This window comes from Trachypithecus francoisi, unplaced genomic scaffold (assembly GCF_009764315.1).
Source record: "Trachypithecus francoisi isolate TF-2019V2 unplaced genomic scaffold, Tfra_2.0 Lachesis_group0, whole genome shotgun sequence".
NCBI lineage: Eukaryota > Metazoa > Chordata > Mammalia > Primates > Cercopithecidae > Trachypithecus > Trachypithecus francoisi.
Window position 1 is genome coordinate 194,275,279 of NW_022681453.1, and position 125,890 is coordinate 194,401,168.

The window sequence follows — 125,890 nt, forward strand, 5'->3', positions numbered from 1 at the left end:
GTGAAAAGCAAGTCTCACATGTCCTGTTTGGCCTGAGACCAGGCCCCTACCTCTGACCTATGCTGCAGGTCCTGGATAGACCAATTCCACAGCAGAGGAATCTATTTCAATGCTGTATCAGAGTCCTGTCCAGGAAGCAGACCACGCTGAGTGAGTATATCAGTCAGGGTGCCCCAGAGAAACAGAACCAATCTATATACAGTGGGGTGTGTGTGTGTGCGTGTGTGTGTGTGTGTGTAGAGAAAGACAGAAAGAGAGAGTTTAAGGAATTGGCTCATGTGACTGTAGAGGCCTTGTCAGAGGCATTTGAACCAGAGCAACGCCATCTTGAATAGGGGCTTGGTAAAATAAGGCTGAGACCTACTGGGCTGTATTCCCAGATAGTTAGGCATTCTAAGTCACAGGATGAGATAGGAGGTCACAAGATACACGTCATAAAGACCTTGCTGATAAAACAGGTTGCAGTAAAGAAGCCGGCTAGATCCCACCAAAACCAAGATGGCCATGAGAGTGACCTCTGGTGGTCCTCACTGCTACACGCCCACAAGCACCATGACAGTTTACAAATGTCATGGCAACATCAGGAAGTTACCCTATATGGTCTACAAAGGGGAGGCATGAATAGTCCACCCCTTGTTTAGCATATCATCAAGAAATAGCCAAAAGAAAGGGGGGCACAACCAGCAGCCCTCAGAGCTGCTCTGCCTATGGAGTAGCCATTTTAAAAAATCATTTACTTTCCTAATGAACTTGCTTTCACTTTACTCTATGGACTTGCCTTGAATTCTTTCTTGCATATCCAAGAACCTGCTCCTGGGGCCTGCATTGGGACCCCTTTCCTGTAACAGCATGGTAAGTCCAAAATCTGTAGGGTAGGCGAAGAGGCTGGAGACTCAGGGAGGAGTTACAGTCTGAATCTGAAGGCAGTCTGCTTGCAGAATTTCTTCCTTTCCTGGGGAAGTCAGTCTTTTTCCATTAAGGCCTTTAGCTGATTAAACATTATAGAGGTAACTGCTTTACTCAAATTCTATCAGTCAAATCTCACTCAAAAAACACCTTCACAAAAACATCCAGAATAATGTTTTCATGTAGGATTTTTCTTCTTGGTCACTTTGCAAGCTGGGAACCCCCAGCTGGTGATGCCCTGCCCGGGACCTACTCAGCCAGGCTGGCATGCCCCAGCTTGCCTGTGTTATAGCTCGTACCTACATTCGATGGTTCCCGAGCTCTTGTACTACACCCAAGAAGAAGGAGGATATGCTGGCCGTTGAAGGGTGAGGGGGTGGAGAAGTATTTTATTGAGTGGCGGAACAGCTATCAGCAGAGAGGGGACATGGGGGGCGGTTCCCCAGCCCCACAGTCAGGTGGTTCTCACCTCCCCAAGTGGCTGGGTCTGGGGCTTTTTATGGGCTCGGAATAGGGGTGGGGCAGGCCAATAGGTAGTATTGGAAAAGGCACCATTCAATTGGAAAAGGCAACACTCAGTTGGTTAAAAGATATTATTCAGAAGAATCAGTCAGGAAAGGGTGGGAAAACAGGAATAGAAGTTCTAAGTCTGAGTCACGGGTTTCATCTGGGACCAGCAGTCCAGTCTTTCAGCTCTGTTTTTGGCGTGAAGGTGGGGAGAAACCCCAGGGACCCACCCCAGCCTGACTATGCATTTGACTGCATCCCGTCACTATCAGTTTGACCAAATATCTGGGTACTGGGCCACCATGAGGAAAGCAGCTGCCAAGAACTGAGCCCCTCCTCTGCATAATAAAACCTTTACAGAAAAAATTTTACAATTTCCACTCCTGCCAAATTGACACATAAAATTAACCATCACCAGTCCGCTCCTTGTCAATTTGGGACGCACACATATCTCCTTAAATCATACTTAACCTTCAAAAAAAGACAATAACAAGATTGTAGTTCTGTCTAACATGACACAACTATCCTTCCTACAACTGCACCCTACTGCGCTAATCCTCTTCCCAGAAGAGGGTACAAAGTCCTTAGGTGTGTGAAGGGAAAATCAATCTTGGGGCCCCAAAATCACTAAGCTAAAGGGAAAAGTCAAGCTGGGAACTGCTTAAGGCAAACCTGCTTCCCATTCTATTCAAAGTCACCCCTCTGCTCACTGAGATAAATGCATATTCTGATTGCCCTGTTTGGAGAAGCTAACCAGAAACTCAAAAGAATGCAACCATTTGTCTCTTATCTACCTATGACCTGGAAGCCCCCTCCCTGCTTCAAGTTATTGCACCTTTCCGGACAGAACCAATGTTCATCTTACATACGTTGATTGATGCCTCTTGTCTCCCTAGAATGTATAAAACCAAGCTGTGCTCTGACCACCTTGGGCACATGTCCTCAGGATTTCCCGAGGCTGTGTCACAAGCATGTGTTCTTAACTTTGGTAAAATAAACTTCCTAAATTGACTGAGACTTATCTCATTTTGGGGGTTCACAGGTGATATTTACTCTTCTTGAGATCCTGTAACTTAAACACTATGATGTAAAGTTAGCAATATTAAATTCTATGAGATCAAGTAAGGCATCTTATGTAACACGATAAAGGAATACGAAAGGGAAGAAAACAAAGGTGCTATATACACACTAACATATTCATAACAAAATAAGGAATACACACTCGTGACAATTATAGTTCTTGTTTTTATAACTGGTCATGTAGTTGTAGCTGGTATTGATAACTGTCTTATTTCACTACTCATTCCATATTCCCTTTGCCCTCAGCAAGCACCTGAGCTGGTCATGGATTGTTGCCTCGTGAGGTGACCGGAACCTTCATTCCTAAAGGGTCTCGGTCATTAGTAGTCCTGCCTGGATTGGGTTGTTGTAATTTTCCATTGACTTTAATCACAGGGCATGGGAATACTAAGAGATGTCCTGAAGGATCTCCTGCATTTCGGACATACTCTTCCTTTACCTCCATTGTGATATTCAAGGCCTATGGCTTTGGCCCCACCTCCTTGAATGTGCCTTCAGATTCAAATTGTAACTCCTCCCTGAGTCTCCAGCCTCTTCTTGCAAATTGCCCTATCTAAAGCCACTTGGCCATTTTGAAATATTTCTCAGGTCCTGATTCTGGGTTATGCTCAGGGCAGTCTCTGAAGATTTCTCATCCTGTTCAGGCCAGTTCCTGTGCTAATTTATGCCCACACATACCTGGCAGGGAGAGCTAAAGATGGAGTCAGCGGGAGCTGCCCTTTGGCATCATTTATTTTTAATATATTCCTAAGCAGCAGCATCTGTGCTTGACCCTCTGCTTGTCAGAGGGCCAAACTCACAGACATTTTAAGCTTAAAACAAACAGTTACAAAGCTGTTGAACTTTGCCTGTGCAAAGACAAACACAAAAACATCCCAGCCCGCCCCCACCTTTACTTATCACACATATGTGAGAATTTCCATTCTCAGCTAAAGACAAGCATTGAAAGAATATACAGAAAGCCTGGAAAAGGTTTCCAGGGGTGTCTATACACCCTGTCAACTGATAATTAAGAGGATCTGGCTGGTCATTTACCTGGAGAGGATCCTGCGTGCTGATAGTGCTGAGGGAACCCTGTAGCACCCACCGGCTAAGGTGAGAGACAGCTGAACTTGAACGTGAGGGCTGTCACTGAGAGCTGTCAGCAGAAGAAAATTTGAGCCATGGGTAAGGACTGGTAGAAAGGGAGGAGGTTGGAGAGGAGTGAATAGGCCTTTGGAAAGAGGTGCTGTTAACCCAAAACAGAGAGGCAGCATCTTTGCAATTAGATTTTCTTTTTGAAATAGTAGTCTCTGTCCCTGGTAGCAATAGGGAGAAATAAAAAATAATATGTATTCATTGGGAAAAGAACTGGAAAGAGAATTAGGCAAAATAAGCATGTGGTTTTGTATCTTGTTTTTTAAAGCAGCTTATTGTAATACATTAGATATTCTTTGAAAAAAACAGAATTTGAAGTTTAGAAAATCAAATCAGTTTTACGGGTTGAGAATCTCATTACATACTTTTGTCTTTCAAAATGGTTTGTTTATTTAGAAATGGGGTCTTGCTATGTTGTCCAGGCTGGCGTGTAGTGGTACAATCATACCTCACTGCAGCCTCAAATGCCTGGGCTCAAGGGATCCTCCTGCCTCAGTCTCCTGAGTAGCTGGGACCATAGGCAGGCATACCTCACCTTGTTCCCAGACCAAACTGAGGGTCGGGCTGCTTATTCTTGCAGCCCAGTAATGAGATGCAGATGAACTGGGAAAGAAGGGAGTTTATTGTTGTAACTGGGTCCAGGGAGAAGGTCTGGAAAATATTGCCACAACAATTCAAAATTACAAAGTTTTCCAGAGCTTATATACCTTCTAAGCTATATGTCTATGTGTACGTGTGCGTTCATCTAAAGACGTAAGTGATTAACTTCTTCTAATCTAACTAAGATCTGAGTCCTGAAGGCCTTCCTTTGGAGCCTTAGTAAATTCACTTCATCTAAATGGGTCTAGGTGCTGGGGCGATTACCCTTATCTTGTGTCCTGCTAAATCACAGAGTTTTGGGGAGTTCTTTTAGTCCCCAGTAAAGCTTGCTTATGAAGGTCTGGGGAGGTCCTTAAGATCCACAATAAAACTTGTTTAATCTTAAATGGTTCCTGTTAAGAATTCCTTCACTATGTTGTCATGCTTCAAGGCCCGGGAAAGGCCTAGGCAAAACTCTTGGTGGGCTATTGTTACATTCAAGCCTTTGTATAGGGCACTGACTCTATCAGCTTTTAACACTTAACTTCAGCACTCAGTCAGTGTGGAAACAGTTGTTATGGAGGCCTACCTGTTCAGCCATTATGGAGACCTGGCCTGCCACAATGTTGCCTGGCTAATTTTTAAACTTTTTGCAGAAACAAGATCTCGCTGTTTTGCCCAAGCTGGTCTTGAACTCCTGGGCTCAAGTGATCCTCCCATCTTGTCCTTTCAAAGTGTTGAGATTACAGGCATGAGCTGCTATGCTTGGCCATCATTCAAAGTTTATATGTGTATTAGTCCATTTTCTTATTGCTGATAAAGACATACCCAGGAATTAGTAATTTATAAAGAAAAAGAGGTTTAATGGACTCACAGTTGCACATGACTGGAGAGGCCTCACAATTATGGTGGAAGGCAAAAGGCACATCGTATATGGTGGCAAGCAAAAGAGAGAATGAAAGCCAAGTGAAAGGGGTTTCCCCTTATAAAACCATTAGATCTCATGAGATTTATTCACTAGCATGTGAAAACTATGGGGGGAACCACCTCCACAATTCAATTATCTCCCACTGGGTCCCTCCCACATCACATGGGAATAATGGGTACTACAATTCAAGATGAGATTTGGGTGGGGACACAGTCAAAACATATTATTCCACTACTGGCCCCTTCCAAATCTTACGTCCTCACATTTCAAAACCAATCATGCCTTTCCAACAGTTCCCCAAAGTCTTAACTCATTTTGGCATTAACTCAAAAGTCCATAGCACAAAGTCTTACCCAAGGCAAGGCAAGTTTCTTCTGCCTATGAGTTTATAAAACAAAAAGCAAGTTAGTTACTTCCTAGATACAATGGGGGTACAGGCATTGGATAAATATACCCATTTCAAATGGCAGAAATGGGCCAAAGTGAAGGGGCTAAAGGTTCCATGAAAGTCCAAAATCTCGCAGGGCAGCCAAATCTTGAAGCTCCTTTGACCTCATGTCTCACATCCAGGTCATGCTGATGCAAGAGGTGGGTTCCCATGGTCTTGGGCAGCTCCGCCCCTGTGGCATTGCAGGGTGCACCCTCCCTCCTGGCTGCTTTCATGGGCTGGCATTGAGTGTCTGCAATTTTTCCAGGCACATGGTGCAAGCTGTCAGTGGACCTACCATTCTGGGGGCTGGAGGATGGTGGGCCTCCTCTCACAGCTGCACTAGGCAGTGCCCTAGTGGGGACTCTGTGTGGGGGCTTCAACCCCACATTTCCCTTCTTCACTGCCCTAGCAGAGGTTCTCTGTGAGGACCCCACCCCTGCAATAAACTTCTGCCTGGACATCCAGTTATTTCCATACATCCTCTGCAATCTAGGTGGAGGTTCCCAATCCTCAGTTCTTCACTTCTGTGCACCCGCAGGCACAACACCACATGGAAGCTGCCAAGGCTTAGGGTTTGCACTCTCTAAAGCAACACCCTGAGCTATACTTTGGCCCCTTTTAGCCATGGCTAGAGCAGCTGGGATGTAGGGTGCCAAGTCACACAGCAGGGGGCCCCTGGGCCCAGCCCACGAAACCATTTTTTCCATCTAGGCCTACAGGCCTATGATGGGAGGGGGCTGCCACAAAGGTCTTTGACATGCCCTGGAGACATTTTCCCTATCATCTTGGTGATTTGGCTCCTCGTTACTTATGCAAATTTCTGCAGCCAGCTTGAATTTCTCCTCAGAAAATGCATTTTTCTTTTCTATTGCATCAGGCTGCAAATTATCCAAACTTTTATGTTCCATTTCCCTTTTAAAACTGAATGCTTTTAACAGCACCCAAGTCACATCTTGAATGCTTTGCTGCTTAGAAATTTCTTCCGCCAGATATCCTAAACCATCTCTCTCAAGTTCAAAGTTCCACAAATCTCTAGGGCAGGGGCAAAATGCTGCCACTCTCTTTGCTAAAATATAGTAAGAGCCAGCTTTATTCCAGTTCCCAAGTTCCTCATCTCTATCTGAGAACACCTCAACCTGGATTTAATTGTCCATATCATTATCAGAATTTTGGTCAAAGCCATTTAACAAGTCTCTAGGAAGTTCCAAACTTTCTCACATTTTCCCATCTCTTCTGAGCCCTCTAAACTGTCCCAACTTCTGCCTGTTACCCAGTTCCAAAGTCACTTCACTTCCACATTTTCAGGTACCCTGACAACAGTGCCCCACTCTACTGGTACCAATTTACTGTGTTAGTCCGTTTTCTTGCTGCTGATAAAGACATACCCAAGACTGAGTAATTTATAAAGAAAAAGAGGCTTAATAGACTCACAGTTCCACATGACTGGGGAGGCCTCACAATCATGGTGGAATGCAAAAGGCACATCTTACATGGTGGCAGACATGAGAGAGGATGAAAGCCAAGCAAAAGGAGTTTCCCCTTGTAAAACCATCAGATCTTGTGAGACTTATTCAATACCATGAGAAAAGTATGGGGGAAATTACCCCCATGATTCAATTTTCTCCCACCAGGTCCCTCCCACAACACATGTGAATTATGGGAGCTACAATTCAAGATAAGATTTGGGTAGGGACATAGCCAAAACATATCAATATAATCAATTAGAACCTATAACTTTTCCTCATTGAAGACATCAGAAATTGTCATGTGTATTGTACTCACTGAATGAAATTTGTGTAACAAAGCAATTCGTTTCTGTTGGATTATCCACATGAATGATGCCCAGCTGACTATAAAAAATTCTGTACTACATGCTGAGTTCCTGTAACTCTAGAAAAAGAAAGAAAAAATCTGTACTCCAAATAGCCACAGAAACTGGGATTTTAAAAGTCCCTTTCTTCAAAGAAAACCTCAGGACAATTGGTGGTGTGCTTAAAGCAAAGCATTTGGAGTAGGACAGACTTGGGTGGGATCTGTCTTTGCCACTTCCTGGTTGTATTGTTGTGGGCAAATTATTTGAACCTGCTAACTGTCAATGTTTTCAGTTGCAAATGGGAATAATCTTAGGCTACTTTTAGAATTGCTGCAAAAGTAAGTGAAATGATGCATAGAGGGCACTTGGCACAGTGGCTGGTACATAGAAATCAACCATTTATTGCTAAATTGTAGTATTATTGCAAACAGGGAGGCTGCTTTATGATTTATGACTCCATTCTAAGAATATAGCACAATCACTGGGACATCATAAGGACTCAATCAGTGCAAACTGAATGAATGAATAAATTGTATGGGTTGCTGTAGCTTAGGGTAGGATGGGCACAGGTGTTTTTTTTTTAAATCAAATATCCTTATATTGTTCCCTCTTCCAAGATCCTAATTACCTCAAAAGAACATTGCTTAAATTTACAGACACCCATTCCTATGCACAAAATGCTTGTGCTTAAACAAACACTCATCTTAACGAATACGTAAGAGTTAAGAGATAGAAAGTGGGTGGGGATGCCTCATGCTCCCCATCTTTTCCCCTTGAAGTCAAGCACTTGTTTTACTTGCTCATTCACTGCAAGGAAAAGGCAGCTCCTCCAGTTCTCATTAATCCACAGAATTCAATATTATAGTCACGTTAAGATCAGTTGTCAAAGGCTCTTTTCAACACACTAGATTCTGAGCACCACAGCTTTGTTTTAGAAGCAGCACAGAATAATATACTGCGCTTCTTTCCTTTGCTGTCAATTATAGAAAAAGCTACTCAATACCTCTAAAATTCTGCAGATTAAGGGTGTGATTTCTAGCAAAAAACAAAAAACAAAAACCCACAAAACTTTAATAACATTCAATTGCATCAAAACAAACAGAAGATTGTGGGGTTTGGGGCAGTAGACAGTGTTTTTATTCTCTATTCCCCAGCAGAACTCAGCAAAGCAGGTTGCACACCGGCTCTGTGAGGACTTGGAGGTGGCGACCTAAGGGCAGGAATTAACACTTAACACTGAGCACTTAATACTGAGGGCAGAGAAGACCAGGGGCATTCAGACCCTGGGCAGGGCCAGATCCAGCAAGGGAAGGGCTAGGAATGATTAAATTCAGCTGGTATTGGAGGAGAGTGTGAGCTAGGAGGCAAACAGACAGGAGAGAACACCATGGTCTCTCAGGTCAAGGGCCTCTTTTAGGGTATATCATTCTGACTGAGAATCTTTCAGGATACTACCTCTTCTACAAAGCCTATCCTAAACTCTTACCAGAACTCCGATGACACTTATTTGTCCCTCTTTTAGAAGACTTACAGGACTTCTAATGATTCATTTAGCTTACATACATGCCTCATTTCCCTCCATGAACCCCCCCAAATCTCAGACAGGTCTCTCAGTTAATTTAGAAAGTTTATTTTGCAAAGGTTGAGGATGTGCACCTGTAACACAGCCTCAGGAGGTCCTGACGACATGTAACCAAGGTGGTCAGAGCACAGCTTGATTTTATACATTTTAGGGAGACATGAGACATCAATCAACATATGTAAAATGAACACTGGTTTGGCCTAGAAAAGTGGGACAACTGGAGTTAAAAGCAGGACAGGGAGGGAGCTTCCAGGTCACAGGTAGATGAGAGACAAACAATTGCACTGTTTTGAGTTTCTGATTAGCCTTTCCAAAGGAGGCAATTTGATATGCATTTTTCTCAGTGAGCAGAGGGATGACTTTGAATAGAATGGGAGGCAGGTTAGCCCTAAGCAGTTCCCAGCTTGACTTTTCCCTTAGCTTAGTGATTTTGGGGGCCCCAAGATTTATGTTCCTTTCACATTTCCCTCCTTTTCTTTTTAAAAATCTTTTGGAGAAAGCATTTTAGGAGAAAATGAGTCTCTCATCCCAGGTTTCATCTGGTGTCTCATGGCTAGGATGGTTTATTCCTAGATGGGTAGGTCCCAAGTTATTAGGAAAGCTCATATGTAGAAGGTGGTGAAGTCTCTTGTTGTATGAAGAGAAAATAGGGGGAGGAAGGTAGAAAAACAACAACAAATGAAAAAACAATCCTGGAAAATTGTTATAAGCCACATTACTCTGAAGTTTTATACATCAGTAGGCAGGTATGAAAGTGGCAAATGTATGTAAATAAGGTTACTGTTATTTTCTTCTGAAGTTGTCTAGCTTTAATTTTGGGGGCTTTATGAAAGCACAGGTCAGTTTTTAGTGACTCCAAATTAGGAAAAATGGGGAAAAAAAGAAGAAAAAAAATTAAAACAAAGTGACAAAAATTACTTTGAAGACTTGGAGCCAAGAAAAATTAGAATTCAGTTCAAACTGTAAAAAATAATAAAAATCAAGAAACATTAGGAAGACTAGAATCTAACAACTGCTGTACTATAGTTTTGAATCATAATGTTTCTCTCTCCAGTTTCCCATTTTTATACAAAAGAAAAATCATGGTAGGGCTGGTTTGCTTTATTATACTTGGCCTAATTATTTGTATACAGTGCAGCAAGAATAATTATTTTTTAACATAGGCTTTTAAATTGGCTTTGATGGAACTTTGTTCCATAGAAGGAATCTCAGATAAGACATTTTTAAAAGCCAAACCCAGCTATGGATTTGTGCCATCAAGTACCTATAAGTCAAATGATCCTTTCCTCTTGAGGTTCCAAGATAAACTTGGGGTTCCTGGGCCTGTCAGAAAGTGACATTCTTTACTTACCAGACGTCAGGAACCCTGTACAGTGGCTGTGTAGACAAAGGTATCAGAGCAGTGTATCCAATGGGCTTTTATTGGCTGCATAAGTCAAGTTTGAATCCTTAAAGGAAAGCACACCATTCCAGTCAAAACCTTAGTAAAATAACCAGTTTCTCCAATTGTGTCCTGTTACAAATGAAAACAGATTCTTATTGCACTTATGCAAATAACTGTATTGGCATAAGTTAAGAATTCTCACACATAGTTCCCAAATTTTGGAGAAAGCATGTAGACAGAAACAAATATGCTCTAAATTTTGTTCATAGGAGTATACTTTACTCAATTGTTAAAAGCTGTAAATAGCTTAAAAGATGTCTTCTTTCTGAGAAACAAAACAAAGGATCAGCAACATTTTAAGCAAAAAGTTAAAAAGATTACTTTAGTCTTTTATTAGTTCGGCTCATGCAGTTAACTTTTGTTTTGATATTCATGAACATTTCAGTTCTCCATGAGAGTCCTGAAAGTTTTTTTCTCTATTGTAATGTTCCAGTCTCCAAAGTTATCAGAAATCTGCATCTAGGAACACCTGTTAGAGTTCTATAGTTGATTATAAAACCACTTTCTAAGGAGGACCAAAACAAGACAATTGTTTGTGGATGACAAAAGGATTTAGGGCAGCCACAGTCAAAGACAAAACTGACAAAGAAACTTACTATCTCTGTGGCAACAATAATTTAACATAACAATTATAATTATTACTGATAATGTATACTAAGTCATATCAAAATTATAGGAGTTCTCCTGATTTTGGAACACGTACCAATAACATATTTCTAAAAATACAGCCCAAAGAAAGCCAAACTCCATTTCATATTTGACAAAGTTTCCTGTATAATTTTTATACCAAATAAGCCAAATTATGTCATTTTGGACATTAGGAAACCTAATATCTTAAAGGATTAATTTGATCAGAAAAAGACATAATTTATAATTTGATTTTGTAAAGGTTACAAATATCAAAGGTTTACAACACGTGACATCACAGGTTATTGTAAAATAAGTCATTCATTTGACCAAAGTGGTAACTCAAGGATTTTTTAAAAAGGCAAAAACCTTCTCTTTGAGGGAAGAGAGTTAATTTTCCAAACAATAAGCCCTAGTAAAAACAGCAGGAAGCTGGCTGGGGGTGGTGGCTCATGGCTGTAATCCCAGCACTTTGGGAGGCCGAGGTAGGTTGGTCACCTGGGGTTGGGAGTTTGAGATCAGCCTGACTAACATGGAGAAACCCCATCTCTACTAAAAATACGAAATTAGCCAGGCATGGTGGTGCATGCCTGTAATCCCAGCTACTCGGGAGGCTGAGGCAGGAGAATCACTTGAACCTGGGAGGCGGAGGTTGCGGTGAGCGGAGATCGTGCCATTGCACCCTAGCCTAGGCAACAAGAGTGAAACTCTGTCTAAAAAAAAACCAAAAACAAACAAACAAAAAACAAAAACAAAAACACAAAACACAGCAGGAAGCCAATTAAATTTATTTTCTAAAATTTTATAAACCATCCATAAAATTTTAATCTTGACCATAAGTTATAACTTCTATAAACCTTTCATAACATTTATAACCTTTACTTAGGAGTTGGTTAATGCTTCATAAAAACCTTTTAAATTTGATATGAGCTCATATGTGGTGTTGCATCAGTGTGCCTTTGACATTAATGATTAATTTATAGAGAAACTGAACTTATTTTATCTCTCATCATTGGCCCTTACAGTCTCACATGCCCACCTTTCCTAAGATACTCCTTGGGCCTAGAGAAGTTGAATAACTTGAATTTTTGGCCCCATGTTTCAGAAATGCAGTTTATTTTGATTGGCATCTTCTACCGAGACTAAAGATGGGACTTTAGTTGCTGTCAGTGTTTAAAATTTAGCAGGACTTGGTATCATTTTTACACTCAGGAGTTAAAGCCCAGTAATTAAATGTCACAAGTACTTTAAAAGCTTATACAGAGATATATATGGGTGTAATAACCTTAACTTAAAAAAATTTTAGTCTCAGTTTTTTCCCTAAGCAAACCAAAATTTAATAATAATATGACAACTTGATCACATACAAGATTTTTAAAAATAAATCCTCTTATTGTGACTTACACAGACTGTTCATGACATGCTTGGACTTTCTGGTTTGTCCTGAACATCCATCCCTCTTTCTTAAACAACCAGTCATTTTACTCTAGGAGTAAATTTAACATATAAGATTCTTTCTTATATGAAATTATTTCTCTTTAAGCTTTCTTTCCAAAACAAACTTCTTTATTTTTATAACTGTCTTTTCTTTTTTTTTTGAGATGAAGTCTTGCTGTTGCCCAGGCTAGAGTGCAGTGGCAAGATCTCAGCTCACTGCAATCTCCGCCTCCTGGGTTCAAGCAATTCTCCTGCCTCAGCTTTCCAAGTAGCTGTGATTACAGGTGCCCACCAGCACGCCTGGCTAATTTTTGTGTTTTTAGTAGAGATGGGATTTTACCATGTTGACCCGGCTGGTCTCAAACTCATGACCTCAAGTGATCTGCCTGCCTCAGCCTCCCAAAGTGCTGGGATTACAAGTGTGAGCCACTGCTCCCAGCCATAACTTTCTCTATATCTCTTTTATTTCCTGGTTCCTTTTATCTTGTTTTATACATGACCTTTAAATAAGCTTTGAATTAGACAAAAACTGTTCATGTTTTTAAAAATGACACACTTTTTCTTAAAGAATGTTTTCCTACAAATATATTTTTATTGAAAAATACCCATATAATGAAATATCTGTTACTTAATTTAATATAACTTTACATTCTAAATTATGATGAGTTTGTCTACAATTATCCTATTACATTCACCTAATTATTTTATTTTAATTGTTTTAGATTATTTATGAAAACTGTGATAGTCATCATTTAAAGTTATGGAATCATCATTGCAAAATTATAACAGAGACAGTGAAAAAGATTTGACCTAACTGACTCCATCTTGCTTTAAACCTCCAAATTCTCTTTGTTCATTCCTGGGCATAGACTAACTTTGGGAAGAACTTAGTCTATAGTTTAGTTTTGAAACAAGACTATAAAAAACCTTACTCCCTGTGGACTAGATTGCCTAAAGCCACAAGATTAGAAGTTATGGTTAGTAATCTTTTTTTTTTTTTTTTTTTTTGAGACAGAGTCTCGCTCTGTCACCCAGGATGGAGTGCAGTGGTACCATCTTGGCTCACTGCAAGGTCCACCTCCCGGGTTCATGCCAGCCTCCTGAGTAGCTGGGACTACAGGTGCCCGCCAATACACCCAGCTAATTTTTTGTATTTTTAGTAGAGACGGAGTTTCACCATGTTAGCCAGGATGGTCTCGATCTCCTGACCTTGTGACCCACTCGTCTCAGCCTCCCAAAGTGCTGAGATTACAGGCATGAGCCACCATGCCTGGCCAAGTTATAGTAATCTTACTAAACTTAAGATGTAGCTATTTTTATTAAACCAGTATCAATGTCTTATTTATTAAAGATTACACAAGCAAAGATCATTCCGTTTTGGGCTAGGTTTATAGTTTTGTAACACCTATGCCAAATTTTGACACCTTATAGTATTCGGCAGGGACAGGTATGAAATTGCTTGATTAGTAAATGCAAACAAAAATGTATGCTGGCAAATTCTTAAGACATTTCTAATATTATTTTACCAATAATTTTAAAGCCAGCTTATTTATTAAAGATTTTATTTAAGTCACATGAACTTGAAAAAACATTTGACGGCTGGGCACGGTGGCTCACGCCTGTAATTCCAGCACTTTGGGAGGCCAAGGCGGGCAGATCACGAGGTCAGGAGATCGAGACCATCCTGGCTAACACAGTGAAATCCTGTCTCTACTAACCATACAAAAAAATTCGCCACGTGTGGTGGTGGGCGCCTGTAGTCCCAGCTACTAGGGAGGCTGAGGCAGGAGAATGGCGTGAACCCAGGAGGCAGAGCTTGCAGTGAGCTGAGATCACGCCACTGCACTCCAGCCTGGGTGACAAATCGAGACTCCATCTCAAAAAAAAAAAAAGGAAAAAGAAAAAGAAAAAGCATTTGACTAGTCTTTTTTTAAATATATATTGATTTAAGTGCTTTTATTTTATTTTTAAGCCAATTAATTAGAGCTCTTTTATATGTTTTTGAAACATATAAAATATTGTGTGAAATATTGTGTACACAACACATAAATATATACACCTATTAGGCATGCCAATAGAAGTACTTTTTTTTGAGACAGAATCTCACTGTCACCCAGGCTGGAGTGCAGTGGAGCAATCTTAGCTCACTGCAACCTGCATCTCGCAGGTTCAAGCGATTCTCTTGCCTCAGCCTCCTCAGTAGCTGGGATTACAGGCATGTGCCACCACAGCTGGCTAGTTTCTGTATTTTTAGTAGAGACAGGGTTTCACCATGTTGGCCAGACTGGTCCCCAACTCCTGACCTCAGGCGATCTGCCTGCTTCAAACTCCCAAAGTGCTGGGATTACAGGCATGAGCCACTCCGCCCACCTGAAATATATCTTATAGGTTCATAAAGACCTCCTTTTTTCCCCCTGCTTTTTTTTTTCTACCTTACCCTAGGTAGTTATCAGCTAAATAGCCTTAAATTTGCATATTAAAGGAAACAACTCAGATAAAAGTCAGCAAAATTTACATCATAAAGTACAAAGTGAAAGTCTGGTGAACTAGAGGGAAATTAAAATGAATTTAATTGGCCGGGCGCGGTGGCTCAAGCCTGTAATCCCAGCACTTTGGGAGGCCGAGACGGGCGGATCAGAAGGTCAGGAGATCGAGACCATCCTGGCAAACACAGTGAAACCCCGTCTCTACTAAAAATACAAAAAACTAGCTGGGCGAGGTGGCGGGCGCCTGTAGTCCCAGCTACTTGGGAGGCTGAGCCAGGAGAATGGCGGGAACCCGGGAGGCGGAGCTTGCAGTGAGCTGAGATCCCGCCACTGCACTCCAGCCTGGGCGACAGAGCAAGACTCCGCCTCAAAAAATAAATAAATAAATAAATAAAATGAATTTAATTAACAATTGAACGTCAAATTAGAGACATCTATTATAAAGGCCTCCAAATATATATACACGTGCATGTCCATACACACACACATACACACACAGATTCTGTAGCTTTCACTCCAGTACTTTAGCCATGAGATAAATACAAATTTGCCAACTTGCAAGAAAAACCCAAAAAACTGTTAGATCCAAACAGTGGTTTTATCTCAGTAGAAAAATAACAGCAGATTTAAAGCAGGCAGAAAGGAAAAGAGAGAAAAAGGGACTAAGAACTCTAGAATTCGCAGGTTGACCTCAGGGCTCTTTTTCCTTAATGTACATTTGCACAAAGACTGTATTACTTCCATTTTACTCTGGCAAATAGAGGTGCCATAAAACCAATAAGGTGCTCTAAAGGGGGTCATTCTCCTTGTTTTCTCCTCATTCTCAGATGATGCGTTTCCCACTTCTTTTTTTTCTTAAAAAGAAGAAGTGAGCTGTGGCCTAGGGTTTTGTGTGGTGGATCGATGCGAGCTGCTTGTGGGCAGGACTCCACAGTGTGTCATCACTGAGTTGTTTCCAGCCTCTTATACATCTCAGTTTCTCTCTTCAGAGGCCTATGACCTCTGAGAGGGTTCAAAATGCCAGGCGATCAGCCCTTATATGCGTTTCCTAGATGACCTATTTTTAAAATTAATTTTTGTTGGGGATTTCCCTGCAGGGCCACTGCATGTTGCAGGGGGTCAACTCCCCAGACACTCCAGACCCTGGTCACCCAGGGGTGCCTTTCGCTGGGAAGAGTAAATGTCCTTTCTCTTTGGAGCTGAGAAAACTTAGTTTCTCATTTGCCTAGGAAAACAACAGTTCAGTTCCTCACACAAATGCGCACAGACAAACCGAACTGATATTAATTTTGGGAGAAAAAGCAATAGAGAAGACCCTTTAGAATGTATCTCCAAACTACAATTAGGATCCTTAAACAACAATTTCCTAGGAGAGAAAAGAAAAGAAATCAGCCAAGAGCACTTCCTGTAAACTGTGCTCAGCCACCCATAACTTTGTAGTTCTCGTCTGCCGTGATATGCTCCAAGGTCAAATTCTCTCACAGAGCAAAGTCATCTCTGGTTCCCCCAGAGCCAAAGAGGTCAGGTCATGCAATATAGGAAAATAGAGCTTAAAACCTAAGAAGAATCTGCCCATGGCTCTTGAAACTTCACAAAGAAAACAGAACACTCCCCAAGGGTTGAGTGGCCCCTTTGTTCTGAATTCTTTAAAGGGGTTCAAGTCATTAGAAACCTTCTCTAGATTTTTTTGGTACTGCAGATGGCAAAGGCGGAAGGAGGTATGGGGGGAAGAAAAGTAAATGAAAGATTTGTTTTTTTAAGTCGGGGAGCAAACACAGAAACCAGGTGCGTGTTTTGTTGTTGTTGTTGTTTTTTGTTTTCTTTAGCTGCGAGAAATTTCAGCCAGATTAGAGAGGTTTTGTTACCCATAATTTGGAATTCTCACTCAGACTGGACCAAGTCTGTTAGAGTTGGTCAAATCTGATGGGAGAGAGACCAGAACAAACAACAACAACAAAACCCCAACAATATGATCACTGAGCACTCTCATGGTGAGGAGAAATTCAGACCAGCTGGTTGGTACACTTGAACCAAGACAAAACCCCAGTTCAGCTACTTGCCTAGGGATGGGTCTCAGGCTGAGGACTGCTTTTTGCCATCCTAGAAGCAGGAAAAAAGTCGAATTCATCTTCCCTGCTGGGAGTGAACTCAAGCTCCCTAAAGGAGTTGCTGGCCTTCTATCATCCTGGAAAGAGGAAATCTTGCCTGCCTTGTTGGAAGCAAATAAAACTCCAAAAAAAAAAAAAAAAAAAAAAGGTGGGGGGGAGTTGTACAGAAAAATAAACTCTAGATCTTGACCAAATTTGGGGAGATCAAGGATTCTCTGGAGTGCGTGCTCCCAGACCTCAGCAAATTATCCTATTGGTTTGAGCCGTAAGGTTAGCACATGTTGCTACCACGCACCAATAGATCTGCCAAAGGTCAGGGGCATCTCCACTCAGAATCCCTCCATGGTTACCAAAATGTGAACCTCCCAAATCTGAGACAGGTCTCAGTGAATTTAGAAGGTGTATTTTGCCAAGGTTGAAGATGCGTGGCCGTGACACAGGCTCAGGAGGTCCTGACGACATGTGCCAAGGTGGTCAGAGCACAGCTTGGTTTCATACATTTTAGGGAGACATGTGACATCAATCAACATATGTAAAATGAACGTTGATTTGGCCCAGAAAGGTGGGACAACTTGAAGCAAAAGTGGGACAGGGAGGTGGGTTCCAGGTCGCAAGTAGATGAGAGACAAATGGTTATATTCTTTTGAGTTTCTGATGAGCCTCTCCAAAGGAGGCAATCAGATATGCATTTATCTCGGTGAGCAGGGGGATGACTGAATAGGATGGGAGGCAGGTTTGCCCTAAGTCGGTCCCAGCTTGACTTTCTCTTCAGCTTAGTGATGTGAGGGCCCAAGATATTTTCCTTTCACACTTCAGTTTGAAATGCTTGTTCCTTGGTACCATAAAGAAATAGCACTTGAACATAAATTTAATTTCCTCGGCAAGGCGTTGTTTTTGTTTTTGTTTTTTTTTTGAGACGGAGTCTTGCTCTGTCTCCCAGGCTGGAGTGCAGTGGCCAGATCTCTGCTTTGCAAGCTCTGCCTCCCGGGTTCACACCATTCTCCTGCCTCAGCCTCCCAAGTAGCTGGGACTACAGGTGACCGCCACCTCGCCCGGCTAATTTTTTTGTATTTTTAGTAGAGACGGGGTTTCGCCGTGTTAGCCAGGATGGTCTCGAACTCCTAACCTCGTGATCTGCCCGCCTCGGCCTCCCAAAGTGCTGGGAGTACAGCGTGAGCCCCCGCAAGCAAGGCCATTTTTATACTTTCTGCAGAAAGGGTACACTCGCCAGCAGTTTCGCCACGAGCGCACACTGAACAAAGGAGACAGGGTCATGTATAACCTGATGCGCGCCCCACTGCTGGGCCCTGGCTGCAACAGGACCTCACGTTCTCTATTTGTCCCAATTGGCTAGTGACTTAGCACTTTTCAAAAGAGGCAAAGGCAGAGGAGAACGAAGGAAGGAGGAAGTAATGAAATGCCGAGAAAGGCAAAAACACCTTCAGATAAGGAAGAGGAAGAGGCTATGACCTAATGCTTGCTTGGACCAATATAAGCACGCCAGGGCAAATAGGCTAAATTGTGGGAGCTAAGAACATATGATTTCTTCATTACAGCAAGAAGATATTTAAGAATGTCAGCACAGGTCTTTGAATACATTTTGCTTCTAAGAGAAGTTCTTATTTATTCCTAATTAGACAGGGAGGAAAGTCTTTGAAGAGGAACCTCTACTTTACTTTTCACACCTCCTTGAAGGCAGGGGCTAAGGACTGTTTCCCTCCCAAAACTAGCTTGCTGGTTTGCAACAGTACCCCCCCAGGTTGCGGGGAGTGTGCTAAGTGCTGAAGACCCTGGTCTGAGGCCTTGTACCTGAACAGAGAGGAGTTGGTTTTATAGTAGGGGGAGGGAGACAGAATCTTGGTGCCTGCTGTGTTGGGAGTGACCTGATTTCCACAGACTGTGTGTTCAACCTCACAGCTCAATGTTTCTCCAGTTCCAAAGTCAACAACCAGAATGGTAGAAGGAGGGGAAAGGGTGAAGGTGGGGCTGAGAATGGCTTTGTCTGATCCCTTAACCCAGTCCCAACTCCTCAGCTGGCCCTTTCTCCTGAGAGTCTCTTGCTACTATCTGTGTCAGAGTTTACTACTGATGCCCTAAGGGGCAGGGCCTTTGGGAAATAAAGGAGAAAAAGTGCAAACCAAACAAATAAATTCTTCCTTAGCAGGGTTGGGAAAGATAAGCTGAGATGTCTCTTTTGAGTTAACCATTGGCTTAATCTGGGTTCCGCCAAATAGCAGAGCCTGAGCAAGGACTTGTGTACAGGTAGTTTATTTGGGGAATGAATCAGTTTTGTATGGTTAAAATAAGAGAAGATCAAAGTATGATTTCATGAGTCACACAGTTTATTGCCATACAAAGAGGTCTTTCTTTTTCAGAATTCTTAAAATGGGGGAGAATAATGAGAACAAATCTCACAAGGGATACACTCAACAGACAAGGTATATTAATCACATAACAAGTGAGCTCCAATTTCATTTAGAATCCAGTTATTAAAGCTCAATTGAGGCTGAGCATGGTGGCTCATGCCTGTAATCCCAGCACTTTGGGAGGCCGAGGCGGGTGGATCATCTGAGGTCAGGAGTTCGAGATCAGCCTGGCCAACATGGTGAAACCCCATCTCTACTAAAAATACAAAAATTAGCTGGGCGTGGTGGTAGGGCACCTGTCCCAGCTACTCGGGAGGCTGGGGCAGGAGAATCGCTTGAACCCGGGAGGTGGAGGTTGCAGTGAGCTGAGATCACGTCATTGCACTCCAGCCTGGGCAACAAGAGTGAGACTCCATCTCAAAACAAACAAACAAACAAAAAAAACAAGTTCAACTGCCCACTTAAGATGGAAAGCAGGCTTTTGTGGATGCAAAGTCCAATCAGAGTTTGAGGCACAACTTTCTAGGAGAGGTTCTCGGGAGGGACAGCTTGACTAATACAATGGAGATTCATGAAGATACATGAGGTCCCTTGATGCTAGAGAGTGGTGCCAGTGTTGTGAGACAAGGCTTCAAAAATAGCTTCAAGGCTTCCAGAGAGTGGCCTAGCCACATCCTAAGCTCTCCAAGTGTCTGTCAAGATCTTGGCTTTCTATGTGTTTTGGAGTCCAGTGGTTGGTTGTCAGTATCTCACATGTGGGGTGTGATAAGGAATGATATATCATTCCCGTGAGCAGGGAGAGTTCACTCCATGTTCTAATCACAGTAAAACAATGTCACTCTCACAACAAAGTGAAAGTGTTTGGAGTCATTTAAAGCTACATAATCAAATCCCAAGGAATTGGAGGGGAGGGCTGGGAAGAGTTAAATAGGGAAGGAGGGAAAGAGAATGGCATCCAAGGGTGTATTCGTGAGTTGATCAAGTTGGTCACTACTATGGGCAAACCGAATGCTATCATTTCAGGAGCTGCATAGAACAGATCCCAGAATTGCCCACTGCAAGACTGGAAGAGCAGAGTATTTTTCCAGCAGTTCCTGCCTGCCCTTTGGTCAAAGTTTGTCCCTTGAGGTGTTCCTTTGCACTTCCAGGTTTACTCATGTGTCAGAGTGGGCAGCGGATTCCTGCAAGGGTCCCAGGTTGCAGTCCCAGAGACGCAGGGGAATACCAGGTGCAGCTGAGGCAAGGAGCTCTCAGGTTACACCTGTTCACAGCTGGTTGTCACAGCAAAGTTGGGCTGGGAAGATGTAAGGCCAGACGCTGGAGGTGTAATACAACCTTAGAAAGGCCAAATGTCCTTTCCTGTCTTATGCAAATAGGACTACAATTCAGTTTAATTCTCAGAGTCAGGATCTGTGTTTTTTTTTTTTTTTTTTTTTTTTGAGACGGAGTCTCCCTCTGCCGCCCAGGCTGGAGTGCTGTGGCCGGATCTCAGCTCACTGCAAGCTCCGCCTCCCGGGTTTACGCCATTCTCCTGCCTCAGCCTCCTGAGTAGCTGGGACTACAGGCGCCCGCCACCTCGCCCGGCTAATTTTTTTGTATTTTTTAGTAGAGACGGGGTTTCACCATGTTAGCCAGGATGGTCTCGATCTCCTGAACTCGTGATCCGCCCGTCTCGGCCTCCCAAAGTGCTGGGATTACAGGCTTGAGCCACCGCGCCCGGCCTGTTTTTTTTTTTTTCTTGGGGGAAAAATGAATTCTTCATTTAACTGCTTTTCTAGCAAAGCGTAATCCTCAAGGTGTAATTTCAGTATAGTGATTTATTTTACCCGGCGGTGCTATATGCCTAATGTTCTGAAACACTGTCACTGGAGCAAATCCAAGCTTGAGTCTATCTGTGAAATGGGTACAGAAAACCAAGTGCATCCTCCTTTCATGATTCTCCCAGTCTTCAAGGCTGTATGTGCCAGGAGCTGGGGATAAAGAAGAGAGCCTTAGCCCTCCAGAAGCTCACAGAATGGACGTACAGAGTCAACAGTTTTGTTTGTTTTTTGAGACAGTCTCCCACTGTTGCCCAGGCTGGAGTGCAGTGGCACCATCTCAGCTCACTGCAACCTCTGCCTCCCAGGCTCAAGCAATTCTTCTGCCTCAGCCTCCCATGTAGCTGGGATTACAGGCATGTGCCACCACGACTTGTAGGGTTTCACCACATTGGCCAGGCTGGTCTCGAACTCCTGGCCTCAAGTGATCCACCCGCCTCAGCCTCTCACAGTGCTGGGATTATAGGTGTAAGCCAATGCACCCGGTCTACAGTTTTCTTTAAATCCTGGTCAGGCCAGTACTTCCCTCCTCCTGTTTTCATCTTCCTGTATTTGTGAGTTTCATTCATTCTCTTTATTCTATTCATTCCTTCTCTGTACTTTACCTAAACATAGTTGTGAACCCCCAAAGTCTGAGCCAGGTCAATTTAGGAAGTTTATTTTCCCAAAGTTAAGAACGCAGGCAAGCGAGACCGCCTCCGGAGGTCCTGACATGTGCCCAAGGTGGTCAGGGCACAGCTTGGTTTTATACATTTTAGGAAGACATAAGACATCAGTCAACACATGTAAGATAACATTGGTTCAGTCTGGAAAGGTGGGACAACTAGAAGTGGGGAGGGGCCCCCCAGGTCATAGGTAGATAAGAGACAAATGGTAGCCATCTTTTGAGTTTCTGATTAACCTTTCCAAAGGGGGCAATCAGATATGCATTTATCTCAGTGAGCAGAGGGTGACTTTGAATAGAATGGGAAGCAGGTTGGCCCTAAGCAGTTCCCAGCTTGACTTTCCCCTTTAGCTTAGTGATTTTGGGGCCCCAAGATTTATTTTCCTTTCACATAGCTCCGCCACTAATGTGTCCTGGTATCTTCTCTCCTCAGCCTGTTTCTTATCCTGGAAACTGAGTGCTGGCGCAGGGCGATAGCGCGGTGGGGCGGGGTTGGGAGGAAACCCTTATCTGTGGCCGATCGCCCTCCGCTGTTCTATTGTTAAAACTCTGGGAAACTGCTATTCTTAAATTATTTTAATTATTTTTAAAGATCTTGAGGAGCGGATTTTTTTTGTTTTTGGTTTTTTTTTTTTTTTTTTTTTTTTGGTGAGACGGAGTCTCGCTCTGTCGCCGAGGCTAGAGTGCAATGGCGCAATCTTGGCTCACTGGACCCTCCGCCTCCTGGGTTCAAGAGATTCTCCTGCCTAAGGCTCCCGAGTAGCTGGGATTACAGGTGTGCGCCTCCATGCCCAGCTAATTTTTATATTTTTACTAGAGACGGGGGTTTCACCATGTTGGCCAGGCTGGTCTCGAACTCCTGACCTCAAGTGATCCACCTGCCTCGGCCTCCCAAAGTGCTGGGATTACAGGCGTGAGCCACCGCCCCCGGCCTTTAAATAAATTTCATCTGCTCAAAAGAAATTTAAAAACCAACCAACCCTAATGAGCTCTAAAGACAGCAACACGCACAGGACCTGCAAAGAGCCTCTTCCTCACCGGCGTTTTCCTCACTTCGGGGAGCGGCGCCTTCACCTCCCGGCCTCAGCCCCCGAGGCTGAAACCCTTTCCGCACCTGGCTCCACCTCCCTGACCCCTGCCCCAGCCCGGCTATCGGGGAGCGAGAAGGCGGCGGGGGATCTGGCGCCCGGCTTAGGGGCGAGAGGGCCGCACCGGGCGCCTAGCACCTTGGGCGGGAGGAGGGCCACGCCCGGCGCCCAGGGCGGAGGAGGCGGCTCGGCGGCCCCCCCACAGCCACGCCGCCGTGGGCCCCGCCCAGCGTAGCCCCAGCGCGCGCTTAGTGTGTAGGCGCGTCCGGGTGGCGGAGGCCGCAGGCCACAGCAGTGCTGGTGGAGGGGCTTCTAGAAAGAGCCTGCGGCAGCGACCCCACTCGGCTCTCCCCGCAGGAGCGCGGGCACCTGCGCGGCGCCGGGTGAAGGCGAGCTCCTCGGCGAGCCCTCTGCAGCGGAGCCCCCTGCCCATTTGGTTTTGGGTAAGAGGAGGGGTCCGCGTCTCCGCAGCTCGGGCGGGATGCCCTGGCGCCCTCTACTCGGTTTGGTTCGGCCTCACGTGTTCCTTTAGCCCGGAAGCCGGGATACGGGTGGGGAAGGGGCGAGCCCTGGGGCCGCAGCGGGGTAAGAGTAGGACGGACCGATCTCGCCCAGACCACAGGGTGTCCTCACTCGCCTCCCTCTCGGCTTCTCTGTCGGTGTCTCCAGCAGTATGATCTGGCATTTATTATTCGGAATAATGTGCCAGGCAGGAGGAGGCCCTGGGCCAAATACGCGGCCCTGCAGCTCCCAGGTGAAACGACTCATCGTTTCCTGCCGGCGCATCTTACTGAAGGGGACCCAGGCCTCACGAAGGGAAGGAACCGTCCTCAAGGTCACGTCGTAGTCAAAGGCCGAGCCCAGACTGAAGCCAGGTGTCCTGCCTTCTAGCCCCGGACTCTGGGCTCTGTCCCCTTCCCTACCGAATCTCAGGATCCTGTCCGCGTCCCTCCTCCTTTTCCTCCTCCCGCGTCCTCCGCAAGGCTCTGTTCCCGGGGTTCGGGGAGTGCTCCCTCCGCGCCACAGCGCCCTGGGGAAGGAAGATTGCTGGACAGCAGGCAGGCCACAGGGCCGGGAAGGAGGAGGAGCCGCGGGGGCAGGCTGGGGATGCCAGAGTGGTGGTGGGCACGGGACTGGCCAGGGCAGGAGCCCAGGCTGCCCACCCGCACGAGGACTAGGGGGCTTTGTCTGGGCGGTGCCGCCTCAACCAATGGGAAGCGCGGCCCTGGCCGCGCCCCCTCGCTCCCCGCCCTCCGGCCGGCTGTTGGGGAGCGCGGCTCTGGGATTGGCTGCGCCGCGGTCTCGGGCGTTCTCGCGCTCTGCTTCCGTGCTGGAGCGCGCCTGATAGATACCCTGTGGGTGTGAGCGCTCGAATCTGTCCCGAGCGGCCCAGGCGCCTTGGGCGTGCGTTCTGCGTGCGGCCGCCTCCAGGCTGCGCCCTTCTAGGGAAGGGTTTGGTGCTGCGCGCAGCGACGAACTCCGCGGTTTTTTTCCCCAGCCAGCCAGCCTGGAAATCTGCCTGTAGTCAGCTGATGCAGAGTCACCCTGCAGTTCCTACTTTGAGGGGTTGCAGAAGCACGTATTTCTTTATGGAGGGCCGCCTGCAGGCCTCGCGCTGCCAGGATCCTTTGTGACGCTGCAGATGTCCTGGTGAATGTCCTTCTTTCTACAAGAGGCGTTGGAGTCGGGCTCTGCACAGGGCGTATATATCTCTGGCCGGCAAGGAAGCTGACCCTTGCAATTTGTGAGGCTTTCATATTCACTCAGTACACATTTATACAGAGCCTCTGCTTCCTGTCAGGGACCACACAGTAGATATTCGGATGAGCAAGAAGAGAGTGATTCAACATGCGGGTCCTGTCTGTAGGGCGCTCACAGTCCCCGTGGGGATTGGTGGTAGCGATGGGGCCTTGTGAATGTTTATAAACAGAATTCCCTCGAATACGACCCTGGCTAGGTAGGTGCTGTTACAGAGGCACAGAAGGGAGGAGATTGGGCGAAAGATTTTTGAATTAGGGGATTAGGAAAGGCAGCCTGGGAGAGTTATTTGAACCAGCTGGGACTTGGTCAGATGAGCAAGGCCCGGAAATTGGAAAGTACGGGGCTTGTTGAGGGATGGTGTAGCAAATGGTTTAATGAGTAGAGGAGAAAAGTATAGTTGGAGATACGGTTTGGAGGAGCCAGGTGAGGCCTCGGGGGCTCAGCTTGTGTACTTGGGTTTGAAATGCAGTTAGCACTTGTGAATAGGAAGGCTCCTTAATCATTTGCACTACTGTCATTTTTTACACCTACACCAAATATCTTGGAGATGTCTTTGATCCTTCTTTCATAATCCTGCCCTCAATCTGTTGGTAAATGGTAGTGGACTCTACCTCCAATATAAAACCAGACTTAACCAATTCTTATCACTTCCATGGTTGTCACCGGGGCTGGCAGCCTTTTTGTACATTTCTAAGGAACATGTTTTCACATCTCACTGGAGTTGTGCAGTATACAACCTGCATGACTGTACATGGTGGACCTGGATTACTGCCACAGATCCTAACTGGTCTCTCTGCTTCTGCTCTAGTCCATTCTCAACTTATTAACCCAATGAGAGTTATCTTTTTAAAAATGTAAGTCTGATAATGGCACTCCCCTTCTTAAAACTTTTTTTTTTTGGAAACAGAGTCTTGCTCTGTTGCCAGGCTGTAGTGCAGTGGTGTGATCTTGGCTCACTGCAACCTCCGCCTCCCAGGTTCAAGCAATTCTCTTGCCTCAGCCTCCCAAGTAGCTGGGACTACAGGTGTGCAACACCATGCCCAGCTAATTTTTGTATTTTTAGCAGAGACAGGGTTTTACTATGTTGGCCAGGATGGTCTTGATCTCTTGACCTAGTGATTCACCTGTCCCGGCCTCCCAAAGTGCTGAGATTACAGGCGTGAGCCACCATACCCAGCCAAAACTCTCTTAATTCATTTAATTATGTACCAGTCAGACATAGTGGCTCACACCTGTAATGTCAGCAGTTTGGGAGGCCGAGGTGGGCAGATCATTTGAGGTTAGGAGTTTGAGACCAGCCTGGCCAACGTGGTGAAACTCCATCTCTACTAAAAATATAAAAATTAGCCAGGCATGGTGGTGCATGCTTACAACCCCAGCGACTCAGGAGGATGAGGCAGGAGGATCGCTTGAACCCGAGATGTGGAGGTTGCAGTGAGCCAAGATTGTGCCCCTGCACTCCAGCCTGGGTGACAGAACAAGATTCCATCTCAATAAATAAATAAATAAATATTGTCTGTTGTGTGCAGGGCACTGTTGTACATGTTGGAGATACAATGGTGAACAAAACACAAAAATTCCTGTTCTCAAAGAGCTTATATTCTAATGAGACTGAGTGACAGCAAACAAGATAAATATGTATAACATGTAGAATGCTATAATGTAATAAAGTGCCAAGGAGGAGGAAACAATGGAAGCAGAGAAGGGGGATAGATAGTCAGGGTTGGGGTGAGATAGATGGGGTGGCCAGAGAATGTCTTAGTAAACATTTTAGTAAAGGACTGTGGATATTGGGGGAAGAGGGTTCTAGGTAAAGGGAACAGTAAGGACAAAGGCCCTAAAGCAGGAGCTGGCTTGCCATATTCCAAAGACAGCAAGAAAGCCACTGTGACCAAAGTACAGTGAACAAGGTAGGAATGAGGCCAGAGAGACAATGGAGACCCAGAACATGGAGGGCCTTGTAGGCGAACTCTAGATTTTGGCTTTTACTCTGGCAGGAGTTTGGTGAGGCATGACATGATCGGATTTATGTTTCTGCACGATCCTGCAGGCTGTGTTGAGCAGAATCTGGAGAACTACAGTGGAGGCGGAGCGTCTCGTTGGGAGCCTATTGCAATAATCCAGGCAAGAAGGGATGAAGGCTTAGACTAGGCTGGTAATGGAGGATCCTAGATATATTGTGAAGGTAGCATTGATAGGATTTGCTGAGCACTGGGCTGTGGAGTGTGCAGGAAAGAGGAGTCAAGAATGAGGAAGATTTAGAGGAACAGGTCTGCGGGACAATAGCACAGGCTCAGTTTTGGGCAGGTTACGTTTGAGATGCCTAGTAAACATTCAGGTGGAGATGTTGGATGCGCAGTTGTCTGAGTTCAGGGGAGAACGTTGGGTTGGAGGTCAACCTTCGGGAGTTGGCGGCATGCAAATCTTATTTAAAGCTGAGTGCCCGTCATGGTGCTGAGAACAGACCAAGAACAGAGTCCGAGACTCCGTCGTTTAGTGGCCTGCCTTTAACTTGGTAGGCAAGCCCTGTTCTCCTAGCAGTAGAATGCCCGCTTGACCTGGCAGTTGTAATTATGGCAGTTTTGAGCTCGGGTAACACTTTGTCTTGGGGAAGGACAGAAGAGGAGTGGAGTGGGGGAAGCACACGTTCCTGTAGTCATTATAAGGTCATTATAAATGAGGCATTCTCAGAATAGAAGTCCAAACTGAAAATTAATACACCTCATACGCTGTTGGTGGGAATGTAAATTAGTACAACCACTACGGAGAATAGTTTGGAGGTTCCTCCAAAAATGAAAAATACAGCTACTATAGGATCCAGCAGTACCACTGCTAGGTGTATACCCAAAAGGAAGGAAATCAGTATATCGAAGAGATATCTGCACGCCCATGTTGGTTCCAGCACTTTTGACAATCGCTAAGATTTGGAAGCAGCCTAACTGTCCATCAGCAGATAAATGGATAAAGAAAATGTGGTGCCTTTACACAATGGAGTACTATTCAGCCAGCAAAAAAGAATGCGATCCTGTCATTTGCAACAATATGGATGGAACTGGAGGTCATTATGTTAAGTGAAATAAGCCAGGCACGGAAAGACAAGCTTTGCATGTTCTCACTTATTTGTAGGAGCTAAAAATTAAAACAGTTAAACTCATGACGATATAGTAGAATGATGGTTACCAGAGGCTGGGACGGGTAGTGAGGGTCTGTGAGAAAATGAGATGGTCAGTGGGTACAAAAAAGTTAAAAAGCATGAATAAGAACTAGTATTTGTTAGCATAACAGAGTGACTACAGTCAATGCTAATTTAATTATACATATAAAGATAAAGTATAATTGGATTGTTTGTAACACAAAGGATAAATGCTTGAGGGGGTGGATACCCAGTTTTCCCTGAGGCGATTGTGTGCCTGTATCAAAATAGCTCATGTACCCCATAAATATATGCAACTACGATGTACCCACAAAAATAAAAAGTTACAGATAATAATGTTCTGCCTTCAGTGTGTTTTAGCTGCTGTTGATTTGGTGGCAAGTAGCAGAAACTTCCAGCTGACTTAAATTGCACAGAGACTGTAAAGGTACAGCACGGCTTCCAGAGCTGGGGGGCAGGAGGGCGGCGGCTGCTGCTGCTTTTCTCCCTCCCTCCACCTCTGCCCCTGCTGCCTTCTGCATGAGCCTCTCACCCCCCACCCGCTGTGGATTGGCTTTCTCCCTCTCTTTGTGGCTTCAGGGCCCAGTGGCGTATAGCTGCCATCCTCCAGCAACCCCACTGCATGGCCCTGTGCCACACAGCATGGTTCGCATTCTCTCACAGTGCCAGGGGACAGAACAATGTGTTCACCTTCGATCTGATGTCTCTTCCTGGCTCAGTCCTCCATGACCAACGCACAGTCGCTGCAGCTGCAGAGGCCAAATCCTATGGGGGAGGGGCAGGTCTGAGAGGAGGGGCATCAGGTGAGCAGGACAGACCCTTGAAAGGTAGTCACTGCAGAGTGTTTGTGGTGTGTTATCGGAGGAGAACTGGTCATCACGCAAGCCTAATCTGGTGACTGGAATGGCTCTCGGGACAGTCAAGGTGTCTGCAGTGGGTGTGCCTAATGTTAGACCCTTGGCTTTTATTGAAGGTCCCTGTGAAGCAAGCCATGTGAGCGCCATGTCTGCATGTATGATACCGTGGTGGTGAGAGCATCGTCTACTTTATCACTTGAGTTCCTATGTAATTATTTCTGACTTGTGTTTCAGAATGGTTACTTCTCTGAGGTGTCTTTTTGAGTGAGGGCTTGAAAACTTGTCAGGTTTCCCTTTTGCAGGACCTCAAGGAAGCTCCCACATATAGCTGAGCTGGGCTGGAACTTTCAAGCAAGACTCTACGAACCGTTCGGAAGAGGAATGGCCAAACATATATATTTATATATTATATAAATACATATATATATAAATATAGTTCTTTGATTATAGTGCATATATATATATGGTCAGGAATCTCAAAACTCAAATGCCCATAGTGTCCAGGCAATTAACAAAGATGACATGGATAGTTTTAACGTAGTAAGTACAAACTTTGTATTGAGTTCAAGCATAGCTTAGCCGCCTAGTTACTCTGTTTTTTAAAACATCAGGCTGGCCAAACAAATCAGCCAAGTAGAACATGTTTAGGTAGGCTGCCAGTTGTAGGATTTGGGAACCTGACACAGAAACTGGATGGTCTGAAGCTCTTCAGTTCGGGCTGTCTGCATTGGAGCCTAAACCCTGCCTAAACCCAGCTTGCCCTCCTCAGGGGCAGGACCTTCCCCTCCCACTTGGGAGTGCCAAGGGCCCGTGTAGGCTTCATATCCAGAAACAGCCGAGTTCTCTTTCCTGCCTCCTGTGACCCTGTTTGCTGCGGATGCCCTGCCTCTGTTGAGAATGTTAGCACTGGGAATGTCTGCCCCTTGGAGGGGAGCCCCTGCTGCTGCCTCACAGGAAAGCCCCAGCCATGACCTCTGCAAGACAATCATGTCAGAATGGAACACAGCAAGCCCAGCAGTGAGGCAAGGATGCACACGCTGTTTTCTTCTTTTCTGGAGTAGGAGTGCTTTCCATGTGTTATACCTTGACAGTGGAGAGGGCCCTTGAGGGAAGGCCCAAGTGCTTCTAGCAATAGAAAAATGTCTCCAAGATTCCAGGTTGCTATGTGAGCATTTTGATTTTGTGACAGTATTTTATGAGTTTGGTCCCTGGGAGTCAAGCCCCCTGTGCTCAGTCACCTCAGGGCAACTAATTACCTGACTTTCAAGGCTGAGGAGACTGAGCATCTGCCTCCCACAGCCATTTCTGTTCCCAAACTAAAAGGCAAGAGAATGGTGTGTGAAGTTTGAGAACTTATTATTTACAGATTAAGGCCTGGCACAAAACATGAAGATGGCAGACAGCAACCCTGAAGAGTCCTGGGAGCCCTGCAGTGGAAATAGCTGCATGTTTCAGAAACATGCATGCAGCAGACCACATTGAGAACAGTGCATTGTCCAAGGGACTCAGTTTTTATGCACTTTTAACTATTTTGACTTTAGTACTTTTAGATATTGCTGACTTCAAGGAAAACAAAATGGAAAGCAGCTGTCTATTTGGAGATCATATGAAAGTATTTTCTGCCACAGGCATTGAGCTAAGGGGTAGAAAGGACTTTAATTATAGATGACTGGATGGCAAGTCTCCCAGTGACAGTGACCTCAGACTCTGGTCCTGGGTCTTGGAGGGAGGAGGTAGAGATGTGTGTGCTCAGCCAGCCTGTCAGTACTTGGATGGCAGGAGGGGTTTCCTCATTAAAAAGTCTGAGCCAGCACGGGCCTGTGCCTTCCATGAAACTATAAAAAGCCAGTCTGGGTTCCATTCTGCTGTTCTCTGCAAGGAACTTTCTATGGAAACTTATTTTGTGGCCACAGGCCAACTTTCCACCCCCAGACTGCCCTGCGGGAACTCACTCAGCTCCCGTCCACTCCCCAGGGACTCAGACTGCCTCCTCTGCGTCAAGCTCGTTCTAGGCACTGAGGATTTGGTGGTGAACCAGGTGGACAGGGTTCCTGGTGTCACTGAACTTATGATCTGGTAGAGGAAGATAAAGTAAATAAACAAGGTAATTTTGGATGAAGGTAGCTGCTATGAGTGATTTTACAGAGAGCAACCTGTGTGTTGAACGGGAGCCACTTGAGTGAGGGAGTCAGAGGACTCAGCATCCAGGATGAGGGCAGAGGAGGACCCAGGACTCTGAGGCAGGAACACTCTAGCGTAGGCGAGGAGCTCTCGGAGTCAGTGCTGGCGACGGCGCAGTGAGCAAACAGGAGGGTGGCCCGGTGAGCTAGGGGCCTCCAGGGAGGGAGAGGCCAGCCCCAGTGGGCATGGAAAGTTGGCTTTAAACACGTAAGTCGCATAGCTTGACTAGAGTTAAATAGGTTTCTTGGGCTGCTGTGCTGAGAATGGGGTGTGGCAAATAGGGGCAGGAGTACAAGCGAGAGTTTACTGTAGTTTTGCAAAGATAACACCAGAGAGATTCCTGCCTGCTTTCCTTTCCTGAGGATTAAACAGATTAAACGGCTCCGGCTCCCTCCAGCAGAGCTCATGGCAGTGGTTGCTTAGTCAACACTGCTGACCTCTGGGCCCAGGGGGCTGGTTCTCAGTCAGGTTTGGGGTAGCAGCCAACAGGCAGGGGAGGAGCCTCCCAGGCAGTACCTTGTTCCCGGGAACTGTATGACAAACTACAGCCAGGTAGGCAGAGGAGAGGCTAGAACCCACTCACCAGCCCGCCTGCCTTCCCTTAGGCCTGGAGGAATCACTGTTAACAGAATGGGAGGGCAATGCATGCCCCTGCTGATCAGCAGTCAGTAATGCTGAAGAGTCCTGGCGCCCAGTAGCCTTAAGGTGTTACTAAGAGATTCTTGTTGCAATGAGGTTGCTTTCAACTCAAATGGGGAGGGACGGGGAGGGTGTGTGTGTGTGTGTGTGTGTGTGTGTGTGTGTGTGTCTGTGTCTGTCTGTCTGTCAATTACAGGAGTCTCTTATTTGGCAGCTCCAAACTCCATGCTATAATGAATTACTGATTAATTCAGCCTCAGAGCCAGAGCCGCCTTGTTTGTTGGGATGGGGGAAAGAGGTGGACAGCTGAGTCAGATGCTATGTGGCATGGGGCCAAGCTGCCTGCAGGGGCAGATGGGCACCACAGGTGGGTGTTTCAGCAGGTTAGAGGAATAGGATTTACCGAGTCAGAATCCCTGAGGGGTGGGTCCCCGAGTCTCCCAGCGGCTGTCAGAATCCCTGAGGAGTTGGGTCCCCAAGTCTCCCAGCGGTTGGGGGTTTGAGGATCACTGATGGGGCCACCCTGCTCACATTATGAATGGGTGATGACTTGCCCAGGGTTGCCCAGTGCTTTTGGTGGCACAGCTAGAGCCAGAACCCAGGCTTCCAGGCACCCTGGCTCCTGACTCTTTCTATCATGGGGCTGCAGCTTGAGAGAGGACCCAGAGCGGACTGCCTGGTACCAGGACTGGAGCTGGGTGGAGCAGATGCAGCCCAGTTTGACTTTCACAACCTGAAAGACACATGACTACTCCTGATTAAAGCCCCGAAGGCAACAAAGTAATGCTGCGGTGCGTTTGTGTTTCAGAACCACTGGGAGGAACTGGGCCATTCTACTACCTGTTGCTACCATGCTGGCCACCCGCCTCTCCAGACCCCTGTCACGGCTCCCAGGAAAAACCCTAAGTGCCTGTGATAGAGAAAATGGAGCAAGGTAAGCAACTAGAAGTGGTGGTGGCTTTGAGGGTGACTTTCTGGGCAAGCAGAGCTTTTCACACATGGACAGCATAGGCAGTAATGAGGCCTGATTCTCAAAGATGTCTCTCAATGCCTATGTCTCCCAGCAGAGGAAACTCAGGGGTGTCCTGGGAAGACATATTCCCAGGGCGCACAGGGCAAAGAGGAACATCTCTCATGACCGCTTTTTTTTTTTTTTTTTTTTTGACGGAGGCTCACTGTGTCGCCAGGCTGGAGTGTAATGGCGCTATCTTGGCTCACTGCAACCTCCGCCTCCTGGGTTCAAGTGATTCTCCCAACTCCTTCTCCTGAGTAGCTGGGATTACAGGTGCCCGCCACCACGCCCAGCTAATTTTTATATTTTTAGTAGAGATGGGGTTTCACCAGGTTGGCCAGCTGGTCTTGAACTCCTGACCTCAGGTGATCCACCCGCCTCGGCCTCCCAAAGTGCTAGGATTCCAGGTATGAGCCACCGTGCCCTGCCATAACCGCTTCTTAAAACCCTTTTTATTTTGAAATAACTTTAGACTTACACAAAAGTTGCAAAAATTGTTGGAAAGGGTTTCTGGATCCCCTTCCGCTAACTTCCCTAAATGTTAACATCTTACAAAACCATACTGCAATGATCAAAATCAGGAAATTGCCATTGATAGAATACTGTTAACTAGTCTGCAGACCTCATTCCAGTGTCGCCAAGCTGCGGCTGACGGACCTTTTTCTGGTCCAGGATTGAATCCTGAGTCCCACATGGCACGGAAGTGTTACGTGTTTTTAGTTTCTTCCTACCGGGGACAGGTCCTCAGTCTTTTTCGCTCACGACCTTGACACTCTGGCTGGTTATGTTGTACAATGTCTCTCAGTTTGGGTTTGTGTGGCAAGAAGCCCACGGCAGTGAAGTGGTGCTTTTCTCAGCCCATCGTGCCAGGCAGGAGGTACATTATTTTATGTGGCTCATCACTTTAGCCACCTGGATAACTGTTCTTTTAAAAATTTATGCATGAAATCAGTTAACTGAAATGTCCCAAGACTTCACTGAATCGTGTGTGATTTCGAGGCAGCATTATGTAAGTACAAATTAGACAAACAGCTGTTCTTCTTTGAGAGCTTCTGGAATTGCCTTTTCGCAGGGGATTCAGTGGGCTCTGCTGCCACAGTTGACTCTTTTGCAGTCTGAACAAGGAAAAAACAAGAAATGCCTTTTTCTTTCTGTTATATTTGAAGGGAGTGAAATTGAAGGTTAGGTTAAATTCAAAGTCCCAGGAGCTAGAACACTGATATTTTCTAGGCCAATAATATGTTTAGAAGAACATGCATTTAGACTGAGCCTCTGTTGCCCAGGAAATGTGGCAACCTCTTGGCTCAGAGCAACCTCTCCCTCCCGGGTTCAAGCAATTCTCCCGCCTTAGCCTCCCGAGTAGCTGGGACTACAGGCATATACCATCACACCCAGCTAATTTTTTGCATTTTTAGTAGAGATGGGGTTTTTGCCATATTGGCTAGGCTGGTCTCGAACTCCTGACTTCAAGTGATCCTCCTGCCTCAGCCTCCCAAAGTGCTGGGATTCACCGCGTCCGGCCCGGCTTTTAGCATTTGCTTGAATTTATTTCTGAGAGATACAGAGGCATGGCTTGGAGCTGGGGCTCCATCTACCTGAGGACCCCGCGTGAGAAGAGTTTAGAATACCCCACTGGCACAGGTGGCAGGAGGCTCCTGCCATCAGAGCAGCGACGGAGCTTGGCTTTGTTGAAAGGCTTTTGAAAGAAGGTTACTTGCTGCAATTGTTTTTTCAGTGGGTGATTAATAGAAATGGCAAGATCTGTCTCCATGATGGCTTTTAGAGATTTCTGGAGTTTTTTTTTACAGAGGAGAAAATAATCCCACAGGAAGTTAAAATACTTTTACAAAGGTTTTGTTCTCAAATTTAAGGAAAGTGAGGCATTAGTCAAGCTCCTGGCTCACGTGAGGGGAAAGAAAGGTTGTCAAAGGGAATTCAGAATCTTGTGGATGGACTGAGACGTAACTTGGTTAGGCTGAGGGGCCTGGGCGGTGGGTGGACAACCGCAGAACTGAGTCAGAGTAGAGTCAATGTCACAGGGTGAAGGTGTGGGCAGTGTGGAGGGGGACCCAGGTGCAAAAGGAGGCTGGCATGGTGGGTAATTGCCATGCCTAGGATCCCACAGGACGTCTCAGTGGTGGGGAAAACCTTTGGCCTGATCATTTTGCTTGCATCTCAGTTGGAAAGGGCCTCATACTCGTCTCCACCTGTGAGTGAATCTTGCTGATAGCATCCTTAACAAGTGACCTCATAGCCTCTGTTTGAATATGTCCAGTGATGGAGAGGTTAGTACTTCTCATAGCAGGCCTCCTTGTTTGGACATCTCTTTCATGCAGTCCTTATTGAGCAGAAATATTTTCTCCTGTTAATGCCACTCCTTGTTCTCGGGTCTGCCCCTGCATTCACACTCAGCGAGTTATTCCCTTTTCCCCAGGGCACTGTGCCCCCTCAGCACCCACCCACTCGCCTACTCTTATTCCCCCGACATGGTTTTTCCTTGTTTATCTCTCATGGTTTGTCCACTATCATCCAGGACTGCCTCCTGAATGATCTGCACTTTGCCTGTGCTCCTTCTTAAGATGTGGTGCCTGAACAAAACACCACCACTGTTGACATGCCCAGAGCAAGCGTCACCCAGTACACATGGCTCTGTCCAGATGAAAACCTTCCCAGGAGTGGCTGGATGAGGCCCCCAACCCCAACACCTGACAACCTGCTGTGCTTACTGGCTCCCCATGGCCCTCCGATTTCAGATTTCCAGCTTTGCCAGAAGAGTCTGGCATCCCTGGGGCAGGTGCCTTACCCTCACATCTGGGACCCCGCCTCCTGGACTTTGGTCACCAGTGCTCAGCTCCCAGGCCAGGTGCAGCGCATGATGCTCCCAGGGTGGCCTGACCCAGGCAGAGTAGAGAAGGGCTCTTGCCTCCCCTATCCTAGTTTCTTTCCTGTCCAGCCCAGGCTCACATAGCTTCTTTTGGCCGCCACACCACAGGTGTGATTCATGGTCAAACAGGCTGAATTGTTTTCACGGATGCTGCCACGAGCCCGTATTTCTCCCGAGCTGCACCTGTGCCACTGACGTGTGTTCTGCCTAAGCCCTGTCTTGTTAGATTCGAATGGACTCATGGCTCCTCTCAGCAGAAAGCTGGGTTACTGGTTATTGTTGCTGATTCCTGATGGGGACAATAAAAGGTATAGGCACACAAACTGGTAAGAGAGAGAAGCCAGAATGAACGCCCTGGCCAGCAAAGGGAGCGCTCTCCAATGCAGCCGGGACGGCCAGGGCTCTGAGGACAGCAGGCTCTTCCACAGGGCCTTGGGGAGGTGCCAGATTGCACCGCTTCCTCCCTCTCTAATTCTGTTCCTGGGTTAGGGCAAAAATCAGGAAGCTCTCGTCTTTTGAATCTCACAGCCACCCCTTTGGGTTCTCCCTTCAGAAAGTGTGTTGACCCGCGGGGTGCAGTGACTCACGCCTGTAATCCCAGCACTTTGGGAGGCCGAGACAGGTGGATCACTTGAGGTCGGGAGTTCGAGACCAACCTGTCAAACATAGAGAAACTCCGTCTCTAATAGAAATACAAAATTAGCTGGGTGTGCTTGTACATGCCTATAATCCCAGCTACTAGGGAGGCTGAGGCAGGAGAATCACTTGAACCTGGGAGGAAGAGGTTGCGTTGAGCCGAGATCACACCATTGTATTCCAGCCTGGGCAACAAGGGCAAAACTCCGTCTTAAAAAAAAAGAGAAAGAAAGAAAGTGTGTTGACCATCTTGAGCTTAACTTGTGCCTCCGGAGAGACCGAGACTGGCGTAACTGTTGGTGTTAGTGGCTTGGTTGGCCAGCAGCTTGCTGTCACTGCAGGACCCTCCTGGGCAGAGGAGACCCTCCAGGGAAATACACACTATTTTATGTGCTGGTTTTGGGCCTAAGGCCTCATGGGCATTCTTAGCCCTGGGAGACCAGTGTATCTGCTGGGATTGCTTCACACTAAGAGTAGCAGGAACCCCTACAAGTCCAGGGCCATTGTGGCTTTGGGGAACCCAGGCGTGTTTTTTTCCACTGTGTTATTGTGAAGGCAGCTCAGGATCCCAGGATACTGTGATAGTCCTCCACCTCCACCCTCAGTCCAGGCAGGAAGAAGCAACGCACCTGCATCGGGAAAGCAAAACTCAGCAATCATGGTCGACCTCTGCTTGCAGGCTATTGGCCAGAGGCAGGTCACGTGACCACGAGGTGGGCGGCGGTCTGGAAAGAGTTGGGCACACTGCTGGCCCGGACAAAATCCAGATTTTGGTTAGTGAGGCACCTGAGAAGAATGGATGCTGGCAGGCAAAGAGCAGTGTCTGTCACAGCTCAGCTGGGCTGTGGCCTCCAGCTGTTCACAGGGATTTGGGGGCTTTGGCAGTCAAGAGGCTCCAAGGGGAACCTTCTGGGGATAGGCCTTTTTTTTCTTTTTCTGTAGGGCAGAGGTATTGAACTTTGGTTATGGGTTAGACTCACCTAGAGAACAGTGAGGGAAAAAGTATCTGTGCCTCATCCCTGGGTCAGGAGTGATGCTAGGCAAAGGAATACTTTAAAGAACTTCGCTGTGATTAAAAAAAAAAAATCGTTCTATGGAGAATCTCAAACAAATGCAAAAGTAGAAAGTGGTATATTAATCTCTGGTGTACCTATCACCTGGATTTCCATAATTATCAGCACATGACCAATCTTGTTTCAGCTGCGTCTCCGTTTTCCTCCCCCTCCCCATACTAGATTTTTTTCAAAGCAATTCCTGAACGTGGTATTTCATTTGCAAATATTTTAGTATTTATCTCTAAATGATAAGAACTCGTTTTAATAATATAACCACACAACCATGATCACATTTCCAAGTGATTCTGATAAACAGGAGCCCAGAGAACAACTGCTCTGAACGTAGATGAACCAGTTCTTCACCCAGGACCTTTTGTACTGGAATCCCCTGAGGTGAATGACACACACAGATTTCTGGGGCAGCCCTTCCTACTGAATCAGAATGTCAATGGGAGGGGCCTGGGAGTTTGCTTTTTAACAGGCCGTGAGCCACTGCTCCCCGCCACGACGTTTTTGCTTTTTGTTACTTTAAAAAATGTCAGGTTGGGCACGGTGGCTTACACCTGTAATCCCAGCACTTTGGGAGGCCAAGGCAGGTGGATCACTTGAGGCCAAGAGTTCAAGACCAGCCTGGCCAACATGGTGAAACCCCGTCTCTACTAAAAACACAAACATTAGCAGGGTGTGGTGGCGCATGCCTATAATCCCAGCTGCTTGGGAGCCAGAGGCACGAGAATTGCTTGAACCCGGGAGGCGGAGGTTGCAGTAAACCGAGGTTGCACCACAGCCCTCCAGTCTGGGTGAAAGAATGAGACGCTGTCTAAAAATAAAAAGAAAGAAAGAAAGAAAAAAAAAGTTCTAAGGGGGTGGCCTTTAAGGAGACAGGAATAAATCATCTAGTTCCACTAGGGATGTAACTGCCCAGTGGGTTCACCTTGCTCGCTGCCTAGACAGAACTGGTTTATCAAGACAGAGGAATTGCAATAGACAAAGAGTAATTCATGCAGAGGTGGCTGTGCAAGAGACCAGAGTTTTATTATTACTCAAATCAGTCTCTCCAAGCATTCAGGGATCAGTGTTTTTAAGGATAATTTGGTGGGTGGGAGAAGGCCAGTGAGAGAGTGTTGATTGGTTGGGCCGGAGACGCAATCATGGGAAATTGAAGCTGTCCTCTTGTGCTGAGTCAGTTCCTGGGTCGGGGCCACAAGATCAGATGAGCCAATTTATCCATCCGGGTGGTACCAGCTGACCCATCAAGGTCAGGGTCTGCAAAATATCTCAAGCACTGACCTTAGGAATAGTTTAGGGAGGGTCAGAATCTTGTAGCTTCCAGCTACATGACTGTAAATTATAGTTTATAATTTCTAATCTTGTGCCTAATTTGTTAGTCCTACAAAAACAGTCTAATCCCCAGGCAAGAAGGAGGTTTGTTTTGGGAAAGGTCTGCCATCTTTGTTTTAAACTGTAAACTATAGGCTGGGCGCGGTGGCTCACGCCTGTACTTTGGGAGGCTGAGGTGGGCGGATCACCTGAGGTCAGGAATTCGAGACCAGCCTGGCCAACATGACAAAACCCCATCTCTACTGAAAATACAAAAATTAGCTGGGCGTGGTGGCGGATGCCTGTAATCCCAACTACTTGGGAAGCTGAAGCAGGAGAATTGCTTGAACCCAGGAGATGGAGGTTGCAGCGAGCCAAGATCGTACTACTGCACTCTATCCTGGGTGACAAGAGTGAAACTCCATCTCAAAAAAATAAAACTATAAACTATAAACTGAGTTCCTCCCAAAGCTAGCTCAGCCCACAGCCAGGAATGAACAAGGACAGCTTGGAGGTTAGAAGCAACATGGAGCTGGTTAGGTCCGCTCTCTTTCTCTGTCTCAGTTTTTCGCAATGGCAGTTTCAATGACAGCTTCTCCTTTCTGCAGAGCCACACTGGGGGTCGTGGGAAAACAAAGTGATGCTCTTTGGATGGAGTCATTCATGAACTTCAGGTGCACCGACCACACTATCCTGCTCACTCAGGGCCATCCATACGCAGACTTAAAATCCAAAGAGACTCCTCTGTGGCAGTGCAAAAGGACAGGCGGTTACCTTGGCGGGTTTTCCTAGAGAACCCTCATTTCAGTCTAGTGAATTTAACGTTCTTTAAGAACATATTTTAATACTTTTTTTAAAAGCTTAATATGTTGAATAGGTGATATATTCACATGGTACAAAATTTGAATGGCAGGCTGGGTGCGGTAGCTCACGCCTGTAATCCAGCACTTTGGGAGACCGAGGCAGACGAATCACTTGAGGTCAGGAGTTCGAGACCAGCCTGGCCAATATGATGAAACCTTGTCTCTACTGAAAATACAAAAATTGGCCGGGCATGGTGGCTCAAGCCTGTAGTCCCAGCTACTCAAGAGGCTGAGGCAGGAGAATTGCTTGAACCCGGGGGCGGAGGTTGCAGTGAGCTAAGATCATGCCACTGCACTCCAGCCTAGGCAACAAGAGTGAAACTCTGTCTCAAAAACAAAGCAAAACAAAACAAAAAACAAAATTTGAATGCCGTAAAATGGTATACAGAAAAGGTAAGTCTATCTCCCATCTCTTTTCCCCCATTACCACCTGCTCATTCACCACTGCCTCCTCCACTTGTCATTACTGGGTTAATATTTGTTTAAAAACTAACAGGACCTCTGCTTCTGGGAAGATGGAGTAGATGTACTTTTCTCTATTATTTCTGTTAAGTACAACTAAAAACCCTGGATATTACATAAATTATAAATAATTTAGTAAATATATAATATATAAAATGCCTCTTAAAAGGCAGAGAAAAGAAGGCAGACCAGCTAAGAATCTCAGGACCCAAGAAACAGCACAGTGATGAATTCTCTAGGTTTTCTTTTTGTTTCTTATGTCCCAGATTTGGAGTTGAAGAAGCCGGCATCCCAGAAATGCCGGTAAGCTCAGATGCAAAAAGCCCCCCCCAAAAATTTGCTCTCTCTAGCCAAATGACCAGCCTAGTAAGATAGAACATGTGGGTTTGTTCCAGGGATATAAGGATGGTTCGTTATTTGAAAATGAATCTCATCCACCAAATTAATGAACTAAAAGAAGAAAACTTACATGATGCTCTCTATCAATGCAGAAAATGCAAAATTTAGCACACATTTATGATTTCAAAAATCTCAGGAAAAATAGGCATAGAGGGGGGATTTCCTGAACTTGATACAGGGTAGACACCATAAGCCTTCAGCTAACATACCTAAGGGTGAGACTGAATGCTTTGCCCCTAAGATGGGGAACAAACCAAGGATGTTATTCTCACCACTTATCCAACATAATGCTATAATTTCTAGCCAGTGCAATAAGGTAAGAAATGGAAATAAGTCATATAGATAGGAAAAGAAGGAATAAGACTCACTATTTGCAGATTACATGATTGTGTACATAGAAGATCCTGAGGCATCCACAAAAAACTCTCTCAGAACTAATAAGTAAGTTTAGCAGGGTTACAAGATACAAGATAACACACAAAAATCAATTGCATTTCTGTATACTAGCAATGAACATATGGATATCAAATTTTTAAAAAATACCATTTTGGCCAGATGTGGAAGTTCATGCCTGTAATCCCAGCACTTTGGGAGGATGAAGTGGGAGGATCACTTGAGTCCAGGAGTTCAAGATCAACCTAGGCAACATGGTGAGACCCTGTCTCTGCAAAAAATACAAAAATTAGCTGAGCGTGGTGGTGCATGCCTGTAGTCCCAGCTACTGGGGAGGCTGAGGTGGGAAGATTGCTTGTGTGTGGCAGGCAGAGGTTGCAGTGAGCCGAGATCATGCTACTGCACTCCAGCCTAGGCAACAGAGTGAGACCCTGTCTCAAAAAATAAAATAAAATAAAACAAAACAATACCATTTGTAGTTGCTCAAAAAAAGAGAGAAATAGGTGTAACAAACATGTTACACGTAACAAAGCATGTGTAGGATTTGTTTTTTGTTTTGTTTTGTTTTTGTTTGGTTGGCTTTTTTTGAGACAGAGTTTCGCTCTTGTTGCCCAGGCTGTAGTGCAATGGTGTGATCTCAGCTCACTTTGACCTCCGCCTTCTGGTTCAAGCGATTCTCCTGCCTCAGCCTCCCGAGGAACTGGGATTACAGGCACCCCCCCCCCCCGACCACCATGCCCGGCTGGTTTTTTGTATTTTTAGTAGAGTCAGGGTTTTACCATGTTGGCCAGGCTGGTCTCGAACTCCTGACCTCAGGTGATCCACCCGCCTCGGCCTCCCAAAGTTCTGGGATTACAGGCATGACCCACCATTCCCGGCTGCTTGTATCGGATTTAAATGCTGAGACCTACACAACACTGATGAAAGAAATCAAAGATCTATGTAAATGGAAACCCCATACTGTACTCAGGAATTGGAAGACTCAACAAACTAAAGAGGCCAACTTTCCCCAAATTGACACACAGGTTTAGCACACTTTCTATAAAAATCCCAGTCATATTTTTTATAGATAAAGACAAGATTACTCTAAAATTTATATGGAAAGGCAAAGGAAATAGAATAGCTAAAAGAATTTTGAAGAAGAAAAATAAAGTAGCAGCACATATATCAATGAATCAGAATAGAAAATCCAGAAATAGGCCCACCCAAATATGCGCAACCAGTTTTTGACAAAAGTGCAAAAGCAATTCAATGGAGGAAAGATAACGTTTTCAAAAAATGGCGCTGGAGCAAATGGACACAAAACTTAGACCTAGGTCTGACATCTTACACAAAAATTAATGGATCATAGACTTAAGATATAAAACATAAAACTATAACCCTTTTTTTTTTTTTTTTGAGACAGGGTCTCCCTCTGTCCCCCAGTCCTGCAGTGCAGTGGCGCGATCTCAGCTCATTGCAACCTCCGCCTCCTGGGCTCAGTTGATCCTCTGGCCTCAGCCTTCCAAGTAGCTGGGACTTACAGGCGTGAGCTACCAGGCCTGACTAATTTTCATATTTTTTGCAGAGATGGGGCTTCGCCATGTTGCCCAGGCTGTTCTCGAACTCCTGAGCTCAAGCAATCTGCCCACGTCAGCCACCCAAAGTGCTGGGATTACAGGCATGCGCCACCGCACCCAGCCAAAACTATAAAACTTTTAGAAAAGAACATAGAAGAAAATCTTTGTGTTCTGGGGGCAAGGAGCTCTGAGACTTGACACCAAAAGCGTGCCCCATAAAAGGAAAAATTAGATTTTATTTAGGGGTTAAGAGTTTAGACTCTGGACTCTCTCAGCCCTGGTTTTACTAGTTAGGTCTATAACTACGTTGGGCATTTAAAACTCCTCTGTTGTCCCACGTGGTGCATGGGTGATTGTAGATGAGGACACACATCCTGAAGGCAGAAGTCGCTGGTTGGTGGCAGAGTCTGGGTTACAGCCCCTGGTCTCCTGATTCCAAGTCCAGGTGAAACATGTCCCCCCTGCAGTCGACCCTGTTACAGAGGATAAAAAGGCACGTTATAGACGAGGAGAAAAATTTTGCCCACCACATGTGTAACAAAGGACTAGCAGGTAGGACAACTGAAGAACTCTCGACGTTCAATGGGGTAGAAGAACAAACAATTCAATAGAATATGAGCAAAAGACATGAAGAGGCATTTTACCAAACATATGGTGCTATGATCTGAATATTTGTGCTCTCCTCAAATTCCTGTGTTGAAGTCCTAACCCTAAGGTATTGGTACTTGGAGGTACAGGGGCTCTGGGAGGTGATTAGGTCGTGAAGGTGGCGCCCTCATGAATGGGATTAGCGTCTTTATAAAAGAGACCTTTGCCAGGTGTGAGGTTACAGTGAGAAAACATCTGTCTGTGACGAAAGTGGGCCCTCACCAGACACCGTCTGCTGGCACTTTGCTCTTCAACTCCCCAGCTTCCAGAACTGTAAGGAACACAATTCTGTTGTTTATAAGCCACCCAGTCTATGGTATTTTGTTATAGCAGCCCGGACAGACTAAGACAGGTGACACATAGACATGAAAAGATGTTCGACATCATTAGCCATTAGGGAAATGCTGATTGAAACCACAGCGAAATATCATGCTACAGTTGTCAGCATGGCTAAACTAGAAAATAGTGACCCCACCAAATGCCGGCAAGGATATGGGGTAACTGGGTCGCTCAGACATTGCTACTGGGAGTGTAGAATGCTACAACCACTTTCATAAACAGTTTGTCAGTTTCTTAAAAAACGAAATCTGCAACTACCATATGACCCAGCAGTTGCACCCCGGGCATCCATCCGAGAGAAATGAAAACTTAACGTTTGCGCAAAAACCTGTGTAGGAACGTTCAATCAGCTTTATTCATAATATGCCCAAATGGGAAACAACTCAGCCGTCCTTCAGTAGGTAAAATAGTTAAGCAAATTGTGACACCCCTGTGTCATGGAGCACTACCTAGCAATAAAAAAGAAGCAAATTATTGATACATAACAATCTGGGTGAATCTCCAGAGGATTATGTTGAATGAAAAAGTCAGCCCCTGAAGGATACATACTGTATGATTCCATTTACATAACATTCTTGAAATGCTAAAATTATAGAGATGGGGAACAGATTTGTGGTGGTTAAAGATGGTGTGGGGTGGGAAGAAAGTAGATGTGGCTATAAAAGGGTACCATGAAGGATTCTCGTGGTGATGGAAATTTCTGTATTTTTATTGTATCGGTGTCAATATCCTGGTTGTGATATGGTAATACAGTTTTGCAAGATGCTACCCTTAGAGGAAATTAGGTAAGATCTGGCATCTCTCTATTATTTTTTAATTGCATGCGAATCTACAATTATTTTAAAATAAAAAGTATGGTTGAAATAACTATCAGGAAGCTTAGCCTACTGGGGATTAAGACATCAAAATTGCAGAAGGCTTTAGCAAAGCTATGCTACTGCAAGGATAGTTCACACTTGAATTAGCTTGAAACATTACCTATCTATGTCACCTTAGAAAGCAGAAAATGGACCTTTGTTGGAGTGGAACACTGGATGGCCAGGGTTTGGCAGAGCCTGCCCAACAAAAATAGCTTCGAAATTGACTTTATTCTCAGGAAGGCTCTTCCTGGACAGTGGCAAACATAGCCATAGCAAATGCTGGCTCACTTTCTGTCAGCCAGCAACGCTGGTGGAAAGAGGCCCTCTTACTCAGTTGTACCAGCAAGCTGTCTCCAGGAGCCGGGGCTGGAGAGACAGCCAGTGCTGCTTTAGGCCAGTGTGGCTGAGGGTCTGTCTAGCTGCTTCTGCCCCAGGAACAAGGTCTGTCCTGGTACTCACGGCTTCCTTTTCTCTTGCAGACGCCCACTATTGCTTGGTTCTACTTCCTCTATCCCGACTGGCCGTCGGACTTATGCCGGTGCAGTGGAGCCGGTGAGTGGAAGCCCAGCTACCTGGGAGCCAGTTGGATGGTCAGAACCCTTTCCTCTGGGCCCCTGGGCCCTGAGCTACCCTCGGAGTGGGGCTTTAGTGTTTCCAGGACACTCGGAGCCACTTTCTCATTTAAACCTCCTCCAAAGCCCCTCATCAGTAATGAGCTCACATACCCCCATCCATGTGGGAAGGAATCAGTAATGAGGCACTCCAGCCCCTCCCAGCTAGGAAGGTATCGGTGGAGGCCTAGTGTGGAGCCAGAACTCCCAGCCCCACCCAGCAAGTTAGGGGTTAAGAGTTTAGACTCTGGAGGTCTGGCGCAGTGGCTCACGCCTATAATCCCAGCACTTTGGGAAGTTGAGGTGCGTGGATCATCTGAGGTAGGGAGTTCGAGACCAGCCTGGCCAACATGGCCATCTCTACTAAAAACACAAAATTAGCCAGGTGTGGTGGTGCATACCTATAATCCCAGCTACCCGGGAGGCAGGAGAATCACCTGAACCCAGAAGGTGAAGGTTTTGCGGTGAGCTGAGATCGTGCCACTGTACTCCAGCCTGGGCAACAGCAGCCAAACTCCATCTCAAAAAAAAAGAAGAGTTTAGACTCTGGAATCTCTTAGCCCTGGTTTCAGTTCCAGCTCTATCACTAACTACATTGAGCATTTAAAAAAGACCACTGTTTCTCACATGTAGCATGGGGGGTTGTAGATGAGATTCTAAAGGCAGAAGTAATTTTCTCAAGCAGCATTGCTGGTTGGTGGCAGAGTCTGGGTTAGAACCTGGCCTTTCCACTATACCTTGGTGCTTCTCCAGACAGCAAGAACAAGGTAGGGAGGGCCAGGCTGGGGCCACTCAGGAAGCACTAGCTCTCACTGCACAGAGGGTGGAGAGGCCCGGTCACTTTGCCCCTGTACCCCTGGTTCCTAACATGGAATCTGACCTTGTAAAACAGGTTGGCAGCAAAGCTGTCCTGGTCACAGGCTGTGACTCTGGATTTGGGTTCTCGTTGGCCAAGCATCTACATTCAAAAGGCTTCCTTGTGTTTGCTGGCTGCTTGATGAAGGTAAGAGACAGTTATCTTCTTCACCATGGTCTTTTACACACAGTCATTGTTTTATAGTCTTTTAAAAATTCCTTTCCTAACAACTGGCTCACCTTTGCTTAAACCAGCCTGTCCATTTTCCACTGGCTTTGGTCCCACTTGTTCTTCATAGCTTTGTCCATCCATCATCCATGCATCCATCCATCCATCCTCTCATGCGTCCATCATTTGTCAAATGCTATGATGTACCTGACACTTTGCTAGGTGCAGTAGAAGAATGAGATCTTGTCCCTGCCCTGAAGTTGCTCCGTGTCAAGTGATGAGGAGACAGCCATGCGTAGACACAGCTGAAGAATTAGAGTGAAGAAGATTCTCAGGGGTGTGCGAGAATGTTCGGTGAGACTGTATAGAAGGAAGGGATAGATGATGGCAGGCCAGAGGAAGTGACATTTGTTCTGGCCATGGCAAGTGAATAACGCTGCCATAGGTGGGGACTGGGAGGAGTTACCTGCTGGACAGGAGGACTATCCTGAGCAGAGGCTTGAAAGCATGAGGCTCCTTTGGGACACATTGAGGAGAATTTAAGGGGCATGAAGGGAAGCACTGGGACCTGAGACTGCAAAAACAAACAGTGGGTAGGACTCCAGTTAGAGAGTTGTGCGCCCACCACCACCGTCCACTTTCAGAATACTCCGTCACTCAGAATTCTCCCTCTCGACCCACTGGGAGTTAGTCTCCACGTACACCTCTAGCCCTGAGTGGCCACTGATTTCTATTTCTTTAGGTTTGCATTTTCTGGACTTTTCATCTACATGGAATCATACAATACATGGCCTTTTGTGCCAGGCTTCTTGAACACTTACTGTAATGTTTTTGAGAATCATCCATGTTGCAGAATGCATAAGTAGTTCGTTCCTTTGCATTGCTGAATGGTATTCTATTGTGTGCCTATACTATATATATATATATATATATATATATATATATTTATATTTATATTTATTTTTTTATTTAATTTTTTTTTTTTTTGAGACAGAGTTTCACTTTGTCACCCAGGCTGGAGTGCAGTGAGTACAATCTTGGCTCACTGCAACCTCTGCCTCCCAGGTTCAAGTGATTCCCCTGCCTCAGCCTCCCGAGTAGCTGGGACTACAGGCATGAGCCACCAGGCTCACCTAATTTTTGTATTTTTATTAGAGACGGGGTTTCACCATCTTGGCCAGGCTGGTCTCAGACTCCTGACATCAGGTGATCCACCTGCCTTGGCCTCCCAAAGTGCTGGGGTTTCAGGCGTGAGTCACCATGCCCTGCCACCTATACTGTATATATATGTGTGTGTATACACACACACACACACACACACACATATATATATATTTTTTTTTTTTGAGACAGAGTCTCGCTCTGTTGCCCAGGCTGGAGTGGAGTGGAGTGATCTCGGCTCACTATAAGCTCTGCCTTCCGGGCTCATGCCGTTTTCCTGCCTCAGCCTCCCAAGTAGCTGGGACTACAGGCGCCCGCCAACACATGCCCGGCTAACTTTTTGTATTTTTAGTAGAGATGGGGTTTCACCGTGTTAGCCAGGATGGTCTCGATCTCCTGACCTCGTGATCCGCCCACCTCAGTCTCCCAAAGTGCTGGGATTACAGGCATGAGCCAGCGTGCCCAGCTATACTATATTTTTAAAACATCCATTCACTAGTTGATGGATGTCTGGATAAAAATATTTGGATTTTGGGTTATTGTGAATAATGATGCTGTGAACTTTCACACACAGGTCTCTCTGTAGATGTGTGTTTTCTACCTAGCTCCTTTTAATGAAATTTAGAAACCAAGATCTGGGCATCAGGTGGGCTCATTGCCAGTGGGGCTTGGGGCATTGCTCATCTTGCCCCTGTCAGTGGACAGAGCTACAAGATGTATATATATCATCACACACAAGCACACACATGCACACACTCTATCTATAGCATACATATAAAGTCAGTGTAACCTTGTGATTTTATGTATTTATTCATAAAATCATAAGGTTATGTTGATCTACTCCAATTCAACACAAAGCATTCTTCCTTGCTTATCTCATTCCATATTTGTTTCCTCCTTCTCCTGCAGTTAGACCCTAATTCCTATTTCAATATCTTTACTCAATTGATTAGTCCTACAATACACACAACATAGTTTCAGAATTGCTACATTCATACCATTACAGACAGCAAAACTTACTAAGTAGATGTGTCGGCTTGGATCCTCCAAGAAGTCAGTGCCAAAATAGGGGTAGATGTGCAAGAGATGGATTAGGGAAACGCCTAGAATGGTTCAAGAGGGAAGGGGCAGAAAAAGGCAGGGAAAGCTTGTGATTGCAATACAGTGTGGTAAGAAATCGCAAGGAAGGAAGATTAGGGAGGCAAAGCCTCAGACTGCAGTGTCTGTCGTCTGAGAGTCTTGGCTGGGACCTTGGGGAAGCCCCAAGAAAAGATTGTTTGTTAGAGGAGACCAGTGTTGGCCAGGAGTGGTCCTGCGATCCCTCTGTGTGCTGAGGGCAGGCCAGGCACATGTGGTCGTGGCGTTCACGCCATGGCTGTGAAGTTGCAGGGGTTGTGATGGTGTAGCTGTCAACCGTTCCTGCAGCAGACTTCCCTGAAGGGAGGTCTACGTGGGGCACCTCCATGGTTGCCACAGTAGAGCTTATTTAGGATTTTGTTAAAGTGTTTTTTGACTTTAAAGGTATGACTGAAGGTATACAAAGCATTATTATTACTTTTTCTAAGACGGAGTCTTGCTCTGTCACCCCAGCAGGAGCTGGAGTGTAGTGGTACTATCTTGGCTCACTGCAACCTCTGCCTCCTGGGCTCAAGCAATTCTCTTGTCTCAGCCTCCCAAGTAGCTGGGATTACAGATGCCCGCCACCACGCCCAGCTAATTTTTGTATTTTTAATAGAGACAGGGTTTCACCATGTTGGCCAGGCTGGTCTCAAACTCCTATCCTCAGGTCATCCACTCACCTTGGCCTCCTGAAGTGCTGGGATTACAGGCGTGAGCCACCACTCCTGGCCCAAAGCACTATTTTTAAAAGTTACTTGCATTAATTTTTGTTTTTTCTTTATCATTATATTATTTATTTGAAATATAATGCCATTTATTTGTGATCTGTTTTCCTTGTTGTTGATTCTTGTTGATATAATTTCATTTTGGAATATGTAAACCATTAACAAGGCTGTACAGTCAAAAATTATACAAATAGGTAAAATCAAAGTAGCGTTATTCCCTCACCTCCTATCTGTTCCACTCCATTCTTTCATTTTCCCCCATGTTACACAAGTGATTGCACATTGCATACACTCTTTGGTTTTCTAAAACATTAACAATGTATCTTGGAAATCAGTTTGTATGGCCCCACAGAGTCCGCATGGCCCCACAGAGTCCGCATGGCCCCACAGAGTCCGTATTACCTCACAGAGTCCGTATGGCCCCACAGGGTCCGTATGGCCCCACAGGGTCCGTATGACCTCACAGAGTCTGTATAACTTCACAGAGTTTGTATGACCTCACAGAGATCTTTCTCACTTTGTTAACAGCTTTGAAGCACCCCACTGAGTGGGTGGGTCATCATTTACTTCACCAAAATCTCCTGTAGATAAGCATTTAGGTGCTTTCAATATTTTGCAATTACAAATAATGCCACAATGAATAACCTTGTAGTTTCGTTATTATTGGGGGGTTATCCCTTTTTTGTCTTTTTTTTGAGATGGAGTTTCACGCTTCTTGCTCAGGCTAGAGTGTAATGGCCCAGTGTTGGCTCACTGCAACCTCCACCTCCCGGGTTCAAGCAATTCTCCTGTCTCAGCCTCCCAAGTAGCTGGGATGACAGGTGTCCACCACCACACCTGGCTAATTTTTGTATTTTTAGTAGAGAGGGGGCGTCACCATGTTGGTCGGGCTGGTCTCCAACTCCTGACTTCAGGCAATCCGCCCGCCTTGGCCTCCCAAAGTGCTGGGATTACAGGCGTGAACCATTGCATCCAGCCATTGGGGGCTATCTTTAGAGTAAATTCCTGGGAGTGAGATTGCTCTTATCAGAGGGTAAATAAAATAAATTGTCACTTTAAAGATATTCCCAGATTTTCCATCATACAGGTCATGTAATTTTACATTCCCTCCCGGAGTGTATGAGTGCCTATTTCCACACAATTTCACCAACAGAGTATGCATCAAGCTGTTGGTTTTTGCCAGTCTGATAGTGGGAAATGTACCTCAGTGTTGTTTTTATTGTATTTCTCTTCTGAGCGCGTACCCCTGTTCTTTAAGGACATGACCCAGAAGCTTCCCAGATATCAGCTGTGCTCTCATTCTCTTGGCCAGAGCTTAGTCACATGGCCTTACCTGGCTGCAAGGAAGGCTGGAAAATGTAGTGAGTATTCTGAGACAATATGTACCTGGCCTAAAACGTCAGGCATTCTACTGCTATAGAAGAAGGACGAAGGGAAGTGTGAGCATTCAGGACAACTTGCTTTCTCTGTTCAGTGGGTGAGACATTCTTCTTTATTTTCAAGGCCGTAGGAACCCAGGGGAGGAATTTTCCATACTATGTTTGATATCTTTGTAATATTTGATACCTGTTCAATGTAAAATTTCAGTAATATAAACAAGTACAAGAAATTATGTATATTGGCCGGGCGCGGTGGCTCAAGCCTGTAATCCCAGCACTTTGGGAGGCCGAGACGGGCGGATCACGAGGTCAGGAGATCGAGACCATACTGGCTAACACGGTGAAACCCCGTCTCTACTAAAAAATACAAAAACTAGCCGGGCGAGGTGGCGGGCGCCTGTAGTCCCAGCTACTCGGGAGGCTGAGGCAGGAGAATGGCGTGAACCCGGGAGGCGGAGCTTGCAGTGAGCTGAGATCCGGCCACTGCACTCCAGCCTGGGCGACAGAGCGAGACTCCGTCTCAAAAAAAAAAAAAAAAAAAATTATGTATATTGACACGCTCTGAACATCCTTCCATCTGGATCAGAGAAGGTTTTTTTTTTCCTTTTCATCTTTACTTCTTTTGAATTGTGAAAGTGGTAAAACATAAACATAATAACTTCAAATAATACAGAAGTATATTATGTAACAAAGTGAAGTCTTCCCAGTCTCTTGTTCCAAGGCAGCTTAAACGCAGGTATATACATTATTTGTGACTTTTGCTATTATAGGTTGAGTATCTCTTGTCTGAAATGCTTGGGACCAGATGTGTTTTGGATTTTGGATTTTTCCAGATTTCGGAATATTTGCATTATACTCGCTCAGCATCTCTGATCTGAAAATCCAAAATCTAAAGTGCTCCAATGAGTATTTCCCTGGAGCATCATGTCAGCACTCAAAAAGTTTCAGATTTTGGAACATTTCAGATTTGGGATTATTGGATTAGAGATGCTCAACCTGTATTAACAAAGCCTTGGTGAGTCATGTTGCACGTACGTCTTTGCCTCCTTCCATTGGCGATTCTTGGGAACACTGTGTAGATGTGAAAGTGCAAGTTGCAAAGATGTGCAGGTTTTAGGTTTTGTTCAGATCCCCAAACCGCTCCCCTGAAAGGCTGTCGCACTCCTGACAGTGCTCGAGAGAACCCGTCTGGGGAGGGTTCTGGGGAATGGGTGTGGCATCCCCGGTGCTGGGTTCTTCTGCAGAATGTGGACCTGCCTCAGCAGGTCCCAGCAAGAACCATGATGCCATAAAAATGTGTTAAAGTCCCTTGTCCAATGTTAGGCTTCTGTGCCATTGTGCTGGCTTGTCCAGTGACACAGGGAGCTACACTCACATTCCACAGCACAGGGCAGAGGCTGCTCAGTGCTGCAGAAGACTCTTCAAAAGGGCCTTGGGTTCTGGTCCCAGATTGACCACTAACCCCGGAAGGGGGCAAACATGTCTCCTCCCTGGGCCTCAGTTTCCCCTTACTTACACCAATAGGGTTGGACTGGCGGTCTTAGGTCCTTCCACTCCTGCAACAGTGATTCTAGAATTGGTTGACTGGTATTTTGAGGAAAGTACCAGACAAGCTCATTGGCAGGTTATGTCTGTTGGTATCTACCTCTTGACCCATTCGATCTGCTATCTCAGATCAGTCAGGCAAGTCAGAAAGCAGTTAGCACCACCAGAGACTTTGGATAAGGCACCATGGGGATTGAAAGGGGGAATCTGTTTCTAGCCTGATTCTGTAGTGTTAGCCCCATGACGGATTCTGGCCACATCTGTACCTAAACACTCGGTCTGCTCTTGTTCAGAATTAGTGTTCCTCTTCTGTTTTATATCTCATTGCCTTGGGCCAACTCAAGGACTTAGCTCCAGCAGATGTCTGCCACCTCCTACGTCACTGGCTCCACGCTCTCTCCTGGGTCATTTCAGCACATGCGTGTGCGCGCGCGCGCGCGCGCACACACACACACACACACACACTCTCATACACACAGACCTACACCACCATATCCTGTGTGCATTACCTCCCCACATCTCTGCTCCTTGTTGCAGAAAAGCACCCCCAGAGGGGGTGCAACACACCTGGATCAGGCTTTGCCCCATCACGCTGTTTATGTACTTGTTTATTTATTCAGCAGATGTTTACTGAGCACCTAAGATAAGCTGCCAGTGTTCCCTGTTGGAGATACAGCATATAACAACTCAGTGAAAAGTTCCTGCCCTTGTGTAGCTTAGATTCCAAAGGGGGATGATAGACAAGGAATAAGATAAGTAAATTGCTTCTCCAAGGGCAGGTAAAAGCAGTAGAGAAAAATAAAGCAGGAAAGGAAGATACAGCATGAATGTGGTAGATGGGGTGTCAGATTTTCAAGAGGGAGGAAAGATCACACCAAGAAGGTAAATTGGAGCTTCCTCATCCAAAGGAGGTGCGGGAGCGAGTGTCACAGAAACCAAGGAGGTACGGGAGCAAGTGTCACAGAAATCCAGGGGAAGAGGGACAGCCCAGTACAAAGCCCCAGGAGGGAGTGTGCAGGGTGTGCCTGAGAAACAGCACAAAGACCCTGTGGCTGAAGCAGAATGAGCGGGGAGTAGCGTGAAGTGAGGGGCGCGGGAGCAGATCTTGTATCAGCACAGGGAAGGCTTAATGAGAGGTGGCGTCTCACCACCATCTGGAAGGATGAACGGGAGCTCCCTGTGAAACGGGGGCAGGTGGCATATGAGGCACTGCCAGTAGTTTGAGGTGGCCAAAGCCCAGTGCCCTGGTGAGCTGGGAAAAGAAGGCAGGACCAGACCAGGAAGGTCCCTGAGTGCCTCTGACCCAGCTTTTGTCAAGGATACCAACAGCCCCCATTTTCCCAAATCCATTGGCCACTTCCCAGACCACATCATGCTCAACCCAGCAGCAGCTTTTGACCAAATAAACCACCCTTGCCCGTAACACTTTGTTTCTTGACTCCATGCTCTCAGGGTTCTTCCCGTCTGCTTGCTAGCTCCTCCTCCTGCCCATCCTGTGAATGTTACGGTGCCCAGGCTCGCTCCCCTCTGAAGTGTTTCTAACACATGTGATGAGTTGCTGACATATAACATTTGTTGAGCGTCCTCATGTTCTTCCCTGAGGAAGAACATGTTAAACCACCTTAACATGTATGCTACAGACTGAAACCTTTTTGCCAGAATCAGCTCATTGGCTGCCTCAGTGTTATAAGAAATGGAGGTAGAAGAGGTTGAGTGGCTGGAAAGCGTTGTTAGTGTGCTGATATTTTCCCTCCAATGGCACGTAAAACGAGGTGGGCTTCATGTGAACGCCTTGGAGAGCTTCTGGACTTCTCTGGAACTCCCCGGAGAGCTTCTTGGCTTACCATGTGTGCCCTGGAGTCTGGAGGCCACAGAATGTGATGCTAATGTCTACCAGAAGAAGTCTAAAGGCCCGAGATTGAGGTAGGAGTGGCTGGTCTGGGAGCAGAGCACGGAGAGCTGGTGGGGAGACGGCTGTCCTTCTACCCGGGCAGGTAACAGTTGCCTGGCCCTGTGTGGACAATAGAGAGAGCTGCTTGGAGTCACCTTAAGGGTAACCATCCAGTGAGCTGGCTAGGAGGATCCACGTGGCCCCAGCCAGAAGCGGGTACATCACCGAGGCCAGGGGCTGAGGGAGCAGATGCTGCTTGGGGAGGCTCGCTGCCCTGCCTCTGGAGCGGCGGTCAGGGGTCTCCAGGGCAGAATATTTGTGGACTCTGCAGAAGCACCCCAAGAAGGAATAGCTGGCTTTTGTGCGCCTGCCGTCTCAGGGGTAGCAACAACAGACAACAGCCAGCCTCAGATGACTACAGTCTTCCCCCTAATTTGCTGCCCCTGGATCCAACCTTGGAAGGATCAGAAATTAAGACTAGGAGGGGAGGAGGAGCTAGAAAACGGTGAGAAAGACGACCTCCACCAGCACCTACTTCCTGCAGCCCTGAGGGCCGGGCAGGGGAAAGCTTTACCTTGCATACAAGTTTGGGAGTTTGGGCTTTCAAACCGGGCTGGGCTGGAATTATTTGCTTACGAGACTGAACAGGATTCTTCATGCCAAAACAAAGAGGCTCTCTGTCCACTGTCTGAGAATGAATGGAAAAGCTATAAGACTTGCCTGAAATTTCATCCAGGGCTGGAAAAAATAGCTTACAGGTGAGGTTGAAAGGGACAGGAAGATTAAAGAAGTGGGTTTATCAATAAGCCGGTTGCACAGGCACCAACACAACGGAACCAAAAGCTTATCCCTGAGCAGCCGGACAGAGATGAACAGAGACTCCAGAGACCTGCAGAGGGAGCACAGAGACCTGCAGAGGGAGCACAGAGACCCTGGGGCCAGGGAGGTGGCATGGCCCAAGGGGCAGTCTTGGTCTGAGGACAGGTAGACCCTGAAGGCGATGGGCCAACAGAGTCTGCAGCCAGCAGGCTGAGGGTGCTTGGGAAGGTTTCCCTGAATAACTGGGGACACACTGGTAGTTTCTCTCCCTGTTGGTGTGGTTGTCAGGAGCAGGGTGTGGAGGCTGCCCAAAGGCAAATGAGGGTTCCTGGGGGCCTGTCAGGTAAAGACAGGAGGGTAGCATTGCTCTCCTGGGGAGCCTGAACGCTAAGCCTGAAGCCATGGGCAGTGAGAGTAATCCCCTAGTTTCCTCTGAAAGAAGACTCTTCACTGTCAAACTGCCAAATTAAGAGTTTACATGGGCAACCTGACTTGGAGTTGGGGGGGGGGGTTCCCCTGAGGACTGCAGGGACCTTGTGATGCTGTCTGGGGCACTGGAGAGGTCTTGTATAGGGGTCTGAGAGGAGCTGAATGATAGCAACAGGGTTAACCAAGTCCCAAGAGGAAGGACATTTAGATGCCTCTTGTGCACTTCAGCTAGAATCCCCCTTCCCGAGGTTCAGACCATGTGAGCTCCACTCCAAGGGGCATTTGAAGAGCCACCAGATGGAAGACTGTATTAAAGCAAGACACGTGTTTTCCTGGCACCTGTGTGCCACCTGTGGAAGAGTGGGGTCTGCAGGCACCACATCATCGCACCCTAGACTTGAAGATGGCATTAGTTCTTTCTTGGTGGAGTCCTGTGTGGGAATGACAGCATGAGCTCCAGGCCCATCTGTCCTGTGTTGAGACACACATGCCTGTGTCTTGTTTGGGAAGCTCGGCACATCTAGGGGATTTCAGAGTCACACTTTAGACCCACCGAGCCTCCAGTCTGGCTGCTCGGTCCAAAGGCCTCCCTGGTGCCAGGCCTCTGCAGAGACTCAGTGGGTCATGTCGCATTGCTTTTTCAAAGGGCCACTGGGGAGGCTTCCTTTCAATGGAAAACCAGGCTGTGCAGATGACAGTCAAGGAAAGGAAGGGGTGTTAGGGGAGATCAGACCGACCTCCTGTCCAATGCCTGGATTGTCTCTGTACCACGTTTCCCACACCCCACCCTCAAGCATGCCCCCAACCCCCAAACATCCCTCCTACCCCCAAACAACCCCCCACCTACACTCATTGCCTAAACACCTCCAGGCAGCCCATGCCATCTCCAGACTGTGAACATCACACCTCATTTTGAGCTGAACTTGACTTCTTGGTCCTGGCTCTGTTCTCCGTGGCTGCATGGAACAAGTTGGCTCCCTCAGTCATGCTCCACTCAAGTCTTCTCTCCGGGGTGACTGTGTCCAGCACCTCCGGCCCCATTGGGCAGTCCCTTCACCATTTCCCCCTCTGCCCTCTGAAATTGCATGATGCAATTTCTCCTTTCCTGGGGTTAGGGTTCTTCCGGTTGAAAGCATTCAGAAGGCTCAGCCTACCCGGTAGAGAACTTTGCACCCCTGACATCCACTGACCGTCCTAGGCTTTCCACCCTTGCCTGCGCCTGGGATGTTTGCTGCGGTAGCAGCTGTGTGTGCCATGGGCAAGCCCTTGGCTGGAGAGTGGGCATTTCTCTACCCCTTTATTCTTGGCAGCTAGTCCTGTCCTCTTATAAGAGGCATCACTATGCCATGCACCACTCAGGAAAATCACTGCCAGTTAAGTCACTGATGACCAACTCTGTTTAATTTTCACATCGAGTGTAGGTCATGCCTATCGTGAAAGAAACCGTGTTTCATAGAATAGGATGAAATAGGACAACACAACCTGCCTGGTGACACGAGGGTTCACCTGACAAAGCACATCAGCACTGAGCACAGTGCCCAGGACAGTGGACACTCAGGAAATGCCGTCTGCTTAGATGAAAGCCCCCCGGCAGCTCAGCAATGCCCACCGGCAGACCCCTGCCCACCTCACCTCTCCAGCCCCGTGTCCACCACTTCCTTATGTGTCTGCACTGCCTGCAACCGATGGCTTATGGGGGTGTCCTCTCGTCTCTTCCCGCAGTGCCCCGTCCCCATCGGCCCCCTCTTTCGAATGTCCTCAGCTGTCTCTGCCTTTGGAAGGTCTCCCCTGCCCGTCCCTCCTGTGTCCCTCTCACCTCCCGCGAGTTTCCACACAGCACACAGTCACCGTGTTGCTTATGTACCCTTCACTGGTCTCCTTCCCTAGAACATGACTCTGGGAACAGGGGCTGAATTATCGATCTTGACCTCCAGTTCCTAGCACGGTGCTGGAGCACGATGGGGGCCCAAGAAATGTTTGCCGCGCGAGTGACACCTTTCTCGTGTTCAGCAGTACCTGAATTTGTGTGGTGCGTTAGACTCTAACAGGCTTCTTACAGATCCATTTCCTTACTCCATTAATCTGAGCAGGTCAGGACAGGTGGTGATGTTCCTGTTTTACAGCCAGAAAAAAATGGACCCCTGTTAGGGGACACCCCTGAGTGCACAGAGCCTGCTCAGTGACTGAGCTGGGATTAGAGGCTGGCTCTGGCCTCTTACAAGTTTGGAGTTGATGGGCCCTTGGCTTAGAACAGAGGTGGCAAACTGGCAGCCTGCTGGTCCTATGTGGCCTGTGGACGTGCTCTGGCCCACACAGTGTTTTATTTTGTTTTTGTTTTTGTTTTTAATGTGTGTAAGTTGCCAACACTTAAAAGAATTAAGAGATTTCCCAATTACTAGCTTAAAAATGTAAGCATCTGGCAACCCTGGGCTTGCATCCCCACATGGGTAATTCCTGACATGTCCTGTACTCGCCAGGGCCCCCACCTGCCCCACGTAAGTTTGCAACCCCTGCTTGGAGAAAGAATCCGGCCGTGAGGCCTTGGGGGCCGGCTCTCCATCCTATTCATGGTGTGTCTGTGGCATATAGCTCGGTGCGTGATAGGTCAGCAGTGCTCAGATTAAAAAGAACCGCATGCTGGTGGGCCAGGCCTGGTCTGGCCTCCAGAGAATCCCGTGGGCAGTTGCCAACATGCCTGAGGCTTTGGCTGGGACTTGAGGCCAGCTCCTGCCTTGGCAGGGGTCCTCAGGGTCTGCCTCAGGGTGGGAAGGAAAGAGGTAGAAACAGCTCTTCTCTCCTCCCCAGGACAAAGGCCATGATGGGGTCAAGGAGCTGGACAGCCTAAACAGTGACCGATTGAGAACCGTCCAGCTCAACGTCTGCAGCAGCGAAGAGGTGGAGAAAGTGGTGGAGATCGTCCGCTCGAGCCTGAAGGACCCTGAGAAAGGTCAGGCGCCCCTTTGGGCGGCAGGGGTTGTATGTGCAGCCATTCCAAGGGGCGCTTGCTAAACATCACCTTCCATTGGCTGGCATCCTGCCACCGCACTCCTTTCCTTATTGTTTAGAATCTTCCTCCTGCACGGTAGGAGGAAGGGGATTACACTAAACACACCCATGCAATAGGGCAATGGAAAAATACAGTCAGGAGGTGATTTCAGAGTTCATGGAGTGCTGGGTGGCTACGCACTGATTCAGGTCAGTTCAGCCAACACCCAGTGATGCCCTCTCTGGCCCAGGAGCTGGGTTGGGTGCCAGGGACACAAAGCTGGTCAAGGCACGGTGTGTCCCCAGGACCTCATAGTTCAGCCGAGGGACCGAGTTCAAAATCAAGGAGCCATAGAGAGAGGCAGAGCAGCACAGGAAAGAGGGGTCCGTCCAGCCGTGGGGGTGCAGCGGAAACAGGCCGGTTAAGGCAGATTGTGGCAGAGAGCAGAGATGGTCGTTCCAAGAGGAGGGGAGAGCAGGAACCACAGCTGGGAGCAGCACAGGGAGGGTAGTGGGGGCTGTTTGTCAGGCAGTGGTATTAGCCCAGCACCTCAACATGAGCCATGGGTCAGGTCACATGGAGGGGGTGGTGGCAAAGGAGGGTGGGGAGGGAGGTCTTGGATCCCAGGCGAGGGAGCTTGGCCGGTCTCCTGACCGCACTGGGGAGCCACTGAAGGGGTCATCCTGAGGGAATGGCCTGGTCATTGTGAGACTTGCGAGGCTCTCTCTGAGGACGGCAGTGGCAGTGTGCAGCTGGATTGAACGGGGGAGTTAAGCGTGGGTTCCAGGGTCCAGAGCTAGGGTGGTAGGTGATGGGAAACAGGAAGGGTCAGGTGTGAGGAGTATTGGGAAGGCGAAGCTGGCCGGACTTGGTGACTTGGATGTGGGGATGAGGTGAGACGTGAAGTCTCTGTCCTGGACCCCTGGTGCCCGCCCTGCAGGAGCAGGTTGGGAGATAGTCCTGGACACCTGGTGCCCGCCCTGCAGGAGCAGGTTGGGAGATAGTCCTGGACACCTGGTGCCCGCACTGCAGGAGCAGGTTGGGAGATAGGCAGATGCCGAAGCGCCCACCCTGAGGGAATGTCCAGGCTGGAAGAGCCGGTGGCCACAGCAGGAGGTGACACTGGGAGTCGGGGAGATGCACAGAGGAACCCCTGGGAATGTGAGTGTTTGGGGGTTAGAGGACGGGGAGAGACAGCTGTCAGAGAGGTTGGATACAGTGCTCCAGAAGCTAAACAACAGAAAGTTTGGGGGAGGGGGCAGTACCAGTAGCCAACAGGGTCAAAAGCTACAGAAAGTTCTAGTGGCATAAGGACTAAAATATCCTTCCCGTTCAGCCAGTGGAGGGCCTTGGTGGGAGGAGCTCTGCCTCCAACCGCGGGAGTGCCATTCATGTAGAATACAGCAGTGGAAGATGGAGCTCCTTGGAGCTGGCCACCTAGCAGCATCTGGAGAAGCGAATCTATAACGTTTACCTTTGAGCTCCCTGACAGCCCAGGCAGAAAAAGGATGCCTCATTCAGGCCTCTGCTTTCCCTCAGAATGGGGTGGGGCAGCTCTCAGGTGCTGGGGAAGGAGGAGGAAAGGGCAGTAGTGACCAGATCTCATGCTGGGAGCTCTGCTGAGCCTGTATCAGCCAGAGGGATGTGCTCTCTCAGAGCAGCTGCCTCCGAGGCTGCGTGTGTGGCTATCGGTGACGCTGCTGCTGTGCCTGTCAGTGATGTGCCGTCTCATCAGACCACTGTCCCTCCCATCCTCCCAGCAAGCCATTCACAGGCCCCTCTGTTCTCTGTTCTCACGGAACATCTGTTTAAGAATTCACAGGCAGAGCCCGCGCTCCTGTCCCATTAAGAAAAGGCAGGATGGGTCCCGCTGGGATGATTACCAGCTCAGAACCTGCAGCCTGCTTCGCCGCTCCCTGGCGGTAAACTCTCCCCCCCACCTTCCCTGGGCAGCAGCTATATTGCCTTCATAAACTACTGGGCAGGAAAACAGCTGCATCAGCGTCATAAAGCCATTTGATTATAGTGTGGGTTTTGTGGTGATTTAAAATGCCCAGGGAAAGGCACCATCACCAGAGACCCGAGCAGAGAATGCACCAGGCAGGGCTGCTCAGGCTGGCGGTCCTTGTCCCCTGCCCCTGCCTCTGGGGCAGAACCACTTCCGCTCTGTGTACTGGACTGGCCCAGTAGCCTAACCTGCAAGGCAGGGTGGCCCGGCCCACACAGAGGGGAGACATTCACCCCCTGCCCGGGGATCTGAGCTCACACCCCAGCACCAGCCTGATGCACAAACCTTCCCCTGCGGCTTTTTCCACGCGGTGCATTCTGGAGGGTGAGTAAACCACTCACCATGAACTTCCTTAACCAATACTGCATCTTTTTTTTGGAAAAAGATTTGAAGACGTTTAGGTCTGAAAAAACAGCACCTCTGTCAGATACGCAGTGGTGTGTCCCCCAGCTCCCGCTCTCTCTTTCTTCCCCCTCTCCCTCCCTCTCCTTGCTTCCCCTCTGAGCTCTGCTGTTTCCTGGCCTTGCCTCTGCAATCCCCCCTCAGGCAATGCCGGCTGTGAACTCCAGGTGGCGCCCTCCCAGAGCGTTTCCCCCACGCTGTGGCCGCCCCCGACGCACACCCCACGCAGGACATGTCAGAAGGGTCCTCTCCCCCTTGCCCCACCGAGGGGGCACATTTGAATGGCGAGTTTGATGCCCTGCAGCCTGGCTCTGTGGAACAGTTGTTGCTAAAGCCCAGGGAGCCAGCCACGGTGGGGGGCGAGATGAAGGATTGTCTGGTGAGAGCCGCAGAGCCATCTGCCACCGGCCCCCACCCCCGCAGGACGCTCAGGGACGGGACCTCTGGAGCCTGGGACCAGCCCTCCCTGTCCCCACCTCAGGGGACACCGAGCCAGTGGGCCCGAGAGCTGGCTGTGGGCACGGCCTGATCTTGGCACATCACTTACCAGTCAGTCAGTCCACATTTACTTAGTTAATTAATTCGTTTATTTTTTTTGAGACAGAGTCTTGCTCTGCCGCCTGGGCTGGAGTACAGTGGCGTGATCTCGGCTCACTGCAACTTCTGCATCCCAGGTTCAAGCGATTCTCCTGCCTCACCCTCCCAAGAAGCTGGGATTACAGGCACCTGTCACCACGCCCAGCTCCTTTTTTTTTTTTTTTTTTTTTTTTTAAGTAGAGAAGGGGTTTCACGAGATTGGCCAGGCTGCTGTCAAACTCCTGACCTCAGGTGATCCACCTGCCTTGGCCTCTGAAAGTGCTGGGATTACCGGCATGAGCCACCATGCCCGACCTGGGCTTCACTTCTTATTAGAAATGTGACCTTGGGCTTGCACCTGCCCCCTGTATGGGCCTCAGCTTGCTCATCTGTGAAGTGGGAGAGTGATCTGAATGCCTGTCCAGCGCTCACGCCTGGATCAGACCACTACAAGAGCATGGGAAGAATTTCAACACAAGTTGCTGTCAGGCTGACGGGGCAGCAAAACACACGCAGAGGAGTAAGCGAGAAGCCTGGGAAAGGCCTGGCCTACCATGCTGCGGGATGGAGACCATAGAGCAGGAAGTGACTGATGGGGGGGTCAACCTGAGGTGGGATGGAGACCATAGAGCAGGAAGTGACTGATGGGGGCGTCCGCGTGAGAGGGGATGAAGACCATAGAGCAGGAAGTGACTGATGTAGGGGAGGGGGGTCAGCCTGAAGGGGGATGGAGACCATAGAGCAGGAAGTGACTGATGGGGGGGTCTGCCTGAGGGGTGGGGTGAAGATGGAGGTGGAGAAGCGAGTGAGACAAGGAGACCCAGGAGGAGGCTTCTCCAGCAGCCCAGGAGAGAGGACCCAAGCGAGTGCCAGTGGAAACAGGAAGGAATAACCGACCCAGCAGAGGAAACAAGCAACAGCCTGGGGCGTGGGGGCTTTGTCCTCAGACAGATCTGGGTACGGGGGGTGAGGTCTTGGCGTACCACCCTGGAGACCTGGAGAGTGCAGAGTGAGGACAGCTGAGGGCTGGGACCCAGTGTGGTATGGAAGGGAGATGGAGAGGATAGTGTGTGTGTGTGTGTGTGTGTGTGTGTGTGTGTGTGTGTGTTTGAGATGGAGTCTTGCTCTGTCACCCAGGCTGGAGTGCCGTGGCATGATCCCAGCTCATTGCAACCTCTGTCTCCTGGGTTCAAGCGATTCTCCTGCCTCAGCTTCCCGAGTAGCTGGGATTACAGGTGCCCGCCACCATGCCTGGCTAATCTTTGTATTACAGGACAGAGTGTGTTCTTGGAAGCCTGGCGTGGAGGGAGGGAGAGCAGGTAGCATAGTTACAGAAGGATCTTCGGGTATGGAAATGTGGCATTTGTAGACATTAATCTAACACACATTTGTGTGTATCGAACTGAAGGGCTGGAGTCATGGGCAATGGAAAAGCTGAAGTTGCGTAAAAGAGAGAGAAGGATCAGTGTCTATGGTCTCGAAGACGATGTGGAAGTGTCAGCCATGAGGGGTGGGGAGCGGCCTGCTGCTCCTCCTGGGAAGAGAAGAGGGTGGAGACTCAGGGCACGTCTGCAGGGAGACAGTGGGAGCTCTGGGGTCGTTGTGGATGACGCTGATCCTGTCATCTGAGCGAGGTCACAGGTGAGACCTAGAGCAGGGAGACACCCACAGGGTTTGGTGGAGAGTGGGAGTGAGCTCTTCATGGACACTGTGTTAACCAGCAATTTCCTTTCCCTAATAAATGCCCTTAATTCTCCGTAATTGAAGGAGAAGGCACCAGAGGGCAGTGAATGAAGCTTTAATTTGGGTAACACGGAAGGAAAGCAGCTAGAGACCAATTACTCTGTCATTTACACAAACTCATTTCCATGATTAACTTGGAAAATGAAGCAGCACCGAGTTCCCACAAGCAGGGATGGTCCCAGGACAGGAGCTCTGCTCTGAGGCTGCGCCTTGGGAAGGAGCACGGGGCTTTTGCCACGGGAGACTGAAGCTGAGGGTTTCCACAACAAAGAGGCAGGGCCCAGCTCTGTCCTGAGGCTCTGACCCATCCAGCCTTTGCACCCCAAAAAACTGAACTCAGAGAGGTCCCTGCAAAACACAGCTGCCTCCTCGTGCCTGCCTCCCCTGTGATTTCCCTGGCTTCTGGCAAGAGAACAGAAGATGTGAGCGAAAGCTCAGAGGCAGAGATGAGTAAACAGGAACGGGGTGTAAAACTCAGGCTGTGGGGATAGGATGGGGTGGAGTGGAGTGGAAGTGGAGATTTGAGGTGAGGTGAGATTCAAAGCTGGAGGACACGGCAGGCTGGGTCATGGTGGGCCCAGAGAATCGAGCCAGGCAGATGTGGCATGAGCACTGGACATTCTAGACGTAAGGGAGGGTGGCAGTTAGCACTTTAGGCCTCTTTACCTCCTGTCATTCCTGAGTGACTCTAGAAAGTTTCTTGAGAGCACTGGCCAAGAGGCTGGGAAGTCACAGGAAAGGAGTGGAAAGGAGACTGGCCTGCAGGCTGATGGGCAATGCCTTGGGCCAATGCCCCGTGGTCACCGCACACCGATCCCTCTCCTGTCCAGGGATGTGGGGCCTCGTTAACAACGCCGGCATCTCCACGTTCGGGGAGGTGGAGTTCACCAGCATGGAGACCTACAAGGAGGTGGCAGAGGTGAACCTGTGGGGCACAGTGCGGATGACGAAATCCTTTCTCCCCCTCATCCGAAGGGCCAAAGGTGAGTGGGAAAGGGAGCTCCCTCCTGCCCCTGAACCGGCCCCACAGGTTCATCTTTGCTCAGAATGGACATACCTGTCCCAGCAGCTCCAACGTCCACAACTCAGCAAGGGTGGTCCCAGGGGCTATGCTGGGCCTGGGGTGATGGTGGGCAGAGGGGCTGTGGCCGGGTAGCGGGAAAGAGGTGTGTGGCTTTCAGGAAGTAGAGCAGGTAAGAGGTCAGTGGTCTATGCAGCAAAAGCTTCAAGATTTTAGCAGCCACCCACTCTGGGAACCTAATCTATAGAGAGAATCACCCTTTGCACAAAGCCGTGTGTATACATCTTTGTATCAATCGGGTGTGGTTAAGTAAAATTTGGCATATTCATTCTATGGTTATTTATACTGTAGTTTAAAAGATGAGATCATTGTGCTATTAGGAAACAATAGTAGTAATCAAGATTAGAAATTCGGAAAACGAAGAAAACACTCAAACCATGTGGGTGGCCAGATATGAGCAAACCACTTCAGAAGTCGTTGACCTGGATTTTTCCGTGACATGGCAAACAACTGTGGCAAAAAGGGTAAGATCCATACATCTATGGTGACGTCCTAGCAACAATCGGCATGAACACGGAGGGCAGCTGTAGGATTTTAGATGAAAACCCCAACCCTTCAGTGACTTCAAAGAGTTTTCTGAAAGGTGCCTCCACCCAGGATGGGCCGAGTTCCTCCCCGGTACACACCTGGATGGGCCGAGTTCCTCCCCAGGCACACACCTGGATGGGCCGAGTTCCTTCCCGGGCACACACCTGGATGGGCCGAGTTCCTTCCCGGGCACACACCTGGATGGGCCGAGTTCCTTCCCGGGCACACACCTGGATGGGCCGAGTTCCTTCCCGGGCACACACCTGGATGGGCCGAGTTCCTTCTCGGGCACACACCTGGATGGGCCGAGTTCCTTCCCGGGCACACACCTGGATGGGCCGAGTTCCTTCCCGGGCACACACCAGGATGGGCCGAGTTCCTTCCCGGGCACACACCTGGATGGGCTGAGTTCCTTCTCGGGCACACACCTGGATGGGCTGAGTTCCTTCCCGGGCACACACCTAGATGGGCTGAGTTCCTTCCCGGGCACACACCTGGATGGGCTGAGTTCCTTCCCCGGCACACACCTGGATGGGCTGAGTTCCTTCCCGAGTACAAACCTATAGGGAAAACTGGTCGCAGATCCGCCTGGGCTTCCCCAGCTGGGCCAAATGCAATCCCTTTCCAACCCCTCTGTTCCCAAGGCCAGGAGGAGCTGCAGGAGGCCCCTGATGCCCCCAGGTTGGGCCTGTGGCTGAGGGCCTTTGGAGGAAGAGGAGTAGGGGGGTCACCACACTCTCCCAATGCCCAGGACTCTCTCCTCATGTCCTAGTCCTGAAGTCAGGTTCAGAAACCCTGCCCCTGCCCCTGCCTGCTGCTCTGTTTTCCAGGCTGTCCTGGGCTCCACCCAGGCTCCACCCTACCAGGGTGGAATGGAGTTGGGAGTTGATTCTAACAGCACAGGTCATGTCCTCTTTCAGGGCCATCTGAGGGCTCCCTCCCAGCTGCAGCCCCAGGTACTTCCTCCTCTGCGCTCCAACCCCTATTACCAGTGTTACGATCAGTGGATAGACACTTGGCCTTAGTGTGTTACTTATCTGCACATCGTACTACTGGAGCTGGATTTTAAGCTCCATAAGGGGAAGAGGAAGCTTTTAGGCTGTATTTCTCCCTAACCAGCACCAGACCTTGCCTATAGTGAAAGCTCAGATCCACACAGACAGCTGTCTCGCTTCCCACTTCTCCCCTTGTGTTTTCAACTCAAATTATCACCGCATCGGGCTTGATCTGGTTTTTGAGTCAGTTGTGTGTTGCCCATCACACTGTGCCCTCCTGCTTCTCACTCACTTGTCCTCCCCTGTCCTGCCTGGCACAGCCAGGTTCCCAGGGAAGATCAGGGGTGCCGATGCTGATGTGTGGGTCTGAGCTGGCCTTGCCTACTGAATGAGAAGGCTCCTGGGTGAGTCAGAAGTGGTTCCAGCCAAGCCTCTGGAGACACGCCTGACTTCTGCCCTCTGTGTCCTAGGGCAGTGCCGCTTAGCAGGTATCTCTGTCTCCCTCTGTAGGCCGCGTCGTCAATATCAGCAGCATGCTGGGCCGCATGGCCAACCCGGCCCGCTCCCCGTACTGCATCACCAAGTTCGGGGTGGAGGCCTTCTCAGACTGCCTGCGCTATGAGATGCACTCCCTGGGTGTGAAGGTCAGTGTGGTGGAGCCCGGCAACTTCATCGTTGCCACCAGCCTCTACAGCCCCGAGAGCATTCAGGCCATCGCCAAGAAGATGTGGGACGAGCTGCCTGAGGTCGTGCGCAAGGACTACGGCAAGAAGTACTTTGATGAAAAGATCGCCAAGATGGAGACCTACTGCAGCAGTGGCTCCACAGACACGTCCCCTGTCATGGATGCCGTCACACACGCCCTGACCGCCACCACCCCCTACACCCGCTACCACCCCATGGACTACTACTGGTGGCTGCGAATGCAGATCATGACCCACTTGCCTGGAGCCATCTCTGACATGATCTACATCCGCTGAAGAGTCTCTGTGGCCTCTGTCAGGGATCCCTGGTGGAAGGGGAGGGGAGGGAGGAACCCACATAGTCAACTCTTGATTATCCACGTGTGGATTATCCACCACTCCAGGAAGACCCATGACTGGTTTTAACATTAACCAAAGGGAATAACCCAACCTGACTTGTTTGCATAGCGAGTGACTTGGGCCTTCACAAGCAGGGTGTGGAGTGGCAGGCCGGGGCCCCTAAATCTCAGGGCAAACATGGTGAATCTGTCTCTCTGGAGATCATTTCATACAGCGATTTCGAGAAAAGATCTGTATATTAAAAACAGATTTATTATAGAATGGAATCAAAACTCCTTTATATCTTCAAGCCAAATTATCACTTTAAAAAATTATCTCATTTGATCCTTAAGCCAGCCTCATGAATAAAAAGGACAGATTTTTTTCTTTTGTACATGAAGCATTTGCAGCTTAAAGAGGATGCATGAAATAACCCTTTTATTGCTTATAAATAGTGCCAGTCATGTGTTCCTGCCACTGCTGTGGAAACACTTCACATTTTGCATTCCAGGACTGTTATGGATACATTTGCCCAAGAATCTTCTGACTAACTCTGTGTCCTCATCTGAGCCACACATACCAAGTGCCCACCGGTACCTCTGCATATCCATGGTGCTGTGTGACTGGCCAGCCAGCAGCCAGTGACTCAGAGCTGGCTGTATGGAGGGGGTGGGAATGTTTCTGGAGATTTTTTAATTTGTTTATTATTATTATTTTTTTCAGACTCTTGCTTAGTCTCCCAGGCTGGAGTGCAATGGCACCATCTCGGCTCACTGCAGCCTCCGCCTCCCTAGTTCAAGCAATTCTCCTGCCTCAGCCTCCCGAGTAGCTGTGGTTATAGGCACCTGCCACCACACCTGGCTAATTTTTATAGTAGAAATGGGGTTTCACCATGTTGGGTAGGCTGGTGTCGAACCGCTGACTTCAAGTGATCCGCCCGCCTCAGCCCCCCAAAGTGCTGGGATTACAGGTGTGAGCCGCCGCATCTGCCCTGGAGATTTTTACTTGAGATTTTAACATCCTCTTTTAGGACTTAGGATAGACTTGTGTGGAGGTGCTCTCTGGCTGACAGGATAGGTTGTTACTGGTTTGGGTCTGCTTGGTTTTGCCTTGGCTGGGGCCAGTGTCGATGGGGCAGGCTTGGCAGGAGCAGTGGTGCCATGGCGGGGCACTGTGGCATCTTCTCCCCTAGCAGTGGATTTGGGGTCCCTGCTTGCCTCACATGGTGCTTACACATATGCACGCATGCATGCACACACACACACACACACACCCTGGTCTGCAGTGTCCCTGCTTGCCTCACATGGTGCTTACACATATGCACGCGTGCATGCGCACACACACACACACCCTGGTCTGCAGTGTCCCTGCTTGCCTCACATGGTGCTTACACATATGCACGCGTGCATGCACACACACACACACACACACACACACACACACCCTGGTCTGCAGTGTTCCTGCTTGCCTCACATGGTGCTTACACATACGGATGCGTGCATGTGCACACACACACACACACCTGGTCTGCAGTGTCCCTGCTTGCCTCACATGGTGCTTACACATATGCACGCGTACACACACACACACACACACACACCCTGGTCTGCAGGGCTTCAGCCTGGCCTTCATTCCCGCCTCGGCCTTGTTTTCAATTAAGAAGTGATGCCACTTTAGGCAGAGTCTGCATGATCACTTCTTGGGTTTGAGTTTGAAAGCTGCCATCCCTGCAACTGCCCAGGGCCTGTATGTTTGGACCAAAACCAAACCCCGCTGTCCTCCAGGTGGCTTTAGGCCTAGGGCAGAATCCCACGCGCCAGCCTTACCAATCAGACCATGACTGACATTTCCGCCTCTCCCCGGGCGGGCTGGGCCTGCCGGTAGAGGGCGCCCGCCTCCTCCGCAGCCGGCGCCGGCCTCCAGTGCCCCGACTCCCGAGCTGCCACCCGAGCCTGAGGTTTCTCTCGGCCTTCGGGATTCTCACCTCGGAAACTGGGAACAAAGAAGCAAGAAACACCCCTTTAGAAACAGTGTTCTCGCTCTTCCAGCAGCTGCCTGGCCCGAACCTGGAGTCTGGTGCCAGGAGAAGGCAGAAGAACCCGGGCAGCTGGAGTGGGCTCTGGGGTTCAGGCGCTCACACAATGGGCAAATTCAGCTTGCCTCTGGGGCCTTTGTCCCCGCTGTCTTCAAACAGGGATCCCCTGTCCCAGCTCCCCTAGGAGGAGGGAGCGGAGGCAGGCAGGGATCCAGAGCCCAGAGGGGGACGCTTGGTGGCCATTGCATTTACATAACAATAGGGTGCTTTTGTACCGTGGACCTTGTTCTAGCAGGACCCTTTCGGAATTGCATTTTTACATTTTGGGCGAATTTGTTTTCGTGCTGAAGTTTATTGAAGGAAAACAGATGGAGCCTTGGAGTTGCACGTGTGCATCCCTGCCTGGGAACTAGAGGAAGGGGGGCCACATACTCTGGGTCCGGATCAACAGACCCGAACGTCAGAGAAGCTGCATATGCATATGCGTCTATTGGAATCTTCTGAGTAAGCCAGAACTGCTGAGCCAGCCTACATAGGCTGTTCTGGTTTTTAATCATTTCCAGAGATTGAAAAGCCCAGACTACTATCCCTCCAAATAACTGCAGTGCTAACTCAAACCTTATATTTACCATTTGCTTTCTGGCAGCTTAGAACCTGCTGGGGCGGCCGGGCGCGGTGGCTCAAGCCTGTAATCCCAGCACTTTGGGAGGCCCAGGCGAGTGGATCGCCTGAGGGCAGGAGTTCAAGACCAGCCTGGCCAACATGGTGAAACCCTGTCTCTACTAAAAGTATAAAAATTAGCCAGGTGTGGTGGTGGGCACCTGTAATCTCAGCTACTCGGGAGGCTGAGGCAGGAGAATCGACTGAACCCGGAGGTGGAGGTTGCAGTGAGCCAAGATCATGCCACTGCACTCCAGCCTGCGCGACAGAGTGAGACTGTCTCAAAAAAAAAAAAAAAAAAGAATAGAAAAAAAAGATAGGAGGACAAAACAGAGGTGCATATTCCCATTTTATAGATGACATAACTGAGGCCCAAAGAGGGGAAGTGACTCACTTAGTGTCACAGTAAATCCAGGGCAGAACAAAAGTCTCCTGAATGGCACTCTTCACTATCACATTACACTGTGGCTCGCAACAGCCCTGGAAGCGAAGCCAGTTGGGGTCACCAGGCACTTAGACCCTCACTGTTTGTCTGCTAGCCCAGAGCCGCTCCTTCTTGTCAGAGTAAGGGGTCGGGAGGAGGCCTTTGCCTGTGCGGACCCATGGTCTGGTGACTCCAGCCAGCACAAACCCTTCCCTTGATGGTTGGAGGCTGGGGAAGGGCTTTTTGTGAGACGCTCCTGACAATGTCTTGTTGTTACAGAGCACCTGCTGTGCCTAGCATTCCACCTGGGGCCAAGAGGCTATGTGAGCAGGTGACAGCCACACAGGCTGTCCCCACACAGGTGGCTGGCCCCGCCTGTCACAAGCTGCTAGGGCTGCCCCCTTGCCACCCATGACAGCAGGTCTGACGAAGACTCCCCACTTGGGAGGTCTGTTCACTGCCTACATTTCGAACAGGGCCTGGCTCTGCAAACCTGTGCGGACCGTTTTAATACAGGAGCCAACATGAGTGAGCAGAGGCTCCCCTGGCTCAGGCAGCCCCAGGCAGGGTTGGCCAGACAGCAACCAGGCACGGGTACGCAGTGCAGGTCCTGCGACCCAGCCACTGCTGCTGCCTCTCACCTGATTCTCACAGCAACCCTGGCAGGTAGGCAGGGTGGGGTTATCTTATTTTACGGAAACAGGCTTCCTCAAGTCTGTCACCAAGTCAGGGATAGAGCTGGGTGTCAAGCCAGATCTAACCTCCAGCCCAGAGCTGGTGATGTGGAAAATCAGGGCAGATGGCACCAGGATCTAAAATAGGGAGGGAAAAAGACCTTGGTTACGTCACAGCGAGGAGACGCTCAGCCTACGCAGCGGGAGCCGCAGGGTCCTGCCACTCGAGCCAGCCCCTCCTTCCCTTCCCTTTTGGGCTCTGAGCACTGCCCCCTGCAAGAGAATGTACTGGAGGAACCCCAGTGTCCTTCCAGCGGGAAGTCTGCTCTGTCAAGGCCAAGGGCAGGCTCTAGAAATGCAAAGACCAAGCAGGCAGAGCCGGATTCCGGAGCTGCCTTCCAAGGGCTGGAGGGTTATATGAGCGCAGCGCTTGAGAAGTGAGTGATGATTTCTGCTCAAAGAGATGGAGCAAGAGGGCTGAGGGCTCTGGTGCTCGGGGGGAGATGAAACGATCCCACAACATGAGGCCTCTGTGGTGTGTGCGGGCACTAAGGAAGGGTGACCTGTGAGTGGCGCGTTCAGAGGCACAGGGTGGGCAGCTAGCTATTGGGCAAGGGACCAGGGCTGGGACAGGCTGCCAGGACCCCCACAACCCCAGGGGAGAAAGGCCACTCAGCCATCATCATGCCTGACTCCCAGGCTCCCGCATGAGGTACCTGCTAGCCAGGGCTTGAAGCCCTCCGGTGACAGGGAGCGCATTACTTCCTAAGAGGCCATTTCCTTGGTTCAGAAACATTTATCTGAAGACTGAGCTGAAATCTACCACGTCACTTAACGTTTTTGGCACCTGGTTATGACCCAGACCTGCACAGAATAATTTAACCCTTCTGATATAGACTTCCAGATATTTGGAAAGGCCAAGTCAGGTTTAAGAGCTCAGTCTCCCATTTGACAAGATTTCCATCTCCTCGCTGTCAGAACAGAAGGTTTCAGCTGTGGTTATCCAAGCCCTCATTCTTGATGATATACACCAGGCTGAATGGTCATTAGAGTCCCCCTCAAGCAGCCAAGCGCTTTGAGACAGGTTTACTACCTTTGGTGAGATGCTGATGCTCCTCACATGCACATGCTCCTCCCAACTACCCAAGTGAGTGCATGGCAAATCTCTCACCTGATCCTCATAAACAGCTTATATGTAAGGCAGTACCATTGTCTGCATTTTACAAATAAGGAAACTGAGCCTCAGGGAGGTGAAGCAATTTGCCCAAAATCACAGAGCCAGGAAACGAGGGAGCCAAGATTCAGACCCTGCAAGATCCAGACCCCACAAGATCCAGACCCCGGCCATCTGGCTTCTCTCTCTTTTTTTTTTTTTTTTGAGATAGAGTCGTGATCTGTCACCCAGGCTGGAGCGCAGTGGTGCGATCTCAGCTCACTGCAACCTCTGCCTCCCAAGTTCAAATGATTCTCCTGCCTCAACCGCCTAAGTAGCTGGGATCACAGGTGTGCACCACCATGACTGGCTAATTTTTTTTTTTTTTTTTTAGTACAGATGGGATTTAGCCATGTTGGCCAAGCTGGTCTCGAACTCCTGATCTCAGGTAATCCACCCACCTCGACCTCTTAGAGTGCTGGGCTTACAGGTGTGAGCCACTGCACCTGGCCCCATCTGACTTCTATACCCGCAGCCCCTTCCTTTACCCTCAGGCTGCCTCAGTCTCCACATTGGGGCCCAGAGCTGGGCTGGACTCAGCACAGTCAGAACCTGGCCCTGTATGTGGTGAAGGAGCGGCGGGCAGGTGCGGGAGGAGTACAGCCAGCTTCCTCCTAGTCCACAGTTTTGCATAACAGCCTGGAAAGGGAGGCCCAGGCTTCCCTGTCTTGTTGCACGTGTGTCTGCAGTGTCTGTGCCATCTCCCAGGGGCCTGGATGTCGATGGAAGGCCTGAGAGTGGAGAGAGCAGGGGTGCGAAGCATTTCCAGGGCTGTGGCTGAGGCCCACCCTGGCCTCAGCATCTGTGGAGATGTGTAGACAGGGAGAGTGAATGGGGCCAACCTCGGGAGACACTGGGTCCCAGAAGCGCCATGTGCTGCTCCTTTGGTGAGACTTAATCACTCTATAAAATGTGAGGCTACTCCCACTTATCAAATTATAGATGAGTTTAATTACAGCGCACTGAGTAACCACACTGGGCTCCTTCAGAAATAGCGGCAGGCTGGCTGCTCTTCTCAGTTTCAGCTGTAGCCACCCCAGTTTCAGGAGGAAGTGCCCGTGGATCCTGGGGCCTGGGAGTGCCGCTCAACCCTGCTGCCAGGACAACAAGAGTGGGCGTGGTGGGCTGCACTGGGTGCACTGCTGTACTGACCACCACCCTCCGGCCACTCTCAGCCAGTGAGTGCTCTGCGGGGCCATCTGGCCACGTGTTCTGTGACTGGGTCATTTACTCTGCTGCAACCTCTTTTTCTCCTACCTACATTGTGTTCTGGACAAAGGTTTTGGGTCACAATGTCCGACCAGAGGTGGACACAGTGGCGTGGGACCTGCCGTAAGAAACAGAGAGGGAGCCTGGCGCGAGGTGAGAAGCCTGTGCTTTATGGAGGCTCGGGGCACCTTCAGGAAGTAGGGTCAAGAACAGCAGGCCACTAGGAAGTGGGGAGAGCTCGGTGACATCACGAGGGGCATCAGACTCTTCCCTGTAGGCCGGTGGGACTGACAGGCTCTCGTTCCAATGGAGGTACAGTGGGACTCCCAGGGCTGTGATGGGCAGGGCGGAGGAGCTGCCGTTGGTCCCAATGCCGTATTAGTGTCACATTCTGAGGTGCAGCCCAGTGCTGGACAGCAGCTGCTACCTCTCCCTCTGCCCGTTTATTACTTGACTCTCTTCTTTGTGCCAGGCCCTGTCTAGGCATGGGCGTCCAACAGCAGGCAGCCGACTGCCCTCCCAGAGCTCACAGTCTAGCCCAGGGGAACCCAGGGGAACCGTGGCCATGACTTGGGCCAGGAAGTGAGAGGCTCGATTCTGTCACATGTAAATACAAATAGTTATTTTCAATCTACACACAGTCTGTCTTCTTCCCCACATAGCCTAGGAGCCCCTCGTGGACAGCTGATGTGAGAGGCGTGCGCGGGCAGGGTTCTCTGCTTACTTAGGGAGTCCCATGACTTTCTCAAAGGAATAATAAACTATGAGGGCCCCCGGAAGCCCAGACGCCAACAACCTGAGGCTGCCAAGCCAACAGTGCTGGGACTGCTTGGAGAATAACCAGGCGGGGGGCCCTGGATATGTGGGACTGGGCACGTGGTGTGGAGGCTGAGGGCAGAACCAGACAAGAGGCTCAGGATGCACCCAGATGTGGAAAAATGCACACCACTGCCGGCATCACGACAAATTGGAGTTTTCAGCCTTAGGGCTTATTTTCTGTGTGGTTAAGTGTACAACAAAAGAAAACAGCCGAGCATTAAAAAGAGCTAGATGGGCTCTTGGTTTTCTGCAGCAGAGGAAGATGGGGCACATCTGGAGGGTCTGTGCTTCTCCTCCCCTCACCCCCTGAGGCCCTCCAATTCCCTCCCCTTCCCGGCCTCCCCGGGCCTTGCAGCTGGCAAACGCCTCCTGCTGCTGTGTGCTTAGTGACAGTGGGGCTCTGGTCACTGAGGGTTAGTGACAGAGCTGTGTGTCTGGCTTTAGTGCCTGCTGATCCTCTCCTTGCCTGTGTGGATTGTACCTAGGTGGTCCCCGGGAAAGAGACTCCACAGGTGATGCCCTGTTAGAGAAGAAAGGGGCCTCAGAGACCCTGCAGCCAGAGGGATGGGACAGAAACAGGCCATGCTGGCAACTGTGTTCTGGGTGAGGTCAGGTAGAAAGAGCAGAAGTTTTGGAGCCAGGTGCACCTAACTTTGATCCTGCTCTGCAACTTCCTGGTTACATAATGCTGCCAAGTTATCTACTTTCTCTGAACCTTAGTTTCTTTTTTGGGGGCGGGGTGGGGCGGGTCACTAACACTGACACTCGGGCTGCAGCCGGCAAGCATTGCAAGCCTCGATTTCCTTATGTCTATGATGGGGATAACCATCTGTACCTTGCAGAGTTGTTGTGTAGACAGGCGACTGGGTAAGTTCTCTAGCACAACGCCTGGCACAGTGGGGGGACACAGTAGGTGCCCCAGCTGGTGCAGTCACAGCCTAAAAAATCCTTTCCCGTCCCCACCCCAGCCTTTCTGAGAAATGCAGACACTATAGCCCAAGGGTGTTCTAGAGGCACAGACAGAAATGGGGACACATTCAAGGTTGAACCGCAGCAGCCACAACCCACTTTCCGGCTCATCCTAGAGGCCTAGGGCAGAGGAGGCCACTGCCTTCTGCAGGCCCCTTCCTGACTGCTAAATGCAGAACAGACTCCACAACCCTGCAACACCGCCTCACGGGAAATCCCTGAAGATTTCCTGAGTGGATTAAGAAATTATTAGCCAGAAGGCCTTAAGCCTAAAAGCCTAGACAAGACTGTCCCAGACAAGAAGGGGTTTTCTGTTTTTCTTTTTTCTGGAATACAAACCCTCAAAATCATCTGGGGGATCAGCCCATTCATTCGTTCAGCTTAGGGGAGGGGAATGGACCAGTTCTTCCTGCCCTGGCTGTCTGTGTTCGGACTATTTATTTATTTATTTACTTGAGACGGAGTCTTGCTCTTGTCACCCAGGCTGGAGTGCAATGGTGCAATCTCGGCTCACCGCAACCTCCACCTCCTGGGTTCAAGCGATTCTCTGCCTCAGCCTCCCAAGTAGCTGGGATTACAGGTGCCCACCACCATGCCTGGCTAATTTTTTGTGTTTTTAGTAGAGATGAAGTTTCACCATCTTGGTCAGGTTGGTCTTGAACTCCTGACCTTGTGAACCACCCACCTCAGCCTCCCAAAATGCCAGCATTACAGGTTGTGAGCCACCGCGCCCGGCCTGGACTCTTTCTGTTAGCGCTCAGATTATCCTACCCAGGCCCTGGCTTCCTACGTTTTCTCTTTAAGCATTCAGGGTTAAGAGTGATCTATCATCAGGCTGCAGGATGTCTAGGGTGAGATTTGATTCCCAGCCTCGAGGAGTTAGTTCCCAGTTCTGTGGGGCTGAGGGGGTGAGGGGGTGGAGCAGATAGGATGCACCAACCTGAAGAACTCACTGTTGCTCAGGACAGCCTGGGCTCTAGTGGATGTACGAGCAAAGTTCATGGCAGCCCAGGGAGGGAGCAGGAAATCCTCACCGGGTAGGTTGCAGATGCTCCCTAAAGGAGGTTGTGTGTCAGCTGAGACTTGACAAGTGAAGAGGGTTCTGACAGATAGAAACAGGAGGTGGGGCACCCGACAGGACATTTCACAGTCAACAGAGCAGAATGAGAATGGCTTAGCATCTCAGGAGGACAGACTCTGAAAGGAAAGTGAATAATTTGGGGAGGTTTGAAGAACTCTAGCCCCTGGGAAGAAAGGGCTGGCAGAAGGTGTTCCCATCCCACAGGGTGCTGCTCAGACAGCTCTGACCCTGTCAGAACCAGATCACTCTAAGTTGGACTGCAAAAGTCATTCAGCCCCTTGGATCCTAAGTGCACCGCACATGAATCTCCTGGGAAACTGGTTCAAAAACAGAGCCAGTAAGTCCTGAGTGGAGCCCAGGAACCTTATATCTAAGAAGTGACTCGAAGGAAAAGGACGGTCAGAGAACAGGGGATGCTGCATCCCGAGTTAGTGACAGACCTGGGGCTAGGCCTGGGAGAGGGAGAGCTGGAGCACCTGTGGCTGTGGTTTTGCCTGTCCCCGGTGGCTACTAGTAGTGAAACTCTAGGAGCAGATGGGGTCTCAGGGCTTGTTTCAGAAGTGCCAGTGTGGGGAGATGCAGGCAAGTTTTCCTCCCCTTCTCAGAGACCTTTTTGGGATAAAAGAAAGCCCAGGAGGGAGGGGAGCCAGGTGTGCTGGGAGCCTGGCAAAGGCCAGATGGCCTGCTCGAGTGTTCTCACTAACAGGATGAAGAAGGGTGGAGACCCCAGTGCAGATGTATCCTTCCAGTCAGGCACTTGGATTGTGGCACTGGCTGATGGCCTGGCCTCCACACAATTTGTAGTTGTGTGTCCTGCAGTGGGCAACTCCACCAGGCTGTGCCAAACCTGCCAGCTTACTGTGCCCTCTGCCCCTTGGAGCTGCAGCTTTGCTCACTGTCCTCTCCTTGTCCAGGAGGGGGCAGTCAGCTGCCTCTCTAGTATCCCTCCTGCCTTTGGTGTTGAGGCTGGGACGCATCAGGGAGGTGGTTAAACAGGGCAGAGTTTTCTCAGACCCATGGCAAGAGGCCTAAGTTTCAGTTCCAGTTCCATGTTCTCAGTTGCAGACTGAGCCACTGGGGGTGGCTGAGGAGAAGCAACATGCCCCATTCCCTGCTTTCTAGTGCTCAGGTACTTGGCTTCCAGGTGCCTAGCTAGCCTAGACAAGCTGGGACTTGGGGGCAGAGATTGCTGCATGTTCCTGATACTCATTTTCCCCTTCTATAGGGATACAGCCACCCATGTTCAGCTGAGCACATGGCTGTCATAATAAAGACTACATTTCCCCAGATTCCCTTGCAGCTAGGGGGTAGTCATGTGACTAGGTTCTGGCCAATGGGATGTAAGCAGAAATGGAAGCAGCTTCCAGGAACCTTCCTTAAGGGAAGCTTACATGCATCTCCTTTGGCTCCTTGGGCACTTCATCTTGCAGCCTGGAACTTGGGATGCTGCCATCTTGGGCCATAAAGTCAAGACATTTATGACATTGCAACAAGATAGTGTTTGGATCCCAGACACTGAGGAACCACATTCCACCTTTGACCCCTCATTCAGATTTTATGTGAGAAGAAAGAAGCTTCTATCTTTTCTGCATTGTTACAGTTTTGGAATTCTTCCCTTGTATGCAAACCAAATCCTAACTAAACCTCTAGCCCAGCTGGACAGGAGATGAGGAAGCCATTGCATACACATGGGGCAGGAAGCCTCATCTGATCCTAAGTAATAAGCATTTATTAAGTGGTTCCTACATGCCAGGCCTTGGGTTAAGCACGTTATATGCATTATCCCATTTGATTCTCCCAGTGATACTATAAGGCAAGATTTATAATCGCAATTTTATAGATGATTAAAATGAAGCGTAGCTTTAAATATCTTTCCCAGTTAGAAAGTGACAGGATTCAGAACCAGGCTGTCTCTAACTGCTGGGTGCAAGCACTAACTTTTCCTCAGGCAATGAGGAGGGCTCCTGTCGTGCTGGCCACAGCCGCCCTGACCTCACCTGGGCTACGAAGAGGTAGCTCCTCTTTGATTAAAAGGAGAGCTTCATGAGGTTGGGACTGAGCCAAAACTGAACACAAAACAGGCTGAGACAATAGGCAACCAAATTCTCATCCTTATTCTCTGAACAAAATTCTTAAATTTGAAATATTTTAGAGGGCTATTTCTCCTCCTTCTCCTTCTTCTTTTATTTCTGAAATGGAGCCTTGCTCTGTCACCCAGGGTAGAGTGCAGTGGCCCAATCTCAGCTCCCTCTAAACTCTGCCTCCGGGGTTCAAGAGATTCTCCTGCCTCAGCCTCCTGAGCAGCTGGCATTACAGGCACGTGCCACCATACTCAGCTAATTTTTTTTGTTGTTGTTTTTGTATTTTTAGTAGAGACGGTGTTTCACCATGTTGGCCAGGTTGGTCTCGAACTCCTCACCTCAGGTGATCCACCTGCCTCGGCCTCCCAAAGTGCTGGGATTACAGGTGTGAGCCACTGTGCCTGGCTTAGTTCTTCTTAATGAAGGTGTCTTCTCGGAAGCATCCCCAGTGAGACCACCTCCTGTTTAGTGGCTGAGCTAAGAAGACTCAAAACTCCTCTTCTTCCACCTCCTCCTTCTATCCCCACCTTTCTTTCTCTCTTCCTCTTCCTCCTCCCCTCACTCTTCCTGCTCTTGAGGATCATGGAGGTTGTACCAGAGGCCCCTTACATAGCATGGCCTACCACCAAATGGGCTTTTGTTAATCTGTTTAGCTTCAAAGATATCCATGAAGCAGCAATCTCTAAATGTCCAAGAAATAATGGATTCCATCTGGGCAGCCAGGAAACCTTGTTACTACTCCCTCTTCTACTACCAACTGGTCACATCATCTAGGCAGCAAATGCCTTATCCTTTCTGGGCCTCACTGTCCTCATCGGAAAACAATAGTAATAACAATAACAGCAATAGCTAACTTTTTTTTTTTCTCACAGACAAAGTCTGGCTATGTTGCCTAGACTGGCCTTGAACTCCTGGGCTCCAGCGATCCTCCCACCTCAGCTTCCCAAGGTAGCTGGGACTACAGGCCTAGGCCACCACACCCAGCTTATCCAGCAAACAACCTGTTGAGTCATCCAGACTCACTGTGTTCTAAACACTTCACAAGCGTTTATTCGCTCATCCTTAGGAGGACCCTGTGCGGGAAGTACTGTTACTATTTCCGGTAGGGAACCTGAGACAGGGAGGTTGCTAAGTGGCCCAAGGTCACGTGTGCACCATGAAGTCAAAATACGGCTTGAAAGAGGACCTGGCAGCTGTGTTTAGTAACATCCCTGGGTTAAATGACCTCTCAGGCAAAGTCTCAATGCAGTAAAGGCAAAGTGGGGGTGCTTGGGTGGAATGGGGGTGGGGGTCTAAACCCTCGCCCTTCCTCCCCCAACCGGCCCTTAGGGGAGGGGCTCTCCAAGCGCCGCTCCACGTCGAACATTCCGAGAATCCTCAGGGCCTGGGGCCGCCGAGGTGTGGGAGGGCGGGGAGAGAGCGTGCGCCCTGCGCAGCGAGGTCGTGGTGCCCGGCACCTGCCACCTGTGACTGGGATAAAGGGCTTGATCAGAACCTGCCTGCCAGTTTCCCTGCGCGACGATTAACCACCGCCCCCTCCATAAGCTGTGTGTTTTCCAAGTGAGGAAAATCCCCCCAGGAGAGCTGGGGCGCGGGGGCCTTGCGCTCATCGCGGGCGGGTCGTGCGGCCCCCTCGGCCACACCCCGCCCTCCCCGGGCACCCGCCCCAGGCCACTCAGCCGCTCCTGGAAGCCCGGCCGCCGGGCGCCTCCTCCCGGCTGTCTCCAGTCCAGGCCCTTCCCGGCAGCTCCGAGCTTAGGGCCCTGGGCCCTGGTGGCTGAGGGTGAGTGGTGCAGCCGTGCGTCCGGCCGTCCCCCCCCATCGGTCGTTTCCTTGCCTGTGCGGATGGTGTCAGGTTTATGCACCTGTCCCGAGTGAACGCGGTGGAGAGGTCTGGGGGTCTGACGCCGCACTCCCACCCCTCAGCTGTCGGCAGAAAGCCACTTCCAGAGCCACGCTAAAAAGTCACTCTCTCTGGCTTGTGGCTCATTTGGGTGTCCCGTGGCCACCGCTGAGAGGCACCTGGGGCCCTTTGTGTGGGTGAGTTAGTCTCCCGCTCCGCTGGCCACTGGCAAAGCCGGGCCACCAGTGCTCTGGGGAGACTGGAGGTGGGCCAGGGCTGAAGCAGCTGGAAGGAATGTCCATTTGTCCTGTTCTGCTTGACCTGCTTCCGCTTTATTTCAGAAAGGGGCTCAGTGCCTCAGACGCACTCTGCAAAACACCTCCATTTTCAAAGGAGACCGTGAGTTTCCTGCTTGCCCAGTAAGATTTGTTTATTGCAACTGTGTCAATAAATTGTCCCTGTTTACCTACCCGCTAGACCCTGTGTGAGCCTCCATCCTCTGGCTGTGTAAAAGACCCCTCAGTGAAGGAGCCTTTCCATTTCTCTCTGAAGCCGCACCTGTGCTGAGGGTTAGGCCTGCATTTGAAGTGGGTTTGCTTATTTGTTTTAACCACTGGTTTATTGCATGCCTTTGGTCACATTCCATCCCCTCTTTGAGCTTCATTTCCCCATCTGTGCAATGTATCAGCGGTACTTCCTAAAGTCCCAGTGATTCTTCAGTGGTATCTAGCCATCTAGCCTGGGCATGGTGGCACCTGTAGTCCAGCTATTGAGGAGGCTGCGGTGGGCCCAGGAGTTTGAGGCTGCAGTAAACTATGATCTCACCACTGCACTCCAGCCTGGACTGCAGAGAGAAACCCTGTCTCAAAAAAAAAAAAAAGAAAGAAAGAAAGAAGGAAAGAAAGAAAAGAGAAAGAAAGAAAAAAGAAAGAAAGAAAGAAAAGAGAAAGAAAGAGTATCTGACACAGAAGGGTTCTGCTAAAAATGTTTAAGTTTGAGACCCACTGGCCTAGACGACTTGACGCCTGGGCCCAGGAATGTGTCTGCTTAGGTCTCTGAAAACTTTTCTCCTGGTTTCATCACTGTGATGCCGCTGAATCTGACACGTCTTCTCCTCTCAGAGCCGCTAGGCTGAGCCCAGCACGGCGGAACGGGGTGCATCATGAGGCAAAGGACCTGCTGCCCTGGGACAGCCCAGATAGAGATGAGAAAGAAATCACTGCAGAGTTTTCCTGCCTCCTGGAGTGGAGGACATTTCTGTTACCATCCTCTCTCGCAGGTCCCCTGTCCAGGCCTCCTCTGTCCTGACTTCTTCTACAAAAGAATGGAAATCCTTCCAGCATAACAATGCCCACCTGCACCTGCTCTCATTTGACCCAGCAACCCTATAGTGGAAGGAGGCACAGGAATTGCTTCCCCCCACCCCTTCTTTTTGGAGACAGAGTCTCACTCTGTCACCAGGATGGAGTGCAGTGGTGCAATCTTGGCTCACTGCAACCTCTGGCTCCTGGGTTCAAGCAATTCTCCTGCCTCAGCCTCCTGAGTAGCTGGGACTACAGGCGTGTGCCACCACGCCTGGCTAATTTTTTGTATTTTTAGTAGAGGTGGGGTTTCACTGTGTTAGCCAGGATGGTCTCGATTCCTGACCTTGTGATCTGCCCTCCTCGGCCTCCTTAAGTGCTGGGATTACAGGTGTGAGCCACTGCGCCCAGCCTCCCCTCTTTTACAGATGAGAAAAAGGCTCAGAGAGATAAAGGGACTTGGACCAGGTGACAAAGCAAGTGTTTGGCAGCATCGTGTGAGTATCCTGGCATCCTGATAACATAAGGAGAATAGGGACTCCCACCAGCTGGGAAAATGGTTCTGATGTGGTAGGAAGGAAAGAGGGTGACTGAGCTAATCCACCCTCTCAAACCTGCTGCAACAGCCAAAACAGGCACGAAAGGGTGGGAGGTGACTCCCTGGGGTTCCCTGGGGTCCTCTGAGTACTTCCCAGGGCTCCTGAGTCAGGACACTGTAAGAGATGGGTAGAGGGTCCTGGCAGTACCAGGCCAGATGCAGGAGGGCCCTGATCCAGTGACTCCTCATACCCCGCCCTCATCCAGCACACACACACAGATACACACACACACACACATGCCACTGTGAGTGTCCTCGTCCTTGGCACCTTCCTTGACACAGGAGCATGAAGAAAACAGGCTGTGTGAGCAGAAGTGCTCTCCCTGCCAGCCAGCCCATAAGGCTCTGACAGTCTCCCCCGAGCTTTGCTGGCAGCCTCTTAGCTTCCTCTACTGTTTCCAAGATGGGCCCAGCATGTCCTCAAGGGACCCTGGGTGGAAATTAGTATTCTAATCACACCTCCAGTGTCAGTAATCCCTTCTGCTTGGGCAGTACTTGGGAGTTTTCTAAGTACATTCACATCAGAGGCCGGCGAGGTAGGCAGGACAGACATCGGAGAGCAGGGTTGTCTCCATCTCATAAACGACAAAACTGAGACTCAGGGGCGGCTTGTCCAAGGTCACAGCACATCACAGGGAGACCCAGAACTGGAACCTGGGCTGAGGGCCCTGCTGTTTCCATTTCTGGCTTTGTCTATGGGGTTTCCAGCTCCACTAAGGCCAAGATAAGCAGCGGGTATCTATCCCTATTTTCAGCATTTTCCCATGACAAGCAGCCCCTCTTAGAAAAGGGAGGGGGTGGCTCACACCTGTAATCCCAGCACTTTGGGAGGCCGAGGCGGGCGGATCATGAGGTCAGGAGTTTGAGACCAGCTTGGCCAACATGGTGAAACCCTGTCTCTACTAAAAGTCAAAAAATTAGACGGACATGGTGGCACACACCTGTATTCCCAGCTACTCAGGAGCCTGAGGCAGGACAATTGTTGGAACCCGGGAGGCAGAGGTTGCAGTGAGCCGAGATCGTGCCATTGCACTCCAGCCTGGGTGACAGAGCAAGACTCTGTCTCAAAAAAAAAAAAAAAAAGGAAAGGAAGGGGGCTCTGTAAGCAAACAAAAATCATGCAACTGACACTCTCCGTGCCCAGCTGAGCCCTGGCCAACCTAGCAAAGTGGGTGTCAGGAAGCCCGAGGTCAGTGTTCAGCTCAGCAATCAATTCTCCGGGGGGCTTTGGTCAGGAGGAAATTTCTTTCTGAGTCTGTTTCTTCTTCTGTAGGATGAGATGAAGGATGAAAATCACTATATTCAAACAACTCACAAGAGAATCGCTTGAAAAGTTTGTACAAAACCCAGATCCTGGGGCTACACAGCAGGCCGAGAGGATCAGCTCTGGGCTTGGGGAAATCCGTGGGAACCCACGGTGTGAAGTAGTTTCCTGGGTGACTCTGAGGTCCACTGACATCTGAGACCACAAGACCCGATGGTCCCAGGGGCCTCCCCTGCTCTGACGTCCGATTGTTTGAGGTGTGGGAAGTGTGGTGCGTGCACTCAGGCTCTGATGATTTCCTCCCGTGTTTTCGTCTTTGTAGTGGACTCAGGGTCATGGAAGTGGAAAAATACCTTGAACAGATAGATACTCGAGTGCAGTCTGTTCAGGAAAAGCACAACAAGTACCAGAAGACCTGGAGGGCCGGGTTTACGTTCCCACGAGGCGGCGAGCCAGCTGTGGGTTCTTGGGCTTCCAAGTGAAACGTGCTTCCCAGGCCCCAGTCTGGGGTGTACCAGGTGTCCCGCCCACGGACACGTCTCAACAATAGAATGATTTCTCTGGTGTGGCCTCCACCCAAGTCCATCTAAAGACTCTTCCTGGCTCCAAATGGTCACCTTCCCCCTGCCCCATTCCTAAGGAGCCCCTAACTTTCATGCTGCCAAGGCGGCCCTGTCCACTCTTGGAGTGTCTGCATATGTGGCGCCCACATGCTTGGCTACGTGGAGAAGTCAAACGTCACTTCCCTGCTGGTCCCAGACTAAACCAGTCATGGTTCTTGGCTGCAAACAAGAAAAACTCCTTTTGGCTGACTTAACGGAAAAGGAATTTATTTAAGGATATTGGGTAGCATTGAGACCCACCACGAAGGCCGGAGAACCAGGTTTGAAAAACAAATCTGACCGCCTCCCAGAAAGACGCATGCTATGGGCATTTCCCTAAAACTAAAAAGGTGCTGTGTGTCCCATGAAATGGCAAAGGCCTCTCACATGTGGGTGCAGCAACCTGGAGGAGCCTGCACCCCAGAGAAACGTTGGTGATTTTTGCTGTGGCTGTTGCCAATAACTGCGTTTTCCTGTTCCTCCCTCCAGGTTTCAAATTCCATATGCATCTGATCTGGGAAGGGCTCTACCAGGAACCACCTCCTTTGCTGCACTCCATTAATCCCTCCTGACACTATAATCATGTTTCCCATGCAGCCAGTGGAGCTGCCAGCTCCTGGCCTCTGATCCCAGACAAACCCTTTTCCGGTGCACCCTCCACCACTCATGCACAAACATCCTATCCCATGTCTCCCTAGCCCGTCCCATCCCACTTTCCTGGAAAAGGGACATTTGATCTCCAGAACTATTCACTGGGATCACATTTTTTTCTACAATAATTTTTCTCTCTAATTCCATCAATCAACAAATATTTACCAGGCACCTACTATGTGCCAGTTACTACGCCAGGGCTGAGGGGTGAAAAAAAACACTATCTTCATGGAGCTTAGAGTGTCATGGGGACACAGAGATTGATCAAAGAATCAATTATCTTATTATCAACTCTCAATACTATGAAAGAAATGATCACAAAAACCTTGAATCTTTAGTAGGGAGATCTGATCCGGTCTGGGAAGTTTCCTTGGGAAGGTGACATTTGAGTTAAGATGTGGAGGATGAGCGAGAGTCGGTGGGAGGAAGGGAAAGGGAGGAAGGAAGGCTGGAAGAAAGGAAAGGTGGGCATTCTATGCAGAGGGAAAGACAGGAAAGGGTTCTGAGTAGACCTGTCTTCTCTGCGAAATCAGAGAAAGCAGGGTGGCTGGAGTTCCCACTATGGGTGAGAGGGATGGTGGTGCTGCCCCAGGCTGGGGAGGTAGGCAGGGGCTAGACCAGCAGGGCATCGGGCGTTGCACTCCAGCCTGGGTGACAGAGCGAGACTCCATCTCAAAAATAAAAAAAAAAAGGAAAGGGAGTGGGGCCCTGTAAGTGGACAAAAATCATGCAACTGACACTCTCCATGCCCCAGCCAAGCCCTGGACAACCTAGGAAAGTGGTCATCAGGAAGCCTGAGGTCCAGGCTTGCACACACATGATGGATTTTAGTTTTTACCAAAGAGCAACAAAGAACTTTGTTAAAAATAATGTCAGGCAGAGTTGGGGCCTGCAGTGTGAATAGATTGGAGACAGCAAAAGTGGATTAGGGGGCCTGTGAGGAATCCAGGTGAGAGATAATAAATACTGTCTTGGACTAGTGGCTGTATAATAGGGCCAAGAGAGCAGAGTCAAGACATAGTTCGGAAGTGAAATTGACAGGACTTGGTGATAAGCAGTATACGGAGTGAGGTAGGGGTGAAGGAGACTGTGTGTCCAAGGTAACTCTGAGGTTTGTGGTGGATGGTGTTAGAGGAACACTCAGTCCCCACTCCCCATGTTTCCTGATGGAGGGTCTTCTGTTGGAGTAACAGCCCCTCACTCCTTACATGATGGTGTGTTAGGGAGGAGGATCTGGGCTGGGGCGGCTCAGCACCTTCTGGTTTTTGAATCACCCCTGCCTGCCACAGACAGATGTGATCTCTCTGCTCTCTGGGCCACACAGTGAGCTTGGTGGGGCTGGCTGTATCCACCCCATCCTCCTGAGAAGCCTGCAACGTGGGAGGCAGTGTCAGTGAAGGGTGGCATAGCCAGTCTGATCAGGACCTGGAAACAGAATAGAGGGCATCACTTTCTCTAGACCCTCCCAGCACCTAGAGGAGTTATTTACCAAGGCAGGGAACATGGGAGGAAAAGCAGGCTTTGAGAGAGAATAACCATGAATTCAACTTTGGAACCCTTTTCTGGCCACCTTGATATCTTAACTTTGACTTAAATATCCCATGAAATCAGTATATTTGCCCACGTACACCTTTTTTAAAAAATTAAAAGGGGCATTAACTCATCAAAGTAAGAATTTTCTAAAATTTTGCTTTGGTAGGTCAGCCTGGACTTACAAATCCAAGCCAGCGGGAGTCTCCTTAGAGAGGCAGTGACCTGGCTGCATCCTGGGGGATACTAACAGTGATAACTACCATCATCAGGCACTTAACACACGTCCCGTACTGTGCTAAGATGATCACGTGTAATCTTTGCAGTACCCGACGAGAGACACTTTTATTATTCCTACTTCTCAGATGGAGAAACTGAGGACCAGAGAGGTTAAATGACCTCAGCAAGGCCATCTAGCTAATGAGAGGTGAATCTAGGATTCCAGAGCTCTTGCTTTTAAATGCTATGCTGAAAGAGAGGATGTGCTGGAAGATTTTTGACCGACTGAGTGAAAAGTAAGCACAGTTGTGGCCTTTTTGGCTTTCTTTTTTTATAGATGGAATTTCCCTGTGTTGCCCAGGCTGGCAGCATAGCTATCCTCCCCACCTCAGCCTACTGAGTAGCTGGGATTAGGTGCGTGCCATCATGCCCCACCAGCACAATTGTGTTTTGTGCTCTTGGCTGAGAGATTCTTAGGACCCACTAGCCCTATTCGTCTCTTCGTTCCTCTCCCCAGTCCGCGTGTGTCCTGGGAGCCTTTGCAGCAGCCACCTGATCTCAGAGTTCTCTTCTTCCCTCTCTTCAGGCACTTTGCAGACATCCTCCTCCACTCATCTAACACGGAGACAACCTGTCTGGTAAAGCCTCTCAAATCCAGCCAGAATCATCTGGAAGAGTTTAGCAGGCCGGCAGGAAGGCCAGCCTGAAATGGACTTAGCTGGGATTCTGCCCGAGGCCCTCACATGAGCTGTGCAATGCAACCTCTGCCCAGAGTGCAAAACAGAATGCTGCTGGAGCTGCTCATGAAATCACCTCGCTGTGGCCACCACATTGTCCCCATTTGCTTTGGAAAGTAATGCCATTATGAAATATGGTATCCCCTGCAGTTCTGCATCGGAAGCAGAGAGGGCACACACGGACTCCCTCCCCATTCCAGCAGGCATGGTCTCAATGCCCCTGCACCTGGGCCTCTGGCCAGGGGCCTCCATAACTACCTGCAGGAGTGAGTACACTGCGGTCTGAGCACCTGGCTGTAGCCCTCCACCCTTACCCTGTGCCTCCCTAAAGCCTCCTGTGTCAAATGAAGTCATCATTATCCCTACCTCATGAGCCGTCACAAGAATAAATAATTTAATATATGCAAGATGCTTGGCACCGAGTGTTATAAAACTCAATGACAATGACAGTTTGCTTCATCATCATCATCGTCATCACAACCACCACCATTCAGTACATGGTTTCCCACCTTTGCACTTTTAAAGAAGGAAAACCAACTGCCATGTGTAATATGATTTCTTTACTACTTCGTGGAAACCAACTTTAAATAAACTCACTTTTAAAACACAGCCTCGGCTGGACACGGTGGCTCACGCCTGTAATCCCAACACTTTGGGAGACCGAGGTGGGTGGAGCACTTGAGACCAGGAGTTCAAGACCAGCCTGATCAACATGGTGAAACCCCATCTTTACTAAAAACACAAAAAATTAACTGGGCATGGTGGTACACACTTATAATCCCAGCTACTCGGGAGGCTGAGGCAGGAGAATCGCTTGAACCCGGGAGGCAGAGATTGCAGTGAGCCGAGATCGTGCCACTGCACTCCAGCCTGGGTGACAGAGCAAGACTGTCTCGCGAAAAAAAAAAAAAAAAAAGCCTCTTCCTAATTAATAATATGCTTGAAATCATAGGTTTAATGGTTCTAGTTATATTGTTAAAAGCTCATTACAGTAAATACATGCCTATTAGCATCATCATTTACCCTTGCAGCACGAAATCACCTTGTGCTGACTGGTAGTCCTCACACCTGTCTTTGAAGCCCACCTGTGCAGGCCAAGGCCTTGCACATCTCTGGGTCTCCTCGTCTGTCAAACAGGTGCAGCGTGAGGATGACGCTGCCCCAGGACTGTTGGCACGGGCTGTGGGATGCTGGTTTTGACCATGCTTTGTACACTGCAATTTGTCAGTGGAGTTGATATCATAGGGTCTCCCTACACCCACCGCTTTCCAGATGTCCTGGGATGTTCGTTCTCTAGAAGCTCTAGCAGCTCACCCAGGTTTGCAAAAGGAACAGCTTATAATGAGCCCTCTCCACTCCATCCCACTTCTCCTGGGAATTTGTGGGGCTGTCACTCAGACATGTTTTTTTCCTCTCGTGTTTCCTCTCCTTGGGCTAGAACAGCCCCCAAAGCCTATTTTAATCCTTTGTCCCCATTTGGCATCCAGCCTTCCTCTTATCTTGACTTCACTGAGGTGTTAGGTCCATTTGCTATACTCAGGAGGTGGCACCCCCAAACCGAGGCCCTCCAGCATAGCCTCCACCCTGGCTGGGCAAACTGCTCCAGGCTTCAGAAAGCAGAAACTCCCAGGAGTTTTCTCTGTCTCCCCTGGCTGCGGGCTCTCCTCTTGCTTGCTTGCCTGCCCACCGAAATCATAGATCAGAAACATCTTTTCTCTGGACCTCACCAGCAGAGGCAGCTGCTCACATTCTGCTTCTTCCTTCCGCATGGTAATTCATTAGGCATTCCCTCTGATCCGAGCTTCTCTTCCTCTCTCCCCATGAGCCAACAGGGTAAAATCTCCAAGAGAGGCCTTGGGGCACCTCCTGCTCCAAAAGGAGAAGACCGCAGCCTGGTGGGGCTATGATGTGGGCAGAGGAGAGGCTGGGAGTAAATTCCGGGGCTGGTGCCTGGAATCCTTTGCATTTCTCTGGCCCTGCCCTGCCTAGCCAGCACCCAGAGCTTCACAAATGCCCATTTAGAAGGCCGCACCCTGCTAGTGTGGTGAGGTCCTTGTGACTGGCTGGCCCCCATCAGACACAGGAAAAGTAGAGGGAGCTGGGGACAAACTTTAGAAAACTGGTGACAACATGATTCCTTTTGTTTTATGAGAGAAAGGAAAAATGCATGTTAAACAAACCAGAACGTCCACCTGAAGAGTGGAAGGGAACAGTGGTTTTCAGTTTATAATACAACTGTACTCTTAGCCTATCCATGCACCATTGCATCCAGAAGGATATACAAAACAGCCCTTCAAGATTGACTTGTGTTGGGCCAGGCGCGGTGGCTCACGCCTGTAATCCCAGCACTTTGGGGGGCCGAGATGGGCGGATCATTTGAGACCAGCCTAGCCAACATGGTGAAACCCTGTCACTACCCAAAATACAAAAATTAGCCAGGTGTGGTGGCACACACCTGTAATCCAGCTACTCGGGAGGCTGAGGCAGGAGAATCATTTGAACCAGGAGGCGGAGTTTGCAGTGAGCTGAGATCACACCACTGCACTCCAGCCTGGGCGACAGAGCGAGACTCTGTCTCAAAAAAAAGATCACGTTGCGTCTTCCCAGTCAGAGTATGTGAAGGTCGGGGGTCCAATCGAGGAATCCCTGGGCCCTCCTCAGCCCTAGGTCCTTCCAGCTTGGCCTGAGGGCCTCCCCGCACATTTGGCTCTCTCTCCTTCCACTCCTCACCCACACCCCAATTCCTGCCCCTTTGGACTTCTTCAACCTACTGCTCCCACTCCCAGGCCATGCCTTGGGTCGTCAGGCTTTTGGTCACATTGGGTTCTGCTTTAGCTGGGCAGGGACTGTGCTGGGGGCTGGTGGGAGAAGCAGGCCGGTGGATTTTATAAGGCATGCTAACCTTGCTCTCTGTCCAGCTGGCCTCCCCTTGCTGCAGCTCCTGTATACGGATATTGTTACAAAATTGCTACCCTCCCTCTCCTTTGAGCTGGCCTAGCTTTGGCTTATCATAGGCCCCAGGAAAGGGCAGGGGACTGGGGTGTGGGTTAGAGGGACATAAAGGTTCATTCAGCCTTATACGCTTCATTTTCTCACAGCATGTATTTCATTGTACTACTGGCAACTGTCATCTCTTATAAATGAGGTTCATAAATAATTGTTCCAGCTTATGGAATTCTGGAGAAAAAAGCTGCCAGAACAGTGATAGGGTGCATTTCCCACAACATTAGACAGGCTGAAGATATCTGTGAATGTCAGCCCGCATCATGACAGTCTCATGTGGTGGGACAGTTAGAAGGTGATGCAGGGACATTAAACAGCAGAGATTATAATGACAGTAAGATAAGAGTTACTACAATCAAACTACTGCCTAGCTACTCGGGCCCGGTTTGGATGGTGACGATTCAGAATTAAAAGACATGGTCTCTGCTCAGGGGCTCCCGGTCTAGGCCACTTTGACGCAGAAGAATTTGAAATGACCCTTCAAATCCACTCTTCTGTCACCACTGATCTCAACTGATGGGCATCAGCATGCCATCAGACAGGTACACGTGTGACGAAGGATCAGGCACCTGACCTTTTATTCCTTCTTCATGTTGTGCCTAAATTTGGCGTGCACAGTGTGTGCCTGCAAGCCTTTTACATTTTCATCCACATCAGTATTTGTTTCTGCTTCTCAGCCACATTCTCAAAAATGAGAAGAAGTATGCTTATTCGTTTAGATTTGCCATGAGCAAGGATCTGCTCAGCCACACACCTGGATCATATCTTGCTAATGATGTTGATGTCGACGTTGACCAAAGCTTGATAATTCAGTAACTGTGTAATGTGTCTCATTTTTAAAGGAAAGCTTGGCTGGATCCCAATTAAAGCCACAGACAGAATTCAGAAGAGGTTTAAGAAAATAGTAAAAGAAAAAGGTTTGCAAACCCACCAGATGAGAGAACAGTGCTCCTCCTGGCAGTCTCATCTGCCTCTGGTAAGGTTCAGGTCACCCCGTGAATGACACAATGTCCCTGTGGGCCTCATCCCATCTGCTTCTGTTTGTCATGGCCCAGGGCCCATCAGTCCCTCAATGCTGCCCTTCCTGCCTCCCAGGCAGGTCTGGGTTTCCATGAGTCACTCTCACAGCAGCCGTGACCCGTGCAACATCTCAGAGTTTCTCAGCACAACAATTCATCATGTGCCTCAATGTTCATCCAGCAATGTCAGGAAGAAACTGCCGGATATTGTTCTATACCGAGTCGAAAGCTGTCCTGCAAAACAACAGTGCAATAGAAGAATGAAAGTCGCTTCCAAAGCTAAAGCCAAACAAATGCAATCTTGAGATATTTTGTGGGTCGAATTAAATGTTTTGTTTGTTTTTGAGACAGGGTCTCACTCTGTTCCCCAGACAGGACTGCAGTGGCGGGATCGCCACTCTCGGCAACGTCTGCCTCCTGGGCTCAAGCGATTCTCCCGCCTCAGTCTTTCAAGTGGCTGGGACTACCGGCACATGCCACCACACCTGGCTAATTTTTGTATTTTTTGTAAAGATGAGGTTTCACCATGTTGGCCAGGATGGTATTGATCTCTTGACCTTGTGATCCGCCCACCTCAGCCTCCTAAAGTGCTGGGATTACAGGCATGAGCCACCGCGCCCAGTGAGAATTCCTTTCTTTCACATCCACGTCTTTCTCTCTCTCTCACATGCCCCACACTAGCCATCCTAGGCAAATCTAACATCATTAGCAAAATAAGATCCAGGTATGTGGCTGAGCAGATCCTTGCACATGACAAATCTAAAGGATTTTGCCATGTTGCCCAGGTTTGTCTCAAACTCCTGGGCTCAAGCAATCTGCCCTCCTTGGCCTCCTAAAGTTCTGGGATTATAGGCATGAGCTACCATCAGAGACATCACTGATACCCCGGAAGTCCCTCACAGAGGGCTTCTCTACTCCAGAGACCAGCGCTGATAGTTAGCTGGTGTACAAGATAAAAACAAATCCATCCTTCCTGCTTCCTTGCACCCTCTCATCTGTGGAAGCTCTAAGGGAAGGGACTGGTTTGGCTTCCACTTTGATAGAACGGGCAGCAGTCACATGGCCCATTCAGTGATAGAAAAGCTCTAGATCCACTTTTTATTCTAACACCTTTGGTAGCTTCCCAACTTCCTTTGAAGTTTGCCTGGTCGTGTCCCTGTCTCTGGCCTGAGATACTCCAGCTAAACAATGCAATGAGAAATATTTGGCAGTCTTTGTATCTCTGTGTACCTGAAAGGTGTGCCCTCCTTGGCCAGGAAACTAGAAATACCAGGTTGTGGGAGCTGGGATGGGCTAGGACCACTTTCTCTGAAGATGTTGCAAATGTAAGGCAAGGAGGTTGAAAACGAAATGTATAGGATGCCAAGCAGAGGCGAGCGTGAAAGCGAAAAGAAAAGAAAGGTGACCAAGACTGATGCATAACAGAATCGGGAGAATGACGCTGCTTCCCAAGAGCGGTTATTAGGCCACCGGTTCTCATCGGGGGCCAAAGGCCCTCTGTGGGATTGTGAGGATTTCCAAATGTGTCCGATAACCTGAGTATTTTCTGTGGGATTGTGAGGATTTCCAAATGTGTCCGATAACCTGAGTATTTTCTGTGGGATTGTGAGGATTTCCAAATGTGTCTGATGACCTGAGTATTTTCTGTGGGATTGTGAGGATTTCCAAATGTGTCCGATGACCTGAGTATTTTCTTTGTCTTTGATTGTGTTTCCATTTGAGAAACAGAGAGGAAGGAGAATGGCTAGTCTAGGGCGTGTGTGAGAGACAGAAAGATGTGGATGTGAAAGAAAGGAATTCTCACTGGGTAAGGTGGCTCACGCCTGTAATCCCAGCTACTCGGGAGGCTGAGGCGGGCAGATCACAAGGTCAAGAGATCGATACCATCCTGGCCAACATGGTGAAACCTCATCTCTAAAAAATACAAAAATTAGCTGGGCGTGGTAGCACGTGCCTGTAGTACCAGCTACTCGGGAGGCTGAGGCAGGAGAATGGCTTGAACCCGGAAGGCAGAGCTTGCAGTGAGCCGAGATCGCGCCACTGCACTCCAGCCTGGGCGACAGAGCAAGACTCCATCTCAAAAAAAAAAAAAAGAAAGAATTTCCTAACTAATATCTGAGATTTGCCAACAGCCAGAAAAACATATTAGTTAAGTACTACCCCGGGCCACCTAATTCCAGGCCCTTAGAAATCCTGTGGAACAGTTTTAACCTGACAGCCTACTATTCACCCAGACATGTATTTCACATTCCTCAGTTTCTAGCCAAGGAAGGGAAGGATGAGGAGCCGGTGGAGCTGTAGAGAGCCTGGACCAACAATCAGAGGAGCTTGAGTTTCGTGCTGGCTCAGACACCGGCAGTATAATGTCTTTCACCTGGTCTCTTTTGGAGCCCCTGGACATGCTGAAAATAATCTTTTACAGCTTTCAAGTGCTTTGCTGGTGGCAGTAGCTGAGGGAATGGAAATTTGGAGAGCAAAAACCAAACCACAGCAATCTGTTGGCCGTAGCAAGCCACACTGCAGACCGCCCTCAATGCCATTCAAGTCATCATTTATCACTGACTCCTCTTTGCGGGTCACCTGCTGACTGTGGCCTGCCACTTCAGCAAAACTGGTGGGAACAGGTGCTCTAATGTGCTGACAGCATCTGAGAGTAACACTTGAATTGAGAAAACTGGGGTTTGGGGGGGAAATACTCTAGTTATGGGTTTGTATTTCTGCTTCTCCACTTAGATTACAAGGCTCTCTAGGGCAAGGACTGTGCTTTTGAAGCCCCAAGGCCTAGCAGAGGGCTTGGCCCATGGAAATGCTCAATAAATGCTTGTGAATGAGAGAAAAGGAGGGAAAGAGGGAGTGGGTTCTTTCCAAGGTCACACTGCAGACATCCCCCAACAGTGGAGGCATGCTGGCCACTGTCCCCCTCAGCATCCAGCTCCAGTCGATGTTCTTTTGCGGGTCAGGCTGGTTATGTCTATTTCCCAGAAAGTGTCACTGATACCATCAGACCCCAAGGCATCTGCTGTTCCACAGCAGCCTCCCCTGGTCCATAATGTGGACGATATCAGAGGAGCCAAGACTGTCTTCGTCTCAACTCTCCTGCCAGGAGTGCTAAGCCTGGGGTATCCACTCAGGCTAGGGATGGGTGGTCTAATGTACTGACAGCATCACAGAGCAGATTCAAGATCCTCTTGAATTGAGTGGATCTGAGAGTATCAGGGCTGGGATGCTGGCCTTTTACAGATAAGAAAACCGGGACTCAGGGTCTGGGGCTGGCAGGACCCAGGGGTGGGGCATGGCCCCACAGGGAGGGGAGCCCAGGAGAGTCAAGGGTGAAGCCCTCAGGGTACAGGCAGGATCGAGTCTAACAGACCACCCTAGCAAGGCATTCATGCAATGGGGTGGCAGGATTCTGGAAAAGTCCATGAGAAAGGACTTGGGAAGCTGAGGGCCAGAGAGCACAGGGGACCCACTCAATCTCATCCAGTGTCAGGGGCAGAGACAGGTGAGAGGCAGGATCTGGTCTCTTCACAGGAGGGAGTGGCTGGATTGGAAGAGAGAGAAGGAGAGGGAACCCATTTAAATCCCCAAGGCAATGGAGCCTCACCCCAAGCATGTTGGGAGTAGGGACAGAGGGTACTGGGGAGCTGTTAAGGGAGCCGAGCCCATCTGGATCATTCTGCGTTGTCCTAGACCCCGCTCCACTTTCTACTGGCTCTGGGAATTCACCTCTGCTCTGCCCTTTGCACAGTCCCCACTCTGAGAATGGGGAGGGGCCCAGAGTCGTGTATGACCCTCTTCTAAGCAACCTCCAGCTTCAGGGCCCTGTCAGTGATGTGACTTTCAGCAACATCCAGACACCTACTGGGTATCCCTTGTGTCCCCAGTTAGTGCCGGACCCAAGCTTGGTCCCTGCCCCAGTGGTCTCATGATCTTGTTGGGGAAGTAGGGGGACATTTGAGGCACCCAGTACAAGGCACGCCAAGGCAGGCATGGCTCCCGGTATAACCAGTGGGTTGTTAGAAGAAGCAGAGAAGAACCTCATGGGCACGCTGGCTTCTTGGAGGAGATGAGGCTGGAACTGGAGTTTGAGCATTATGTGCTGGGTTAGGAGTTTCGAGTAAGACCACTGCAGTAAGAATACACATGTTTTCTCACAAGGGTAGAGGGAAGGGAAATTGTTAGGGCAGCCTCAGAGCCATCAGGTAAAAGCTTGTGTTTTGTTTTGTTTTTTTTCTTTGAGATGGAGTTTTGCTCCTGTCTCCCAGGCTGGAGTGCAGTGGCACGATCTCAGCTCACTGCAACCTCCGCCTCCTGGGTTCAGGTGATTCGCCTGCCTCAGCCTCCCGAGTAGCTGGGATTACAGGCGCCAGCCTGTAATTTTTGTAGTTTTAATAGAGACAGGGTTTCACCATGTTGATCAGCCTGGTCTCAAACTCCTGACCTCAGGTGACCCACCCCCGCTTGGCCTTCCAAAGTGCTGGGATTATAGGCATGAGCCACCGTGCCCAGCCAGGCCTGTGTTTTTTAAACGTTTTTTAATCAGCACAGTAATCCTTTGCTGAAGGAAACTCTACTCAGAATGTGTCAACCTGCTGAAAGCAGAACTGCTCTATCCTCTCAGCTTCTCTCTTACCCCAGTGTTACACCTCAGCCCTGCTGCCACCTCAGAAAATGAAAGGAACTTTACAGCAGGACTAGTTCAACCTCGTTATTGGACCAGAAGAGAAACTGAGGCATAAAGAGCAGACGGGACAAGCTCAAGCTCAGGGATTTTCCCACCAGTCCTTGCTGCTTCCTGAATGAGGCGAGACTGGAGCTACTTTCAGCAGGCGAAGGGATGTAGCCTCCACAAGATGGAGAACCTTGGAACGTGTTTGGACAAAGACATTCTTTCTGTCATTCCAGTTTGATGGCCCAGCTAGTGCTGCAATCTCTTGATGTTTCCTTTTTTTTTTTTTTTTTTGAGACAGAGTCTTGCTCTGTTGCCCACGTTGGAGTGCAATGGCGCAATCTCAGCTCACTGCAACCCCCGCCTCCCAGATTCAAGAGATTCTCCTGCTTCAGCCTCCCGAGTAGCTGGGATTACAGGAATGCCCCACCACACCTGGCCAATTTTTGCATTTTTAGTAGAGACGGGGTTCACCATGTTGGTCAGGCTGCTCTCGAACTCCTGTCCTCAGGTGATCCACCTGCCTCGGCCTCCCGAAGTGCTGGGATTACAGGCGTGAGCCACTGCGCCTGGCCTATGTTTCAATTCTTTCATCGAGAAGACTAGCATATTCAAATCACCTGAGAAATAGCTCTAGCAATGCAAGGTTAGAAAAACTGGTAGGGACGGTGGTTTGGGATAAAGAGGGACATGTCATTCGGTTAAGTTTTGGTAAATAGCTGAACCAACAGTGAATAAGTTCCATGGAAGAATCAGTGCTTCCTTCAGCTGCAGCCTACAGTGTGCCCATTCATTCCTTGGCCAAATGATGTGACTTGAATGAGGAACTCAAAAATAACCTTCAAAGCCCTGTCTTGAGCTCACAACTACTGCAAGGAACTGATCAACATCTGTGGAAGCTACGCAAGACCTTCTGCCTCTGTCTTTCCTGGGGTTTATCTTGGCCAGGGCTCCTTCTAGTCGGTTTCTGCCAGTTTTCATGACAAATCTTAGTTTCAGTGACCTTGAGAAGGCTACCTGGGACTTGGGGTGAGGTGAAACATTTAAGAAAGGCAGCACACGCATTGATTCTTTCTTGCTTATTCTTTCATACACGCAAACGGAGAAATGCTATTGGAGAAAATCAGTCACTGAGGTCTCACAGTCAAACCGCCCCGCCGCTGTTGACCAGGAGAGCTGCTCTCCCGAGCCTGGATTCCCCTAGCACCACGCACCACAGTTCGTAAAGATGCATTCTCTCATTTGAGTCTCACAAACCAGTTAGGCATTGTTCCCATTTGAGAGATGGGTCAGAGAGACAAGGAGGCTTGCCCAAGATGGTGTTGCTAGTTAGCATGTATTCAAATACTCATTTGTTTATACTTCTTTATGAATGATATTTGTTATTAGAGCATGGAGCCAGAGCTGCAGACTTGCTCCCTAGCACTCTTTTGGCCCCATCAGGCTCTTTCACCTAAGGACGTAAATAAAAATGGATTTTCCACTGGAAACAGGTCAAATGACTTAATACGGCCATAGAGAATTCAGAGTAAGCTGGTAAATCCTAAGTGAGTCATGCTTCATTTGAATAATAAACCAGACAAATGCTCAGGCCTGCAGCAGAAAGAAATAGGATTATACAGTTAGAGGGAATTCATTTATTGAGACCAATGGCGTTTAGACATTTCTAAGGCATGAAAACCATTCTTTTTTTCTTTTCTTTTCTTTCTTTTTTTTTTTTTTTTTTTTTTTTTTTTTAGTCTTGCTCTTGTTGCCCAGGCTGGAGTGCAATGGCACGATCTCAGCTCACTGCAACCTCCGCCTCCCGGGTTCAAGTGATTCTCCTGCCTCAGCCTCCCGAGTAGCTGGGATTACAGGTGCATATCACCACGCCTGGCTAATTTTTTGTGTTTTTAGTAGAGACAGGGTTTCACCATGTTGGCCAGGCTGGTCTCAAACTCCTGATCTCAGGTGATCCACCCACCTTGGCCTCCCAAAGTGCTGGGATTACAGGCGGGAGCCACCGCACGTGGCCAGACGTTCTTAAGATGAAGTCTTGCCAGGCAGTTGAATGGGAAACCCTATCGAAGCAGCTTTTCTGAAGAACACGAGGCCCCACTTAGCATCTGTGGGAAACTCTCTCAGTTACAGATGAGAAAACAGGCCAGGAGGCCCGGGGGGTATCTGAGCTGGGGCTGGAACCCCAAGGCAGTGTCACTCCCATTGGAGGGTCCTCACGAAGAATCAGCTGATGGTCCCAACTCACTTTTTGCCCATGTTTTCCTCTGTTTCCCATATTTCTAAATATATCTTATCCTTTCTATCTCCTTTGCTCAAGTTACTTCCTCTTCTCAGAATGCATTTTCACCTATGAAACTTGCATTTCCCCTCCAGACCCAGATCAAGGAGATCTCCCTCCCCCACTCTGCACCTTCCTTGCCATGAAGCTCTCCCTAAGGGTCATAGCTAGAGAGACTTACAGTCCCATTTCTGAGTTTCATTAGAACTTTTGGCGACACTCTTAGGACGTTCTGCTTTGTCTTGGAGTCATTTGAGACTTAATCTCACCCCTGAGATTTCATCCTTCTTGGGTTCTGTGATAGGGTCCTCATCACAGGGTCTTTTTTTGTAGTGAGCGTGTGTGTGCGTGTGTGTACACGTGTGTGTGCGCGCGCGCGTATGTGCATGTGTGTGTGCGCACGCGTGTGTGTGTGTTTAATGGAATCTATGTACAGAAGCACTTTCCTTTCTGAATACCCAAGTTCTGGAGTCAGCCTAGCTTGGGTCCCCATCCTGGCCCTGCCATTTCCTAGGAAAGTCACGTCATTTCTCAGAGTTTTTGTATCTTCAGCCATTACACATGCCCACTCTTCTATGAAGAGCCAGAGATAGGGTATCGTTAGAGGCATTTATAAACTACAGGCTGCCTTGATGGCTAGTGTACTGAGATCAGTAGGAAAAATTTTAAATTCAGTTCTAAGATCCTAAAAAATCGTGCAATGCCAAATAACTGGTTAATTTGGATGTTCTCTTGCCACTGTGTTGCTTAGGCTTTATACGGTCTCAGGCTTCCTTCTACCTGCGCGTTCAGCCCCAAGTTCTTGTATTTGCTACTCTGGAAGTTAGCTCACTGTATTCTTACTGACTGAAACGGTCCCTTCATTTCTAAAATGGTTTTTGAGATCTACTATATTATTATGGGTTGAGTTGTATCCCCCCAAAAGATATGTCAAAGCCCTAACTCTTGGTACCTGTGAATTTGACTTATTTGGAAATACAGTCTTTGCCAATGTAATCAAGATGAGGTGATGCTGGAGCAGGGTGGGCCTGACTCCAATATGACTGAGCGTCCCCATAAGAAGAGGAAAAGAGACAGAGTCATCGATGCAGAGGGAGGACTGCCACGTGAAGATGGAGGCAGAGGTGGGAGTGAGAAAGAGACAGAGTCATCGATGCAGAGGGAGGACTGCCACGTGAAGATGGAGGCAAAGATGGGAGTGAGGAAGAGATAGAGTCATCGATGCAGAGGGAGGACTGCCACGTGAAGATGGAGGCAGAGATGGGAGCGAGGAAGAGATAGAGTCATCGATGTAGAGGGAGGACTGCCACGTGAAGATGGAGGCAGAGATGGGAGCGAGGAAGAGACAGAGTCACTGATGCAGAGGGAAGACTGCCACGTGAAGATGGAGGCAGAGGTGGGAGCGAGGAAGAGACAGAGTCATCGCTGCAGAGGGAGGACTGCCACGTGAAGATGGAGGCAGAGATGGGAGTGAAGAAGAGACAGAGTCATCGCTGCAGAGGGAGGACTGCCACGTGAAGATGGAGGCAGACGTGGGAGCGAGGAAGAGACAGAGTCATTGCTGCAGAGGGAGGACTGCCATGTGAAGATGGAGGCAGAGGTGGGAGTGAGGCTGCCACAAGCCAAGGAAAGCCTGTCTCATCTAGTTACCAGAAGCTAGATGAGACAAAGAAGCATCCTCCCCTAGAGGCTTCAGAGAGGGCATGGCTCCACCAACACCCTGATTTTCAACGTCTAACCTCCAAAACTACAACAGATAAATTTATTTTTTAGTTAAAATTCCTGAGTTCAGGAGATCTACCTGCCTCAGCCTCCTGAGTAGCTGGGACTACAGATGCGTGCCATCATGCCTGGCTCAAGTTTCTGTTGTCTTAAGCCACCTAGTTCGCGGTACTTTGTTACTGTGGCCCTAGGAAATGAACGTACATGCAAACTGGGAAATTAGCAGAGAATAAGACATGATCCGCCCTCATAAAACTTACACGGTCTGCCCTCATCAAATGAGGGAGGCGTGATGACAAACACAAATGAATAAGTATTAACATGGCTGATTCTGCTAAGTATACTGATGACACTGAACAGGGTCATGTAACATTTCGGTTCTGACCTGAAGGAAGAGAAGCCCATTGTGGGAGACGTAGACAGCAGCCAGATCGCCTAGCGTCTTGGGATGCTGTATGGGAAAACGGTTGTCACAGAGCCAGGGTGGCCACGGACAGACCGAACTGAGTTATTTGAGTGGATGCCGGTGGCTTGGAAGCACATGGCTGCAATGGAGAAGGAGTGAAGTGGACAGATTCGAGATACCTTGTGATGGTCGAGCCAGGAGATCCTGCCGATACGTTGGCTGTGGAGACGTGAGAAAGAGAGGAATCGAGGAGGAGTCTAGGTTTTTGGCTTAAGCCAAAACCATTGACTTTACTGAAATGGGTAACATTAGTGGGGGCTTATGTTGGGGATGAGAGGGAAGGAATCAAGAGTTCTGTTAGGGTTGAGATGCCTGTTAGATATCTTTTTGAAGATGCCAAGCAAGCCACTGGCTATGCGAGTCCAAAAGTCAAAGTCCGGGGTCCTTCACCCAGTCTGGTGATGAGATCTTTCCAAATATCAAGGCCTGCAGTGAGATTGGAGAGAGTTTCTGTCTTCCTATTGGAATATTTCTTTCTCCAGCAGTAGAGCTGGGTTGGTGCCCCCTGGGAGTCCCTGGATAAATGCTAATGCCAAGAAACTTGCTAAGTAGCACTGAAGTTTTCAAATTTCTTCACAAAGTATATTGTGCTTCCACAGCTCCCTGCAGCGTCTTCAGAGCGGTGTCCAGCTGCATCCGCAGAGCTGGGTCTCCTGGGGCTTCCAGGACAAGCCGGGTGGAAGGATGGGGAGAGCTGTAGGTGACCCTGGACAGCATTCCCAGGACTCCAGGCTCCCAGCTGTTTGGCCAATTAAAGGAGAAACCTTTTGCTTCGTACAGACCCACTTCCCACACAAAGAGCTCGTGGGGAGGGTGCGGGGGCGGGAAAAAGAGCCAGCAGCGCCTGCACTCCGGGCAGGCCCAGTCTCACGTGAGGATGCTGACTCAGAAGCAGCAGTTGCTTGCCCTGGTAGCCTGCAGTCGTTAGCACAATCAAAGATCAATTAAAACATGCCATTCTGGTTTGTTCACCCTATGCCAGCCTCTCCAGGCCCTTCCCCTCACTTTCAGCTCCTACCAGAGTTCTTTGCTGCCTAATTAACTAGGAGCCCAGTAGCCTGGGCAGGAGGCAAGCTGTACAGGGGTGAGGAGCACTGCACCAGCAGCCTACGCCCCAGGACCCGCTTTGACTCCACTGTAACTACTCCTGGGACCGTCAGCAAATCATTTAACTCTCTGGGCCTTGGGTGCCTCAACTAGGAAACGGGTGGTGATTGTCCACCTTCCTGTCAGGTGTTTTGGGGAATAATCTTGAGAGTGAAGAGTGTACGGCCGGGCGCGGTGGCTCATGCCTGTAATCCCAGCACTTTGGGAGGCCAAGGCGGGCAGATCATGAGGTCAAGAGATCGAGACCATCCTGCCTAACATGGTGAAACCCCGTCTCTACTAAAAATACAAAACTTAACTGGGCGTGGTGGCGGGAGCCTGTAGTCCCAGCTACTTGGGAGGCTGAGGCAGGAGAATGGTGTGAACCCAGGAGGCAGAGGTTGCAGTGAGCCTAGATTGCACCACTGCACTCCAGCCTGGGCGACAGAGCAAGACTCCACCTCAAAAAAAAAAAAAAAGTACGTGGCCACACTCTGTAAATTGTAAATTCCTGTTTAAATTTAATAGATTCTTTGATATGTAACATATGCAATATGACAAAACACATTTTAACCCATATTAAAAGCAATTCTAAAAAAGTATTCCTTCTTTTTTAGTTCCAAAATTGTTCGGAGGGCATAAGTCAACAATCCACAAACTTACAAAGTTTCTCACAGCTGACACCATTTCTCCTTGGCCCAGTGGCCCAGAGCGGGAGCGCTCACTGGGTGCGCCGGAACGACCGCAGCAGTGCATTCCAGGAACTTCTAAGGAAAGGTTGCCAGGTTAAGCAAATAAAAATACGGGATGGGCCAGGTGCAGTGGCTCACGTCTGTAATTGCAGTACTTTGGGAGGCTGAGATGGGAGGATTGCTTGAGTCCAAGAGTTTGAGACCAGCCTGGGCAATATAGTGAGACTTTGTCTCTACAAAAAATAAACAAAATAAGCCAGGTATGGTAGTGCAAACCTGTAGTCCCAGCTACTCAGGAGGCTAAGGTGGGAGGATCACTTGAGCCTGGGAGGTTGAGGCTATAGTGAGCCATGCATCACTGACCTCCAGCCTGGGCGACAGAGGGAGACCCTGTCTCAAAAACAAACAAACAGAAAACAGGATATCTACTTAAAATGAATTTCAGATAAACAATGAATAATTTTTTTTTGTATAAGTATTTCCCAAATATTGCATGGGATACATGTATACTACTTTCTTTCTTTCTTTCTTTTTTTTTTTTTTTGAGACGGAGTCTCGCTGTGTCCCCCAGGCTGGAGTGCAGTGGCATGATCTCAGCTCACTGCAACCTCCGCCTCCCGGGTTCACGCCATTCTCCTGCCTCAGCCTCCCGAGTAGCTGGGACCACAGGCGCCCACCACCTTGCCCGGCTAATTTTTTTGTATTTTTAGTAGAGACAGGGTTTCACCATGTTAGCCAGGATGGTCTCGATCTCCTGACCTCGTGATCCGCCCGTCTCGGCCTCCCAAAGTGCTGGGATTACAGGCTTGAGCCACCGCGCCCAGCCACATGGGATATGTGTATACTACTTTCATTGTTTACCCGAAATTTAAACTTAACTGAGTGTCTTCTGTTTCATCCAGCAGCTCTCCAGGATGCCTGGGCAGCATGAAGCAGGAGACTTGGCCACTTGAATCCCCAATATGCCTCACCCAGGTCTCCAGGAGAGAGGCCTACCTTCAGGGCAGGGTCTCCTTGCACTTCAAGCTCTTTGGATTAAGAAATGGTTTATTGGCTGGGCACGGTGGCTCATGCCTGTAATCCCAGCATGTTGGGAGGCCAAGGTGGGTGAATCACTTGAGGTCAGGAGTTCAAGACCAGCCTGGCCAACATGGTGAAACCCTGTCTCTACTAAAAATACAAAACATATCTGGGCGTGGGGACATGCACCTGTAGTCCCAGCTACTCAGGAGGCTGAGGCAGGAGAATCACTTAAACCTGGGAGGCAGAGGTTCAGTGAGCCAAGATCTTGCCACTTTACTCCCGCCTGGGTGACAGGCGAGACTCTATCTCAAAAAAAAAAAAAAAAAAATCTGTCTTAATAACTCAGTGAAATCGTCTATCTTTAGTAACTCCACACATATATTTGATGACCGCCGATGTGCGGAAGAGCATTGTCTAAATGTGTAAGATGGTAGGTCCGGCCACCAGAGACTTGAACCTCAGAGAGGTTTAAGAAAGGAGATCTTCTCCCTTTAATGGAAGAAGAGGACACCAAACTCACAGGAGACAACCAGAGAGACAGTTAGGGTGAGGAGGGTGTTCTCTGAGCGGGGAGGACGAGGAGAAAAGCAGGTTCAGGGGCTCCTCATCCCACAGCACAGCCCCCTCCCCACTCACTGGGCACTTGGCACTCAGTCCTAATGTTTGTCTTGTCCTTACACAGTTCTTCCCAGCAAGGTCCACACGCTGGAGCCAGCAATGGGCTTTGGATGCAGGCTTTTCAGTGAGGGAGAGGGAAGCAGTGAGAGAGAATCACCTGAGACGGTGCCCCTCGGAGAGCGGCAGAGTCACACTCTCTACTGTGACCTGTCATTAGCAACCCCAGAAGCGCACACAAAGGAGAAGGAAAGAAAATCGTCTGCTGACCCTGCCATGTTCTGAATTCAGTAGACACTTGTCTGGGCCCATAGAGTCTCCCTCCTCCCCTTCTTTCCACTCTTCCTGCCTTTCCCCTTTGTTTCCTGACCAACTTCCTTGAGCAGGGCCTTTTACCCGACTGACTAAGGGAAACTGGCCAGTCCCACTCGCAGGATGCTTACACTCAGAGGCTGGTAAGTTAGGAAGGAAAAGGACTGAGGACTGAGAGATCATGTCCAATTCGAGAACCCACGAAGGCTTCCTGGAGGAGCTAGCATTTTGTCCTGAGTCTTGAATGCATAGTATTTGTACATGCATTCTAAATGAGACAGGGGAGAAGGAGGGCACACCCACACAGAGGAAGAGCGGGGGCAAGGAACAGGGTTGGGGAAGGCCAGAACACACAAGAGTGTTGGTGGTCAGAATGAGTGCCAGCTCCCCTGAGGTTGGCTTCAAGATTCAAACCAGGGGTCCAAGGAAAAGGGAAGTGAGGTTTGCATTGTCCGGGGATACTCAGAGAAACATTCTGGCCACTTGTTTACCTCTTTTTCTCGTTTCCTTCTGAAAAAGAAGAACATTCCGTGGGCACTTGTCTGGGCCTTTTTCTTCTGAAAAAGAAGGAAAAGAGCACATTTTCTCGTTGGAGACTCATTTATAATTCAGGCAACCTCCTTCAGAGGGAGCAGGTGTTTCTCTGGGATGAAACACCTTGGGAAGCAGAATGTACAAGTAAAAAAAAAGCATGTCACAGCACAGCCAGGCAGAGAAAAGCTTGGGTCGAGGCAAGGGCAGAAGGAAGAGGAGGCATAAGAAGACAAGGTAGCAAAAGACAGCAGCATCCCTTCCCACCCCAACATGCTCGTGCTCTCCCACTCTCTTTTCCTTTCTCTGCAAATCTGGACTGACATTACCCCCTTCAACCCCAGGGCCCATAATTCCATCATTAGAATGCCTTCGAGTCTTAATAGCTCCTCCATCAAGACTAACCCCCCCGACGTTTTTGTTTGTTTGTTTTTGTTTATGTTTTTTTTTGAGACAGAGTCTTACTCTGTTGCCCAGGCTGGAGTGCAATGGCACGATCTCGGCTCACTGCAACCTCTGCCTCCCAGGTTCAAGCGATTCTCCTGCCTCAGCCTCCCAAATAGCTGGGATTACAGGCATGCACTACCACATCCAGCTAACTTTGTATTTTTTGTAGAGACAGGGTTTCTCCATGTGGGCCATGCTGGTTTCAAACTCCTGACCTCAGGTGATCCACCCGACTAGGCCTCCCAAAGTGCTGGGATTACAGGCGTAAGCCACCACCTCTGGCCAGTGCCACACTTTTAAACCATCAGGTCTCATGAGCACTCACTCACTATCATGAGAACAGCAAGGGGGAAATCCGCCCCCATGATCCAAGCACCTCCCTCCAGGTCCCTCCCCTGACATGTTAGAATTCGACATGAGATTTGGGTGGGGACACAGAGTCAAACCATATCACAGGGTCAACAGGGAAGCCTCATGGACAGTGGTGGATGGCCTGGTCTTGAGGCCAGACACTGTTGGGTTGGGCTCAGGTGAAGTTTGTTGGCGCCTGCATGGAGTTGTCACAGGAGTGAAGGTGGGACTGAAACAAGCAGCCTTTGGAAAGGCCAAAGAGTAGCTGGAGGTGCCTAAGAGGCATCTGGTTCAAGGGCAGTCCTGCATCTTATTATGAGCAGCCGTCCCTTGAGTTACCAGTTAGCTCTTCAGCAGGTGCCTGCCTGCTGGCAAACCTCCTGAAAGCAGGAGCCGGACACACGTGGAACCTGGCCGTGGGTGGAGACGCTGGGGGGCAGTGGGGGCTTCAGGCGAGCTCGCTTCCCCATGCTCTGGCCTGGGCTGAGGTGCAGCTGTGGTATGACCCGCCGGAAAGCCCACTGGGACCTGCTCATGCTTAACTGGGACGCAGAACCCTCAGCGGGCCTCGGGGAGCAAATACAATCCCAAGCAAAGGCATTAAAGGAGTCCTGAGGACCCCGCCTTATTAATGGCCTCCCCGAGGTGGGGAAGATCAATAGCTGTTTAGAAAGAGCCTCAAGGAAGAAATGAGTTTAGATTTTTTTTTTTAAAAAGGAGGAATTACAAATACTTGCTCTCCATGGGAATGAAAGGCTGAGGCAGAATTTCCCCCTAGATTAATAGTGTTTCTATAAATTGTGGATGGACACGTGCCAAGGAGGAGCGTCTGTAAGTAGAAATTAATGACCAGATTGATTCTTTAATCTAATTTTCTCTTACCTACCCAGAGATCCCGAATTCCAAAAGAGAAAATACACTGTTTTCTAAAACAGATTAGTACTTTCCCTCCCAAAGCACTCAGGAAATGAAAAAGGCTTTTAAAGCTTTAGAGGACAAATTTGAAATGCCACATACTTTTATCTTGGCAGTGAAAGTAAAAACAAGCCAGGATTCCATGTGAGTGGTACAGGTACCGTGTTTATCTCGTACTTTTCTCCGGGAATTCTGAGCTCTGCTGGATGTAAACACTTTCTGCTTTCCCTGAAGAGGAAAGGTGGTCAGCATGATGGCCCAGTGTGGCAGCCAAGGAAGCAAAAGGCAAATGATGGGGAATGATTTATCCAAAAGAACACAGTGACCGTGTTAGACAGAACTTCTCTCCACTGTCTGTCTTCTTGGCGAAGCTGCAGTTTCAGAATAGAAATTACTGTAAAAACCCTGGATGGGCTGAGCATGGTGGCTCACACCTGTAATCCTAGCACTTTGAGAGGCTGAGGGAGGCAGATCACCTGAGCTCAGGGGTTCAAGACCAGCCTGGCCAACATGGTGAAACCTCGTCTCTACTACAAATACAAAAATTAGCCAGGTGTGGTGGTGGGCGCCTGTCATCCCAGCTACTCGGGAGGCTGAGGCAGGAGAATTACTTGAACCCAGGAGGTGGAGGTCGCAGTGAGCAGAGATCATGCCACTATACTCCAGCCTGGGCAACAGAGTGAGATTCTGTCTTAAAAAAAAACAAAAAAACCCTGGGTTAAGCACCACTCACTGGAAAGGGGGAAAAAGTGGCACCGTAGGTCACAGAGGGCCATTCCTTCAGGGCCTGGAAATGTGTTTTTTTCTTTCACTTGCTTTGCCCCCTCACCCTGCAGGACCAAAGCTGAGCACCCCTCTGTGGCTGACAGGCCAGCACTCTACTCATCCTGCAGGGCTCCCCCGGGCCTCCGGTCACTACCTTTGTTCAGAATCAGGGTGTTGGCCTTTGCCCCAGTGACCTGATATGGCTTCTGTCATGACCTAGTGATACTTGAGTTCAATTCTCATTTGTTGAGAGCCTTCTATGTGCTAAGTCCTGAGGCTACACTTGGCAGAGGCAGAGGAGAGAACCATCTGGTGCTGACTTCAGTGACTGTGGCCCTGGGGGCCCGTGGCTCTATGTCATTAGTGCTTTGGGCAGGGGCAGTCAGCAGAGTATGGAGGAGAGATGTCCTGGCTCTGGTTCGAACCCCAGCTCTGCCACTCACAGACGCTGGTGTTGAGCCTGACTGAACTTGGGTCTCCCGACCTGTAAAATGAAGGTAAAGGTCTCAGCCTCACGGTGGTGGGGACCAGGGTTGAATTGCATCGTATATGTGAATGCCTGGCACATAGGAGGCACACCATAGTTCTGCTCATTGTCTGATTGGTTTAGTTCTGAGTCTCTGCATGATCCTTGTGCATTAGACTAAAAGCTATGCTTCCCTTGGTTCTGTTTGTCACTCTGTCCTAGGCTTGTAGCTGGCAGGGAGGGCCACACGTGGAAAATTCCAGGCATTCTGGAGCATGCCTCGAAGCACACGCACTGTTCCCACAGGAAAATCAGGAAGCTTCCAGACTACAGGGCCCAGGCCTCCCATGTGCAGGGTGGGGTGAGGTGGTGTTTGAGCACATTTGTTTTGCTTTGTGGATTTCTTTGGAAATCGAAAAGGGCAGAGGCTATTGCTAAAGAGACAATGTTTTCTATCTCTGTCCTCCCCACCTGATGTTGTTTATTAGATTTGGGGCTGGGGGAAAGGGATCAGGTCTCCAGAAACTCTAGGTCGGCTTCCTGATTTCATAACTGGCTGGGATAAATTCCTTTAGAAAAAAAAAAAATGTCAGGGGGAGGAGAACCCACAGGGTGTGTGGAAAAGCAGCATGGCCTCTCCACCCTATCCCCATTGCTTCCCACTGCTTCAGCAGTTGCTGTTCAGATGCCAGCACAGCTGACCTTGACCTTGACAGAGAAGCCCCACCTCCTCTCCCATACCCACTTCCCATAGGGCTGCTTGAACAGAAGAGTGCTGCATTGCACTGTTTGTGCCCAGGCATGGGCCACACACAGCCCATGTCACAGGTGCGTGCAGTAAGTGCAGGAGAGGAGTCTGAGTGTGTTTGTCTTTGACTGGCCTAGTGGATGATATCTATGGGCATTTTGTTTCCTCAGAAGTCACATAAATACTCTCTTCCTCATATAGGCTGAATTGTGTCCACCCAAATATATAAGCTAAAGCCCTAATCCCTGGTACCCAAGAATGTGACTATATTTGGAGCTAGGGGTGTAAAGGAGCTGATTAAGTTAAAACGAGGCTGTTGGGGTGGGCCCTAACCCAATCTGACTGCTGTCCTTATAAGAAGAGGAAATTCGGGCACACAAAGAAACAGCAGGGGTGCACACACACCAAGGACAGGCCACATGGGGACCCTCGAGAAGGCGGCCGTCTGCAAGCCAAGTAGAGAGGCCTCAGAAGAAACCAAACCTGCCAACATCCTGATCTCAGACTTCTAGCCTTCAGAACTGTGAGAAAATAAATTTCTGTTCTTTAAGCCATCCAATTTGTGGCATTTTGTTTTGACAGCCTCAGCTGCCAAATACTTTCCATTTATGCACAAGTTTTGTTTTTGTTTTTTTTTTTTTTTTTTTTTTTTTAATTGGGAGTCCTTTTCTTGAGTTCAAGAGATATATTCGAAGGGGGCTTGTTGTATTGAGTAAGGTTTATTGCAAACCACCCCATGAAGTCCTTGGCCAATTTAGAAAAAGATACAAATAAAGCCCATGCCCACTAATGTTGGTATCTTTGCACTGCAGGTCCTACACTGTAGAGATAATCAGAGAAGATGGATCTATTTGTACTGACACAAAAGGTTGTGCATTTATGAGATTTGTCCTGCCAAGCAGTGCCAGGAAAAATGAGAGATTATGATAGCAAGTTATTCGTCTTAAAAATTGATTTATAAACATCATTAGACAACTTGACATTTATCTCACTGAAAATATTCTTTCTTTATTTAATAAGAAATATGTTTCTGCCAGTTGTAATTCTAGTTAACCTAATACAATATGTGCTGGGCTTTACTTTTTCCTTCAGTTGTTGATAATTCGATAAACCTTTATTGCATCTGCAGTTCTTTCTGAGGCTAGAAGATTCTAGAATTTCTGACAATAACTTTCTTTTGAAGAGCACTCTCAAAGAAGACTCATAACAGCCCTGTGAGGCGGTATATGTATCATTACTAATAACTAGCACTTGTATAGTACTTTCTCTCTCACAGAGCACATTTATACACACCATTTCATTTAATTGCCCAAGAGGGTAAATGCACAGAAATTAAATGAATCAGTCAGATACATAGCAATTTTTCATGCTGAGCTTGGATTACAATGCAAGCTAGAGCTTTTCCCACAACACATCATTTTTCTTCACAAATAGAGGTTTTTTAAAATAGTTAAAATGGTGAATTTTATATTTAGATTACTTTTTAATTAATACATAATAATTGTACATATTTGTGAGGTACCTGTGATATTTTGATACTTGCATGCAATGTGTAATGATCAAATCAGGGTAAGTGGGATAGCCATCACCTCAACCATTTATCATTTCCTTGTGTCAGGAACATTCCAATTCTTGTAGCTATTTTGGGGTATGTAATAAGCATTGTTAGTCACCCTACTATGCTACTGAACTATAGAACCTATTCCTTCTAGCTAGCTGCATGTTTGCACCCATTAACCAATGTCTCTTCATCCAGGCTTAGAGTTTCTGTTGTTCCACAGTTACCTGCGGGAGGAACTGAGTGGGAGACAAACGGGTCTTAATGAAGGGGTGCCATTTGTCAGCAATGGCTCAACTGCAACCCTGAAACTGAATCACATCCCATAGTAATCCTAGAAACTCTTCATGTGCGTGATTGTAAAGTCCAAAAAACTATTATTTTGTGGGTGTCAACTATGCAAATAAATATCTCCACCTTCTTATCTTTTTAAGTAATCTAGAATTACTTAAAATTTGGTTGGGCATTGGGGTTGGTTGCACTGAATAAGTCCTCCTCTCAGCCTATTGGGATGATAAGATGGGTACATAGATAACCAAAATATGAGCTAGTGGGGAGGAGTGCTTGTAATCTGTTGTAATTCAGTATCAGAGCTGTCAGAAAACTGATTAAGTTTGACTTCTCTTTGCCCTAAATGAAGGAGTCAATTGCCCAGATTGAAGCCTAGGGACAGAAGCAAGAGGCGACAGAGGAATCACAGGCAGATTGTCAGTCGCTCTGGGAAGGCACAGTCATGAGCCATCAGTGGCTGTTACTGCTGCTGCTGCTGCTGCTGCTGTTTGCATTGGCAGACTCAGTCTTCATTTCCACCCAGGACTTTGTCTAAGGACACGCTGTCTCTGCTGCCCTGTTCTCACCTTTATCCAGAGCATCCCTGGGTTGCCGGATTTGTCCTCATCCTGTGTCTTGTTGCTTCATTGCCTCTTCTCCAGCACACTTCAAAAGAAGCGAGCCAGCTAGAGAGGAAAGCTCAGCCTGGCTTTAGTCGCGGCCAGAACGGACTGAGTTCCAGAGGGCCTTGTTTGTACGTTGGGTGAATGACTTCCACTGGTCTAAAGGTTCCATAACTTATTGCTACTCATCCTTCCAGGCCCTGTTCGATGCCACCTCTTCTGTGAGAACTCCCCCGATGCAACATAAAACTCATCTCTCCATCATCTGTAGCCCCAGAGCACTTTCTTGGGTCCTTCCTCGGAGCACTCCTCCCCACTAGCTCATATTTTGGTTATCTATGTACCCATCTTATCATCCCAATAGACTGAGAGGAGGACTTATTCAGTGCAACCAACTCCAATGCCCAACCAAAAATGCCCAGTGGCGAGAGTGTGAAACTAAATGGAATTCACATGCCCCAAAACATCAGGGTCAGAGGTACTCCTCAGCCAAACAGGAGTGCACTGCTTCCTTGAGTAGATGGGAATGTAAATGTTTCGTCCACAAGAGCTGGATGCATGTTTCCTGATGGGAGGTGCCTAATTCAAGCCACCTGCACCTAAACCATCTTCCTCCTCCTACTCCCCAGTTGCATCTTTAATTTCTTAATCCTTTTTTCCCTCTTGGGTAGGTTTCAGTGGCTCTCATCACCCATCCTACACCCTCCTCCTCCTCTCAGCCTTGGTCCACAAACCCTGGACTAAACTCCAAACACAAAGTGGCCTTCACAGTGTTGACTCATTGACTTCCAAATTCTTGCCGGGGCCCGTGAGGGGCTTACCGAGCAGTCGGGGCAGCAAAGACTTGGCTAGACTGAGACCCGTTAATGAAGTCTGCTGCTCTGTGAATACCTTAGAAATGTTGCTACCGATGGGACATTCTTGAACAAATGTTTCAGTTAGGGGCCAGGCACGATCGCTCGTACCTGTAACTCCGGGAATTTGGGAGGCCGAGGCAGGTGGATCTCCTGAGGTCAGGAATTCGAGACCAGCCTGGGCAACATAGTGAAAACCCGTGTCTACTAAAAATACAAAAGTTAGCCCGGCATGGTGGCGGGCACGGTAATCCCAGTTACTCAGGAGGCTGAGGCAGGAGAATCGCTGGAACTCAGGAGGTGGAAGTTGCAGAGATCACACCACTGCACTCCAGCCTGGGCAAGAGAGCGAGACTCCATCTCAAAAAACAACAACAACAAAAAAATCAGTTCATAATTTTTAAGGATGGTGGAAGAGAACTCACAATACTCAATGTCAGCTGCTAAATATCGTTTATCCATGTAGATATTTGCCATAACTGATTTCTCCATAGTCCTTGGGTTCTCTAAAGGTGTTAAATAAACAGTGATGCTGGAACATACTCTAAATCTGAACAGTGCCGCTCCCAGGACCCAGTTCCTCACCCAGATCCGACCCCCTGAGTTGTTCTCTCTCCTCACACTCTAAGCTCTCAATAGCTTCTTTGTTTTGTGAAAGGTTTCCTTAAAACTGCAGGTTGAGCTGCTATGTTCTTGACGCATAGGCAGACAGCAGGCTGTGCACAATTCTTCCCGGGCAGTTCATTCTGAGCAAGAGTGATCTTTTTTGAAGCTTGAGAATATCAATATGTGGCTGCTTTGCTAAAGTGCTTTCTGTCTCTCACAGTCAGAGAAATCTGCTTGCCTTGAGCTAGCCTCGAGTTTCTTGTTAAGAGCTAATTTTAGAGCTAATTTGGGTTCCATTAGTATATGGTTCTGTTGCAAATCTGACATTAACATTGGCGGCTTGATGAGTAACCAAGGGAGGAAAAGCCTTTTACCCTAACTGCAACAGTGCAGGCACATATGGTGTCATTTTCCAAGGAACAGGTTTTTGTCTTTCATGCCATTTCAGAGCTGTTTCCCTCTGAAATTACCAGCCCTAATTTAATGCAGAACATGCCTGGATGTCACTGCAGAGATCTAGTTAAACTGAGAGAGCTGGCAGGTCCCACAAGTTTGCAAAAACAGTGTTCATTGGCACAGTGTAATACCTCCCAAACCCAAGCTCACAGGCTGGGAATCAGCCACCAGCAAGTGTGGGGGTCGGCTCTTGCGGTCTCCGAGCCTCTTCTGAGTCAGTGCTACCCAGAACCCCAGGCTTGGGTTGATGAGGAGGGACAGAGCCTTCCTTCCCTCCCTCTCTGTCTCTGCCCTTAGAATGAGCAGGATTTCGTGATTCTCTTCCTGCGGCTGGGACTCTGCTTCCACAGACTCTTGTAAGGGGAGGTTAAGGCATTTCCCATTTACCCCATGACCAGCTGCCCACGTGCTTGGGGCCAGATGGCTTTAACCGAGATCCGTGACTCCAACTGTGGCTGTGGCAGGGAGGACAGGAGACCTGCTTGCTAATCTGAACTGGTCACTGGCTGGAGGACCCTGTTTCCTGAGCCTCCACTTTCTCACCTGTGAAAAGAGAGAATTCTGAGAGTCTCTAATATCTCAGCTTAATAGCCCGTAATAGTAACTTGCATTTATCTAACTTTTTACATTTTTCTGAGAACTTTGATTTTTGTTCTGCCCTGTGATCATGACAACATCCAGTGAGGCAGCCATTCCTGTCTTCACTTGGGAAGTTCTGAGTCAGAGAGGTGAGGAAACTTGCCCAGGCTCACATAGCTGGTAAGAGGCAGAGATAGACTAGAACCTCGTTGGCCTCACTCCCAGTTCAAGGCTCTTAGAATCAACAGATGGTATCAGAAACTAAGCTTTGAACACTGCATTCCATGACCAGGGGTCATCTTGGAGAGCAGACAGCCGTGCCCCACAGGCCTCCAGCTGTTCAAACTTTTCCAAGGTGAAAAGACTGCACGACGACCTGGGAAGTTATATTATTTCTTTGGGTCATGCAATATCAGGAATGAGCACCCCAGGAGAGGCTGAAAGATAGTAGGAAAAGTACGAGAACTGGTTCCAGTCTTGCCTCTGTCTCAAGTTGCTGTGTGACCTTGAACAAGTCACTTGGCCTCTCTGAGCCTTAGTTCCTAAAAGAGGCAAGTGGATAAGCTATTCTCCAAAGTAAGTTCCCTGTGGAGAGGTCTATGGTTCTATGGCAACAGAACCAAATAACACAGCAGCAAGTGTAAGATCTTTGTTCCGAGAGTAGCCTCCATGCCCAAGATTCAAATTCTGAAAAAGGAAAATGCTCCAAGAAGTTAAAAAGTGAAGTTGTTCTAAACAGCAACCAAAGCAAGTTACTCCTGTAAGTGACCAGCCAAATCCTAAAACAGGGGTCACAAACTGAAATCCTACAGGAGCTAGGCAGGGTAAGAATCAGAGAGACAGACACAGCATAGGATAACGGAGCATGGTGGGGACTGAAGCAAACTGGCAAACATGCCTGACTTCAAAAGGGACAGTGACCACCCAACTCCAGCCAACTGTTGTGGGGCGGGAATGTAGATACAGGGTCAACAAGCTTCCAACTTTTCAAGAGAATTGAGAATCCGAATATTCATGTGAAATATCCTAATTTTTAAACATTGGAAACAAACCCAAAGACTTAAAAACCCTTTCATGCCAGACAGAATGTGTCTGCTAGCCATATGCTGCCCGAGTGTGCTAACATCTTCTCGGGTGGTTTGCGTCTATCTTTGCCTTAAACAATTTCAGGGAGCCTGTTTCCTGGCCTTCCTTGGGAGCATGCTGCAGTGGTGACCTGCTTGAACCCTTGCAAGTCAACAATACTTTACATCACGCAAATCCCATTTTCCTGTCCGTGGCCTTTGAGGCTGGACCCCTGGCAGGGGCCAGCATGCACACCCGGTTCCACTCTGCCTGCCTGAAAATAACCTTCTCCAGAGAGACAAACAACAGCGGGAGGGGAAAAGGATGATTTGGCCTTGCTAGGAGGGTAAAACAGACGAGGTTATTTTTTTCTGCCAACATGTCTACTTTCTTGGATCACATAACCATTTTTATTGTTCATTTAGGTACAAATTAATTGCTATACAAATGAACAGAAACGCAGATGAATCCCTCGCCATGACTTGAGCCTCAAACGGCAATTACTTGGCTTTGTAAAATCTAATAGAGCAGATATCAGTGAGCTGTGGCATCTTCTCAGGCCTAATCCGTGCTAATGGGAAGAGGGATGTCCCTGGAGATTCCTTAACAACCTGAGTAACCCTGAGGTAGCTGTTTCACAGATTCCAGGGCCCCTGTGTCTGCCTCGCTTCCTCTTTCCAAGCACGATTGAATACAGGTATTAGATGATTTGACAGTATTCTCATGGACTATTTTTTTCTCCCCCTGAAGGATTTTTTTTACCACACTCTTGTGATTCTGTACTTATTTTTTCTCTTCAGAGCCACATGTAAGACATCAGACCTGGCAGGCACTTAAGAGAGACCCGGGTCTTTCTGCCACCAGGCAGCATTCCCTGTCCCCCAGCCTGGGTGTGAGAGCCCTCCCAGGTGCTCCCAAGTACTGGCTCCTTTAGGGTCCTGATCATGCTGGGCTGGAACTGTCTAGTTATTTGACTGTGTCTTCGGTCAAATGGACTATAAACACCTCAAAACAGCCCAAATGGACTATAAACATCTCAAAAGCAGGGACAACATCTTCCCCACCTTATTGCCCTCTGCTCAGGGCATGGTGGCAGTGATGCAAGGGTAGCGGTGTAAGCAGCAATGCTCAGAAACTAAATTAAAAAGCTGGCTGCGCCGGGCGCGGTGGCTCACGCCTGTAATCCCAGCACTTTGGGAGGCCGAGGTGGGTGGATCACAAGGTCAGGAGTTCGAGACCAGCCTGGTCAATATGGTGAAACCCCATCTCTACTAAAAATATAAAAAATTAGCCCGGTGTGGTAGCTCACATCTGTAATCCCAGCTGCTCGGGAGGCTGAGGCAGGAAAATTGCTTGAACCCAGGAGGTGGAGGTTGCAGTGAGCCAAGATCACACCACTGCACTCCAGCCTGGGCGACAGAGTGAGACTCCATCTCAAAAAAAAAAAAGAAAAGAAAAGAAAAGAAAAAATCTGGCCAAGTCCCTCACTTTATCTGTGCTGGTAGCACCCAGTGAATCCTCCCACAGATACCACACGAGTAATTTCCTCCTTTGAGCCACAGACTTTTATAATTTCCTGCTTAATTTTGTCATCTTCCATGTAATAGTAAAAGCCAAAATATCCATCTAGAAATAGTTTCTTAGTTTCCATTTGCCAAATCAATTCCATCTCTCTTAGAAATAAAATATAGTTACTTTTTGATCAAATGAAAAGATATTGTGTAACTTATGAAATTGTACTGTATTAAAAAAATCTTTTTAAGAAGAAAGAAAGTTCCTTAATGAACAGCAGTCAATTCTAGACTCTAGATTAAATAAAAAAAATTTTTTTTCCTTGCCCTTGGAATAGTTGTACTGAAAACTGTTTTGAAGCTTCTATGATAAGATTTTAGATTCTCATCACAAAAAACTGAAGGTATTGTATTACTAGTTTGCTCTAAACTTTATAGCCATTCAAGAGCCTATTATAATTCAGAGAATTTTTGGCTCACTTGCAGGAAATGTTCTTAGTCTACATATTTTACATTCCAATATAAAAGTCCTTAACTTTTTATCAGAAGTGGTTTAAAGCATCAAAGGTAAGCTAGTCATAATGACTTTCTTGTTTTTCTTGATTTCCTTATAAAGGTTAGCTACATGGGTGTAGTCAATAGGCTTTTTCTGTTTTTAAGCCTGTAAACTGCACAGAGCCTAGTACAGTGCCTTATATGCAATCCATGTTGGCTGAATGAACGCATGAGTGAATGAATAAACGTCTCTTGAAAAAAGATAAAACATTATTCTAGAGAGTTCTTCCTTTGATGATGCTGGTAGAACCCACAGATTTAGACTAGAATGTCAAAGGTAAAACTACCCAGAAATATATAATCTGGTTTAGTGTTTTTTCACTTTTCAGATTTAGAGATTGAGGTTCAGAGAACCCCCAGATCACCTGAAATCCTCATTGGGAATTTCAGGAAATTGTACCAAATATGAACCCAAAGGTAAACACGGGTTTCCATGGCCACCGAACAGGGGCTTGTTCATTGCTTTCTGTTTTCTTTACCTTCGTGAAATTCTCATGAGCTAACTGGGATTCAGAAGTGCGTAAAATGACAAGTTCCTGAAAGCTCTTAAATACTTCCTGGCTCTCTTCATCACTAGTTACTATGGAGTAGAGTTGGGTATTTGGTGGCTCCGAGACCCCCCAAGGGCTCCATTACTAATTCAGGGGGAGTGGAAAGAGCTCTGAGTCCCACGTCAGAGGTTGGGGCCCTGGCTCCAGCTATGCCGGCCATAGATCCTGAGACAAATCAGCTGCCCAAGACCCGTCCTCATCCGTAAATAGAAGTGGTAGCCTCTGTTCTGCCTTCCTCAATGTTTCGGAAAAGGTAAAGCACACAAATACAAGGAGTTAAGATTGTCCCTAGGGGTGGATCAAGCAAGCACATGCCATGGGGGCTGGGGGTGGCAACTCTGGGGTACTGGGCTTCCCTGCTCAAGAACTAGGAAATATGAACGTTAACCTTCTGAGAGTCAAACCAGTGGTTCCCAACTTTTTCCAGTGTAAATCCTCCTTTTTTCCCTTTCTTCTTCTTCTTCTTCTTCTTCTTCTCTTCTTCTTCTTCTTCTTCTTCTTCTTCTTCTTCTTCTCTTCTTCTTCTTCTTCTTCTTCTTCTTCTTCTTCTTCTTCTTCTTCTTCTTCTTCTTTCTTCTTCTTCTTTCTTTTTTAGACAGGGTCTCACTCTGTTGCCCAGACTGGAGTGCAGTGGTGTGATCTTGGCTCCCTGCAATGTCCGCCTCCTGGATTCAAGCCATCCTTTCACCTCATCTCGCAGGTAGCTGGGATTACAAGCGGCCGCCACCACGCCTGGATAATTTTTGTATTTTTTGTAGAGATGGGGTTTTACCATGTTGCCCAGACTGGTCTTGATCTCTTGAGCTCAAGTGAGACTCACACCTTGGCCTCCCACAGTGCTGGGATTTCAGGTGTAAGCCACTGCACCTGGCCTAAATCCTGCTTTTAGCCTCAAAATATTTTCCAGACCCATTTCCACATGATCATATTTATACTTTTAGTATTTGTGACCAAGAAATACATATTGACAACAAACTATTAGGAATTATGACCATTCTTTACATTGCTTTACTTTATTAATTGCCATATCATATGTGTACTTTTGACAAACAGTGGTGCTAGATTAGAGCGTACTATGTGTGTTCACAGATGCTCTAGACACTCACGGATTAGGTGGCTTCTCAAAATCACACCCTCCGCTCTCAGATCAAGGAATTCCTGTATTAAACTATAAAATATAAACATAATAAATGGGTAAGAGCCAAGCAATGCAACCATTTTAGGTGGACTCTGGCTCCAGGTGGAAGTCAGGTGGACATTAAGACATCCAAGGCAAGAAGGTTGGTCACAAGAAGCTTGATTAGCAGCGGAAACTTAGAAGAGGTAGTACCACCCAGGTGAGCACTGGCAGTGCCCTCCCAGTAGAGGCCAAGTCCTGGCAGACCTGGGTTCATTAGACGGCATGTGACTCATGTAACTAACTCCTTACGCTCCACTCCCGGCTCCGCTGAGCATCCCTGTTGCCAGCATAGAGCAGCCAGACATCTGAAGGTTGTATTTTATTGCAGATGGATGTCCTGGCTTTAGATCCTAGAACCATCCTAAGAAGATGAGTAAGGTGAAGTGCACATTTTTTTGAGATTAAAAAGATATACCCAAGTGGTGGATGACAGGGTAGGTCTCCGAGCGTGGCCCTGAGGCCTTTGAGTAGCCTCAGAGTGATCACCCTACTGGTCCCCACTGGGGTACAGCTTTGTGAGCTACCATGAACCATGGTTTCTTAACCTTAGCACTCTAGACATTTTGGTTCAGATAATTTTGCTGTGAAGGGCTGTTTTGTGCATTATAGGATACTGAGCAGAATCCCTTGGCCGCTACTGACTAGATGCCAATAGCATCCCACTCCCCAACCCAATTATGTCAACTGAAAAGGTCTCCATACATTTCCACATGTTCCCGGGGTGAAGGGGAATGCCCCCGCCCCAGTTGAGAACCATCATCATGACCCATCCCCATCAAATATCTACAGGATGCGGCCACATGAGGTTCCTCTCAAAGACCAAATCATTTCTGGATGCTCAATACATTAAATTTATATACAGTGTCACCTTTGTCCGAAAGATGCTAGAATTCTTGAAAAATCAATTTCAAGGAGCTTGTAGTTAATTTAGAAATACGACCAGGCTCCACTTCACTATAATGCAAAGGAAATAGGGATTCTGGCTACTGAGTGAATAGAAACGTCCTTTGATGACCTGGTGATTCAAGGGCCATCCTTCTGAACATCGTTTGTTCTGTCGCAAGCGTGTAATGAAGCTGGACTGCACTGGCTATGTGTGAATTCCAGGGGAGTCCCTGGAAGCTGCTGGTATTTTGTTGTTTTAAAAAATAAATCCTTGATTTGTTTTTGATTTCTTATTAACCTCTTCTTCCTAAAAATAGTACAAAAAAATTCCAGTCATCTAAGAAACTAAATTACTTTGTGCTCAAGAATTCAGGGGTTTTTTTGGCTGAAATTGTTCTAGCATTTTCCTTTTGAGGTAAAATAGACATCTAAAATTTACCAAGTTTACTATTTTTAAGGGTACCATTCAGTGCTAATACATTTATATGCTTTTTGTCCCCTTCATCCTCCCCCTCCCTCTACCCTTCCCGGCCTCTGGTAACCACCATTCTCTTTTCTACCTTCATGAGATCTGCTTTTTGAGCTGCCACAGTTCTAGTGTTTTATAAAGGATTCTGCCATTGGAAACCCCTTGGTTTGAGGACTGCATTCCCCCCACAATCAGGCGATCAGGAGCGTAGCTTCCTTCACAGCTACAATTATACAGAGACGTGTACACCTGGTTCGGATCCGGGTGAGGCTCTCCCTTCTGATCTCACCCCTCCTGATCACATCCCTCCTGACCTCACCCCTCCTGACAGCATCCCTCCAGATCACAACAATCATGACTGCACCCCTCAAGACAGCATCCCTCCTGACCACATCCCTATGAACTTCATCCCTCCTGACCTCACCCCTCCTGAACGCATCCCTCCTGACCTCACCCCTTCTGACCACATCCCTCCTGACCACACCGCTCCTGACTGCACCCCTCCTGACTGCATCCCTCCTGACCACATCCCTACAAACTGCATCCCTCTGGCCCTCACCCCTCCTGACTGCATCCCTCATGACCACACCCCTCCTAACGGCATCCCTCCTGACGGCATCCCTACTAACCGTGTCCCTACTGACTGCATCCACTCATGACCACATCCCTCCTGATCACATCCCTACTAACGGCATCCCTCCTGACTGCTCCCCTCCTGATCGCAACTCTACTAACTGCATCCACTCCTGACTGCATCGCTACTAACCACACCCCTCCTGACTGCATCCTTACTAACTGCATTGCTCCTGAACACACTCCTCCTGATCGCACCCCTCCTGACCGCATCCCCTCCTCACAACACCCCTCCTGACAGCAACTCACCTAGCTGTATCCCTCCTGACCGCATCTCTACTAACCGCTTCCCTAATGACCGCATCCCTCCTGACCGCACCCCTCCTCACTGCATCCCTCTTGACCTCACCCCTCCTGACCACATCCCTCCTGACTGCACCCTCCTGACTGCATCCCTCCTGACCACATCTCAACTAACCACATCCCGCCTGATGGCATCACCTCCTGACCACATCCCTCCTGACCTCATCTCTACTGACCCAGTCCTCCTGACCACTCACCTCCTGAACTCACCCATCCTGACCACATCCCGCCTGACCGAACCCCTCCTGACCGCATCCCTCCTGACCTCACCCCTACTGATCGCATCCCTCCTGACCGCACACCTCCCAACTGCACCCCTCCTGACTGCATCCCTCCTGACCACACCTCTCCTGCTGTACCCCTCCTGACCACACCCTCCTGACCACATCCTTTCTGACCGCATCCCTACTAACGCCATCTCTCCTGACCACACCCCTCCTGACCGCATCCGTCCTGACCGCATCACTACTAACCGCATCCACTCCTGACCGCATCCCTATTAACTGCATCCCTCCTGACCACACCCCTCCTGATAGCACCCCTCCCTCCTGATAGCACCCCTCCTGAACTCATCCCCTCCTGACCACATCCCTCCTGACCACATCCCCTCCTGACCGCATCCCCTCCTGACCTCACACCCTCCTGACTGCACCCCTCCTGACCGAACCTGTCCTGACCACATCCCTACTAATGGCATCCCTCCTGACCACATCCCTGCTAACCACATCCCTCTTGCCCTCACCCCTCCTGACTGTATCCCTCATGACCACACTCCTCCTAACTGCATCCCTCCTGACCACATCCCTACTCACAGCCTCCAAGGCTACCAGGTGCTGTTCACATGTGGCCAGCACTGTTGGTGGAAGGCGCCATACCCAGTAAACCCAGGTGTCTTCCTCCCGTCCAGGCCTAACTGCCTCTTCCTGCTTCTGTAAGCCTAGTTTTTTCTAGTCTTTGGGAGAGGAAAATCTGGTTTTGCAAGCACACTGCCCGGTCTTTGTGTCTAGCCCCGGCTGTGTGGGTTCTGCGAGTTTCTGACCAGTCTGGACTGGGATGCCCTTCGGTGCCAGCGAGAGAGCAGCGTGCAAGGGAAATGCACAGATCAGCCCTGGCAGCTGTAATCCTGTCTGTTGTCTTGCCTACTATGTGGGATAGAAATGACTGACTATGTGGGATAGAAATGACTGACTATGTGAGATAGAAATGACTGACTATGTGGGATAGAAATGACTGACTATGTGGGATAGAAATGACTGACTATGTGAGATAGAAATGACTATGTGAGATAGAAATGAAGACTGAAGAAGGTAACCCTCAGGGCAGCCCTGCACAGAAGCCCCTTCCTAGAGGGCCACGGCGGAGGCACACCACTCCCAGGACAGCTGGGCCTTGAGCTCCATTGAGTGTTTTCTTACTGGGGAAAAAAGGCCCTATTTGGCTCTTTGTCCATAATACTAAAGAGAGCCCCCGGGGGGCTCTGGATGTAAAGGCGGAGGTTCTGAGTTTAGGACTCCGCAAATTGCCCCAGTGGGAAACCTGCTGGGAAGAAGAGTGGTTCTCTTCTTCCAGAGCCCAAATGCAGGCAGGCCAGCCCCCTTCAAGGGAGCCCCCAGTGAGAAAAGGGGAACCCCTCACAATGGCAGCTGTTCTCCGCCTCACCAAGGCCTCTGAGGACCAGCAGGAGGGGAGAGAACCTGGTCTAACTGTGAGGAAGGAACAAACTACAAATACTTGCCTTCAACATGCCATGCTTTCTTTCCCCGGCAGAGTGGGCTGGGCGCTGGCGCAGTCACCTGGCAGCCAGCGCTGCTCTGCCCTAGGGTGCCTGTGCGCAGGAGAGACTAAGCCTTTGTGCAGAACGCCCCACCCTGGGCTCTTGACAGGGTGAGTGCAGGGCATGTGGTATTTCAGCCTCCACCCAGCTGCTGAACAGACAGGCACACACTGAACAGCCGCACCCGCTGCAGCCTTGCTCTCAAGGGTTCTGCTTTCCCCTGTGAGCAGAAATAAGGGGACCAATTTATCACACCTGCTGGGTGCCAGGTACTTTATATATCATCTCCTCTTTTTTTTTTTTATTTGAGATGGAGTTTCCCTCTTGTCACCCAGGCTGGAGTGCAATGGCATGATCTCGGCTCACTGCAACATTTGCCTCCTGGGTTCAAGCAATTCTCCTGCCTCAGCTCCCCAAGTAGCTGGGATTACGGGCATGCACCACTATGCCTGGTTAATTTTGTATTTCTAGTAGAGACAGGGTTTCTCTATGCTGGTCTGGCTAGTCTCAAACTCCCGACCTCAGGTGATTTACCCTCCTTGGCTCCCAAAGTGCTGAGAATCCAGGTGTGAGTCACTGCACCCGGCCTATATCATTTCCTTTAATCACCCCAACAACCATGTGAAGTGGGATTTTTATCCCCATTTTACAAATGAGGTAACTACAGCTTTGAGATGTTACGCAACGAGTAAGGCCTTATGAGTCTTCACAGAAAGGGACCGGTGTGGGTGCTCCGAGCGGTCAGCTAGTTCCCGTCACTGTTCTCCCTGGTGAGTTGTGGATGAGCAGTGACCCAGGAAGGTAATGAGGACCCAAGAGGCTTTACCTCCCTCTCAGACAGGAACCTGGGAAAGGGCTTTGCATGGGAAGGTCTATTATCGGGATTCTCACAGTGAGACAGGACCAGCATCTCCTGAGACAAACTACTGATCTTGAATTTGAAAAGAATTCTCAAGTCTGCTTCTCATCCCTAATTCTTTCTACCACCGTGTCTTTTTCCCAGTTGGCATTGGCAGCAATGAAGCAGCTTGAGGGGCTGGGCGCAGTGGCTCACGCCTGTAATCCCAGCACTTTGGGAGGCCAAGGTGGGTGGCTCACCTGAGGTTGAGAGTTTGAGACCAGCCTGACCAACATGGAGAAATCCCATCTCTACTAAAAAAAGAAAGTTACAAAATTAGCCAGGTGTGGTGGCGCACACCTGTCATCCCAGCTACTCGGGAGGCTGAGGCAGGAGAATCGCTTGAACCCAGAAGGCAAAGGTTGCGGTGAGCCAAGATCATGCCATTGCACTCCAGCCTGGACAACAAGACCGAAACTCCATCTCAAACAAAACAAAACAAAACAAAAAACAGCTTGAGGACCAGACAGGGCATTAAAAGTGGGGAAAGCTGGGGAACTCTGTGTCCTCTGAATCCAGTTCAGATGGAAAGGAAGCTCAAGAGGGGGAACAGGTGGGGGCAGCTGGAAAGACAAGACCAGGCTCCCCTTCCTGGCTGTGGAGGGAGACAGTGGTCGGAACCCCCAAAGAGAGCAGAGGATGGGGCTGGCCAGTGGGGTGGGGTTCCCCGTAGGAGGCCCGTGCCGCTGGCTGTGTGGCCGCTGGCCTGCTGAGCCTGCCGAGCCTGCCGAGCCTGACGAGCCTGCATCCGGTGGGAAGTAGGAGTCTGGCTCGGGCTGCTGCAGCTGTTCTGGGGATCTGCACAATTAAAATTCTCCCAGCTCTCGGTGGCCGCAGGAATTCAGTCACGTGGTAGACGTGGTGCCTGGGAGCTGGGGTCAATGAGAGCTCAGTCTGAGAACAAACGTGTTCCTTCCCTCTGAGACATGTCCCGTGCTGGGCGATGGCTCACGGCAAACCTCACCATCCACAGGGAAGGAATCCTACGAGGCACCCAGCCTGGCCCGAGAGCTCTCGGGAGCATGGGTGATGAGCAAGGACTCAGGGACACAGGAAAATCACTTCTCCTCCTGATCAGGATGTCGCCAGCCTACCATTTCTGTCAGAGGCTCCTTCCTGATACTTCCCCTTCCCTTAGTTCATTTTCCTTTCTGCCACAATGCCATTGTCTCTGCAAGTATGCTCCGATCTGGTTCCCGGATAACTTCAGAACTACAGCCTCATGACATCACTTCTCTATTCTGTCCCCTTTGCTAAGAATTGGCAATAAATTCAGAGAGCAAAAGCTTCCCTTTGAACTTGCTGAGTAAAAACCAAGGCTTTGTTATCTCTGGGTCTAGGGGATTGAAGAAGGACCAGATTTCCCTGTCCTCCCCTCCCTCCTCCTTCCTGCAAGCCGCTTGATGAGAATGTATTTCCTAGTCTCCTATGCTCACACCTATTTCGTAAATCTTCTAGATACTCTCCCTCCGGCCCATTCAGCCCCACTATGCCAAAGGAGATACTGGACCCCAGGTCTCCCCCAGTTTTAGCCTCCCCCAACCCAGCTTTTTATTCCTGAGGACCTCCCTCCACACCCAAGAAGCTATTTCCTGAAGGGGTCTGATTCCTCCCCCATTGTTTTTCAGTTTGTTCTGTGCTCCTGTTTTTAGTCCTGCCTAACAGAAACCCTCATTCCTGTCAGAGACGTCCTGTCAGGAATAACCCCTCTGCTACATAATGGACACTAACGTTCTGTCAGAAATTCACACTCTCCTATCAGCAGCCTGTTTTCTTGTCAGAAATCATTGTTGTGTCAGAAATCACTACTTTCTTTCTTTCTTTTTTTTTTTTTTTTAGATGGAGTCTCACTCTGTCGCCCAGGCTGGAATGCAGTAGCATGATCTTGGCTCACTGCAAGCTCCGCCTCCTGGGTTCAAGCGATTCTCCTACCTCAGCCTCCCGAGTAGCTGGGACTACAGGCGCCCGCCACCTCCCTGGCTAAGTTTTGTATTTTTAGTAGAGACGGGGTTTCACCGTATTGGCCAGGATGGTCTCGAACTCCTGACCTCAGGTGATCTGCCCACCTCGGCCTCCCAAAGTGCTGGGATTACAGGTGTGAGCCACTGCGCAATTTTGAGAAATCACTACTTTCCTTTTAGAAATCACTGCCCTGAGAAAAATCAGTTTCCTTCAGAAATCCTTGTTTTCTTGTCAGAGCTCCATGCATATCCACTGGAGGCCAACAGTTTCTGTCAGACATCCCTGTTTTCCTGTCATAAACCACTGCTCTCCGGTCAGAAATCCTTGGTCTCCTGTCAGAATTTCCTGGCGGAGCTTCCAGTCAGAAGTCATGACTTTCCTGCAGGGAATCACTGTTCCTTGCCTGGTCCTTCTTTCCCCAGAATATTCAGAGTTGCTTGTCATCCTTTGACTTTGGTAGTTTTCTTGTGACCTCCTTGCTGGGAGAGGAGAAGGGCCACTGCCGGCTGTTCACACCTGTTTTGCCACATCTGTGGAAACTCCGCGCTGACTCCAGAAACGGCCTGGGGTGCTGGACACAGCATGGGGGGTGTCCACAGCCTCATATGCCCCTGCTGGGTGATGACTGACAAGTCATTTCTGCCTGCTGGACCTTTCCCCCATCTTTTTGTTGGAGGTGATAATATTACCTACTCTGGCTGCTTCATCGCGTCATTGAATTTAGATCAGTGATACTTCTGACTTCCAAAAAGTTGCTACTTTGTTTGAGACAGAAATCTCTTTTCCTGTCATTTTTACTCACTATTGCTCCACAGGGCAAATCTAATACTTCATACCACAGCCCTTCAACCCTGCCCCGAAATCTTCTCTTACCTGCAAAAAATACCTCCAGTTCTCTAACGCCTAGATTCAACCTGCTCAGTTCCTTGTGTTGTGGGACTGGCTTCCAGGTCGGTTGCCAGCCTGCTCCCCCAACTCCACCCCTGGTCCCACATTGTTAGAGTTTGTCTGGGTCTTTCTTGGAGTGTGCCGTGATCAGCTCAGGGGAAAGCACGATTATCACCTCCCTCCCTCTACAGCAGATTGCATGGTCAGGCTGCATGAGCTTTTAAACTGCAGACCGACTGGCCGGGTGTGGTGGCTCAAGCCTGTAATCCTAGCACTTTGGGAGGCCGAGACGGGTGGATCATGAGGTCAGGAGATCGAGACCATCCTGGCTAACACAGTGAAACTCCGTCTCTACTAAAAAATACAAAAAAAAAAAAAAAAAAAAAAAACTAGCTGGGTGAGGTGGTGGGCACCTGTAGTCCTAGCTACTCGGGAGGCTGAGGCAGGAGAATGGCATAAACCCGGGAGGGGGAGCTTACAGTGAGCTGAGATCCGGCCACTGCACCTGAGCCTGGGCGACAGAGTGAGACTCTGTCTCAAAAAAAAAAAGAAAACAACAAAAAACAAGAAAAAAAGAGAAAATATTAAACTGCAGACTGAATGTGCCATTTACCATGCAGAATCTTCCCAGGCAGAAGCTCCATTTATTCGTTTTTCTTTTTCTATTAGAGGTTTGTAATTTTCTCTGAATATATTTTTCATGTCCTTTTATGTTAATTGCAAAATACTTAATGGTTTGGATTCTTCAGGGAATGAGTTATTTCTATTGCATTTCCTTCTAGTCTTCATCTCTGGAATCTAGAAATGGTGCATTGGTTTAATTTTTTTCTTATAATCTGAGATGTTGCTGAACTGATTTGCCATTTCCAAATAGTTTACCTGGAACACTCTGTATCTTTCTTGGGGTGCTTACCCGTTCTGTCTTGTGATGGGGACAGCTTTATGGCAGGCTGTGTCACGTGTTCCACCAGTTTCTCCTTGGAACCACACTCAAAATGGGTGCCAGCGCTTTTAGGCAGGAGCTGTGCTGGACACCAGAGTTCTAGGACATGGGGATGGCATTATTTTATCATGATAATTATTATTATTTTGAGACGGAGTCTTGCTCTGTCACCCAGGCTAGAGTGCAATGGCACGATCTGGGCTCACTACAACCTCCACCTCCCAGGTTCAAGTGATCCTCCTGC

The 125,890-nt window shown here is 48.6% G+C and overlaps 1 protein-coding gene, 2 long non-coding RNA genes and 2 pseudogenes across 10 annotated transcripts; 3 read left to right on the top strand and 2 right to left on the bottom strand.

The window, feature by feature from the left end:
- Nucleotides 1–3,424: 3,424 nt before the first annotated feature.
- BDH1 (3-hydroxybutyrate dehydrogenase 1) lies at nt 3,425–66,351 on the top strand. 7 transcript variants are annotated; one of them, XM_033213117.1, is made up of 8 exons: nt 3,425–3,588; nt 32,400–32,525; nt 44,501–44,573; nt 45,525–45,635; nt 57,530–57,671; nt 63,270–63,422; nt 64,969–65,004; nt 65,554–66,351. In XM_033213117.1, exons 2-8 carry the CDS (start codon nt 32,443–32,445, stop codon nt 66,021–66,023), a joined length of 1,068 nt encoding a protein of 355 aa, XP_033069008.1. In that variant the 5' UTR covers nt 3,425–3,588; nt 32,400–32,442; the 3' UTR covers nt 66,024–66,351. The 7 variants fall into 7 exon arrangements, with proteins under 7 accessions (XP_033069008.1, XP_033069013.1, XP_033069007.1 ...); XM_033213116.1 differs by lacking the exon at nt 3,425–3,588 and adding an exon at nt 23,303–23,442; XM_033213120.1 differs by lacking the exon at nt 3,425–3,588 and adding an exon at nt 24,683–24,701.
- On the bottom strand, nt 22,800–24,210 carry LOC117084436 (annotated as a pseudogene).
- Nucleotides 66,352–71,410: 5,059 nt separating the features above from the next.
- Nucleotides 71,411–72,914, top strand: LOC117084437 (annotated as a pseudogene). The gene has a single exon (XR_004437454.1). The product of XR_004437454.1 is annotated as an uncharacterized LOC117084437 (transcript).
- A 9,154-nt stretch (nt 72,915–82,068) lies between these two features.
- On the top strand, nt 82,069–86,581 carry LOC117084438. Its single transcript, XR_004437455.1, has 2 exons — nt 82,069–85,534; nt 85,825–86,581. It is a non-coding gene; the product is annotated as an uncharacterized LOC117084438 (long non-coding RNA).
- A 12,744-nt stretch (nt 86,582–99,325) lies between these two features.
- LOC117078934 lies at nt 99,326–121,080 on the bottom strand. Its single transcript, XR_004435203.1, has 5 exons — nt 121,074–121,080; nt 120,917–121,006; nt 103,352–103,417; nt 100,882–100,985; nt 99,326–100,047 (listed from the first exon to the last, which is right to left on the bottom strand). It is a non-coding gene; the product is annotated as an uncharacterized LOC117078934 (long non-coding RNA).
- Between the last annotated feature and the right edge of the window lie 4,810 nt (nt 121,081–125,890).

Bases quoted from the DNA above. Each gene is read 5' to 3' on its own strand.
- BDH1 (XM_033213117.1), top strand. From the start codon at position 32,443: ATGCTGGCCACCCGCCTCTCCAGACCCCTGTCACGGCTCCCAGGAAAA. The intron at 45,636-57,529 runs GTAAGAGACAGT...TCTCCTCCCCAG, and splicing joins TTGCTGGCTGCTTGATGAAG to GACAAAGGCCATGATGGGGT. The intron at 65,005-65,553 runs GTACTTCCTCCT...CTCCCTCTGTAG, and splicing joins CCTCCCAGCTGCAGCCCCAG to GCCGCGTCGTCAATATCAGC.